Source organism: Somniosus microcephalus, chromosome 22 (genome assembly GCF_052327205.1).
Source record: "Somniosus microcephalus isolate GS21.2 chromosome 22, FLI_Smic_1.0, whole genome shotgun sequence".
Lineage (NCBI taxonomy): Eukaryota > Metazoa > Chordata > Chondrichthyes > Squaliformes > Somniosidae > Somniosus > Somniosus microcephalus.
The window spans coordinates 12,893,740-13,022,012 of NC_141008.1; the positions used below are offsets into that span (position 1 = coordinate 12,893,740).

Here is a 128,273-nt window from a genome sequence, read left to right on the forward strand (position 1 = left end):
ATAATTCAAGATCAAAATAGTGAGCATTTAGAACTGTATGGGGCAACTATGGACATCTGGCATGGATGCATTAAAGGCAAATTGTATTCGGCAATATTAATCGTCTTTCAGGCGTGACTAACTGTAGAGATAAAGGGAATGCAGTAGATGTGCTGCATGTGGATTTTCAGAAGGTTTTCAGCAAGTGCCCCACAGGAGGCTTGTTGCAAAAATTCAGGTTTACAGCACAAGAACAAATGTAGAAGCAAGGATAGAAAGCATGTCGGCAGAGAAAGAGTTAGAGTCAGAGTGCTGCTCAGATTAGAAGTGGTATACCCCACAGGTCGGACGTGGGTCTACTTCTGTTCTCGATACAACATTGGAGCTTGGAAATATTGAGATTTGCTGATATAAAAATGAGGGTTTGCCAACAGCCTAATAGGCAGACAAGTGGCAGCTGCAATTTGTGTGAGGTGATACATTTTGGGAAGAAAAATAATGGAGTAAACGCCCAATGGAAGGGTGTGGAGGGTTTGAATACATCATTCATTGAAAGTGCGAGTACAGGTGGATAAAACCATTAAAAAGGCCAATAGCATTTTGAGTTTTATAAATAAGGGAATAAAGTACAAGAGCAAAGAGATAACAACATTCAAATAAGGCAATGGTAGGCCAGAGTAATGGGCACAGCTTTGGACATCCCATTATTGGAAGGATATGAAACCCAGAGAGAGCGTACAGCATAGTTTCACCAGGATGTGAAATTACAGTTATGAGGAGAGACTGGAGATACTGGGGTTATTCCCACTGGACCGATGGAGGCTAAGAGAAGATTTATTAGAGGTTTTTAAATTATATATGAAGGGTTTTGATGGGGTGAATGGGCAAAGACTCTCTTCTGGTTGGGGAGTCAGTGACAAGGGACCATGGAGGAGAGTGGTTAGAAGAAATTTCTTTATACAGATTTGTTGAGGCATGGGATATTTTGTCAGAGTGGCGGAGCCAGAGACCGATGCATTTTTTAAGGGAAGAGTAAACAGGCAAAGCAGAGGAAGATGCAGGTCTACGAGCAGCGACCAGCACAAACACAGTGAGCCAAATGGTCTCCTTCTGTGTTATAAATTTCCATGGTTCAACTTTTCCTTAAAACTTCAAGCAGTTGTCTACCCCCTTCTCATTCTTCTCAAACAATTAAAGATTGGCACTGAAGCATAGTTGCGGTTGCTACGCTATTCAATGACGCGAGAGATATAGAGCGTGAGCTAGAGAGAGAGAAAAGAGAAATTCAAGTAACGATAGGTTCAGCTCCCATGGGGATCTGCTTGTCAACACCCAACTAGCTAGGGTCAAACATGAAGACAAGGCATTGTTGAGTTCCTGGATTGCACCCAAGCACATTCAGAAAGAAAATTGAGGAAAAAATATCGCGCAATATCCCCCCCCCCAAAAAAATTCTGATTTCCTAGAAGAGGGCTCTGTCTGTATACTTGTATAACGTACATCATATCAGCAGTGGGAAAAATGACAGCTATATTACTGCCAACGATCCCGCTAAGCTGGAGGTCCTGCACAGGCCTCTCGCCAGCTTTACAATGGGAATAACCTCGCATGCACGAAAAACTGAATGAGTCGTGCAGCCAGTTAAAGGGCCAGCGCACCAAAAAGAAAATTACAGGGAACACTGATTACAGCCCAAATCTATTTAAAAAAAATAATAAAAACAGTGCATGGAAAAGTCTTAAATAAATACCGAAATTGCTGTAAAAACACAGAGACCCAATAACATCTGAAGAAAGGACAAGTGAACTTTCTGGCTGGAGACTGGCAGAACTGGGCTACAATTTAATTTATATCATTTTGTCAAATCTTCAAAAGGGAGTTGGATAAATACTTTGAAGGAGAAAATATTGCAGGGCTATGGGGCAAGAGCAGGACTAACTGGATTGCTCTTCAAAAAGAGCTGGCGCAGACTCGATGGGCCGAATGGCCTCCTTCTGTGCTGCACTAGCCTATAATTACAGCACTGAAATGCTCATTAATTTTCTTGCTATAAAGTGCCACTAAAGAAACTTTTATATTTTGTGCATCTGTATTTTTTTTTTAAATGAATGACATTTTTGTTCCCTCCCCTTTTCTCCAAACCATCATCAGCCAAGACAGCAATGACCGACTAAGTCTCTGCTCCAACAATGCCCGGCTCAGGTCATGTCCCCGCCCCCTCGCCTCTGCTCCAGACCATGGCCATGTCTGGGAACTCAAGGCGCAAGTCTGCATGTTACTGCTCCAGAGCAGCAACTGGGACCAGATTGTACATCAGCGCTGTTGTAGCGGTACCACCGGGTGTCCCTTACCTATTATACATAATTCCCTTTAACTATGTTTGTACATACAGTTTACCTGTACAGGGCGTTGCCCCTTTAAGGACGCGAGCTGGCCCAGCTCGGCCTTCCGCTCCCGCGACGGCCGCCGGCCTGGCCTCCCGTTCCCGACTTCAGCCGCGGTGGCCGGCTGCAGTGCTGGGTAAACGCGCTGACATCATCACGCACATCACGTGACCGCCCTAAGCGCGGGCAAACGCGATGACGTCACGACGCAAGTCACGTGACTACCCAAGCGCAGGAAAACGCGATGACGTCACGACGCAAACCTCCGGACTGCCTGGTCAGTCCTCGTGGTGTCCCCACTGGGGAAAGACCTGTTCCACGACTCTCCTGCATCGCTCTACGTTGTTTGCTGTACTGCATCTAATTCAACATTAAAATCCTGTTTGTTGTTCTTCGAGTCAAGCTCCGTTATTTGTTAGGAATACACCTATTCCTACACTGTAGTAATATTTTATTAAAACAATGCAAGGAAATGAAATGGGGCCATCTAACTGACACAAGGAGCAACTACTGAACTTGACAGTTCAGAGTGTCTTGGTAAATAAAAGTGGCAGATAGGTTACAGTGCAAGGGATAGGCAGATCAGAAACATGTCCTTCAGCACTGTTATTTTAACTCTTTCCAAAAATGATCTTAGTTCTTCTTGGCTACTTCAAACACAGATCAATAAAACTTTGTGTTTTTTTTTTAAATGCAGGCCGCATTAGAATGTTAACTTTGGTCAACTTCAGTCTTTACTGTGTGAAACGGGGTTGCCCCTTAACTGCCCTCTAAAGTGGCCCAGCAAGCTACTCAGTATCGAATCGGTAGCAGCAGTTCAAGCAGAAGGCCCACCTCTGCTGTCTGAGGGCAACTAGGGATGGGCAATAACTGCTGGCCTTGCCCACGTCTCGAGAATGACTTTCTTTTTAAAGTCGTAATCCTGGAAATGTTAAGAGAGAGAGTCTTTTTAAAAATACAAGTAAAGAAAGATTCTCACGACTACTGCATAACAACGCAAAGTCTTATTGATCTGAATTTAGCATACACTCTTTTCAAGAAGAACTAGTCACTTTGTAAAGACCTTAAAACATCATTGCACTTGGGAAAGTACCAAGGGAGAGAAAAAGAGTGGCACTGTTACCGACTCCCCCAACTTGAATCAGCTTTAAGAGGCTAATCAAAACAAGAGTTGTAAAGGTGTTTTGACAGTATTTATTTCTTCTGTACCATCTTCCCATTCCTAGAAGTTCAGAATATGTCATGGAACAGTGGATCCAGCTGCCCAACTCTAATCGCCTCGCTTCAACCACCAAAATAATGCCAGCTTAACAACTGGAATCTAATCGCTGGTAACGTAATCGATCAATTGCACAAGTGGCAGGCTATCCACAGGACTTGTTATCATCCAAGTATAATAACTTTAATAAGGAACTGGCTAGCTTGATCCTGGAGGAATTCTTTGTCAGTCAATCGTTGATAATTACCAGAGTTCACAATTAGCACGATTGCCCTGGCCTCAGATGGCCAAATAACTGGAATAAAATAAGAGACCAATGAACTTTGGCTCTTTTCATTATCAACCTACAATAGGGCTGGCCAAAATCCCCAGAGACTTCAGCCGGAACTTCTGTTCATCATAGCCTTCCGCCATCATTTATCAAAGGCGTATGCACAGTATTGTCACTAAATCTTCATTTTACCCAATATATGAAATCAAAATTCCATATTAAAGGAAAACTTTTCCCATTAAATTGACAAATTTTATGTTGTGGAAATCTAGGTACAGGGCCAAGCTCTCAACAGACAGTTGTTATTCCAAAAGAACAGGTACCGACAGACTGGTGCAATACGTGTATGGACATTCAGGGACAAGCAGTCAGTCAGTCTTTAATAACACAACCATAGTTCTAAACACCCAGCCACAAGTGATTGTAAATACTGAAGCACTTTTCTCCATTTGCATTGCTTGAATCCAGAATTAGACAGGTGTCTCAACAGCCTGCCAGTTTCAGAATTCTAGCACAAACTGTTATGAAAACTGCCAAGTATCAGAATAGGTAAATCTGTAGGAGTGAGGAACAAAACTGTAGCAGGACTTGTGAATCAATGGGAGTAAAAGGTGATCATCTGAACTCCATAGTGTTACTGATGAAGGATTGCATACTCAATGTCAATAACTTGTCTTCCTACAGATGCCTAGTGACCTGTTGCACCTTTCTTGCACTTCCATTTTTATGTTCGACTGTATTACTGCCTTGTGAGTTGGCCCGTCGGACAGTATCTATTCTGTAATAGAACATGCGTGGGTTTCCTCCGGGTGCTCCGGTTTCCTCCCACAGTCCAAAGATGTGCGGGTTAGGTTGATTGGCTATGATAAATTGACCCTTAGTGTTAGGGGGATTAAATATGTGGGGTTACGGGGATAGGGTGGGATATGTGTTGGTGTAGGGGTTACGGGGATCGGGTGGGATATGTGTCGGTGCAGGCTCGATGGGCCGAAATGGCCTCTATCTGCACTGTGGGGTTTCTGTGATAAGCAGCCTCTTTACTGTGGAACTCAAACACATTTTTAAATGATTGCTGGCCAATTAACTGAATTATTGTAGATTGGTACAACAAAAACAGAGAGTTATTTTGCCTCTTTACAACAACAACTCACATTTATATAGCACCTGTAATAAAATGCCCCAAGGCGCTTCACAGGAGCGTTAGCAAACAAAATCCGACACCGAGCCACGTAAGGAGATATTAGGATATGCGATCAAAAGCAAATGGGTTGTGCTATTAGCAGGAGGGGAGGGATACATTTCCAAGTACATGTATGAGAGGAAATCCTAATCCACAGCCTTTAAACAATGCTCATTCCCCAGAAATGCCAAACTTTGGTTCTTCCCTTACAGACTGACAAAGCAACTTTAAGCACAGGAATGAGTCTCACCCCCTGCATCGAGATCAGCGTCCCTCTCAATGGCAGCACAGCAAACGAGGTGGTACCGGGATTAGACCCACCAAAAGCAGTCGTTTTCACGAGTACCTCTGGGGGAAGCTCAGCCCTTGAACACAACATAACCGGTATCAGAGACTGACATGCTGGCTGGTACTTAGCAGGCTGAATGGCTTAGTCTGTCTGTACAGGTCAATGGGGTGGGTGAGCCCTCACCGTCCTGCACAGACCCTCCCAGTTATCCGAGAAAAGGCAGCAGTGACGAGCAAAGTCCCAAAGCGGGACACGTGCAGTTGTTTTCCCAGTTGCACCATCACTCGCATAAAGTAGGGCACTTGAAGCAGGTTTTGCAATGGCATTAGATTACATCCTGCTCGCAATTATATAAATTATTCATCAATATACTCTACTTCTGGTTATTGCAAGTCATTTTTTGCAATAGAAAAACTTTCAAACATGCAATAATTTGAATTAAGCAGCTTTGCGTTCAAAGTAGACTGCAAGTTGAAACTGGGCAGTGTTTCCCAAACCTGCTCAGTGCACTACTGAGGACACCTACAATGATGTGCAGCGACATTCTAAGGGTGCGATCTTGCAGGGTACATTGAACGTACAGCACTATTCTATGGGTGTACTGGCCCCAGGTTCTCTTTTGGATCACCCAGTCTATAAATGCAATGGCAGAAAGCATGTTGGTGCCCAGGCCACGCCTGCCCGTGGGTACGACACCGCCACATACTATGCCCTCCCCCATCCGAGCCCCTGGGTACCACCCCCATCCCCGCCCCTGGGTATCATCCCCCGCCCGAACCCCTGGGTACCACCCCATCCCCCGCCCGAACCCCTGGGTACCACCCCATCCCCCATCCACCCCCCATCGATGATAACCCCCTGACCCTGAGTTTCACCCCCTGGCCCACGAACCCTCACCTCCTCGCATTCCTCCTTGATGGCGAACCTGGTGGCGAGCAGGTCGCAGAACTGGGCCATGCGGATGGTCTCCTCGCCGCGGGCCAGGCGCTCCTCCAGCCAGCGGATCAGGTGGCTGTGGTGCTGCTGGACCACATTCTCGGCCACCTCGTCGCGCACCTTGGCCGCCGCCTCCCGCAGCCGGTGGTGCTGGAACAGGACGGCGGGGCTCGGCCCGCAGTTGAGGCTCAAGCCGGAGCCTCCCCCTTCCGCCGGCTCCGGGCCCCCGCCGGCCCCGGGCACCGAGCCCGGAGCTGGAAAGCCGGCCTTGGCGGGGCCTCGCTCGGTGTCCGCGCCCTCCTCCTCCTCTTCCTCCTCCTCCTCCTCGGCGCAGTCGGGCTGCTCGGCCCCGGCGCTCTCGGTGTTGCCCATCCCGGCCTGTCCGGTCCTGACCCGGTCCCGGCCCTAGCAACCGCCGCCCCGGGACTCCCCTAAAACTGCGGCCCGGATCGGCCGCTTGCAATCGCAAACCGGCTGCCTTCCTCACACCGACACCGACACACTGCCGGATTCCGGGTTGGCCCTGGCCCCGCTCGACACACTGCCGGATTCCGGGCCGCCTCACGACACTGCGCGACACAACCTCGGCAGCCGTGTCGGTCCGACACACTGCCGCATTCCGGGCCGGTCGCAACCCCGTGACTAACATTTTGCGACATTACGGAAGTCCGGCTGTGGTGCCAGACTCTTAAAGGGACCACGACAAAAAAAAAAAAAATTAAAGGGACACTCCTGTTGAAGTTAATGATCAGAAGCCTCACTTGTTCGTCATGACTCTTGTTCGTCATGACTTGCGCATTTTTGACGGAAAAATGTTTTTCCCCTCAACAACAGATTATCATAGAATCAAGGAAGGCATTCAGCCCATCGTGTTGATCCAGCTCTTTGCTATAGCTATCCAATTGAACCCACTCCCCGGCTCTGTCCCCGTAGTCCTGTATTTTTTTTTCCCTTCAAGTATATATCTAATTCCCTTTTGAAAGTTATTATTGAATCTGCTTCCTCCACACTTTCAGGCAGTGCATTCCAGATCACAACAACTCGCTGTGTAAAAAAATGTTTCCTCATGTCGCCTCTGGTCCTTTTGCCAATTACCTTAAATCTTAAACCTTAAGGACTTCTAAACTGGAATGGGGCTAACTTCAATGGGGTGCAAAAGGATCTAGCCAGGGTAAGACTGACAGGAAAAACTGTAACGGAACAATAGGTGATCTTTAAGGAGGAGATGTTCCAAGTACAGGCTAGGTACATTCCAACAAGAGGGAAGGGTAAGGGAACCAAAGCAAGGGCTCCTTGGGTGACGAGGGAGATAGAGAAGATGATGAAACAAAAAAAGAGGGTGTATGATGCATGTCAGGTGAATTCTTCAAGGGAGAACAAGACCAAATACAGTAAGTTGAGAGGGGATCTAAAGATGAAAATAAGATTGGCAAAGAGAGAATATGAGAGTAGAATGGTAGTTAACATTAAAGGGAACCCAAAAATCTCCTACCGGCGTGTAAAAAGTAAACGGGTAGTAAGAGGCGGGGTGGGGCCTATTAGAGACAAAGAAGGTGATATATGCTTAGAGGCGCAGGGTAAGGCTAGAATACTCAATGAGTACTTTGTATCGGTGTTTACTAAGGTGGTGGATGCTGACAAAATATTGGTAGAAGTGGAAAAGGTAGAAGCAATGGAAGGGGTGAAAATTGATAGACAGGATGTACTAGAAAGGCTGGGTATGCTTAGAGTGGACATGTCGCCTGGTCCAGATGGCTTGCATCCCAGGTTGCTAAGGGAATTGGGTGAGGAGATAGCAGAAGGGCTTGCCATAATTTTCCAATCTTCCCTAGATGCGGGGTAGGTGCCTGAGGATTGGAAAGTGGCAAATATGACACCATTGTTCAAGAAAGGGTGTACTTTTTTGATTGGGTGCACTAAAACAAATAAACTGTAACTAATAAAGCTTTAAATGAACCTTAACAACTTAAATTAAAATTGTGTTGACCGGGGTGATGATGTACTCCAGTCCCCATGGCGGCCACCGGTCTCGGAAGGCCTCAAGCGTGCCGACGGACAGCGCGTACTCCATCTCCAGGGCCACCCGGGCGCAAACATGCCTGGACCAGTTAATGGCCACTTTGGCCAGGCCCAGGAGCAGTCCAATGAGGAGGTCTCCTGATCTGCCCGCTCCCCTCCGCACCGGGTGACCGAAGATCAGGAGCGTGGGACTGAAGTGCAGCCAAAAATCGAGGAGCAGCCCCTTCAAATAATAGAAGAGGGGCTGCAACCTCTCACATTCTATATATACGTGGAACATGGACTCCTCCAGGCCGCAGAAAAGGCAGGCGACCTGGGAGCCCGTGTTTCATGTTTACATGGAGTGTGAGAGGTTGCAGCCCCTCTTTCACTATTTGAAAGGGCTGCTCCTCGATTTTTGGTTGCACCTCAGTCCCACGCTCCTGATCTTTGGTCACCCGGTGCGGAGGGGAACGGGCAGATCGGAGGACCTCCTCATAGGACTGCTCCTGGGCCTGGCCAAAAAATCCATCAATTGGTCCAGGCAGCGGGTGGTCGAGGGGGTCGTTCGGCCCGATTGCCTGCCTCTCTTCCGCGGCCATGTTCACGCCCGGGTGGCCCTGGAGATGGAGCACGTGGTGTCCGCCGGCGTGCTTGACCATACCCTCCAGGCCAAGTCCCCAAGAAAGGGTGTACTCTTTTGATTTGGTGCTTAAACAAATAAACTGTAACTAATAAAACTTTAAATGAACCTTAACAACTTAAATTAAAATTGTGTTGTCCGGGTTGATAACGCACTCCAGTCCCCGCGGCGCCCACCGGTCGCAGAAGTACTGAAGCGTGCCAGCGGACACTGCGTGCTCCATCTCCAGGGCCACCCGGGCACGAACATGGCCGCGGAAGAGAGGCAGGCAATCTGGCTGAACGACCCCCTCGACCGCCCGCTGCCTGGACCAATTAATGGCTTTCTTAGCCAGGCCCAGGAGCAGTCCTATGAGGAGGTCCTCCAACCTGCCCGCTCCCCTCCGCACTGGGTGACCGTAGATCAAGAGCGTGGGACTGAAGTGCAGCCAAAAATCGAGGAGCAGCCCCTTCAAGTAGTGAAAGAGGGGCTGCAACCTCTCACATTCTGCATAGACATGAAACACGTGTTGCGTTTGCAAAGATAATCCAGAGACCGTAAGCAGAGTTCAGTTCATGCTGCTTTTATAATGGCTGCCACACACACACACTTCCAGGCACAAGCAATCGAATACCTATACACAATACAATGATAACAGCACTATCAAACTCCATGTGCTCAGGCCAAGGCAATCGAGTACCTATCACCAATGTCAGACATAACATTTCCTCCCCCCTCACAGAATTTCAAACATGAAATGTAGTGACAAAGTCCTGTAGGTGGCCAGGGCGAGAACGTGTACAAACAGGCCGAGGTGCGGACTGGTGAAGAGCAGGCTGAAGTGGGGACTGGTGAGGAGCAGGCTGAGGCACAACATCTGCTTGGGGGTTGGCTGGCTGAGTCACATGTGCATCCCGCCACTCTGGGGGTAAGACTTGGGGATTAGGTCCGTATAATCCCGCATCAGGGGGTGCTGGCACCTTCCGAAGGCGGCTGGCATGCCACCGAGAGCCGTCAGTGAGGCAGAAAGTGGCTGGTCCAAGTTGGCGGCTGATTTGGAGAGGGGAGGACCAGAATGACGCCATCTTATTGTTGCGGTGAGGCCTGCGGACTCTGACCCAATCGGAGACTGAGATGTTGGGCGCCTTGGCCCTCTTCGACTGGTCGAAGCAGAGTTTCATCTTCTCCTGCTGTCTAGCGACTGTGGCTTGAGCCGGTGGAGCAGGGCTCTGAGCTAGTGAGGGGCGGAGCCTGCCAAGGGGCAGCATGAGCTCACGGCCTAGCATGAGGGATGCGGGTGAGACCCCTGTAGTGGAATGCTGGGAGGCTCTGTAGTGCAGCAGTGTGTGGAGGAGGGCCTTGTCAAATGCACACCCCTGGGATAGGTGTGCTCTGAGGCCATTTTTCAGTGTCTGGTTAAAACGCTCCACCTCCCCCATTTGACTCGGGGTGGTAGTACGCTGTGCGTATGTGACGGATGCCCTTGCTCTCAAGGTAAGAGGAGAGTTCCGAAGAGACCATTTGGGGGCCATTGTCTGTGGTGATGGCCTTTGGATGCCCTCAGCGGGAGAAGAGGGACTCAAGGATATCAATGATGACCCGAGAGGTGACGGAGCCCACGACAGTGACCTCTGGCCATTTTGAGTGCAGGTCATAGGTCACCACTAGGAACCGTTGATGGTGGGGGACACCATGGATCTCCCTGCAGACGTCCAGCTGCAGGTGCTCCCAGGGCTGAGAGGGCCAGGCAAGGGGTTGCAGGGGTGGAGGAGCTTGGTGGCCAGTCTTGCCACTTACAAGGCAGGCTGCACAGTCCTTGACCAGGGCCTCAATTTCCCTGTTGATACCCGGCCACCACACTAGGTCTCGGCATCGTTGTTTGAGCTTCACTATGCCCAAGTGGCCCTCATGCGCCATGGATAAAACACGCGCACGAAGGGCACTTGGGACCACAGTGCAGAGCCCACGTGCAACACAGGAGTCATTCCAGCAGGAGAGCTCCTCTTTAACTCTGGAGTAGGCAGACAGTTCCTCAGGCACCTTGTGAGGCCAGCCATCTCTGATGAAGGTGCACAGCTGGAAGAGGGCCGGATCCTGTTCAGAAACCTCTTTGAGCTCCTGGAGAGAGACTGTGGTTTGGAGAGGCGTGTGCAGCATCTGGACGATATCCTGTTCCACATGGTCAGACCCGACGAGTGGGGCTGGGGCAGAGACAGTGCGGGAGAGCAGATCTGCAACAACATTGTCACATCCTGGTGTGAACTGGAGACTGAAATTGTATTGGCGGAGGCGGTCAGACCAGCGGTGTAGACGCAGTGGTCTGTGGCCCGTGACGGATGTCGACATCAGGGCAGTGAGAGCCTGGTGATCGGTTCGCAGGGTGAAGGCAGGGCCATACGTGTACAGGTGCCACCGCTCACATGCCCAGACGCACGCCAGCGCCTCACGCTCGCCTACTGAGTACTTCTGTTCGGTGGGGCTGAGGGCTCGGGAGGCAAAGGCGATTGGTTTCTCCACTCCATTCTGTATCTGCGATAACACCGCCCCCACAGCTGCAGCAGACGCGTCGCAGGTGACGAGGGTGGGGCTGGCGACGTCAAAGTGAGCCAACACTGGAGGCGACATGAGCTGCAATTTGAGGAGGCGAACAGCTTCCGTACAGGCTTGTGACCACACCCAGGGCTCATCCTTTCGCAGGAGCTGGCGCAGTGGGGCTGTGGTGGCTGAGTACTGGGGCAAAAACTTCAGGTAGTACCCAGTCATGCCAAGGAAGGAGGCAACCTGTGCTGCAGAGCTGGGTTCTGGGATGCTGTGAATGGCATCCACGTTTAACTGGAGTGGGGATATACCATCAGCCGACAACCGAAACCCCACAAATGCGATCTCTGAAACAGCAAAGACACACTTTTCGCCATTCAGTGTGAGCTTGTGTTTTGCTAGAGCCGTGAAAACTCTGCGAAGGCGTTCGTCGTGAGTGAAGGTCGAGGGCCCATGCACGACAATGCCATCCAGGTAGATGGCCACCCCAGGAATGCCCGCGAGCACAGAGGACATCACCTTTTGGAAGCAGCTGGGTGCAGAGCTAAGTCCAAATGGCATCCTGGTGTACCGAAAGACGCCAGCATGTGTCACAAAAGCAGTGAGGTCCCTGCTGCTGGGGTGGAGGGGAACCTGTAGATAGCCCTGTCGAAGGTCCAGTTTCGAGAACAGGATGGAACCATAGAACTGCGTTGTGAGTTCCTCTGACGTGGGCAGTGGATGTTTGTCAGGGATTACGGCCTTATTCACTGCTCAAAGATCGACACAGACGCGTAGACCACCTGACTTTTTCGTTGCGACCACCAGGTTGGAGACCCATGGGGAGGCATCAACTGGTTCGATGATGCCAGTTTCCAGTAGCTGCTTTAGTTCAGCTGTGACCCCGTCACGGAGAGCAAGCGGGATGCGGCGCAGTGGCTGAACGACAGGGGTAACGGTAGAGTCAACCATGGGCTGGTGAGTGAAGGCAGTCAGGCAGTCCAGACCCTCGAAGAGTGCTGGCCATGTTTGGCGCCACGGTGAGGCGACGTGCAGAATCGCAGACCCGCCGGTGTCCAAGAGAGAAAAACCCAGGTCAGTGAAAAGATCCAGTCCCATCAGGTTAGCTCCTTGGCGTGCCACATGAAAACAAAAATCTGGCAAAACTTTTGTTCCATAGCGTACAGTGAGGTTGACTGAGCCCACTAGTCCAATTTTCGAATTACCATACCCGCAAAGGGCAGTGGAGGGCGCAGAGAGTGGCAGGGAGCTGAAAAAGCATTTGAATGTGTCCACATTCAGCAGTGAGACGCTGGCACCGGTATCCAATAACAGAGGGATGCACACATCATTCAGGTTAGTTGTGCATGACTTGAAAGCCACTACTGACCCAGAGCTCACGTTGTGAATTATAGGCCAACTGCTTGAGGACTGAGAGTGTTCATCTGTAGCAACAGGGGCAGAGCGGCAGACCTTGGCAAAGTGATTTTGTTTTCCACAATTGCGACAGGCTTGGCCGCGCGCGGGGCAATTCTGCGCTCTGGTAGCATGTGAACGAGATCCGCAGTTTCCACACTGTTGCCACGGTAGCGCGCGTTGCTGCCGTCGCGCGAGCATTACCGTGTCAGGGCTGTCGGGGCCGAGGGCGCCGTCACTGGGTGTGTGTGCTAGTTTCGCTGCACATTCGGCTGCAGACTTCTCTTGAAAGGCAATGTTGACTGCCTGTGACAACGACAGATCGTCGGACTCGGGTAACAGTCTTTCACGCACTCTCACGTTGTTGGTGTGCTCTATTAGTTGATCACGCACCATCTCATCTTGTAGCGCACCGAACTTGCACGAGCTAGCTAACCCCCTCAAATTAGCCACGTATTGATGCACTGACTCGCCGGGAGCTTGGTGACGCTGTCTAAAAATGAATCGCCGCAGGAGGGCACTTTGTGCGGCAGAGAAGTGTGTGCTTAACAGAGCCACAGCCACATCATACGTTTGAATTGAGTCTGCTGTGCATAATGTCCCAAGAACACGCTGGCCCTCCGCTCCCAAGCAATGGGATAACAGTGCCTTTTTCCGAGCCGTACTCACAGTTTCTAGTCCAAGAGCAATGAGATAGGTTTCAAAGGACTGTAACCAGCGAACCCGTGGGATCGGGGGCTCACCTGGTAGTGCAAGGAAGGGAGGAGGTGGTGGAAGAGAGATTTCAGCCATCCTTGTCGCCAAATGTTGCGTTTGCAAAGATAATCCAGAGACCGTAAGCAGAGTTCAGTTCATGTTGCTTTTATAATGGCTGCCACACACACACACTTCCAGGCACAAGCAATTGAATACCTATACACAATACAATGATAACAGCACTATCAAACTCCATGTGCTCAGGCCAAGGCAATCAAGTACCTATCACCAATGTCAGACATAACAACACGGACTCTTCCAGGCCGCAGAAAATGCAGGCGGCCTGGGAGTCCGTGAACCTATTTAAAACCATGTTGCACGGGACTGCTCCCTGCAACACCCTCCAGGCCAAGTCCCCAAGAAAGGGTGTAAGGATAATCCTAGTAACTACAGGCCAGTCAGTTTAACATCAGTGGTGGGTAAAGTTTTAGAAACAATAATCAAGGAAAAAAATAATGGGCATTTGGAGATGTTTAAGCTAATTAAGGAGAGCCAACATGGGTTTGTAAAAGGAAGATCATGTTTGACTAATCTAATTGAATTTTTTGATGAAGTAATGGAGGATTGTTGAAGGGAATGCAATGAATGTTGTCTACATGGATTTTCAGAAGGAGTTTGACAAAGTACCACATAAAAAGCTGGTTAACAAAATTGAGGCTCATGGAACAGGTGGGTCAGTGGCAGCTTGGATAATGAATTGGCTTAAGGACAGAAAACAGCGAGTTGTGGTAAATGGCTGTTTTTCAGACTGGAGGATGGTAGACAGTGGTGTTCCCCAAGGGTCAGTGCTGGGGCCACTGCTTTTTTGATATATATAAATGACCTGGATATTGGAATAGAGAGTAGAATTTCTAAATTTGCCGATGACACCAAACTTGGGGGTGCGGCAAACAGTGAGGATGATACCAATCGACTGCAACAGAAAGGCTAGCAGAATGGGCAGACAAGTGGCAGATGGAATTTAATACAGAGAAGTGTGAGGTGATGCATTTTGGCAGAAGGAACAGGGAGAGGCAATATACACTTAATGGCACAGTTTTAGAGTGTGCAGGGACAGAGGGACCTGGGAGTTAATGTGCATAGGCCCCTGAAGGTGGCAGGACATATTGGGAGAGTGGTTAACAAAGCATTCATAAATAGAGGTATTGAGTACCAAAGTAGAGAAGTTATACTGAACCTTTATAAAGCGCTGGTAAGGCCACACCTGGAGTATTGCGTCCAGTTCTGGTCACCACACTTTAGGAAGGATGTGAAGGTCCTTGTGAGGGTGCAGAGGAGATTTACCAGAATGGTTCCGGGGTTGGGGGATCTTAGCTACAAGGACAGGTTGGAGAAGCTGGATTTGGTTTCATTAAAGCAAAGGAGGTTGAGGGGTGATTTGATAGAGGTGTACAAGATTATGACGGGTTTGGATAGGCTAGACGGGGAAAGACTGTTCCCACTAGTTGATGGTACAAGGACTAGGGGACACAGATTTAAGGTTTTGGGCAAGAGATACAGGGGGGAGGTGAGTAAAAACTTTTTTACACAGCGAGTGGTGAGGACCTGGAACTCGCTGCCGACGGAAGTGGTGGAAGCGGAGACACTCGATGTTTTCAAGGGGAGAGTGGATAGGCACTTGAGGGAAATAAACTTGCAGGGCTACGGGGATAGAGCGGGGGAATGGGACTGACTGGATTGCTCTACAGAGAGCCGGCACGGACTCGATGGGCCGAATGGCCTCCTTCTGTGCCGTTATGACTCTGTGACATAAAAGGAGCTTGTTTAAACGTGCGTCCTTTCTTTCTTAACTTACTCACAAAAACTAAACAGGTCCATGTGATTGTGACAAAATAGGGAGATTTCTGTATTTTCTTTTGTGGGGTTCTGAAATCTGTATATAATTATAATTCCTCACCCAAATATACTGTGGAGGTTGGAGACAAATTGCCTGTGAGACCAGGGCAAGTCCGTTATTCTAGGATTCAGTCAGGATACAGGGGCTTTGTTCTAGGAACTAACATAATTAACATGGTCAATGCCGCAGCAGCTCGCAGGAACCAGACGAGATGTAAGCACCTGCTCAGCCGTCGACGCAATCATTTGCACCTTTGTGTCTTTAATCATGGATGCTTGACATCCATGACTTAGGCGGCTTTTGGATGGTTTAAGTACTAGGAAAATATCCACTCTGTGGATGCACGAAGGGCTCCATTATCCGGGTAAAACACTGCAATGTGAATGTCTATGAAAGGCTGTTTCCTCCAAAAGTCCTGTCGCTTATCCAATAGTTTAAGAAATATGTTTTAAAATAACCCCTTTTGGACTGGTTCCATTTTTATTGGTTTTAGAAAATGCGCTGAGGCCCCGTCTATCCATCAGGTGGATGTAAATTATCCCAAGGCCCTACCCGAAGAAGAGCAGAGAGTTCTCCTGGGTAACACCAAACAACACCACCAAAAATAAACAGGTTAGGTGGCAATTCATTCATTTGCTGTTTTATGGGATCTTGACAAGCAAAAACTGTCAGCAGTCTTTCTTTTATTCATCCTTGGGGTTTGGGCGTCACTGGGCATTAGTGAACCGGTTGGATTTTATGACATTCTGGCAGTTTCATGTCGCTGGTACCAGTTTTTTTTATTTCCACATTTTTTTAAAACACTGAATTCAAATTTTCAACCAGCCAGGGTGGGATTTGACCTCACGTAATATGGATTATTCGCCCACTTACACTACCAACAACAACATGCACTTATACAGCTCCTTTAACATAGTAAAACATCCCAAAGCGTTTCCCAGGAGTGTAATCAGAAAAACATTGACACCGCGCCAAAGAAGGAGACATTTGGACATGTGACCAAAAGCTTGGTCAGAGCTAGGTTTTAAGCAGAGTCTTAAAGGAGGAGAAAGAGGCAGAGAGGTTTAGGAAGGGAATTCCAGAGCTTAGGGCCTAGGCAGCTGAAGGCACGGCCACCAGTGAAGGAATAGGGGGATGCACAGCAGGCCAGAATTGTAGGAGCGCAGAGTTCTTGGAGGGTTGTAGGGCTGAAGGACGTTACCAAGATGGGGAGGGGTGAGGCCATGGATGGATTTGAACACAAGGATGAGAATCAGAAAACTGAGGCATTGCTGGTCCGGGAGCCAATGTAGATCAGCGAGCACAGGGATGATGGATGAATGGGATTTTTGAATAAGCTCAAGTTTATGGAGGGTGGAAGATGAGAGGCCGGCCAGGAGGCATTGGAAGACCCATATTAACAATGACTGCAATTTAAAAGTAATTCATTGGATGTGAAGTGTTCTGGGACATCCTAAGGATGTGATAAGGCATTATATAAATGCAAGTTGTTTTCCTTTCTTTCTAAGTATGTACTTCACAACCTGTCCCTCTTGTCCTGCCTGCTGCCTTAGAATAGCTGAAAGTATTGTTTCAGATTGAATTTGTGTATAATTCCTACTGTCATGCTTGGTGTCAACTTTTTACATTGTAAATTCCCATGTTCACATTTACTGTCTAATGGAAATTGTCTATGTAAACTTGTCACACTCTAATTACACCCTCCTGCCAGTGGTGGCACTGTAGCACATCAGGTTTGCTTCTCCCAGGTCTTCAGCCTGCACTGCAAAGAAATGGCTGTTCTCTGCTTCCAAAATTGCCATAGATTTAACTATAAATAATAAAATATCAAATTCAGTACATGAGCATGTGTTCCAATAAAAACTTGTTATAGGTAGCTGCTGCAACTGTAACTCCCGTGGATGGAACAGTGATAGACCTTTTCAACATTAAAGGGTTTGTGACATATAATAGTTGCTATTGTACAGTGAGTGTATATAATGCTGAGATTGTATATTTTGGCCATCAGATTCCTTAATTTGCTGAAAATGCTTTCTGAAAAAGTTTGATGTGCCATTTCTATCAGTAACTTGAATTTCTCATATGCAAAGTAAGGTTTAAACAAAATTTTAAAATACATGCTTTGCAATAACATGATTACATTTATCCATTGAGTTGTCTTTTGAATCTTTTAATGCATTAATTAAGGTGTTTAGTATCAACTGTGGCTCAGTGGGTAGCACTCTTGCCTCTGAGGCAGAAGGTTGTGGGTTCAAGTCCCACTTCAGGGACATGAGCACATAAAGCTAGGCTGACTACTCCCAGTGCAGTGCTGAGGGAGTGCTGCACTGTTGGAGGTGCCAGATGTTAATCTGAGGCCCTGTCTGCCCTATCAGGTGGATGTAAAAGATCCCAAAATGCTATTTCGATGAAGAGCAGGGGAGTTCTCCCCAGTGTCCTGGCCAATATTTATCCCTCAATCAACATAACAAAAAAAACAGATTATCTGGTCATTTTCACATTGCTGTTTGTGGAAGCTTGCTGTGTGCAAATTGGCTGCAGCATTTCCCACATTACAACAGTGACTCCAATTAAAAAAGTACTTCATTGGCTGTAAAGCACTTTGGTTGTGATAGGCGCTATATAAATGCAAGTCTTTCTTTTTCTTTTTACTTAAAGGCCTCAACTTGGCCAAAAGGTCTCTCCTGCAACCATGATATTTTTGATCAGAGCTGTGACTCTGTGAGCTGAATTGGGATTATGCAGCCTGAGCATATGCAACATATCTAATTTTCCAGGATGCATCACAACCTTCAGTCAACCGTACTATTGGGAAATTTTCTTTACCTCCTAGGACCTTCTACCCAATATCTTATCTTCAAATAATTCTGAAAAACAAGATGGAAAAACTTAATTTAAGAGGAGCCTGTGTTACTGGCGCTGTCGCTTTAAGAGGAGCCTGTGTAACTGACGCAGTCACTTCAAGGGAGCCTGTGTTACTGATGCTGTCACTTTAAGAGGAGCCTGTGTTACTGACACTGCCAATTTGAGAGGAGCCTGTGTTGCTGACACTGTCATTTAAGAGTTGCCTGTGTTACTGGCGCTGTCGCTTTAAGAGGAGCTTGTGTTACTGACGCTGTCACTTTAACAGGAGTCTGTGTTGCTGACACTGTCACTTTAAGAGAGCCTGTGTTACGGACACTGTCATTTAAGAGGCACCTGTGTCACTGACGCTGTCACTTTAAGAGGAGCCTGTGTTACTGATGCTGTCACTTTAAGAGGCGTGTGTGTTACTGGTGGTGTCACTTTAAGAGGAGCCTGTGTTACTGATGCTGTCACTTTAAGAGGAGCCTGTGTTACTGGTGGTGTCACTTTAAGAGGCGTGTGTGTTACTGGTTGTAGTGTCCGTGTGTAGATAAAGACACTGAAGACAGGAGTTGGTTCATAGGTATTTACTAAGCAAGTCTGGGGGGGGGTCTAAAGGATATGCACAATACACAGGCTTATATAGCCCAAGTGGCAATTACTGGCATTACGCACACCTGGGGCTCTTAAAGGCACATACACCACCATTGCTCTTAAAGGCACATACACCACAATTCCTCCCCTTCTAGCTAACTAGTACATCATATTTTAAGTAATTATTAATTAAATGTTATATGCAAAATAAGATACATTGCTGTATTAATTAATTATAAGTTAGTCTCTCAGGAGGCTTCCTGACTCGGTCCGGATAACGCCTCGGGGGTGTAGTAGTTTCTGGTGCTTTAGTAGGTTCTTCTGGCAAGGCTGATTCGGCTTGAATACCAGTGTCGGGTTCATCGGGTTCCAGTCTCACCGGATCGGAGGTAGATATGGGTATATCTACTTCATCGTTAGATGTATAGAGTGGTGGTGTAGGTTGTCCCTTTTCGGATGACTTGATGATTTGGTCAGCATGGCGTCTTATTATGCTTTCTCCGATGTCCACGGTATACATCAGTGGTCCTAGTCGTGTGCAGATAGTTCCAGGCTGCCATTTCTCGGTACGGTAGTCCCGGGCCAAAACCAGTTGGCCTATCTGGAAGGTCCTAGTTGGCTTTTCATTCATGCCCTGAAACTGCCGGTTCTCCACGTCCCTTCGGATGTTGGGCTTGACCAAATCCAGCCGGCATCTTAGGTTTCTATTGTAGAACATCATGGCGGGAGTTTGGTTAGTAACCATATGTGTTGCATTCCTATATGCAAATAAGAAGTTATCCACCTTGTGCTGAAGTTTTATGTCTTCATTACTCATGGCCTTTATGGCCTTCTTGAAGGTCTGGACAAACCTTTCAGCCAATCCATTGGTGGCGGGATGGTATGGGGCGGACGTGTAGTGCTTTACCCCATTGTTCTTTAAGAACTTTCTGAATTCTTCGGACACAAATTGCGGTCCATTATCAGAACATATCTGTTCCGGCAGCCCATTCCTGGCAAATATGGTCCTTAATACTGTGATGGTTTTTTCCGTGGTGGTGGAGGACATCTTTATTACCTCCGGCCACTTGGAATGTGCATCAACTGCGATTAGAAACATTGAGTCCATAAATGGACCAGCAAAGTCGATGTGCACCCTTTGCCAGGGAGATGAGGGCCACTCCCATGGATGTAGAGGGGCTTGTGGTGGAGCGTTTTGGACCTTCTGGCATCCTAGGCAGCTCTTGGTCATTTCTTCGATGTCTCCATCGATACCTGGCCACCATACAAACGCCCTAGCTAGGTTCTTCATTTTCACTCCACCCAGATGCCCCTCGTGAAGCTCCTTTAGCACTTTATCCTGGAGTTTGGGTGGAATCACCACTCTGGATCCACACATCAAGGTTCCTCGGCACACTGACAGCTGTTCTCTTCTTTGCGAGAATGCTGGCAACAGTGGCTCACCATGTGCTGGCCATCCCTTCACTGTTAAATCGTAGACCCGTGAGAGAGTAGGGTCATTTCTTGTCTCCCTTTCAATGGCAGAATTTGTCACCGGTAGACATTCCACTATGGTAGAGTGGAATATCTCTACTGGGTCTACTGTAGGTGCCTCTTCTATCGTTGGCAACGGTAGGCGCGATAAACCGTCAGCATTCCCATGCTGTTTTGACCCTTTGTATTCAATGTTGTATTGGTGTGCCCCTAGAAAAAGGGACTACCTCTGTAGTCTTTGTGCCGTCATAATGGGGACACCTTTTTTAGGGTTGAATATGGAGATGAGGGGTTGATGGTCAGTCAGCAAGGTAAATTTTTGTCCGTGTAGGTAATGGTTGAATTTCTTCACTCCCCATACCAGGCTGAGTGCTTCCCTGTCTATTTGGGCATAGTTACGCTCAGCTGAGTTTAATGAGCGTGACGCAAAAGCTATCGGCCGTTCTGAGCCATCAGGGAATCTATGGGATAATACCGCTCCTATGCCGTAAGGGGATGCATCGCACGCCAGTCTGATTGGTAGTGATGGGTTGTAATGAGCCAAAACTTTCTCGGATGTGATTAAGTCTTTACATTTATGGAAGGCACGTTTACAGTCTTCGTTCCATTTCCAAATCACTCTTGTTTGTAGAAGATCATTAAGAGGGTGTAGAATAGTTGATAAGTTCGGTAAAAATTTATGATAGTAATTTATTAATCCCAGGAATGACCTTAATTGTGAAACATTTTCAGGTGCTGGGGCTTTTATAACTGCTTCAATTTTTTCAGGTGACTTATGCAACCCTTCCTTATTAATTATGTGGCCACAATATGATATCTGATTTTGGAAAAATTCGCACTTGGGGCGATTTGCTCGTAGGCCCCGTTCTTTCAGCCTAGTGAGCACCTGCTCCAAATTGGCAAGGTGCTCGTTGTCGTTTTCTCCTGTTATAAGGATGTCGTCTAGGTAGCATTGAGTCCCCGGAATCCCTTGCAGGACTTGCTCCATAGCTCTTTGCCAGATAGCTGGAGCTGATGCTACTCCAAAAACCAGTCGATTGTACTGGTACAGGCCTTTGTGTGTGTTTATTGTGAGATACTTTTTAGAGGTCTCCTCAACCTCCATCTGTAGATATACCTGTGCCAAGTCAATTTTTGTGAAACGTTTCCCTCCGGATAGTGAGGCGAAAATATCTTCTATCCTCGGAAGAGGATACTGTACCGTGTGAAGGACCGGGTTTACAGTCACCTTGAAGTCCCCACAGATGCGAATTTTTCTCTGTTCCTCAGAGTAATTTTTCAATGCTTTTTTCATGACTGGAACGATGGGTGTTGCCCATTCGCTCCAATCTACTTTGGATAATACGCCTGCCTTTTCCAAGTTCTCCAGCTCTGCCTCGACTGCCGGACGTATTGCGTATGGCACCGGTCTTGCCTTAAAAAATTTGGGAATTGCTGCATCTTCCACTTTTATTGAGGCGGTGATGCCTTTCAAGGTTCCTAGTTTCTCTTGAAACACTTCTTTGGCGTTGGCCAAGATGTCTTTTAATCGTTCAGGTATGATGTCATCATTGTTTTTTTCCTTACTGGTCACCGTCAGTGTCTGAATGGAGTGCCAGTCTAAACGTATCTTCCTTATCCATTCACGTCCCAACAACGGTGGACCACCATCTTGTAGAATGTATAAATACAACTTTTGTATTTCTTTGCCGTTGTATACCACAGGCACCCTTATTTTTCCTTTGGGGTAGACTTTCTGCCCCGTATATGTTTTTAAGATAATGGATGTGTCTTTTAGAGGTATATGCGAAAATAGCCTCTCGTAATCTCGTCGATTTATCACGGTTAGAGCTGATCCTGTATCTAGCTCCATTTTAACTGGGGACCCTGCTATTGTGAGGGTAACCCAAATGGTTTGGTAATCTTCATTGGCAATTACATTGTGTAATTTGAGAGAGCTTAGTCTCTTGTTCCCAGAGTCGCTATCGCTCTTCTGGTCTTTGGAGCTACTGTCCGTCATCATTTGTACCTTTCTGTGCTTTTCTTTATTGATTCTTTTCCCGTTAGTGGATTTTTTATTTTCAGATCGGCATACACGTGGAATGTGTCCTATCTTTCCGCATCGCTTGCATGCTTTTTCTTTGAACCAGCAATCCCTCTGGTCATGGTTGGATCTGCCGCAGCGATAACATCTCTTGAAACCCCATGTCATTTCATGGGTGCCGAAGTCCTGTGGCCTTTGCTCTATCTTTGCCACTCCTATTGCACTGAAAGCCTTGTCCAGTGTTAAATCTTTTCTAGAAGATACCTTCTTTTGTGTTTCTACACTTAGGGGATCGCAGATGAATTTGTCTTGCAGAGAATCTGCCAGTCCTGCCTCGAATTGGCAGTGTAGGGTATCAACAATCTCTTCAAAATTCTTGTCCATCGGTTCGGCTGGAGTGATTAAGTTGCGTAACAGCTTGTATGTTTCTGCACCCATTAGATCCAGAAGAACTGAAGCTTTTTTTTCATCTTCTATTCCATTTGCGGTGCAAAACACCTCCACTCTTTCTACATATGTGGCCCAATCCTCTATCTTGTTATCAAAAACATCAATATTGCCAAAGTTAGGCTCTGTTTCGTTATCAAAAGCATCAATATTGCCAGACTTAGGCATTTCAAAAAAAAAGATATGGCGCTTCCCGCGCTTTTTTTTTCTCTGTAGCAAAGATATGGCGCTTCCCGCGCTTCCCCGCCGCTGCTACCGATAACAACGCTGTTTTACTGTGGTTTCCGTTTATTCACTGTTGGAGACTCGTTCCCGACGGAGGTCTAAATGCTGACCTGCTTGCCGCGCCGGCCGTCTCCCGAGTGCACCCTCCCAGTCCGTTATTGCTTGCCTCCGATTTCGCTGCTTGTCTCAGCTGTAGAGCCCGCCGCTGGAGCTCCAGCCTGACGCCCAGGAAGGATTAGCGCAGTACCTGCCACCAGCTTGGCCAGCTGGTGAAACCACAGTTTCTATTACTTCCTTGAGTCTTCTGGACGCTGGAGGAATCGATGTCCTTGAGTGCTGCCGAATTGCAGGTAAGTCCGCTTCCACTTCGTCGCCACTGTAGTGTCCGTGTGTAGATAAAGACACTGAAGACAGGAGTTGGTTCATAGGTATTTACTAAGCAAGTCTGGGGGGGGGGGTCTAAAGGATATGCACAATACACAGGCTTATATAGCCCAAGTGGCAATTACTGGCATTACGCACACCTGGGGCTCTTAAAGGCACATACACCACCATTGCTCTTAAAGGCACATACACCACACTGGTGGTGTCACTTTAAGAGGAGCCTGTGTTACTGATGCTGTCACTTTAAGAGGCGTGTGTGTTACTGGTGGTGTCACTTTAAGAGAAGCCTGTGTTACCGGCGCTGTTACTTTAAAAGGAGCCTGTGTTACTGGCGCTGCCACTTTAAGAGGAATCTGTGTTACTGATGCTGTCACTTTAAGAGGAATCTGTGTTACTGATGCTGTCACTTTAAGAGGAGCCTGAGTTACTGGTGGTGTCACTTTAAGAGGAGCCTGAGTTACTGACGCTGTCACTTTAAGAGGAGCCTGAGTTACTGATGCTGTCACTTTAAGAGGAGTGTGTGTTACTGACGAGAGTTGCAGCAACAAGGAAACCCGGAATTTCAGTCTCTGGGACGCGGCGGGGATGCAGCGGGAGCCGCGGTGAGGCCGGAGCCGGGAATCCGGGAGCCTGCCCCCGGCCCTGCCGTCATGCTGCAGCCGCTGGTGCTGTGCCTGGTGTGCGGCGCGATTGCTGTGCTGGTGCCCGCCGATGTGTGGGGGCTGTGGAGCAGCAGCCTGGACTGGTTGGCGGCTTGGCTCAGGGCTGGGGCTGAGCTGGGCTCCCCGACCCCTCGACTCTTCACCAAGGCTGAACTGAGCCGCTACAGTGGGGAGAAAGGCAGCCCGGGGCTGTTCCTGGCTGTCCTGGGACAGGTGTTCGATGTGCGGAAAGGGAAGAAGCATTACGGACCCGGAGGCTCCTACAGCTTCTTTGCAGGTACAGTAGGACCACTGAACCCGCACTCTGAAACTGCCCAGTGATTGCGCAGCAACGCTTAACAACACTCGCCCCCAGCACTGGAGTCATTGAAACCATCAGACAGGGTCTGGGGTATGTCTACAGACCGTGGGTCCATCAGTTAGTTGTCTCCTGTGCCTAGTGACACATGAAACAACCCACTTCTTCCAGAGCAAGTTATTTGACTCCAAATGTCCAGCAGATGGCAGTTGTCCACAGGTATTTTTTATTCGTTCCTGGGATGTGGGCGTCGCTGGCAAGGCCGGCATTTATTGCCCATCCCTAATCGCCCTTGAGAAGGTGGTGGTGAGCCTTCTTGAACCGCTGCAGTCCGTGTGGTGAAGGTACTCCCACAGTGCCGTTTAGGTAGGGAACTCCAGGATTTTGACCCAGTGACGATGAATGGACGGCGATATATTTCCAAGTCAGGATGGTGTGTGACTTGGAGATGGTGTTATTGTCTATGGATTGTTTCCATAACAAAAGGTCATTAGTCTGACTCACAAGCCCCCAGCCGGAGGGTGGTGTTCTGCCTTTAGTCTGACTCAGAAGCCCCCAGCTGGAGGGCGGTGGTCTACCTTTAGTCTGCGCCCAACCTGTCTGGCGTGGGGGACCCTCCCAGAACTTGTACTCGCTCTCTGGGTCATAAGAGCCTTCCCACCACATCAAGGTGCAGTCCCTCGGGAAGGTTGAATGTATTGCTGTCTGGTGAATCTTGAGCTTGCAGGAAAGAAAGATTTACATTTATATAGTGTGGCGGAGCCACTAAGGGACTCTGATCAAATGTATATAATTCCCTTTAACAATATGTTAGCTACAGCCTGAGTCTGTATCTTTGTATATATTGTTTGCATGTACAGAGCGTGGTCCCTTTAAGAGCACGGGCAAACGCGATGACATCACACCGTTCATCACGTGATCCCCCACCGGCGGGAAAAACGTGATGATGTCATGACGCCAGCCACGGGACCGCCCAAGCAGTCCTCGTGGAGCCTCCGAACTGACTAGATCTGTATTCGTAGTTCTCTTGCAACTGTTTGTTAAACTCAATTAGTTTTACATTAAACATCGTTTTTGATCGCCTGAGTCGACCTCAGTCTCTTGCTAGGAACTAGACATTCCTACATTGGTGACCCCGACTTTTGCGAACGGTTTTCGCAGAAGGAACGAAGCATGGAAACAAACGCCATTGCATTGAAGCTGCCGCAATTCTGGGAGCAACAAGCGACCGCGTGGTTCATCCAGGTCGAAGCCCAGTTTGCACTACGGAACATCGTTGCGGATCAGACCTGATATTTTTACGTGGTCTCCACGCTCGACAGCTCCACCGTGTCGCGGATCGTCAGCCTGCTTGAGAACCCCCCGGACGACCGCAAGTATGAAACAATCAAGGCGCGGCTGTTACAGGTCTTCGGGCTCACGAAGGCGGAGCGCGCCCGCCGACTGCTCGCTATGCCCGGCCTCAGGGACTCCAAGCCGTCTGAGCTCATGAGCCAAATGCTCATGCTCCTTGGCTCCGAACCGGAGCTCTTCCTCAGTCAGTTACCGGAGCAAGTACAAGTTGCCCTGGCCAGGTCCGAAGTCACAGACTGCGCAGCGCTTGCTGCCGAAGCGGACAAGATTTTCGCGGTGACACAGCAGTACTGCGCTGCCACGAGGTGCCCATCCCCCACAGATGCCACCCCAACTCCTCAGCCTTCGGGGCTGTGCTCCTACCACGCGCGGTTTGGCGCGAAAGCCAGATGTTGCCGCCCTCCCTGCAGCTTCTCTCCCAAAAAAACCCAACTGCAACCCCGGCAAAAGAAGAACGGGTCTGACGGGTGCCCCGCGGCTGCGATGGCAATCGGAAATTCTGGCAAGCTGTTGTTCATCACCGATTCCATCTCTGGTCGGCGATTCCTCTGCGACACCGGTGCACAGTGCAGCATTATACCCGCGTCCGCTATTGATGTTCAAGCTGGGAGGCATGGCCTCTCACTCGAAGCGGCTAATGGCGGAGCTATCCGGACCTTCGGCAAACGGCGGGTCCAGGTGTGCTTCGGCGGCCAGCGATTTGTTTGGGAATTTGTTATGGCCAGGGTTTCACAAGCTATCCTCGGTGCGGATTTCCTGTGTGCCAACAGCCTCCCGGTCGATGTGCGGAACCGGCGGCTGATCAATGTGGCCACGTTTCACTCCATTCCATGTCACCGTGGTACCACTATGTCGTGCACCGTCGCCTGCTCGGTGAATTTCCGGACCTGACCAGACCTACGTTCTCCTCTACGGCCATGAAGCATGGTGTGGAACACCACATCACTACCACCGGCCCCCCGGTCCACACGCGGGCCCGGCGTCTCGAACCCGGCAAGCTGGCGGTCGCGAAAGCGGAGTTCGCTACAATGGAACGCCTAGGGATTATTCGCCGGTCCAATAGTCCCTGGTCTTCGCCTCTCCACATAGTGCCGAAACCTGGCCACGGATGGCGGCCATGCGGCGTCTATCGGCGACTTAACGACGCTACCACTCCTGATCGATACCCGATCCCCCACATTCAGGATTTCTCTGCCCATTTGGCTGGGAACACCGTGTTTTCCAAGGTGGATCTGGCCCGAGGCTACCACCAGGTCCCGGTACACCCGCAGGACGTGCAGAAGACCGCAGTCATCACCCCATTCGGCCTTTTTGAGTTTTTGGGGATGCCTTTTGGGTTGAAGAACGCTGCCCAGGCCTTCCAGCGCCTCATGGACTCTGTGCTGCGGGACCTCAAGTTCCTTTTCGTCTATTTAGACGACATCCTTGTGGCCAGTCGAAATAAGGAGGAACACATCGTGCACCTACGCACCCTCTGTCGTCGCCTCAGCCAACACGGCCTGATTCTCAACCCGGCCAAGTGTCAGTTTGGTCTGCCCCACATTGATTTCCTGGGACATCACATCCCATCGGACAGAGCGGTGCCTTTGCAAGCAAAGGTAAAGGCGGTGACATCCTTTCCGCGCCCACAGACCATCAAGGCCCTGCAGGAGTTCCTCGGGATGGTAAATTTTTACCACCGCTTTGTGCCTAAGGCAGCTCTGCTCATGCAGCCCCTGTACGAGGCCCTCGAGGGCAAGTCTGGCAAGGATCCGGTAAGCTGGACGGTCGACGTGGACCGGGCGTTCGTTGACACAAAGTGCCCTCGCCAACGCGACCATGCTGGCGCACCCGCTGCCAGGTCCCACCATCGCCCTCACCACCGATGCGTCAGACTACGCCATCGGCGCAGTGCAGGAACAGTGGGTAAACGGAACGTAGCAACTGCTGGCATTCTTCAGCCGTCAACTACGGCGAAACGAGCAGAAGTACAGTACCTTCGACCGGGAGTTGCTGGCTCCTTTTCTGGCCATCTGCCATTTCCGGTTCTTGCTGGAAAGACATCCTTTCACTGCTTTTGTAGACCATAAGCCACTAACGTTCGCTATGGCCAAGACCACCGAACCGTGGTCAGCCCGACAACAACGTCAGCTAACGTTTATCTCGGAATTCACTACTGATATTCAGCACGTGGCCGGTAAAGACAACCTGGTGGCGGATTGCCTCTCCCGCGCGACCGTTCAGGCAGTCCAGCTCGGCATCGACTACGCCCTCATGGCTGCGGATCAAGCCTCGGATCCAGAGGTGCAAGCTTACCGAACCAGCCCCTCTAGCCTCCAAGCGGCCGACGTCAAATTCCACGCCGCAGGCACCACGCTATTTTGTGACATCTCCGTAGGAGATCCTTGCCCTATCGTGCCGGTCGCCTGGCGCCGAAAAGTGTTTGACGCCATACACGGGTTGTCACACCCTGGCATGAAGGCCTCGCAGAGGCTGATGTCGTCCAAGTTCATTTGGTGGGGCATGCATATGGATGTCCGCGACTGGGCCAACACCTGCGTGGTCTGCCAAAAGGCCAAGGTGCAGCGTCACGTCAAAGCTCCATTGGCCACCTTCACTGTTCCATAGCGACGGTTCGATCACGTGAATGTGGACCTGGTGGGGCCACTTCCATCTTCTCATGGGTTTACACATATCCTTACGATGGTAGACCGCACCACTAGATGGCCAGAGGCAGTTCCCTTGTCATCCACCACTTCGGCAGACGTAGCCAGGGCATTCATCTCCTCTTGGGTCGCCCGTTTCAGGGTACCGGCGGACATCTCTTCTGATCGTGGACCGTAATTTTCCTCTGAGCTCTGGAACGCAGTGGCTCAGGGGCTCGGCATCAAGCTACATCGCACCACAGCCTACCATCCTCAGGCGAACGGCCTGTGCGAACGGTTTCACAGGTCACTCAAAGCCGCACTGAGGGCCAGCCTCCAAGGCGCTGGATGGGTGGACAGGCTACCATGGGTCCTGTTGGGTCTGCGCACGGCACCCAAGGAAGATCTTCGCTCGTTCTCGGCAGAGCTCGTCTATGGCCAGCCGCTACGTGTACCAGGGGATTTCCTTCCGACTCCAACAGAGCCATGGTCCGCATCCAATCAACTCATCAGCCACCAGGAGGCAGCCAGGTGTTTTGCACCAGTACCAACGTCTCATCACGGCTTTCAGAACTCCCACGTCCCACCAGAGCTGAAGAATGCCGAATATGTGTTCATCTGCCACGACGCTCATCGGGATCCACTCAAGGCCCCTTACACTGGTCCTTTCCGCGTGCTAGAGCCGGGAGACAAAACTTTCTCAGTGGATATCGGAGGTAAACCGGACCACATTTCGGTTGACCGGTTGAAGCCGGCACACTTGGACCTTGACCGCCCGGTCGAGACCGCACAGCCGCCAAAATGTGGCCAACCGCCCACAGTCGCCGTGCCAGATCAAGCGCAACCGCCCGCCAGCCCACCGTCCAGCAGCTTCCACTCCAAGTGTACAGAAGTCGCTCTGACAGGCTTGTCAGGCCTCCTCGCCGTTTCACTTTTTCTGTTAAAGACAATTCTGGGGGGGCGCATGTGGCAGAGCCACTAAGGGACTCCGATCAAATGTATATAATTCCCTTTAACAATATGTTAGCTACAGCCTGAGTCTGTATCTTTGTATATATTGTTTGCATGTACAGAGCGCGGTCCCTTTAAGAGCACGGGCAAACGCGATGACGTCACGCCGTTCATCACGTGATCCCCCACCGGCGGGAAAAACGTGATGACGTCATGACGCCAGCCACTGGACCGCCCAAGCAGTCCTCGTGGAGCCTCCGAACTGACTAGACCTGTATTCGTAGTTCACTTGCAACTGTTTGTTAAACTCAATTAGTTTTACATTAAACATCGTTTTTGATCGCCTGAGTCGACCTGTCTCTTGATAGGAACTAGACATTCCTACAATAGCACCTTTCACCACCTCCGAGCATCCCAAAGTGCTTTACAGCCAATGAAGGAGGTTTATAAACAAATTGAACTGATTGCCCCTGATTCTCGCTCCAACCATTGTCTCTGCTGTCTCTGTAAAGAATGTGCTGAGAAACTTTAGTTCAGCTCTATAAAGGAGCTCTTTTAGCCCAGAGAGTCTAAACCCAAACTGTTCGCCTATCATGTTACAATCTGATGGACTCGCTGTGTATTTCCAGTATTTGTGGTTGGTTTCTCTATTATTTCTACTCTTTGACTCACACCCACTTCTCTTCCCTAGAAACTCCATGTATTTCCTGCTTGTCTTTTGTCCTTCTCACTGTTGCTGTTGTCTCTGCCTTTGCCTTTGTGTTTTTGCCAGACCCTGTTTTTGCCTCTGTGGTTCTTTGCTCCGCTCCTGCCTTCAGCTCCAAGTCATTCCTGGTGGATTCCAGATGAATTTTCACCTTTCCTCTTTCAGACCCATTCATAATCACTGACCTCTCTGATCTTAAGTGCTCGTCTGACCTCAGCGGCCGGTTCGTGGGTCCAGGATGGACACGGCCCATGGGGAGGAGAGGGGGGAGGGTGCTCTGTCTGCCTGCCTCTCTCCCGCAGTCTTGTCCATGGTGGCTCTGGAGAGGGAGCCTGCGGTGCCAACTGTGGCCGCTGGGCACTGGCAATAACCTCATGATTTAGATTATAAGTTTGCTTTCGGTTTTGTTGAAATCAGACGTTGTATTTCAATTATTTTATTAGTTGTGCCTCCTTAAAACAAAAGGGTGTGTGCAAATTAGTTTCTCTGATCAATTATGGATCAAGGTATGCCATTGACCCTTTACCATAGATTGGAGTGTGCACATCCCTGACCTCTGGCTCCTGTAGAGTGATTCAATCCACATCCCAGCCATCCCCGGTCCCAGATCCTCCCTCATCTTATCCATTGCTTTAAAAACACATTTCTATCCTTTGGGTAGTAAGGAGTGGAAATTCCAGCAACTCCTAGATCCTCTTCCCCTTCCACTTTCTTCAGGCTCTGGCTCCCTTTCTAACCCCATTCCTACCTGGACCCTAGGTTTTGATCATCCCTCTGACTGTAAAAAGATCTGTTCTCGCACCCTCGCACCCGGCCTGCACCTCGCCCCCTCCCACCCAGCCTCCACCTCGCACCCGGCCTCCACCTCGCACCCGGCCTCCACCTCGCCCCCTCCCACCCGGCCTGCACCTCGCCCCCTCCCACCCGGCCTCCACAAATTCCAAACTTTACATGATGCTAAGTTATTCTCCTGCCACCTCTTCCCCTGCAATTCTGATCTCCTCTCCTGTCTCCAGCCAGGTTATACACTTTGGCAGGAAAAATAAAAAAGCAAATTATTATTTTAAATGGAGAGAGATTACAAAATGCTACAGTTCTGGGGGACCTGGGGGTCCTTGTGCATGAAACACAAAAAGTTAGCATGCAGGTACAGCAAGTAATCAAAAAGGCAAATGGAATGTTGGCCTTTATTTCAAGGGGGTTGGAGTATAAAAGCAGGGAAGTCCTGCTACAACTGTACAGGGTATTGGTGAGACCACACCTGGAGTACTGCGTACAGATTTGGTCTCCTTATTTAATTGCATTGGAGGCAGTTCCGAGACGATTCACGAAGTTGATTCCTGAGATGAGGGGGTTGACTTATGAGGAAAGGTTGAGCAGGCTGGGCCTATACTCATTGGAATTTAGAAGAATGAGAGGTGATCTTATTGAAACATATAAGATACTGAGGGGGCTCGACAAGGTAGATGCAGAGAGGATGTTTCCCCTCGTGGGGAAATCTAGAACTCGGGGGCATAGTTTCAGAATAAAGGGTCGCCCTTTTAGAACTGAGATGAGGAGGAATTTCTTCTGAGGGTTGTAAATCTGTGGAATTCTCTGCCCCAGAGAACCGTGGAGGCTGGGTCATTAAATACATTTAAGGTGGAGATACAGATTTTTGCAAGATGAGGGAGTGAAGAGTTATGGGGGGCGGGCAGGGAAGTGGCTTTGAGCCCAAGATCAGCCATGATCTTATTGAATGGCAGAGCAGGCTCGAGGGGCCGAGTGGCCTATTCCTGCTCTTATTTCTTGTGTTCTTATTTCCATCCTCCTGGAACCCTGCCTCTTGCCCTTCCTCATCCTCTTCATTGGGAACTACTGCCATGACATCGGCTGTCTTGAGTTTCTCCACTTCTCTTGCTCACATTATTCTCGCTCCCTCTGAACAGCTAGCTTCCTGTTCTTGGATCCAACTCTAAGACAGTCATCAAAGCTTCCTCATCTCCTTAATTACTGGGCCAATCGCTCAATGTGGCCCGTTTTCCTGTGGACAGCTTGGCTTGAGTCTTCGGTTTGAAGTTTGGCAGAAAAGGCAGCCTCCGTGCAAGGTGTCAGCCTTGGCTCAGTGGTAACACTCTTGCTTCTGTGTCTAAAGATTTGAGCACATAATCGGACGAGACGTTAAACCGAGGCCCTGTTTGCTTTCTCCAGTGGATACAAGATATTCCAGGGCACTATTTTGAAGAAAGCAGGGGCGTTCTCCCCGCTGTCCAAGGCCAATATTTATCCCTCAACCAACAAATGGATGAACTGGTCATTATCCCGTTGCTGTTTCCGGGACCTTGATGTGTACAATTTGGCTGCTGCATTTCCCTAAATTACAAGTGACTACACTTCAAAAGTACCTCATTGGCTGTGAAGCGCTTTGGGACGTCCTGAAGTCGTGAAAGGCGCTATAGAAATGCAAGTCTTTCTTTAGTTCCTTCTTTGTCTGCTTTGTCACCTTCCTTAATTCTTCAGCTGATCAGCGTCTGCTTTCAGTTTTGCAAAGCATTTTGGAACATAATTTACTCCATGAAAGTTATTATATAATTGCAAGTAATTAAGATCTTGACCATTTGAATGGACTGGTGAAACTCAGTTCCAGAGTTCAGATGATTATGAACTACTCGTCAGAATCCCTGAGTTTTGTACGGTCCTATTCTGAGATTTAATTAGCAATTATGTTACTGAGCTTCGTTACTTGAGTCTGTCTCTCCCACCCGACTTGTGTAACAAGCCGAAAATTAGCTGGACAGGAAGGTATGTTCCGAGGACTTGAAAATATAATTTGAGTTAAGAAACACAGTCCCTTGAAATGATGATTCTTGCAGGACCTGCTCACTGTGCCATTGATTTCAAAGGTCACTAGGTCTACATGTTTCCCATTGCTGCAGGGAATCCGTCACTGGCTCTCCGCTCCTGGGTGAACTTGTTCTGTTGTTCGCTGCAGGTCGAGATGCCAGTCGAGCGTTTGTGAGTGGTGATTTCACCGAGAATGGTCTGGTGGACGATGTATCCGGGCTCTCTCCCACTGAAATGTTATCTCTCCATGACTGGCTTGCCTTCTACAAGAAAGAATACATTTTTAAGGGTAAGAATAACACGAAAAACATTGGGGAAATGCGAAGACTCAAAGCTCCGCTCTTTTGATCAGAAATTGCCAGTTAAGGTGGTGATTTTTTTTGTATATTTTTAAATCTTTTGTATATAACGGTGATTTACTTTTCAGTTCTGGGCCCCGCACTTCAGGAAGGTATATTGGCCTTGGAGGAGGTACGTTGCAGATTCACCAGAAAGTTAAATTTATCAGGAGAGGGTGGATAAACTTTGCTTGTATTCCCTTGAGTTTAGAAGATTGAAGGGTGATCTGATCGAGATGTTTACCTTCTCAAATCCTGTTAACATTTTAGATACAGAGAAACTATTTCCTCTAGTGAAGAAATCCAGAACAAGAGGGCGTAACCTTAAAATTAGAGCCAGGTCGTTCAGGAGTGAAATCAGGAAGCACTTCTTCACAAAGGGTGGTAGAAACCAGGAACTCTCCCCCCGAAAGGCTGTGAATGCTGAGACAATTGGAGCTTTCAAGACTGATAGATATTTGTTGGGTGAGAGTATCAGGGATGTGGAGCAAAGGTGGGTAAATGGAGTTGAGGAACAGATCAGCATTATCTAAATGAATGGCAGAACAGGCTTGAGGGCTGAATGGCCTCCTCCTATTCCTATGTGAGTGTAGTCACACCGGGTGAAGATGCCCCTTGACTAGGCCCCGAGTGTATTCAAGTACAATTTTAAAGAGGGTGCAGGAACAGAGAGACCTGGTGGGTGTATGTACACAAATCTCTCAAGCTGGCAGGACAGGCTGCGAAGGCTGTTGAAAAAGCATACGGGATCCTTGGCTTCATTTATAGAGTCAGTGTACAAAAGCAAGGAAGTTATGCTACACATTTTATAAATCACTGGTTAGGCCCCAGCTGGAGTATTGTCGAGTTCTGAGCACAATACTTTAGGAAGGATGTCCAGGCCTTGGAGAGGATGCAGAGGAGATTTACTAGAATGGTACCAGGGTTGCAGGACTTCAGTTACGTGGAGACTGGAAAAGCTGGGGTTGTTCTCCTTAGAGCAGAGAAGGTTAAGAGGAGATTTAGTAGCGGTGTTCAAAATCATGAAGGGTTTTGATAAAGTAAATAAAAAGCAACCGTTTCCACTGGCAGAATGATCGATAACCAGAGGACACAGATTTAAGGTCATAGTCATAATGGCACAGAAGGAGGCCATTCAGCCCATTGAGTCCGTGCCAGCTCTCTGCAGAGCAATGCAGTCAGTCCCATTCCCCCGCTCTATCCCCGTAGCCCTGCAAGTTTATTTCCCTCGAGTGCCTATCCAGTCTCCCCTTGAAAACACTGAGTGTCTTGGCTTCCACCACTTCCGTCGGCAGCGAGTTCCAGGTCCTCACCACTCGCTGCGTGTAAAAAGTTTTTCCTCACATCCCCCCTGTATCTCTTGCCCAAAACCTTAAATCTGTGTCTCCTAGTCCTTGTGCCATCAACTAGTGGGAACAACCTTTTCCCGTCTAGCCTATCCAAACCCGTCATAATCTTGTACACCTCTATCAAATCACCCCGCAACCTCCTTTGCTCTAATGAAAACAAATCCAGCTTCTCCAACCTGTCCTTGTAGCTAAGACCCCCCCATCCCCGGAACCATTCTGGTAAATCTCCTCTGCACCCTCTCAAGGGCCTTCACATCCTTCCTAAATACTCCAGTTGTGGCCTAACCAGCCCTTTATAAAGATTCAGCATAACTTCTCTACTTTTGTACTCAATACCTCTATTTATGAAGCCCAAGATCCTATATGCTTTGTTAACCACTTTCTCAATATGTCCCACCACCTTCAGGGACCTATGCACATTAACACCCAGGTCCCTCTGTCCCTGCACACTCTAAAACTGTGCCATTAAGTGTATATTGCCTCTCCCTGTTCCTTCTGCCAAAATGCATCACCTCGCACTTCTCTGTATTAAATTCCATCTGCCACTTGTCTGCCCATTCTGCTAGCCTTTCTATGTCCTGTTGCAGTCGATTGAGATCATCCTCACTGTTTGCCCACACCCCCCACCCCTTAGTAAACACCGGTATTGGCAAAAGAAGCAGAGGAGAATGTTTTTATTTTTTTTATTTTATTTTTTTAAACACAGCGAGTTGTGATCTGGAACGCGCTGCCTGAAAGGGTGGTGGAAGCAGATTCAATAAGAACTTTGAAAAGGGAATTAGATAAATACTTGAAGAGGGAATAAAATTGAAGGGTGATGGAGTAAGAGCAGGGGAGTGGGACTAATTGGAGAACTCTTTCAAAGAGCCGGCACAGCTGCATCATTCTCTCATTCTAAGACCACCACTGCACCAGCAAATAGATTGCCTCGGCAGTTGACCCCAACTATAGCAATATATCTGACACTCTCCCAGAATACCGACACACAATCACTATCGTTGAACAATTTCCCTTTCTTAAATAACAGAAAATGCTGGAAAAACTCAGGAGGCTAGGCAGCATCCGTGGAGAGAGAAACAGAGTTAACGTTTCAGGTCGAAGACCTTTCGTCAGAACTGGAAACAAGCAGGAAAAGGGGGAGGGGATGAAAGAACAAAAGGGAAGGTCAGTGATGGGATAGAAAGCAGGAGAGATTAAGAGACATTGAGGGCAAGAGGAGGTGGTAATGGGACAGGTTAAGGTACAAAGGATGGCTCTAGATGGGGTGTGAATCCTCTCTCTCCCTTCTCATTCACTCCACCTGCTTCTTGTATCCAGTGTTCTGCTTGCTTTCTGGATAATGTAGAGTTAAAATTCTCTGAGGCAGGTGCTAGTATTAGTGGAACAAACCTGTCGATAATGTTTTATTGAAGAATGTTTAATAAGTTGGGATTAACTGATTCTGCACACTTTAGAATGCAATTTTTGAACATGTTCTGAACCTAGCAATTTAATTTGCATAGTTTGTGAGCTTTTTTGGTTTTGCAAGTTAGGCTTTCAGTTACGAGCTTGTCTGTTACCCATTGTTTGGCTGTCCAAGAATTAATTTGTTCAGCCTTGTTCTGAACATCTCTCAAACTGCAAGATTTTTCAGATCACAGAAGCATTTTTATTTTTATTCTTGCAAGGCAAGTTAACGGGAACATATTACGACCACACTGGTGAACCGACCCAAGCTCTCGTTGATGCAGAGTTGGCCATGATACAGGGAAGGAAACTGAAGGCGGAGGCCGAATTGGAAAACAAAATATTTCCCCACTGCAATTCTGAATGGACCTTGTCCAAAGGCGGAAGAGTCTGGTGTTCATCTCGCAGGTCAGGAGAGTTTGTCTTTTTATTATTAACTTCCCCTTTCCAATGCCTCTTCTGTTCTGGAGGCAATGTCTCGTATGTTTGACCACTCTCCCCTACCCATCCAAATAGGGATTCTAATGTGCAAACTTGGAGAGAATTTGTCCATGGTGGTGGGAGCAAACCAAATCCCATCTTCATCTGGTCCACAGTTAAGTAGAGGCTGGAGATCAAGAGCAGAAACTATGGTCCATCTTTCTTCTTCCTAGAGATGCTGAGCAGGATTTTTATAAAATAGTTTTCGCATAATGATGGGGCCATTTTTGCAGAAGTCTGCTGGCCCCTGTTTGCATCCACTAGGCTGGTGATTGGACATAATGGAGATCATAAGAAGTAGGAGTAGGCCAATCAGCCCCTCGGGCCTGCTCCGCCATTCAATAAGATCACGGCTGATCTGATCCTAACCTCAAATCTACTTTCACTCACCATCCCACCCAAACCCATGTGATCTCCCAGGAGAGGCGAAAAACCAGATAAAAAACCCAATGGCCAGTTTGGGAGAAAAAAAATCTGGGAAATTCCTCTGACCCATCTAGGCGATCGAAACTCGTCCAGGAGATCACTGTCCCTGTATTTCCTGCAGTACTTACTTTCTGTAAGAGGTGATCTCCACCCCAGCCAGGAACAGGCCCAATTTACTCTTGAAGGACTCCTAGCTGGCAGCCTGTTCCCACGGTCTCCACTGATTGAGTTGACCATGATCAAACCAAGGCATTGTGGTGATGGATCATACCACCGTTCTCACGGCAGCACTAATGTCAATCCAATTCTAGCAAACTCCACAATCTCATTAATGAAACTAATTTCTCGAAAGCATCATATAGTAACTTAAGGACACGATGTGGCCAACCTTGAGCACTTCAGGGTGAGGCACATGCGAGGGAGAAAAGTGGGTCAGTGAGCTAGCCCAGCTAGTGCTTCCCTCTCCAGCCCTGAGTGACGAGTTACAAACTGCTGGACAAAGTATAGCTTCCCTACACCCCTTCATCCAGTGAACTGGGCACAGAAAGAAAAATTAAAAAATTGAGTTTGAATAAATATAACTTATTAAAATTGTATTTCTATATTTTCAGTGGAGGAACAGAGAGGAATTGGGCTGGAGTTCCACGCAAACTATACAAGCCCGGATCAAGGGACCATCGCTGTGTCTGTGTCCGCACGAATGGACCACCGTCCAACCAGCCCAGTTCAGCCCACAACAGGGGAGATCTTGACAACCCTAACCTCCAGGAATACGAGGGATGCCATAGTGCCTCAGACTCGTGTGCCATTCCAGACTAAACACAATGGCCTTCGGTTACAGGCCTGTTTTAAGAGGCAATAAACTCAGTATCTGTGATATTCCATTACAAAGTATGGCAACATCTTCAATAAAAAGCCCACTCATTGTATTTTATTGGATGGATAAATGGATATTTTAAGAGGCTAAACTTGACCATTGGTGTCTTTGACGCTTGACTGAAAATGAGCATGAAGCTAATTTCAAGGGGCGGGAGCAGAATGCCAAGGGTTATTGGTTCCCAATACAGGTAAGATATGAAACCAAATCCCCTCTGGAACAATCAATAAACCTGGTAATTTTTGGGCCGGCACCAGCAAATGGCCATGAAAGCTGCCGGACTATTGTAAAAAGCCAACTAGTTCACTCATGTCCACCGAGGAAGGGAACCTGCCGCCCTAACCTGCTACGGCTTACATGTGTCTCCAGTCCCTTACTCCGTGGTTGACCCACTCCTCTCTGGACTAGAAGATACCTTGCAATACCGTGGCAGTGTTACTGTCGTCCCAAGAACCAAACAAAAGTTGGAGATGGCCAAATAATGCTACCTTCACACCGTACCCAGTAGTCTGTGCAAGAGCAGGCCTGGTACATGGAGGCTGTGAATGATGTTCCAATCAAAGGGCCCCTGGGGTGGGGGTGGGGGTGGAAATAAAAAAAAATAAAAAAAATCCATAGATGCTTAGAGATTATATCACTACTTGGGATTCTGCATATTACCCAATCAAGGTGGGAAAGAGTTCAGTTTTGTAGGAGTCTTTCCAGAATGTACATGTTTAACGAAAGTTGATTTATCTTTCTATAAAGACAGGGGGAAGATATTAAACTGGGTTGTGCCATGCCTAATACTGGATATTCACTCTTATTTCCACACTAACCCTCTTTTTCCAATTCCCATTTTCAGTAGATGGGATATAGATAGATGCCACATTTATGAACAGAACAGCAAAGTTGATAAATGACCAGATAATGGCCCAGAAATTCGGGTCGGGGGCTTCCCGCGGGTGTACGCCCCCGACCTGCACTTACCTAGCGCGCCGGCCGTTGAGCTGTGGGCCCGCGTGGGATTCCGATCCTGGGCCTCCAACTGCCGGCGCGCAGTGCTTGCGCATCCCAGGGGCGCAGTTAGTTCGATGCGTCCCCTGGGATCACGTGGGTCATGGAGAGCCAATGGTAACATGGAATGCTTCATTCATAAATTTGACAGGAAGAGCCGTCAAATCTATAAATACTATAAGCCCCAAAACATCACAAACTTCAAGTAATTTTTTTTTTTTTTTAAATCGCATTTTTAAAATAACTAAATTACATGAAATAACTTTTAAACAATAATTTAAATTTTTGAAAAAATTAATTACATTTTCTAATGGGGCTAAAAATAAACTTACCTTTCTTTAAAGTATTTAAAAATAATAAACCTGTGGAAAAAATGTTTTAATTTTAATTAATTCACCACTTACCTTGTAAAAAGCAGGCCTTGCGCCTGCTTTTTACATGTGTAACTGCTGGAGACTTACCTTCCCGGAGAAACCTGCAAAAAAACAGTAAGTTCCAGGCGTATGCGCAGCCTCTCCGGCGCACGCGTTCCACCTCTGAACCCCTTCTTTCAAGGGAACGGAAGTTCCGGTTTCCCACGCATGCGCACTGCATGCACGAAACCGGCACTTTTGTTGGGCCTACGCATGAGTACCCAGCGCGTACTCACCCGTGGGGACCCGAATTTCTGGGCCATTTTAGTGATATTGGTTGGCCAGGACACCGGGAGAACTCCTCTGCTCTTCTTAGAATAGTGCTCTGGGATTTGCTACATCTACCTGAGAGGACAGCTTCGGTTTAATGTCTTATGCAGAAGATAGCACCTCAAACAGTGCAGCATTCCCTCAGTACTGCACTGGGGTGTCAGGCTAGCTTATGCTCAAGTCTCGAGTGGAATTTGAACCCATAACCTTCTGACTCGGGGGCAAATGTGACCATTCAGCTACGGCCGACACCCAGTCCCGATCCAGAATCCTGCTGCTCCGCTCCTCTTTATACACATTGCCCCTATCCTCACCTCACTCCACAGACTGCTGTGGCCCCATCTAAATTAACTGGACGATCCCTATTCCAGCTTTCATATCAAATTTGGGTTATTTTCTTTAGTCATTGGTTCAGCCTAAACTCTGGCCCTATGAATCCAAATTCCTACTTATTCCCCACTCCTATCAAGAGTCGTATTTGAGTAATGCCTGATTTCTGAGACACACTCCTAAAATCACGCCTCCTCCCTCTGTCTTTAACAACCCTGCATCCTTTCAACTGGGCCATCAGCCCCCCAACTTCCTGCTCAGTATAGTTCTCATTCCCCTTCTAAAGTGCTCAGAGGTATCCTTTTCCCACGAGGAGCAACCGATGAATAAACAAACAGATAACAAATGGTGCATGGTGTACTGAGATCCAAAATCAGAACTAAATTGTGCATCGCTTCCCCACAGGCGAGTTCCCAATCTCAACCTGGAATACCAAACCATTGCTCCCCTGGATGTAAGGGGGTTTCTCTCTCATACCACCCACCACGTGCCCACTTTTACTCCCATGTAGAATGGGTCAGGTTGTGCCTGCTCCTATAAATAGCTCTGCCACTGATTGCCAGTGGTTCAGGTGAGACACATGGTGTTCAGTGGCGAGGAGGAAGATTTTCACATCAGTGAAGAGATCTCAGTGAATGAGAGCCACCATAATAGCACTGAAAGCACTAAAGCACATACAATAAGATTCTTTAAAATTTATTCTGGGATGTGAAGGTGGTTGGGAAATGTGTCAAGCTAGAGTGTTATGTTCCCCAATTAGAAGTTTGGAGATTAAGGCAAAGCTAGAATAGCACAGCAGAAAGCACATCAAGACAGTGCTTAGTGAAGATTTACCTAAATGCATAAGAACTTGCTCTAGAGCCTGATCACATCCGCAGGACATCACAAACCACTTGAGAGTCAATGAATTACTTGCAAAGTGCAGCACACATTATGTAGGCAAACATGGCCAATTGATGGCCAGCAAGGTCCCACAACAGCACGTGATGACTGGCCTCTATTGCTGATTAAGGGATGAATACCTGTAGAACAGCACACCAGCTTTCAGAGATGTGACAGCAGTCTTGACCCCCCCCCACCCACTGCACCAGAGCTCAGGGAAGGGTAACCACCAATCCCAGCCTCTAGGATACCATCACAAATTGAAAACCCGCCGAGTAGGAGCATAGTGTGACGTGCTTGGTAAGTGAAAAGTGCTCAGTGTTCATACATACGGAGATGTGCTGGACAGGTAAACTTGTACTGTAGCCTTTAGCAGGTGACAACTATAAAATGCAGAATTTCAAGTAATTCCAATTCTGCAAAGCATTAAGGGGTTTTCTACAACTGTGTGATCTAAAAAGATAAAGAACCATACGCATAACTACTGAATTTTACCATTGTATTGTGTCTATCTCAACACAGCTACACCCCTCACTACGGTTTCCTAGATATCCAGTGGCTGCCAATGCACTCATTGCCATTTTGCCATGTGACAAGCAGCCCCCATTATAGTATTATATTGATCGACAGCTCAAGCCACATTGGAGGGGCACTGGTCTCTGCGACCACTTTTGCCTATTACCACCGAGAATTACAGACTTTAACCCCACCTACTTTGTAATGAGAGAGAGAGAGAGAGTCAGGCTTTTGTTACCAAAGAGGACTATATTGATTATCATCATATCCCTAAGCACCAGTTAGCAACATCCTGGGTAATGTTCAATGACATTGCTGTACAGACTTATTCACCTATACACCGTAAACAGAAGTAAACATACACCATTATAGGACAATTCTGTGCAATAGGCTTCAATGTTAGTGCAAAAAATTAGCCATTACTAAAACAGATTTCTTCCAATACTGAATAATGGATCATAATTAATGGGGTTAAGGGCTGGAATAAATTTTAACCCATTGAGCACTTGCTACTCAAACAGGTTCCTCTATAATTTCATATTTGTTCTTTATTAGGTGAATGTAGTTTAATAGCTCATGGTTTTCTTTGAAAAGCACTGTTGATCATAGCACGTAACCAGAACTGAACATGGGAAAGTAATGTTCAGGTGGTGGCACAATGCAGTTCTCAATGGGTTAAAGGTCACTCATTACACAGAAGACTCCAATACAAGGGCAACAGCCGGGGGAGACAGAATAAGATGTTGGTGCTTTTGCTGCAATTTGATTTCCGCAAGTAATGACTGTCCCAATGGATAGGTCATTCGCACTGGGCACGACCGTTACATGTCCCACACCTGTTTGTGACTGCAGTTGGCATAAAGCAACTTGAAAACGAGTTTAATCCAACTGCTTATGGTAAACATTAATGATGGAGATTGGCCGACTATAGCTTGCTGACGAGTCCACCACTGCTGAGTCATTGCTCTTTTCCCAAGTCCTTCCTTCAAAGAAATTCTAGCCAAGCGTGCTCAAATGCATAATCACAATTTACGGGGAGGTTCTGTTGACTAATCTTGTGAATGACCAGATTTAAAAAAAGGTACGGTGGAATAAGATTTTAAAGGCATGAAATCTATATTTGAAATAATTTGGGATGTAACGGGGAAGAGAGATCCCCGTGATACTTCTCATGGCCATTGGCCGAAACATATGAATATTGACCGAAGTGCCAAGACTACTTGGGGAAAATGGTTACTCTACTTCAAACCCAGTGCTTCCATGAAAACACGATCTCCATCATCATTTAAATACTGAAACTGGTCTCACTGCAAGAACTGAGTGACCTCAGCTTGGTTCCCTGGCAAGTCTCAGCAGGAAGCAGTGATGGGTAACTAGGTGCTGTAAGTAAGCTAGCACAGATTGCTTAGCCCACAGGACCATGAAACATCAGAGACGTATCCACGGTAAATAAATGGAGAACGGCTTGAATCAACCCCACGCTGATTAAACTCTCCTTTGAAATGAATCCAACAATAGCACATTGTTCTCTCCACGTAACACAAGAACAGCCCCTGATGAATGGTTTAGAGCAGCTAGCGTGGTTAGCCAAAAATCTCTGTTAAAGTTTATTTATGTCAGCATCATTACATTATTCAACTCTGCTCACAAATGCACCAACATCATATTACACATGGAATGTTGTTCAACATAGTTGCTGACCTCAACCAAGAATTGAATGAAAACGTTTCCAAAAAGGCTGGATGTAGCTTTCATCCTACCCATCAGAGCCGAGACAAGCTGTAATAAACGCGTAGTATAGCACAGAATTATACATGGAATGTGAATGCAGAATATCAGCTGGTCAGCCTCACTTAAAGCAACAGGCTTCATATTCAAACGAATTGAGATAATGCAATGAAGTTTTGCCAAAACACTATAAAGCATTATATAGCACAGCACAAACTGCATAAAATAACTGGTGGTTTTGAAATATTTTACACAATTTTGACTGTACATTAAGTGGCAATCCTTGGAATAGTCCTTTTATGGATGAGATGACAGTTGTCCAAATGTAACCCTTTCCCCCTCCAGGTAGGCCCAAGTGTCATTCGAACATAACCACCAAAAACGGCTTCCCTGTGTCTTTTAGGACTAAAGCTTCCGAGATGATTAGTGATATTGTGGGACCCACAGCGAGTGCCCCCAGCACTGGCTGGGGAAACAGCTCCAATCTGACTTGGCCACCGTTGACAGCAGGGCCTCCAGCAAACCATTGTCTCCAGGATTCCCGTAAGAGCACATCAATTACCAGATTGCTGAGTGATGTTCGAAGATGCCGCAAACTAGGTTAGTGCTATACGTATGGCTCCGTACAAAGGACAGCCAGGTAAAGCAAACAGTGTACTGGACTAAAACTGGGAAATTCATGAACCACTGTACCAAGTAGTAGATTTTAAAAAGTTATTCCACCTTGTTCCAGTTTAAAAAAAAGAGACCATATTCTACCATGTACATGGCCGTGCATTTGGTCTAAATATGCAGCATTTCCCTTTTTTTAAAACGCACAACTATTTCTATTGGTGATAAAATATTTTCCTAAATTAGTGTTACTAACTTTGTTCCCGCAGAGATCCAAACCATTAAGGATTATACATTCAGCTGCTGCCATCTATGATTAGATGTAAACAGATCAGGAATTTGACAACCAAACTGAGGCACAGTTACCATGTACAGTCTACACAGGGCAAAACAGTCAGTCAATTCCCTCAAAGTGTTGCTTCCCCCCCACTGAGCTAGCCTATATTATTGTGCCAAGTCTTGTTGACATCTGTAAAGATCAAGATGACATTTGACAATACCTCTGGATAGAGTTGGAGGGGGAAAGAGAGTGTTAACTACGATTAATGAACAAGATTTTTTTTAAATACACAGTAGAGCAGAAACTGGAGAGAGTTAACTTGAAATGACACCAGGTCCTGAATATTTCTACTATTCAACCCCATCAGAATAGGGTCAAACCCAACCCCAGCCAGAAGCACCAGCACTCAATTCTGATCGATTCACATGGCTATGCATCCATCCATTCATGTCACCGAGTCCATTAATACATCGAAGAATCAAACAGCATAATTTCAATCTGAGTAATATAATGCGGTCCCCCAAGTGTTTGGGCTTCTCTTTGAAAGGCGCGAGTTCGATTCGAGCTTCCCGCTGCTGGAAAGGTGCTGTGTAGTGCTGCTAAAACACAAAACGCAAGGGCAACTCCAACAAGTACTAAGAGACCCCGCCCAGTGTCAGCACATCGAAGCAAATGTCGCACACCCTCACAGGCTTGTTCAACTCGAACTTGATGATGGGAATTTCCTTCATCGAACACTTGTGACAGAGCAATCGTCCACAGTGGCGGCTGTCAAGACAAAGAGGACTTGTATCAACAGAGCGCGCACACAGCTCCTGCAAACACTGCAATTTTTCTCTTCAACTTTACATCCACTACCAATGTTCCCGCTAAGGTGGCTGCACAATAATCAGACGGGTCCCGCGCAGACCGCTCACTGGCTTTTACACTGTAAATACCGCACATGCGCAGAAATTTAAAGGGACCGCACATTAAAAGAAACAGGCCGCGCAGAACAAAGCACAGCTCACAGGGAACCACTACATAACTTTACAAATGTTAAAAGTCTAACGGTACCAATGTTTTGTTGGCTACTAATAACACAAGGACAGCATATTTATTGCACAGAATAATCCATTTATTCTTAACTCTTTTTTGGGAGAGGTATTTTTATTAACCAATTGCTGATTATATAAAATGGGGGAAATTGGGTCTTAGAAGTTACTGAATTCAGGAAGCTGAATTAAACAGCCACAACTGAAGCTGAGGCACCATGGGCACGTCACTCACCACTGTCCCTGAAATGGAGACCTGACCTGCACACTCAGTAACCGCTCTGTACCGGTCAGCCTGAGCAGATCAGCAGCAATGCCATTTAAAAAAATTTTTTTTCCATTTAAAGAAAAGTCAACAAAGGCAGCAACAGAAGAATGTTCTCTCTACGCAACTGTTAAAGGTTTGCTCCTTTCTCAACCTCAGGACGTCCCAAAGTGCTTTACAACCACTGAAGTACTTTTGAAGTGGAGTCACTGTTGTAATGTAGGAAACGCAGCAGCCAATTTGCACACAGCAAGCTCCCACAAACAGCAATGTGATAAATGACCAGATCATCTGTTTTAGTGATCTTGGTTGAGGGATAAATATTGGCCAGGACACGGAGAACAGCCCCTGCTATTCTTCAAAATGGTGCCATGGGATCTTTTACGTCCACCTGATGGAGCAGACAGGGCCTCGATTTATTGTCTGATCCGAAAGACAGCACCGCCGACTGTGCAGCGTCCCTCAGTAGTGCACTGGAGTGTCAACCTGGATTATGTGCTCAAGTCCCTGGAGTAGGACTTAAACACACGACCTTCTCACTCAGGCGCGAGTGCTGCCACTGAGCCACGGCCGACACCCTTTAAGCTCCGCACTGTACATGGTTTTGATTCAAAGCAAACTGAAGGCCAGCTTCAATTTTCATGTGAATGAGCAGTGCACGTCTTTATATTTAAAGCTTTACCTCGAGTTTGTGCAGTTCAAATATGACCACCACCAAGCAACGTTCCCACTAAGCTGCATGGCCGCGCAGCTGTCGAGGTCCCGCGTAGGCCGCTTACCGGCTTTTGAATGGGTGATTTTGCGCATGCGTGAAATTTTGAATGGGCCGCGCACCCGTGTGTGGGGAAAATGCTAGAGTCCATTATAAAAAGATGGAATAGCAGAGCACTTGGAAAACAGTGACCGGATCGGACAAAGTCAACATGGATTTACAAAAAGTAAATCATGCTTGACTAATCTACTGGAATTTTTTGAGGATGTAACTGGTAGAATAGATAAGGGAGAACCAGTGGATGTGGTGTATTTGGACTTTCAGAAGGCTTTCGATAAGGTACCGCATAAGAGATTGGCATGTAAAGTTAAAGCACATGGGATTGGGGGTAAGGTACTGTCTTGGATAGAGAACTGGTTGGCAGACAGAAAGCAAAGAGCAGACGACACAAAGCTGGGTGGGCGTGTGCTGTGAGGAGGATGTCGAGAAACTCCAGGATGATTTGGACATGTTGGGTGATTGGGCAAAAACATGGCAGATGCAATATAACGTGGATAAATGTGAGGTTATCCACTTTGGTGGCAAAAACAGGAAGGCAGTAGATTGGGAGAAGGGGAAGTGCAACGAGACCTGGGTATCCTTGTGCACCAGTCACTGAAGGTAAGCATGCAGGTGCAGCAGGTGGCTTAAGGAGGCAAATGGTATGTTGGCCTTCGTAGCGAGAGGGTTTTTGAGTACAGGAACAAGGAGGTCTTGCTGCAGTTGTACAGGGCTTTGGCGAGACCACATCTTGAGTATTGTGTGCAGTTTTGGTCGCCCTAGCGGAGGAAGGATGTTCTTGCCATGGAAGGAGTTCAGCGAAGATTCACCAGGCTGATACCTGGGATGGCAGGAATGACGTATGAGGAGAGATTGGGTCGATTGGGCTTGTACTCACTGGAGTTTAGAAGAATGAGAGGTGATCTCATTGAAACTTATAAAATTCTGACAGGACTGGACAGACTAGATGCAGGAAGGATGTTCCCGATGGCGGGGGAGTCCAGAACCAGGGGCCACAGTCTAAGGATAAGGGGTAAGCCATTTAGGACAGAGATGAGGAGGAATTTCTTTACCTAGAGAGTGGCGAACCTGTGGAATTCTCTGCCACAGAAGGCAGTGGAGGCCAATTCATTAAATATATTCAAGAAGGAGCTGGATATATTTCTTAAGGCTAAAGGGATCAAGGGGTATGGGGAGAAAGCAGGGACAGGGTACTGAATTTGGATGATCAGCCATGATCGCATTGAATGGCGGAGCAGGCTCGAGGGGCCGAATGGCCTACTCCTGCTCCTATCTTCAATGTTTCTATGTTTCACCCCAAAAAAAATTACATTGCCAACAAGTATGATCAGGTTACAAATACAGAACCACCCTCAGACTGGTACAGGCTCAGGTCAGTCTGGTCAAAGCAGGTGTTGTGCAAATTGGTTTGTGTGGGGAAAATTTCAGCCTCAATTTCAATCAACTTATTGCTAAACTCTAGCCACGCAATCTGCAGCAGCAAAATATATTGGAGTTCACACAAGACAACTCACCAATGGTGTTTCCGCATAGTGACTCCAAACTTGGAAATGCACTCGAAGCAGTTGGAACCCTCACACCACGGAGGCTCCTTGGACAGCATGTCTGAAACAACATTAAAGTCAATAACACAGCGGGGGACTGGGTGGCGTCCAAGGTCATGCCTTGTAGGAATTTTTAAGTTATTGAGCAATTGGATACTTTGTAAATCTAAGGCGGCAGTCACATGGGTCTAGATCGCTTCCCCCCTAAATACAGACCGCTCGTCTCAGCACCCTTTGTTAATACCGGAGAATTTCAGGATGCAATGATGAAAATGCAACACTAGAAAAGGGAAGCCACAACAAACCATAAATCTTCGAGGGTACAGTGCGTGCACACGCCTCCCGACAACTCTCACCACTCCCAGCGTCCCCCCTCACCCTACACCACCCCATCTCCCCCTACACCGCACCCCCCCTCCACGACAGCTCACCCTGCTACGTTGTTGCTGGAGAGAAGATGCAGACCGTCAAGAGTGGTTTGGTGTCTTGCTGGTTTATGCGGAGAAGGGTGTGCTGCATTCTCTCCCCCCCCCCCCCCCCCGGGCCAGGCCCCATGCGGCAGAGTTGGCGCAGAGAGAAGCCTGCGGCTTCCTCCCATAGGGCGATGGAGAAAGTAAATGGCGGGCAAGTCACTCCAGACTGCTGTTACACACTTGCTGCTGAAGATGCAACACTGACACTGGACTGGCAGGAAGTCACTGAACTGTAGCATGGAGCCCTCGGATTCAAAAACAGGCAGAAAATAAAGTCCGATTGAAAGATGCCAGAGTACAATTTGCAGTAGTGGGACAGTCCATGGCCAAACAGTTGAAGACTTGTTATTCAGGCTCGGACAGAAAGTACAATTACACGGCAAAGTACTGACCAGTCACTTCAGCTGCAGATCAATACCTTCCCAAAAAGACAGAAAATTTGGGGGATAATGCGTCTTAAAGATTTCTTTTTTGAAGTTTATAAGCACATTAAAAGTTATGTTTTAGGATGTAAAACACAATGGTCAGATGGGGCCACTGTGCTGTTATTTTGGAGCTGTAATCAGATTGCAGCCCGTGCCAGGGGCTACACTGGTTCATGATGCAAAGTGCGGCAGGCTGAAGAAACAAGAGTCCGATGACCGGAATCAGGCTTGTAATTGCGGAGATTTAAGAAGTTACCTAGAAGCCGGAAGAGCAGCTGCTTTGTGGCCACCTGATAATTAAATATGTTGGTCCCCTGGTTGTTGTTGACTCCCAGACGGGCCCCAGCTCGCACAATGGCTCGACACAGGTTGGCATTTCCCTTCATGTAGGCCAACAGCAGGGCTGCCAGGAAAAGAGGCCACAGGTTAAACCAGAAATACTGAACACAAATACAAGAATTCTGAGACGCAACTTCTATTCCCAATTCAACAAACTTTTAAAAGTTAAAACTGTAACAGGAGGAGCACCAGCACATTTTCTCAAAGAATGGAAAGGCCCAAGATTCTATTCAGTCAGTCATTCAGCCCCTCGAGCCTGGTCCATCATTGAATCAGGTCATGGCCGATCTGTACCTCAACACCATTAAACAATAATCTACATTTATATGGGTAAATCAGACAAAAAGACACACCAAGCTAAAGGAGGAGATATTAGGAGGGGTGACCAATCGCTTGGCAGACAGCAGTCAATGCAGAAAGAAAAGACAGACTTGCATTTATATAGCGCCTTGCACGACCACCGGACATCTCAAAAGCCCTTTACAGCCAATGAAGAACTTTTGAAGTGGAGTCACAGTTGTAATGTGGGAAAATTCAAGTACAGGAAGCTCTCTTTTATCCGGCACCGATGGGACTGGCGTGGTGCCGGTTGATCAAAAAGTCCGGATTACAGAGGGGTATACTTACCAAGGTACGAGAGGCCCGTACACGGCCACAGGTGCAGGAGTCCCGGTTACACGGCACTTGTGCAGGAGCCCCGGTTGCACGGCCACAGGTGCAGGAGTCCCGGTTACACGGCCACAGATCCAGGAGTCCCTGTTGCACGGCCACAGGTGCAGGAGTCCCTGTTGCACGGCCACAGGTGCAGGAACCCTGGTTACACGGCCACAGGTGCAGGAGTCCCTGTTGCACGGCCACAGGTGCAGGAGTCCCTGTTGCACGGCCACAGGTGCAGGAGTCCCTGTTGCACGGCCACAGGTGCAGGAGTCCCTGTTGCACGGCCACAGGTGCAGGAGTCCCTGTTGCACGGCCACAGGTGCAGGAGTCCCTGTTGCACGGCCACAGGTGCAGGAGTCCCTGTTGCACGGCCACAGGTGCAGGAGTCCCTGTTGCACGGCCACAGGTGCAGGAGTCCCTGTTGCACGGCCACAGGTGCAGGAGTCCCTGTTGCACGGCCACAGGTGCAGGAGTCCCTGTTGCACGGCCACAGGTGCAGGAGTCCCTGTTGCACGGCCACAGGTGCAGGAGTCCCTGTTGCACGGCCACAGGTGCAGGAGTCCCTGTTGCACGGCCACAGGTGCAGGAGTCCCTGTTGCACGGCCACAGGTGCAGGAGTCCCTGTTGCACGGCCACAGGTGCAGGAGTCCCTGTTGCACGGCCACAGGTGCAGGAGTCCCTGTTGCACGGCCACAGGTGCAGGAGTCCCTGTTGCACGGCCACAGGTGCAGGAGTCCCTGTTGCACGGCCACAGGTGCAGGAGTCCCTGTTGCACGGCCACAGGTGCAGGAGTCCCTGTTGCACGGCCACAGGTGCAGGAGTCCCTGTTGCACGGCCACAGGTGCAGGAGTCCCTGTTGCACGGCCACAGGTGCAGGAGTCCCTGTTGCACGGCCACAGGTGCAGGAGTCCCTGTTGCACGGCCACAGGTGCAGGAGTCCCTGTTGCACGGCCACAGGTGCAGGAGTCCCTGTTGCACGGCCACAGGTGCAGGAGTCCCTGTTGCACGGCCACAGGTGCAGGAGTCCCTGTTGCACGGCCACAGGTGCAGGAGTCCCTGTTGCACGGCCACAGGTGCAGGAGTCCCTGTTGCACGGCCACAGGTGCAGGAGTCCCTGTTGCACGGCCACAGGTGCAGGAGTCCCTGTTGCACGGCCACAGGTGCAGGAGTCCCTGTTGCACGGCCACAGGTGCAGGAGTCCCTGTTGCACGGCCACAGGTGCAGGAACCCTGGTTACACGGCCACAGGTGCAGGAGTCCCTGTTGCACGGCCACAGGTGCAGGAGTCCCTGTTGCACGGCCACAGGTGCAGGAGTCCCTGTTGCACGGCCACAGGTGCAGGAGTCCCTGTTGCACGGCCACAGGTGCAGGAGTCCCTGTTGCACGGCCACAGGTGCAGGAGTCCCTGTTGCACGGCCACAGGTGCAGGAGTCCCTGTTGCACGGCCACAGGTGCAGGAGTCCCTGTTGCACGGCCACAGGTGCAGGAGTCCCTGTTGCACGGCCACAGGTGCAGGAGTCCCTGTTGCACGGCCACAGGTGCAGGAGTCCCTGTTGCACGGCCACAGGTGCAGGAGTCCCTGTTGCACGGCCACAGATCCAGGAGTCCCTGTTGCACGGCCACAGGTGCAGGAACCAAGGTTACACGGCCACAGGTGCAGGAGTCCCAGTTACACGGCCACAGGTGCAGGAGTCCCAGTTACACGGCCACAGGTGCAGGAGTCCCAGTTACACGGCCACAGGTGCAGGAGTCCCAGTTACACGGCCACAGGTGCAGGAGTCCCAGTTACACGGCCACAGGTGCAGGAGTCCCAGTTACACGGCCACAGGTGCAGGAGTCCCAGTTACACGGCCACAGGTGCAGGAGTCCCAGTTACACGGCCACAGGTGCAGGAGTCCCAGTTACACGGCCACAGGTGCAGGAGTCCCAGTTACACGGCCACAGGTGCAGGAGTCCCAGTTACACGGCCACAGGTGCAGGAGTCCCAGTTACACGGCCACAGGTGCAGGAGTCCCTGTTGCACGGCCACAGGTGCAGGAACCCTGGTTACACAGCCACTAATATATGGTAAAACTTACCTGAACCTACTCCTGAATTTTGCCAGTTAAGAGAGGTTTCCAGATATTTAGGTGCCGGTTAAAAGAGAGTTTCCTTATTGGGAAAAATAGCGCATCAACCAGCAGAGGATGGCGGTCAGTTCCTCAAATGTTGATTGACAAACAGCAGTAAATGTCAAAAAAATTCAAAGATAAAATAAATTAAAAAAAAAAAAAATCTAGCATGCGACGGTTATTCTTCTGTATATCTAACGCTCAAAAAGAAGAAACCATATAAAACAAACATGGAGGATAACCACAATAACCAAGCATAAATGAACAAGGTGCAGAAGATGCTGTACTTGGGGTGCGGGAGATGAACCGGTCACCGAGACGTGCGCAGGGCATTTAAACAACACAGGAGTGGGTCGTGTTACCTGAAATCAGGAAACTGAGGCACTAAAATCAGTAGACGGGCCTCATCCACATTCTGGTTTTCCCCAAATGTGACCCCCGATGTGTTTTCCTACATTAAATCGCACTATCTAAAAGCAAGCTGCTGCTAAATGATCTTTCCCAACTCTGATCTCCCCTGGCTCCATTTGTGTGAACAGCTGATCCGTATGCAGATTGCAAGACCCTCCTCTAACTCCCGGGTCACTGAACAGATATTCCGTGTGCCTATGTCACCACCGACTACAACAAAAGGATTGAGCAGTTATTTCCACCTCATCAATGGCTCCCCAACAAAATGTCAGTGTCGAATTGTTGCAGGTCCAGGGATTGGGAGACAACATTTCAAGTGAGTCCGAGACCAGCCTGTATATCGCATTAGTCAGCAATTCAGGAAAATTGAAATGATAAATCAGAGGTGCCTTAAGCTGACTCTACCTCAGATAGCAATTGCTGTAGATGCCAAACAAGATACAGGAACCACTATATACATAATATAGTTAGACTCAACAACAGTTACTTTCCCGAGGAGCTGATTTTGCCTCTCAGTTGAACATCTACCTGTGTTTCCTTCAGAATCCGGCTTATCCAACGAGTAGTCGGACATACATTCCAGGAAGAGCTCAAAGATGGTTGCTGCATTCTCCTTCCCATAATGTCCCAGGACATGCATAGGTGACTGACCCCTGTGAAGAACAAAAACAAAAAAGAAGGTCAGAATACAAACAGCAGTGATCGACATAAATTGGAGTCGGTATAGAAGCAAAGAGCTTTTAGGCTCAATGTTACTGCTGGCAATACTAGCAGGCGAATAATTTTGCACAACATTCCTCTGTACACTATTGTTGAAGGGGATTGACATCCCGATTAAAATGGAAACTTGTTCATTAATATTGCTAACAGTAATTTCAAAATCCTTGCCTTCATTTCAATCCACATACAGTCAAGGTCCAAGGCGACAACAGTGTGTACACACAAAATACCTGTGAACAGGTTATTTTCAGACCAATCTACTCAAGTTTATCGACTCCTATGAAATACACTAGTGCAGTTATTTACAGTACAACTTCCACAAGTTCCTAACCCAGTCCATTGACAAAACACCCATCATTGCCAGATTTCAACTAAAAGATTTTCAAAATGATATGCACATGAGGAGATGAAGTTAAAGGCTGTAATTCGGCCACATTGTTTGGGAAGTAACCCAATCACAAAAGTCTGAAATCGTATTACAGCCTTGATGGAATTATGTGTCAATTAAAAGGGCAGAGAGACCAGGGTGTTAATCTTTCCTCCCATTAACTGATCATACCTCACATTGAAGACTTCAGCATCGATGCTAGATTCAGTTAGGAGAATACGCACTACATTGAGGCGTCCGTGCATAACCGCCAGGTGAAGGGCTGAAAAACAACGGCACGTAAAGGCTAGGTGGATCGATTCAGCTAACACAGGAAGCATTAATGCACCAAGAATAAGTAGTCCTGCTTATGTGATGGCTTATTCATAAAATACATGTCCCATACTCTCAATTTCAGTTGAGTGCATCACCATCAGGATTGCTTTCAAAAAGCAAGTGATTATCCAATCTGACCAACTTTAAAAGCACATCCAACAGCTGACATCATGGATGAATTACTGAGCCTGACAGCAGCAGATCCACACATCAGTTATCCACTTCCCTGCACCAAGTTTAGTAACTTCAAAGCAGCTTCCTTCAAGATATCAGCAATCATTTTTGAAAAAAACCCAATGGAGATGGAGGAGGGAGGGACAAAAATGGAAATCTGGCACGAAGTGAAACCACAGCATTGGTCTACAGTGAAGGGAGCTTTACTCTGCACTTCGACACTTGGTCTTTTGAGAAAAGTATTCCATTCTCCAACACTGATGCTCATTCCAACGAGCACAATATTTACCCCCTCATCTCTTCCCCCAACCCCTAAAACGTGATGACACTCAGTTTGTTCACCTTGAATCAAAAGGTCACTGTGCTGTGAATCTGGGTGAGTATCAAGTTAAGGATGATAGGTTGCAAGGCATTGCAAACCTTTGATTCAGACTCTGTATATATACCCCCAGGCAGGTCATCAGCTGCTGCCAGGCAACATTGTGGTTTTGGCCCCAACACGGATGTTCAACCTTGGGAGGCAGGGGTACTAACAGTAGCAGTGAGTAATGTGCCAGCTGTTCTAGTCCTGAACCCTTTCTTGGGTGACAGCCAGCAATCCACCCCAACACCCTTGCTGCTGCACTCAATGCTCCACGTTACCAGCCTTAATATCCCCATCGACATTCCCCACTAATCTGACACCAACCTCTGACTCATCATACAGGTCTGCACTCAACCACTAACTGTACACTTCAGCAGCACTCCATCACCACCTCAAATCTCTTCTACAGGACTATCAACTCCACACGTGCACTCTCTTTATCCGCTCTGACCGAGACCAATTATTCATGCCATTGCAGTCTGGTCCCCAAGCCTGCTGTCAACTTTCAATATTACGCAAATCAACAATCTGCCCACCCCATCTCCTCTCACTGCCTGCCCCTTCGATTATCATTTATCTGCTCCACCTGCTGTTGTGATGCATCCTTCACCGCTTCCAATACCCAATTATGACACCTTATTTACACCCCCCAGTAAAGCAATGCACAGGAAGCGTTCCCAATTGGCCACCTCCCAAGGAAGCCACATGTAGCACCTCGTCAGGTTCTCCCAAGTTAACTGCACATCCCCCAGAAGCAAGACTGAATGGCTGTTCAATTGCTAAAGCTGCTTCAATTTCTCCACACGGCCTCAGCCCATCCTTGCTGTTTCGGTGCAGCTGTTGCTATGCTGCGCTCTCTTCACGGGCTCATTTGCTCCACCATCTCGAGTCCACAGCCAAATCTCTGCTCTTCCCATTGCAACTGTTCCCAACAGCTCTTGGAATTTTACTCTCAAACATTAACCTTGCCTGCACCTCGGGATTTCAGGTTTTTTTTCCCCCAAACGAACCAACACTTGGTTGCAAGTACACTTTAAAGCCTCTGTCTAAAAGAGGATGGGGTTAAATAGGAAAAAACAGCAAGGTTACCTACTAGAAGAACCTGGAAGTGAGTGCAATTTGTGAGCAATTAACAAGATAATTGCTTGTACAATTACTTGCGTTAGAGTGACAGCCATAACACAAACATCCTTCCTTTTCTCCAATTCTAGCCTCTTGCGCATCCCCGATTTCCTTCACTCCACCATTGGCAGCCGTGCCTTCAGCTGTCTAGGCCCCAAGCTCTGGAATTCCCTTCCTAAACCTTCGCCTCTCTCGCTCCATCTTTAAGATGTGCCTTAAAACCTACTTCTGACAAAACCTTTTGGTCACCTGTCCCAATGTCTCGGTGTCAAATTTTGTTTGATTACGCTCCTGTGCGGCACCTTGGGACGTTTTACTACTTTATAGGCTCTATACAAATACAGGTTATTGTTTTGTGTTTCCAGGGTTGGAGTTGAGAAAGTGATTTAGAGCAGCACGTTTACAAATGACAACCGTGCCCGTTTGAAGTCATTCCTTGCAAAGTCTCCTACCATTGTTCCCATTCTCATCGACTGCAGCAAACTCCACGCCGTTCTCCAGGAGCACAGAGCAGATAGTCGGCAGGTCCTGCTGAGCCGCCAGGTGGAGGGCCGTCTGACGGTGTTTGGTCAGCTCATTCACCTTGGCCCCGGCAAGCAGCTGGAACACAGGAAAAGCTCACTGGGATCAGACAGACCGCAAGTGACAATTACAACCCGACAGCACTTTAATTTGGCTACAGCAGGATAAAGCAAAAGGCAAATTATATACACAGCCTCTGCTCAGTTCCGACAGCAAACAAGGACCTTCGGCTGAGGAATGAATGCCTCGCAGTGAAAGCATCTTGGGTATAATTCTCGACATTGCCCAGACTCGTGATGGTACACACCAAGCAGCAGGGGGGCGGTTATCCAGGGTATGGGGCCACATAGCAGAAGTTGAAATTGGTTACAGTCACCACTAGCCTCAGTAGTGCAATATGTTAGAAAATACCACAGGAGTGAGATGCTGCACAGCGATATTCAAGCGCAGCGAATGGCAGGATACAGGTTTATGCTTACAATTTGCAGATTACAGCCATTAAACCGATAAGGATAGGAGAGAGGAAGAGAGAAATGGGTTAGCAGAGACTGGTTTTTCTGAACGCTCATGCTGCTGTTTTCAAACCATGTCATTAGTAGGAATGTGTGAAAGCAATTAATTATTTGGCTGCTAAAAAACAGCAATCAGGGTACGGGGATACAAGATCTTGAAGCGGGTAACAGATTAAGTTTGAAATCATTAATTCTATAGTTTGCATTCATGTGCAATACCAAATTTAAATTTGCATTAGGTTCTTAGATTTAATCCCACCAAGTGTTAATGCAATTAATATCTCCCTGGTCGGAGGTTTTTGTAAAGTGTTTAAAAAAAACAAAACTGGTTCATTGAATTTAAGCACATTAAAAACACCCAACAGAATTTTCAAACCAAATCAAGTGTAGTAGATGAGGATATTGGGTCTGGAACCCAGAGCAACCCTTAATCCGTACTCGAATTGCACAGAATTTACAGCTCAGAAACAGGCCATTCAGCCCAATAGGTCTGTGTCGGTGTTTGTGCTCCACACGAATCTCCTCCCACCTAACCCTATGTGCATACCCTTCTATTCCTTTCTCCCTCATGTACTTATCTAGCTTCACCTTAAATGCATCTATGCTATTTGCCTCAACTACTCCACTCTCTGGGTAAATAAGTTTCTCCCAAATTCCTTATTTGGACACCCCCACAAGCAGAAACATTTTCTTTACACCTACCCTACCAAATCCCTTCAAAATGTTAGACATCCATCAAGTCACACCTCAGCCTTCTATTTTTTTTTTGAGAAAGAGTCCCAGCCTGTTCAGTCTTTCCTGATAGTAATCACCTCTCATGATTGTAAAATGGTGTCATGACTGTAAAAATATTTTTTGGACCTTCTCCAGGGTATCAGTATCTTTTTTATAATATGGAGACCAGAACGGTGCACAGTGCTCCAAGTGTGCTCAAATCAAGGTTCGAGATCAGTTAAACGCCTGTGGAAACTCTTCAAACTCAAAGGTGTTTCAGCATCAAACAAATCACCGACTCAACTCCCTCGAATGGATGGGCTCAAGAACATTCAAGCTCCATGATTCAGCAACAAAGTCACAAACTTAACCAAGAGTAAACAAAATAAATAACTGGCTTTTAAAAAGCAAATCTTCCTCAAGATGCTGCAATGCTCATTCATCAAACATTAATGGTAAAAGAAGATGGAGTTACAATACTATAGGGACAGGCAACAGCAGTTCAGTGAACCCCACTGAGTGCACATCAATCGCCTCGGTCTTACCAGGTTCCGGACTATTATCTCCGAGCCTGCTTGTACAGCCAGGTGGAGTGGTGTAAGCTTGGATGCGTCCTGTACCCGTGAGTTCACGTTAGCGTGCACACTGATCAGGAACAGAACACTCTCGATGTCAGAGTTGTGTACTGCAATGTGAAGAAAGTTCCTCCCCTTGTTATCAACCTGAGGACAATGCATCAAAAAAAGAGAAAAGTTTACCATACCATATAACCCAATGCACATCCCATCCCATCCTATCCCCCATCCCATCACCCTCCCCAACTTCACTTCATACTGACATTGTGTACCAGTGTGACTGACACATTAGGTTTACAGCAAGAAACAGTGGCTCTTTGGTCAGAACATGAGCAGCAAGTATAACCTGACCAGCACTCACGCTGACCTTGCCGGTCTAACAGCAACTTCCTCTGCTCTGCCCCAATGCGCCTTAATCCCAACCACAGGACCAACAATTCTTGTGGCCTCTCAACAGATTACCAATTTAGTGCCAAGCTACGCCACATTTAAGGGCAGTTTTCATGCTGTAGACTTGTGTGCACTGGACAACTTAGGACACCTGCAGCTAAAGAAACTTAACACAGCCTGGGCTGGATTCTAACCTAGGTTACAAGGATGAAAAGACAGTCCCAGAAAGGACTGTGCCAGTGCACACTCACAGGCCAAGGTTCTTATTATGCATCAAGTAGTGTATAGGACCAGTGCACTACATTTGATGTAGAAGAGTTACTTTTGTCACTTAGCTAAAGGAGCCAGGTTAGACAGAAAACAGCTTCAAACTGCAGGCTGAATAGTTTGAGAATACTTGGTGACCAGTTTTCAATTTTGTCCAGTTTTTCCAGCTCCAGTTTCCAAACAACCTTAGCTTAAAGCTCAACATCCAATATAGCCCTGTAGTCATCACACTAACCAACATCCCTTCAAAATACTAAACTATCCAGGCCGTCACAAAATAAAAACCAATGCTAGTGTGTGAATGGTGATCGCCATGCTCTTGCCTGTTCGGCTGCTCCCGGCTCCCGTTTGAGGATCCACTCCGCGGCCCTGTTGTTCTTGTAGGTCATCGCACAGGCAAAGGGGGTCAGACCCTGACGATCCCGTATGTTTAGCCGGATATCAGGATGCGAGATCAGAAGCTGAATTATAACACTGTGCTGGTTGCTAATGGCAACGTGGATCGGAGTCCTTCCCTCTGCATCCTTGTAAAAAGTTTTTAAAAATCCCATTATTTGAATATGATTGACCAATTGCATTAATACTGTAGGAAGGGCATTCACAACAGTCTGCTCTCTGCCACCTTCTCATACACCTACAAGGTCGCAAGGCAAGACACCCTGCACTACCAGACTGTGACTCCTATTGATGCTTCATTTATGACCAAGTATAGTATCCAGGACCAGGCTAAACGGAGTTTTAAAAGCGAGCACTACTGTAGTCTTTAACACTGGCTTCCACAAAGACAGACCAGGTCTAGTGTTAGCAATTCTTTGGTCTCCTGGTGCCAGCCTGCGGGTACATCGCCCAAATGGCCATTCAATGCGAGTTTTGACAGTGACCATCAGTGTCCTATTTTACAGGGGCGGTCATCAAATCAGAACTCACTGGGGGAAAAGAAAATGACAAATAACTTTCTGCTTTTATTTTGTTGCATTTTGGTAAACATCACATTACAGAATACTTCAGAGCCCAAAATAAAAATAGAAAACACTGGCAAACACTCAGCAGGTCAGGCAGCATCTGTGGAGAGAGAAACAGTTAGTGTTTCAGGTCGATGACCTTTCATCAGAACTGAATCCTGTTGGAAGTTCTGACGAAAGGTCATCAACCTGAAACGTTAGCTCAGATTCTCTCTCCACAGGGCTTGCTCTCCTTGGTGCAGTGAAGGCCAAGAGGAGATTTAACAGAGGTGTTTAAAATCATGAAGGGGTTAGATAGAGTAAATAGAGAGAAACTGTTTCCAATGGCTGAAGGGTCGATAATGAGCGGACACAGATTTAAGGTGGCAAAAGAACCAGGGGCGACCGGGGGGGGGGGGGGGGGGAAACTTTTTTTATGCAACGCGTGGTTAGGATTTGGAATGCACCACCAGATAGGGGGGTGGATACAGATTCAATAGTAGCCTTCAAAAGGGAATTGGATTAAAAGGAGAAAAAAATGCAGGGATATGGGAAGAGAGTGGGGAAATGGGACAAAATGGATTGCTCTTCGAAGAAGCCGAATGGCCGCCTCCTGTGCTATACTGTTCTATGACTCTATGCTGCCAGGCTTGCCGAGTGTTTTCCAGCCACCACAGCAGTTTGCGTTTACTTCAGAGCTCAATTTTGTCTTCACTGGATATCCACACAGGCAGTCTCTCCAACAAAGGTTGCTGCATAGGGATCAGGAGCAGGAACCTTCCTCTCCCTAGCCCAGGCACCGAAGGCAGGTCACTCAACACAGACCAGCAATCAAAGTTCAGACCTTCTGGTTCATGTGTTACACCAGGACCTTCCTTCACTCTACGTTGCTATTTTCATCTAATATTTTACATTAGATATTCCTGAAAGATGCGACCCAGAGTGTGAAGGATGCAAAATGCAACTGTCAAAATAATTTTAAGAGTTGCTATTGTGAAACAAATAAGCCTCGGTATTTCGTTACCTTCTCTTTTCTCTCTTCCCACCCTCCCCCATTAGCCTGTTTCTCTCCCTCACCCTTACCTGGCCATTTTCTTCATCCATAGGTTTGTACCCAGGGAAAGGCTGAAACACATCAGGTGATTCTACCGCTGCTTAAATCGGGTAATAGCACCGTAACAGTGCAAGGCAGGAGCAGCAAATCTTTAAATCCAGCTTAATGTAGTAAGACAATACAACCAGACAAACGTGTTCGGATTGAATTATGCACTTGGCCACTGACCTGAGTATTCACATTGGCACCAAATTCCAGAAGGCACTGCACCACTTCCTCAAGGCCCCAGCTTGCTGCCATGTGCAATGGTGTCTGTCCATCATGTGCCTCCTCATCACCTTCACCATTGGGGCCTGGTCGTCTGGGACTGTTTCCATCACACCCACTGGAAATGAAAGGGAAAGGGTCGTTGTAGGAATACTCTGCACAGTAAAATCATCATTCCTTCTTTAAGTTACTACTCATCCATGAAAATTGAAGGATGACACCATTAAACTATTTCTGCACATTAGACACAGCGCGTTTAGAAAATGTCACCATGGAAGCTCATCAATTTTCAGAGATAGAGGAAATTTTGGCGTAACATAAAAATGATCGCAAGTAATTTACGTCAGAATTTTCTCAATCATTTATACCAAAAACGGGCGTCATGCCATACACAAGCCGTTGTTTTGGTGCATGTTTTCAGGACATTCTGGGCCGTTTACTTTTGTATCTTATCTTTAGGGTGAGAAACTCATTCACTAAACACAGGAAACTGCTATTTCTTAAAAAATTATCTCCTACCAGGTGCAGAGTATATACAGGTGGTGAGTACTAGCTATCACAGATTCCTAAAATGAAACAGCACACGGCAAAGGCTGCAGTAAAGATGAAAAAGCACCAGTGTCATTCGGTCAAAGTAACTAGCTGCACAGCCATGCTGACTAATCCAGTCACTCAAGAACCACCTGCCGAACAGGCAGGTGTGCATTACCTTCCCTCAATGGAGTGAGAACGAAGGCTCCACTACAGAACCTTGGAGGCCACTGACAAGGGGTTTTGTATACCAAAGTATCATACCACAGTAATAGGAAACAAAAGTACACCAGGCTGCCTACTCAGAATATTATTTTAAACTCTACTATTTAAAAAAAAAAGATTAGTTTTCAAAGTAGGTTTCATAAGATTGTAAGGAACATGGTGCAATTTTGTAAATAATAAAGATGGGGGTTTGAAGATGTCACAATCTACACCTGCGAATGAGGAAGCAGCCAGAGTTCTCGTTATTCTCATCAATAGCTCGATGTAACAGAGTCTGCAGACATCCCCCAGGTCCAGCACCCCAACACGTCGCATCACAGCCGTGTCTCACCTGAAATGAAACACAGTTTCCAGTTTAAGATGAAGTTGATCATACAGCAGTTAGAAATCTGCACAGAAAAGTCAGATGGTGTTTGAAGGAACTGAACAGCAATAAATATAAAATCAATAAACAGAAGGGTTTCAGAAATCCTGTTATTTAAAGTCTTGGATCTTAGTTCAAGTTTAGCAACTCCACCAGGCTAAACAAATCAGTGCTCAAGTAAAATATTCAAAGCATCTTAACAAAATAGGAAAAAGCTCACCCCATTCCTGTCTCCTCCCTCTCCCTTCAGTTGCTTTGGGACTGGTACACAACCCCAATGCCTTGTTTTGTGGAGTCAAGCTTCAAACCCTACATCCCAATCGCCAAGACCACCTGTCAACCTCCAGAGCACTGCCCAGCTCCATCCCTACCTCACCCTGCTGGGACTGGAACTCTCACCCCTGCCTGTGTTACCTCCAGGGTTAACCTCTCTAACAATCTTCCTGCTGACCTCCTGAACTTCACTACATAAAACAGCAACTCATCCAAAGCACTGCCTATTCTAAATTCTGCTCACCTGTCACAAGTCCTTCCGCTGGTGCCCAGCTCAATACATCGATCTCAAACTTCCAGTGTTCTCTATACAAATCCCTCACAGCCTTGCTCCACTCTGCCTGCACCCTTCTCTCTTCCAACACTGGCTTACTGTGTAGTCCCACCTCCACCAAAAGCAGCAGAGCCTGGAGTTACTGAGCCGATGTACTTGAACTCTCTTCCAAAACACTGCCACCGTGCGACAACCCTCCCCACTTTTAAAAGCTTCCTCAAAATTTAGCTCTTCAGCACGTCACCATTCATTTCTTTGAACCTCTGCTTATTGACTGCTTCATCTGTGAAACACCTTGGCACATGTTGAAGGAGTTCTGCAAGTGCACGTTATTCACAAGGTCACAAGAGTTATGATGAGGAAGGTCATTTGGCCTAGAAAGATCCTACAATCTCATTTCAGCATCCAGTTTCCTTAAAAAAAACAATTCCAAGGTTTTCACCTCCATTAGTCTTCCTGGAAGTCAATACAATTTACTCGATGGATGGAATAAAGAACTTCCTGACATCAGTTCTAACTTTATCTGTTACTAGATTGAATCTATGCCCCCATGTTCTACTCACTATTTAACAAATATTCCTGATTTACTTTTTAACATACCCATAACGATCTTGTATTCCCCAAACAAGATCTCTTTACATGCGCCGCCTTTCCAGGCTGAACAGCCCAAGTCTCCCCAGGCTTTCTTCGTAACTCAGACTTTTTTTTTTACACTAGGGGTCAGTCCGTGGCTCTGCTCCAAAGGCTTGAAGGTCTCATTTGTCTCAGTATGGATGCCACGTTCAAGGTGCCGTCTGATCAGAGCACTATATAGTTTGGCCACTACAGCTTGGAGTTCAATTAAAACCCTTCATGCAGAATGGTGTCAAATGCCTTTTGAAGTCTAGGTACACCAAATTGTGCTCTTGGGATGTTACTTCTCAAAGAAGTTGAGGAGGTTGGTCAGGTGGGATCTTCCCCTTCGGAATCCAAACAATGTACCCATCCTCAGATGTATTCATTCCATGTCTGTGATTGATGGCAAGTGCAGACTAGGCCCTGCAGAATCCCAACACTTCCATCCAAATCAGATTTCCATAATTAAATTGACTATTCCTAAACAAGAAAATACACAGCAGCAATGGGCATACAATATTATTGGCCTAATCGTGTCTGCTGCTCTCCTGAAGGTTTAACACTTTCTGGCATAGATGAAAGAATGAAGGAAGACTTGCATTTCTATAGTGCCTTTCACCACCTCAGGACGTCCCAAAGCGCTTTACAATCAATCAAATACTTTTGTAGTGCAGTCACTGTTGTAATATTGGAAATGCGGCAACCAATTTGTACACAAAGCCCCACAATCAGCAATGAGGCAATGACCAGATAACCTGTTTTAGCGATGTTGGCGAGCAATTGGCTAGGACTCAGAGAACTCTCCTGCTCTCTTCCAATAGTGCCGTGGGATCTTTTGCATCCGGTAGATGGAACCTCCAACAGTGCAGCACCCTCAGCCTAGATTTGGTGCTCCAGTCTCTGAAGTGGGACTTGAACCCACAACCTTCTGACTCCGAGGCGAGACTGCTACCAACTGAGCCAAGGCTAACAGATGCCAAGGTGTAGCGGACCCAACTGGCCGGCCAATGTGTGAGCCTGGACATGTGGTGGTAAAACAGGACATCACCAGATAGCAGGGATGGCAGCATTGCCAGGAGCAGCAGGAATTCTGGCTGGTTTTCCCCTCACAGCCCAGGAGTGCTGACGCCACTTATAGCACCTCAAATACTGCCCTCTCTCAGCACAGACCAGGGCCAGAACCAGTCACCCCAAATACTGCCCTCGCTCAGCACAGACCAGGGCCAGAACCAAATACTGCCCTCTCTCAGCACAGACCAGGGCCAGAACCGGTCACCCCAAATACTGCCCCCTCTCAGCACAGACTAGGGCCAGAACCGGTCACCCCAAATACTGCCCTCGCTCAGCACAGACCAGGGCCAGGACCGGTCACCCCAAACAAATACTGCCCTCTCTCAGCACAGACCAGGGCCAGGACCGGTCACCTTCAGGTGTGTATGGCTTCGCTCCCCAACAGATGCTTTGCTTTTGTTTAAAGCTTGGCTTGAAATTGCGTGACCATATTTCCAATTTCAAGCTAGAACACCATGCACATTAACATAGATAAAATACAGCAAAGTATCATTTCTGCTTTCTGACTTTCTCCAGTGCAGGTAAAAGGGAGGGGATATTAGTATGGAATACAGTATATCAAAACTATGCATAAAAATATGCAACTACGATACACAGCTAGTGGAGGCACATATGACAAAGCACTTGATCCACAAGCCTGCATGTGTTTAGACATTTGGAAGTTCTCGAAGTTTGGTTCAAGAATAACGAGGGGAGTTCGGTCCAGCACAAATGAAATACAGAAGACTATTTTTTTCCTCAAACATCGAGAGGGTATAGATTCCAAAATCCAATTCCCCTACTTCCAAAAGGCTTATAAAGATCTCATGATTTAGCTAGTTAGGCTCTGTAACTAACATCCCAAAATCCAAAACGTGGCTCAAGTGTACAAGGCGCTTGTCGAACTCTCCTGGACTCAGTACAGATTGAGCCAACCATTCAAATTTGTGGTTCCAGGGTTGAGGGTTCACATTACCAGAAGTTTTCCCCCCTCCCCATCTGTCCTGAAGGCACCAACACAACAGGTACCGTCCCACAGGCACTGGCCGCCCTCCAATACCTCAATGAAGTTAGTTATGGGGCCACCTCACCCAACTTTTGCTCAAATGGTATCGATTGCACGCCACTCAACCCACATTCCACTCGCTGTCAGCAAAGCATTTTGAACAATAAAGGCGTGAATCTTGTGCAGGTCAAAGTTCAGTTATAATCCCAGAACTGGTTTACCTGATATTCAACATACATCAAGTTAGTGCACTTGCTGATCCTGTAATCCTACCAAACAGTGTCACCAAAGGCAACAGGTGTCAATAAATAAGGCATTTAAAGCAACAGTGCTTCATATACCAGACATCATTATTACACAATAAAACAGTGTTAAAAATCACTCCAGCATCATCGAAACATAGAAAAATAGCACCATTCGAGCCTGCTCTGCCATTCAATATCATGGCTGATCCTCTGTCTCAATACCATATTCCTGCTCTCTCCCCATACCCAGTGATGCCTTTTGTGTCTAGAAATCTATCTAACTCCTTAAATATATGCAGTGACTTGACCTCCACAGCCTTCTGTGGTAGAGAATTCCACAGGTTCACCACCCACTGGGTTAAGAAATTTCTCCTCATCAGTCCTAAATGTCCTACCCCATATCCTGAGACTGTGACCCCTCGTTCTAGACCGCCCCAGCCAGGGGAAACATCCTCCCTGCATCCAGTCTGTCTAGCCCGGTCAGCATTTTACAAGGATTATGCCAGCTTGGTCCAGTTGGTATCTCTAGTTTCTGGGTCAGAAGGTAATGGGTTGAAGCCCCATACAAAACACTTGTTGGGCTAACCAGCTGGCTCAGCACGGAAGAAATGACACTGCCAGAGGTGCTGCCCTGCCTGAAGATTTAGGTGGGCATTAATGTTGTAATGGGAAGTGCTGGCAATCTGAAGAGATACAACATTTCCCAAAGGGACTTCATCTATATCTACACCTACTTTGTGATTTCCAGAATTCTGGCTCCCTGTTGTGAGATTCTAGTTAATACTCAGGAGTGTAGTACACTGAGCTTTCCGAAGGTCTACCAACAGAAAGATTACTGGGATGGAAAATTGTCCTGGTTTCTCTTAGGGTGGGAAGGGAGATGGGAGAAAGAAGAAAGCAGGGCTGATGAAAGAATGCGGGTATTAAAAGTTTAGGCCACACTTCGGGTCTCCATATTGCAAAAAGGATATAGAAGTACTAGAGAAAGTGCAAAAAAGATTTACAAGGATAAGACCAGAACTGAGATCGAGAGAGAGATCAGATCGAGAGAGATGACCAGATTGAGCTCTTAACATTATATATTCAATAGGGTACACGGAGAGAATATGTTCCAACTTATGGGAGAGTCCAAAACTAGTGGCCATAAATGTAAAGATAGTCACTAATAAATCCAAAAAGGAATTCAGAAGAACTTTACTCAGAGTGGTGAGAATGTGGAACTTGCTACCACAGGAGTTGTTGAGGCGAACAGCATAGATGCATTGAAGGTAAAGCTAGATAAGTACATGAGGAAGAAAACAATAGATATGCTGAAGTAAGGCAGGAGGCTCATGTGGAGAAGCAGCACCGGCACAGACCTGTTGGGTCAAACGGCCCGTTTCTGTGCTGTAAACACTATGTAAAGTTCCTTCAACAAGCAGAACCTGTAGCATGATGCATTGCAGAATTATGTGATATACTATTAATGACTGGTTTCACATTCCCTACAGGGGAGGCTTCTGGCTTGATGCACCTATTTTCACAAAGACTGGGATGGAGGTGGCTATAGTTCACACTTGAACTTAATTCTATAGAAGAAAAAGAAATTGCATTTTTATCCATCTCCAGACCCATGCAATAAAACAGTTGAAAGTACTTGAAGCTATGAAAAAAGGGTCAACTCGGTGTTGAGTGGCACTCACCAGGGTGGAGGCTATGTCCTCAAGCCCACTCTCCAGGGCCAGCCACAGTGGTGCATTTCCCTTCTCGTCCGGTACAGCCATATCTGCACCACGGGTACAAAGAGCATCGACCACAAGTGGAAGCTGGTTTTTGATGGCCAACTGAAGAGCTGTCTCACTGTCGCCGGTTCTGAGTAAGAAACATAAAGATACGAGAGAGGGGGGGGAAAAAGTGAGAAATAACGAGACAGAAATAAAAAAAGTGCACCAAGGATAGCCGATGATAAAATGTATTTAGGGGCAACAAAGGAGATCCGAATGAAAACATCACAAATCGCAATGCTGGCCTTTAACTTGTGCAAGATCACATTTAAACAGGATGTACACCGTATTCTCTTTGCAGCTTATATATGCGTTATCCATGTACTATACAGCATCTCACTCACCTAACATTTATATCAGCTTGGTGCTCAAGGAGGAAGAGGGCACTCTTGCTGTCTTGCCTCTGAATTGCCATGTGCAGTAGGGTCTGACCATTGGACATGCAGTCGTTAATGGCTGCCCCTGAACCGAGCAGCTGTGCTGCAATGGTATGCATGCCTGCGGGGAGAGTGCAGTTGGTACTAGTTAACCTTTGGCCTTCAGGTCATATTGCAGAGGGAGAAAAGCCATAGTATCCTTTCAAATTTAACCTCTGATTTTATCACTTCTACCACTCCCCCCTCCCACCCCCCCATTTTTTTTAATTTGTTGATGCAGATGAAAGTAGGCAGTGCTTTTTAAAAAGAAAAGATGCTTTATATCATTCACAAAGTAACCCGCTGACTTACCAATTATTCTCCGGTAATACCAAATCGCATCACAAAAGACATCACCCTACCCCTTCACAATAGGTCTACCCCAGGTTACAAGACGACCCACTTCAGCAGGTCACCGTAGCAGAAATACTTCAACTTTCACAAAAAAGTTACAGGAATGAGATTAATACAAAATACATTCATAGTTACCTGTCCACAGAGCCAGCCCCAGGACTGTCTGATCTCTTGAATCTTTGAGGCTGAAGTCAGGAATGATTTGCAGATTACTAGCAGCATGAAGTGCATTTGCTGAGTTGATTAAAAGAATAAAATTAGTTTTCTTTCCATCTCTCAGTTCTCCAGAACAAGGAGTCATGTTCAATGATGATTAATCTAAATGATTCGAGCCAAACCACAGGGGTTTACAGCACAGGAGGCCATTCAACCATGGTGCTCTTTGAAGTAAATCACAGACCTCCGACTTTGGAAGCATATTACAGTGACAAGTAACCTTATCAGAGGCATTCCACCACGTATTTACACAGATAATATGCTTATACAGGCATAGTAGTTTGGAACTGAAAAGTCTAAATTAATACTTAAAATAATTTTTTTGTATTTCTGCTGTAATTCCCCCAAAGTAGTACATCACATTATTTAAAAAAGATACTTTTTGCTAATCAATCACACAAGTAATGTCTGCCATTAACTGCTCCAAACTGCTCCATCAATGTTTACAGTATAAAAGTACTAATTACTGTATGTTCAAGGAATAAATGAAAAAGCATCGAGTTATTACTGGGCAGATCTTTTATAAACTTCTTTCTAAATCCCATGGGGTGGAAAGAAGCAGAGCAAAGAAAAAGGGGTGTGGGGGAGAAGGAGAGTCTGCAGAACTGGACTTAGGTCTGCCCCACAATCTTTTCAAGCCATATTAATTTAATCATACGTTACCACTTAAGAAATCAAATCATTGCCCGCATTCGTAACAGCCTTGGGATCGACTGGGTGAGGGGGCGAAGTAAACCTACCTTTCTGCTCCAGTATCACAGACACTACATCTGGATGATTGTGTGCTATCGCCATGTGAAGCGGTGTCTGCAAGTGGAGACCCTCGGTCGATTCTTGCGTCACACCTGTGCTGACAGGGAGCGATCGTTTGGTTTGGATGTTGGGATTTGCGCCATGCTGCAGTAGTTCTACGGTGAGATTCGCCAGGCCATGACGGCAGGCCGTGTGAAGCGAAGTTTCACCCTAAGTGCACAGCGAGAGAGAGAGAGATTGATTTATCAAATTTAAGTTAGAACATCTTGTGCTATGAAAAGCTGTTCAATGTGTAATAAATTAACATTTGGGTCCTTTAATGAAGACTATTGCAGGAAGATATCAATGGACTAGTCAGGTGGGCAGAACAGTGGCAAGTGAATACACAGTAAATGGTAGGACACAGAAGTGCAGAAGATCAGAGGGACCTTGGAGTGCATGTCCACAGATCCCTGAAGTTAGCAGAACAGGTAGAGAAGGTGGTTAAGGCGGCATACGGGATACTTGCCTTTATTAGCCGAGGCACAGAATACAAGAGCAGGGAGGTTATGCTTGAACTGAATAAAACACTAGTTAGACCACAGCTAGAATACTGCGTACAGTTCTGGTCACCACATTACAGGAAGGATGTGATTGCACTAGAGAGGGTGCAGAGGAGATTTACGAGGATGTTGCCTGGGCTGGAGAATTTTAGCTATGAGGAAAGATTGGATAGGCTGGGGGTTGTTTTCTTTGGAACAGAGGAGGCTGAGGGGAGACCTAATTATAAATGGTGTATAAAATTATGAGGGGCTTAGATAGAGTGGAAAGAAGGACTTAGTTCCCTTAGCAGAAGGGTCAATAACCAGGGGGCATAGATTTAAAGTAATTGGTCAGAGGATTAGAGGGGAGTTGAGGAGAAATCTTTTCACCCAGAGGGTGGTGGGGGTCTGGAACTCACTGCCTGACAGGGTGGTAGAGGCAGAAACCCTCATCACATTTAAAAAGTACTTGGATATGCACTTGAAGTGCATAGACAAAGCTACGGACCAAGTGCTGGAAAGTGGGATTAGGGTGGATAGCTGTGTCAGCTGGAGTGTAAAAGATGGGCCGAATGGCCTCCTTCTGTGCTGTAAATTTCGATGATTAACCTTAAGAATTATCATGGCAATGCTACATTTGGTATAAAAAAAGTTTCCTCCACCTGCTATTCTCAATCCATCTCCTAGTTGGCAACGGCCATTGTACCAAATTGGCAATCTTACACCAAAGGCACAGGATTTTCACAGGAGGCCATTCAGCCCATCCTGTCTGTGCCAGCTCTTTGAAAGAGCTCTCCAATGATTCACACTCCCCCAGCTCTTTCCCCGTAGCCCTCCATTGTTTTCCTCAAGTATATATCCAATTCCCTATTGAAAAATACTACTGAATCCTACAAACACTATTGCTCATCCAGGGATATGGGGATTAGGTGGGAAATTGCTCAGGTCAAAGATCAGCCACGATCTTACCGTATGGCCTGCTCCTGCTCCTATTTCTTATGCTTCCACCACCCTTTCAGGCAACGCATTAACTACTAAAAAATTCTCATCTCTCTCCTGATTCTTTTGCCAATCATATTAAACCTGTGTCCTTTGGTTACTGACCCTCCTGCCAGTGGAAAGTTTCTCCCTATCTACTCTATCAAAAACCCTTTATAATTTTGAACACCGATTAAATCTCCCCTTTAACCTCCAAGGAGAACAATCCTAGCTTCTCCAGTCTCTTTACATAACCAAAGTCCCTCAGCCCCGATACCATTCTAGTAAATCTCCTTTGCTGCCTCGCCAAGGTATGGAGAAACAGAAATTGTTATACTGGCACAGTAAGGGAATGGCATACGGTTAGGGGATTTATGCTGCAGCTAATTGTGGCTGGTTGGAAAATTCAAGCTGCAAACTGAGAGAGTCAGTGTGCCACGCAAATAGAAATGATTAAATATGGATCATCATGCGAAGAGCTTTTCCCCAGTGTTGCCAAAGCTGGAGATATGGGTTGGGGGGGGACAAAAAAACTTAATGGTCAAGTGATGGTGTCAATGTCAAAACCATTTAAAGATGGAAAACACTTTGGAATGGTCAACTGAAAATCCATGTAGAAAGCATGAAAGACATAAATACACAAACATTTATGACCAACTGGAAAGGCGGACATTCTATTCTCCAGTTGTTGACGTTTACTTTCCAAAGCAAGTCACTGGTGCTGGGCGACAGTCCTGTGGCCAAGACCAGCCTTCCAGTCTCACTCAAACTGTCCAATGTTGTCCACACATCCAACCGGATAACAAACCAGGGGAAGAGAACTTTTGGCCACTTTTTCCTTTCACCTCAATCCAAAGCCAATGACAGCAGCCCATTTGAGACTGGCTAACACCACAAACCAAAACTTGAAGCCCTTCTGTCACACCATGTGGTGCATTTACCCATTAACTGAGTGAATATGTTCTGGTGAAGGTATGTGCGCTGAAGCCACCGAAGCAGTTTCATGTGCTGCTTTGGCAGCTCTTTGTAGCGCACAATTTCCTGGAACAGAATTTAACAGAGTCAAATGCAGCCCAATATACTGGGGAAAAGTCTCAATCCATTAATGTGTAACAATGTCATCGATCATATGGTTTTCTCCATTTATTGTAAAAGAAGACATTTCCTTGAAAGTTAAAAAACTCACCGACTGATTGGTGTGGTTAACCTTGGCCCCGTGAGCAACCAGGAAGAGTGCAGCGGCTTCATTTCCAGTTTCTGCTGCTCTTTGGATCAAACAATTCCCTGGCACAGAATTCAACAGTCAAATGCAGTTCACTGTATTCACAGCCTCTAAAGAGGACAATAGGCTGGGAAGACTTTCCACAGATTAGTACTTTATAATATGTAGATATAAACAACATCTTTGTTTACTTTTATTCTCTAAAATGTCCTAAAGTATTTCATATGCTTGTCAATCTCCTATATACAGGAAACTTTCAATTTACCGGCACCTAAATAACCGGAAATCTCGGTTAACCGGCAAAATTCAGGAGTAGGTTCAGGTAAGTTTTACTTCATATTCTACTTGCCTTCCTCGATCGGTTGCTGTGCAAGGGTGTGGCTGCAGCTGTTGCTAAGCTACAGACACGCTTGGAACTTGTGGCCATTGTTCTGAACCTGTTGCTAAGCAACAGGGTTTGTTGCTTTATACGGAGCTCTCAGCTCTCCGTATCTTTTACTATAGCTTTCGGTTATCTGGAATTTTTGATGAACCGGCACCACACCACAGCCGGATTAAAAAAAAAAAAAAAAAGTAGTAAGTTTCTTGTACAGGGAGTCAAGACCAAGTGTAATGTTCAAGTGAAGCAAGTTTAGAGGTTGGGGAATAATTGAAACAAATTCAGTAACCATTTTAAGATCATACATTCTGTTCGTGTATATAATGCCTAGGTTTTGCATTGATATTTATAGTTAAATAGCAAACTTTACAGCAATTTGGGAAGCAGAGTTGCTTGCAGGATAGGAATTTATCTGCAGTACAGGCTGGGAGGCACCAGATAGGTCTACAATGCCACCAGTGGCGAGAGGGTGTAATTACAGCAGGACAAGTTTACATAGACAGTCGTCATTATAAATGTAACCATAGGAATTTATAATGGAAAAACTAAGCATGCAGATGCAAGAGTTTTAATATATTGTATTGTATTAGATAGATGGATTGGGGATCAGAGATTTTTCTTCTGAACTCTGTCGGAAATAATTCCTACTGGTACTCTTGTGCCAATAGACACACAATTGGGAAATCATCTTTTGATCTTGTGGCCTTGTTTTGGGTGGGACAGGAGACAAGAGGAGGACAGGAGAGGTTGAAATGCATCCCATAAATTCAGATCTGAACTTTAAAAAACACAACGACTGAACAAAGACACACACATTCCCAACTGTATCACCTGGAAAGCAAAATGCCACAGATGAACAGTCACTCTCAATCACCAGGTTATAGACGGAGATTTTGGGGGAAATTTACACTGTAGAGAGAAAATCATAAGGCAACCAGAGGGGGAAGGGAAATATGAAACCTACAGAAAGCTAGCAAACAAAATTAAATCTTTGCCCTCCTCCAGCTACCAGCACCATGAGCCAAGACCACGACTGACCTCATGAGGCACCAACAAAACCATCCACCACACATGAGACAGCAAGATAAGCCGATACTTCTTGAAGTGCAATATTGTCAGAGATGCTGTCTTTTGGGTGAGATGGTAAACTGTTTGCCTGCTCAGGTGGACATAAAGGACCCTATGGCACTCGATGAAGTATTAGGGGAATTTTACCAGTGTCCTGGCCTCCATTTATTCCTCAGCCTACACCAACACAGACTAGCGGAGTCACTCTCATTGCTGTTTGTGCGACCTTGCCGTGCTTAGCTGCCACATTTCCATTGGCTGCAAAGCACTTTGAATGTCCCAAGGATTTGAAAGGAGCTATATAAATGCAAATTCCTTATTCTTTCTAAAAGTCTCCCGCTTTCCATGCACAAAGGTATTTATTTAAACGGGACAGTCTGGAATGGTCCAGAAAGCACTTTGGAGTTTGTTCATATACAGTAAACTCTTGTTTAAACAGCACTTTATCATCCGGAATACTTTACTAACCAGCAAAATAGATACATCTCAATACAAAACCTCAATAACCGGTAATCTTGCCGATTCTACCATACATTTAACGGAACATTCTGTAGGCGAGTACCCAATTGTATAGTACATTTCTTGATTTTTTTTATTTGTGTTAAAAATTGCCGTGGTAGGTATACCTCTTATCCAGAATTGTTCATCAACCGGAACCATCCTGGTCCCATAGGTGCCGGTAAGAGGTTACTGTACATAGAATAAGTAACCCGACAGTGCAAGAGGTAGACTCTGCACACCCCTTCACATGTCAGAAGAAACTTTGTACTGCAATTAGTTAAGTGAACCAGAACTCAACTGTATCACTACATGGACTCCTGTGCACAACATATTTCATCTGATTTGGGAACATCACAAGTGTGTTAGTCATACACCCTGATAACTGCAAACCTTTGAACGTGTAAAGATCTTGGTGATGAACCACGACACTTGCTTTTTGAAGATACTATCCTCCCCTATTGAAGAACAGATGGGTGGTGTAGCATACAGACATTATGACAGCCAGTCGCTACTGCTCCCTGGATAATCCCAAGGAGGCAAGTCAAGTGTTGCATTGAAGGACAGAATCCCCATCCTTCAGAGCACCTTGGGGGAACTCAAATTCCCTTGATTGATATTGGTTCTCGGGATGTGGGCGACGCCGGCAAGGCCGCATGTATTGCCCATTCCCAACTACCCCAAGAAGCTGGTGGTAGACCTTTGCCTTGAACTGCTGCAGTCCATGTGATGACTGTGCTCCCACAATGGCATCAATAGGGAATTCCAGAATATTGACCCAGCAACGATAAAGAAACAGCAACATATCTCCAAGTCAGGATGGTGTGTGTGACTTGGAGGTAATGATGTTCTCACAATTTTGCTGCTCTTGTCGTGTCTCGGTGGTAGAGGACGCAGGGAAGAGAGGTGGTATTGAAGTATCCCCAGCGAGTTGCTGAGTGCATCCTGTACCCACTACAGCGACAGTACACTGATGTGGGGGGGTGGATATGTAGCTTGGCGACAGGGGTGACAATCAAGAAAACTGCTCGAATTTGGGTCGGTGCAAACCTTTTGAGTGTTGCGGCTGCACCCATCCAGGCATGGGGTGCATATGCATACTCTTGACTTGGGTCTTGGCTAGGCTGAGGTGGTCAGGATCAATGTTCCGGTTCATTTTTTTTGGGTGCGCAGCCCCTTTAAGGGGTTGCACAGCCCATTCAAAATACCGCGCATGCACAGTTCTTTGCACTGAAAAGCCGGCTGCGTGGGAGGTATGGAGAGCTGCGCAGCTTAAAGGGAACATTGGTCACGATGTGCGACACTTTGTCACATCAGAATAAATATAGCAGCTCCAATAAGCACCTAGTTTCTAATCACACCAAGTCATCTATTAAACACACATCTAATTTTCATTGTGTAGCTGCTAGTTTCTCACCTTTCGTATCCGGAGCATCTGGATTACTGCCCCGCTTAATAAGTTTTGCTGCAAAACTGTTCCCATCAAATGAGGTGCCATTCACAACCGGAACATCGTCAAATGGATTCACCGACTGATCAGAGTCCACCGTTATATCCTGGAGCGCTAACCACAGTGCCGTACTTCCTTCGTGGTCCTTCAGCTCCAAGTCACATCTAGAACAAAGATGGTCAAAGACTTTTAAAAACCGGTGCCGAATCCCACAACGTGAATAAAACAATTTAACTTAAGAACTCAACAAGGTGCTGCTCTCAGAAGTCACGACGACAGGGATGCACGACTCATACTTACTGTTTACACTGCAGTAACTGCATGAAGACATACTCATTCCCTGCCAATATAGATGTGTGCAACGGTGTCCTGTGTAAGGGAGAGAGAGAGGTTCAAGTTAACAAATGGCACACAGCTTTCTGTAACGGCACTGCTGCACGTTAGAAGTACTCCCACAAGGTGAATAGATTTGATCAGAAAGTTTTGACAAACTTTCAGTAACAAAATGATCACTCCACATGGTAACATATCGGCAGGATTAAGCGACCCAGACAGTTCACAGTCCTTTCCGACAGCCAGCTGGACAGCGGACACATTGTAGGGTTAAGCTCAAGGTCCCGACGATCGCAATTGAAAAGCAGGATGACCCAACCCAATAGTGTCGTTATCCTACAGCAGCACAACTAGAATGGAATACAGTTCTCCACAATACTATCTATTGCAAAACAGATTTTGAAGGCATCTTCGGAGTTGCATGTACACAAGGATTAGAAGATAATCTTTTATTTGGATTAATGAGCTCTGTTTAAAGCTATTAGCTGTCAATTTTACAGGCAGAACTCAATGATTAAAAAATGTAAAATACTTCTCTTCAGCCACATGGTGGCACCATTTTACTGCAGGAGACTATCACTGGACTCCTTACAAACCATGGAAAACCATGCTCCAATATTGAGTCTCTAGTCTGAACTCTCAGCTGTACAGCTGTTGGGAGGTACCAAGGGGCTAGATATCTTCCCAGCTCAGGTAGATCAGGCTGCAGAATTAGAGATGCAGAAATCAGACGACTGGACAAAGCTGGGGCACTATTTTGCTACGTGCAGCTCCAACAGATGAAGGCCAGTTGACCCACCTAGCTCATCCATTTATAGCAACCTATTACAGCATTCAAGTGCTCCGCCAATGCCTCAAGTTCTTGCCTCCACCCCCCTACCCTCCAAAGACCACTCTGGTTATCATTCACTGTGTGAAGTGCTTTCTGCCATCAGTCCTGATCTTGCCTTTTACGAGCTTGTACCCGTGACCCTTTGTCCTGCAGTCATGGTTTAACTTGAAACAGTGCTCCGGCTTAATCATTATCCCATACCTTATACATCTCTATATGGCTCCCTCTCATTTGCAACCTTTGAAAGCTGAAGAGTTCAAGTTTTTCCCTAAAATTTCATAACAGTGGGACAGGCCAATGTCCCTCAATTGCCCCCACCCACCCCCCGCCAGCACAATTCACACCCCATCTAGAGCCATCCTTTGTTCCTTAGCCTGTCCCATTACCACCTCCTCTCGCCTTGAATCTCTCTCAATCTCTCCCACTTTCTATCCGTCCCTTTTGTTCTTTTATCCCCTCCCACTTTTCCCAACCCCTAACTTGCTTCACAATCTATTTCTTTTCCTGCTTTTTTCCCCAGTTCTGACGAAAGGTCATCGGCCTGAAACGTTAACTCTGTTTCTCTCTCCACGGATGCTGCCCTGGCCTGCTGAGTTTTTCCAGTGTTTTCTGTTGTTATTTCGGATTTCCAGCATCCGCAGTATTTTGCCATTTTCGGCCCCAACTGGAGTATTGTGTCCAATTCTGGGCACCGCACTTTAGGAAGGATGTGAAGGCCTTGGAGAGGGTGCAGAAAAGATTTACAAGAATGGTTCCAGGGATGAGGGACTTCAGTTACATGGATAGTCTAGAGAAGCTGGGGTTGTTCTCCTTAGAGCAGAGAAGGTTGAGAAGAGATTTGAAGAGGTGTTCCAAATCATGAGGGGTCTAGACAGAGTAGATAGAGAGAAACTGTTCCCACTGGTGGAAGGGTCGAGAACCAGGGGAGACAGATTTATGATGATTGGCAGAGGAACCAAAGGCAACGTAAGGAAAAACTTTTTTACGCAGCAAGTGATTATGATCTGGAATGCACTGCCTGAAAGGGTGATGGAGGCAGATTCAATCGTGGCTTTCAAAAGGGAACCGGATAAGTACCTGAAGGAAAAAAAATTGCAGGGCTACGGGGAAAGGGCGGGAGAGTGGGACTAGCTGAGGACCGGCATGGGCTCAGCGGGCCGAATGGCCTCCTTCCGTGCCGTCACCATTCTATGATTCTAATATGGAAGGCAGCATCGTCAGAACAGATGCGATGGAGACAGAGAAACTAGGAGAATGGAATTAAGTCCTCCAGGGTGGGAGGAAGTGTAGTTGTGGGAGTCAGTGGGGTTATAGTGGATGTTTGTCGATGGCCTATCCCCAGAAATGGAGACAGAGAAGTCGAGGAAGGGAAGAGTCAGAGCTGGACCATGTGAAGGTGAGGGAAGGGTGGAAATTGGAAGCAAAACGAATCTTCTAAATTCATCTTTTGTTTCTTTACTTGTCCTATTACCATCTCCTTCATTAGAGCAAAGGAGGTTGAGGGGTGATTTGATACAGGTGTACAAGATTATGACGGGTTTGGATAGGCTAGACAGGGAAAGGCTGTTCCCACTAGTTGATGGTACAAGGACTAAGGAACACAGATTTAAGGTTTTGGGCAAGGGATACAGGGGAAATTTTTTTATGCAGCGAGTGGCGAGGACCTGGAACTTGCTGCCGACGGAAGTGGTGGAAGCGGAGACGCAATGTTTTCAAGGGGAAGACTGGATAGGCACCTGAGTGAAATAAACTTGCAGGGCTAGAGGATAGAGCGGGGAAATGGGACTGACTCGATTGCGCTGCAGAGAGCCGGCACGGTCTCGATGGGCCGAATGGCCGCCTTCTGTGCCGTTATGACTCCTTTTGCTTTGTACCATCATACCTTTTGTCATTTAATCACTCCATCCTTCCGCCCTATCACAGACCTCCCTTTTGTTCTTTACTCCCCTCCCACCCCTGCTTAAAATCAGTTACAGCTCAAACTTTTTCTAGTTCTGACGAAGGGTCATCGACCTGAAATGTTAACTGTTTATATCTCCACAGATGCAGCCTGACCTGTGGAGTATTTCTGGGATTAATAACGCATTGTATTTAATGGCACAGGGCTTATTGATGTTCTATTCCAGTACTCGGAGTTAATTTAAAATTCAGGAATGTCACTCTGAAGTCAGGACAGGATTGAAATTAACGCATAAAATCAGGACAGTTGATGAGTATGGAAGAGGAGTGCGAGGTGTGAGAAAGAAAGGACACAAGAGTGAGGAGGTGCAGGTAGTCACCGAGTCACACATACAGTTCCGGTCTATCATAGCTGCAGGAGACTAGGTGGAAAAAGAAGTCAGAACGTAGCCAAAAGCAGCATAATGCCCACGGTCACTCACCGTCCTTTGCTATCCTGCACATTGGAATTGGCAGCTGCTTCCAAAAGTGCTTGTGCAATACGTGCCATTCCTGCCATTGCCTCCACCGAGTGTTTTTTTAGACTGTACGAGGCCACAAGGTGAAGTGGAGTCTCATGCTCTCCGTATGTAGCTGCATTGACGCGAGCGCCGTTTCGAATCAAGAAGCTAGCGGAAAATTCGTCACCTGGGTTTAAAAAAAAAATTAAAATCCAACCCATTTAGTCCCAAACCCACACATCACTCTTCCAACAAGTCTAGGGAGAGGCTACAATATATAAAGACTAGCTGGGGGAGCCCGGCTTTGCCAGGGCTGTTTTGGGCCGGGCGGTTTAAATCGAGTGCGAGGCTTTGGGGCCTCTCTGCGTCCCTCTGTGAATCTGCTGCCGGGCAACATTTCTACCTTTTAATACCTTGAAAGATGAAAGTGAAAGTACTTATAAAACTTTTTTGGTAAATCTTGTTATTTTTAAAAGAGATACTAACTTTTTCAAAGCTGGATAAGCAGAGTAGTTTGAGCTGGAAGCAGTGAAACAATGGCTGCCACATCCCTGAGATGAAAACGATTAGTCCCGCCCCCACACACACACACACACACACCGATTGGCCAACCATCAGGGGACTGTACTGTAGGATTGGTCAATCGTGACGGCACAGGATTGGTCGAACCTTGACGTCAGTCGATCAATGCTAAGTAGCAGATAATGAGTTTAATTTTGAAGGTTTTTTGCATAAGGCGCGAACAATTTTCGTCCGACCGAAAAGTAAATACGCTTACGACCGTCCTGGAACCGTAAGCTTTCTTCGGAGGTACGCTCTAACTTGCCACATGTAGCTGGAGTACAGCATTCATTGGCATTCCTCCAATGAGTTTCAAGCTTTACCAGCCAGATTTCCTTCAGTGTATAAATTCACTGTGGAATGTTCCATTTAGATGGGAACAGTATTCAAAAAAAGTGGAGGAACAAACTAGCACTGTATACTGTCCAGGCTGGGAAGCAGGCTACAGAAAATAATACAATAGCTGTACAGCAGGCTGGCTTGACGCACACCATCCTGACTTGGAAGTACATCGCCGATCCTTCATCGTCGCTGGGTCAAAATCCTGGAACTCCCTCCCTAACAGCACTGTGGGAGCACCTTCACCACACGGACTGCGGCGGTTCAAGGCAGCGGCTCACCACCACCTTCTCAAGGGCAATTAGGGATGGGCAATAAATGCCAGCCTTGCCAGCGACACCCAGATCCAGTGAATGAATGAAGTGATAAAATGTTTGAAGTCAAATATATTAAAAACTGTGCAGATATTGTCATGCAATAGTCACTCTGCTACAAGTCATGAATAAATCGTCGTTTTCAATAGCAACGTGGGCCTCCAGCCTTGCCAGCGACGCCCACATCCCATGAATGAATTAAAAAAACCAGAAGGGTCTTTAAAAAGTATTTGAACTGCATTTACAGAAACTGATACAATTGGTATCATTCCCACCTCCAGCTGTTGCAGTGGATGCTGCAATTGGAGAAGGAGAAGATGATCAGTGGTTTATGAGCGGTGGAATGGTTACATAAACTGGCATTCCTGCCAGAAAGGTGGCCTTGATGGCTTTAGGCTGGAAGTCAAATATAATGATGGAAATTATGTATCATAAAGACGGGGCTGGTGGAAGCTAGACTTAGACCAGCTTCAGATGTCAGCTCACAGCCTGCTCTTTCCCCACTGCTTATTAGCACAGAACAGAACAAGAGGCGGCCATGCAGCCCCTCGTGCCTGTTCCGCAATTCAATGAGATCATGGCTGATCCGTGACCTAACTCCATATACCGGCCGTTGCCCCATATCCTTTCATACCTTTCGTTAATTTTAAATCGGAGATTGATAAATTTTCATTAACAATTGATCTTGCATCAACTGCCATTTGCGGACGAGCTCCAAACTTCCACCACCCTTAATGTGCAGAAGTATTTAATAATTTCACTCCTGAAAGATCTGTCTCTAATTTTTAGACTATGTCCCCTAGTCCAAGAATCCCCAACCAGCATAAATAGTTTCTCTCGATCTACCCTATCAGTTCCCTGTAATATCTTTCATTTCAGCAGGGAACTTTCTTAAAATGAATTTAACACCTCAATAGCTTCATTAATACCAAAAACAGCACAAGTTCACATCTTATTCTAAGTTGCACACATGGTGATCTACCGATCTTCAGCGATGGAATTTCATGCATTACAACACACACAGAATACCTAGTATGTAAATAATTGAACAAAACATCAAATTATGTGCCAGGATCACCTCAGGGCCGTTTGTCCCCACAGCTTCTACAAGGCACCAGTTTTTAACTATTGACTCGTTCATGCCGCATCATCATAGCAACCAACCACCTCCTCGATAGAGTTTTATTTTGTGGCTTTTTTTTGCTTCAGCAGAATCAGAAACTATTAAGAATTTGGGATCTTCAGAATGTTTGAATCGCAACTCCAACTTCAAAAAGAACCTTTTCAGCAATATTAGGAACATGCAAATAACAACACAGGAAAAGACCTAGAGGTCCATCCAGCCCGTCCTACAAGTTGTGACACCATACCACCCCACCCGGACCATGAAATCTCCTGGGAGAGGCAAAAATCTAGGTACAAAACCCAGGGGGGAAAAATGTGGAATAAAAAACATATTTAAACTTATGCACAAATTGGTTTATAAAATATTCAAAGTCCTGCACAGAGCATGCACTTCCAGCAAGTGTAACCCCTACCAAACTCATTTAACCCTTTGATGTAGCTCTGATCACCTCATTCCTCCCATGTGACTCACTCCAGAGCAGGCCCTCCCAGCTGCGGATTCATCTCTCCGAGCTAGGCGGCGCTGTTCTCAACAGCTTCACCTGCCTGGAGCCAAGTTCCTTGAAGCACTTTTACTGTCAACCTCAAAAGGAAGGCCCAGCCCTAGCCAAACTAAGCCTGATCAGTGTGATATTGTAGCAGCATCGATCTCTCTTCACCCCAAATTCTCAAGTGCAGAGGAAGAAAAAAAAAAGAGGAACAAAAACATATGCAGGGAGTCAGTAGTGCTCAAGCCATCATCCCCCAGAACCTGCCTCTGGCCCAGGGTGCCAGCCCGAAGCTAGTTTTAAGTACAAAAATGGTTTAAGTACTGTATGTCATTACACAGTGGGAGAGTACAGTAAACTGTGGGTTTTGCACTTAAACTGCTTCGGGGCTGGACCCAAGCAGCTGGTCAGGAATCAGGATGCAGACCACATTCTCCGGAGTCTGTTTCAGCCCCCAGCCCCCCTCAGTGCTACCAAACTCTACCACCTCTCCCTCCTTCTCCCATTGCTACCAGATCCCATCACGCCCCAAGATTACTGCCATGCCCAGTCACCTTTTGCACCTAATGCCTCCCAGTCCATGGGAGGCTGTTCCCAGTTTCCAGACACCGAAGACCTCCCTCGTGCAGCCAGACTCCCACCCCTTCCTTAGTGCTGCACACCTACCGGCTACATATTGGGACCCTCCACCACCGACAGGTCCTGGAAGTTACAAATGCTCACAGATTTCGGGGCCTACTCCGCCACATAGTGCTATCAAACCTTGTGACTCTCTCCACCGCACCCCACCCTGTCTGGATGCAAGAGAGCTGCAAACTTGTCTCAGGAAAGTCACAATCACAGCCCGCACAGCAACAAAACCATCCCAATCAACTCAAATAACCACTCAGCTGTTAAATCACCAAATCTCCAGCTAACTCACTGTGAAAGAATCAAAGACAAGCAGTGTGGCCAATGAGGATTAGCTCACCTGCTAAGTAGCCCGTTGACCAATTCTGGCAGGTGAGGGATGCATCATAGGAGATGTCATTTCCAATCTGCTCCTACAATACCCAGGATTATATGGCAATAACCAGCCAGAAAACTTACAAACTACTGAGGTACAAAGAGCAAAAAAACACTTTCCAGTGCTCTTTTATTTGTTCTTGGGATGTGCCCCTTGCCAGTGTGACAGACAGCATTTATTGCCCATTCCTAGCTGCCACGAAGACATCAAGAGTCAACCACAGTGCCAGTCTGGAGCCACATGTAGGCCAGACCAAGTAAAGGTGACAGTTTCCCTTCTCTGAACTAGTGAACAAGTAGGGTTTTAACAACAATCTAGAGCTTTATTTCCTGGTTATTTTCCTGGTGCAAGCCCAATGACCAGATTTATTAAATGTGATTTCACTGGGGGTGGAAGATTTGAAACAAACCAGTTTACAGTCCAGTACCATAACCACCAAGATACTGAGCTGTGCCAATAGGGATGATTTTTTAATACATCACTGAGGATTATCGAGCAATGCCAGAGGCACTTTCTTGCTGACTTCAGACATTGCAGCTAGAGGAAACCAGGCCCAGACCATGGCAAATTAACCACTTGTTCAGTGAGAAAACCTTCCTGCACAGTGCTACATATATAGCTTCAACAAGAAGGGGGAAAGGAATCTCTTTTATAGTCATATAAATAATGGAGAACAGAAAGAAGTTCTGGGGAGGGAGGAGAGAATAACTAAACTGCTTGCTTCATAAGCAGGTTTTGCAAATTGGTAGGTAAATAATAAAATCGGTGAGGCCCACATCTTCAGTAGGTTGTGTAATATTTGAATATTAAGCCAATCATGCAATATATTTGTTTCAGTAAATTTGCTGAATGGATTGATAAATCACCGTCACATTTAGGGACCGTGCTGAACATCAGACGGAACTCCAGACGCCGGATTACACGCAAGAAATGCACATTTGTCCGAGCGAACCCAGCCGTCAATATATTGACCTTCATTCCCTTGCTGTCACTTTACCTCTTTGGATAGCCTTGTGAAGCAAACTCCAGCCATTCTTATCCAGCATGTCAACATCCGCTTTGTTATTAACCAACGTTGTTGCAATACTCTCCAGCTGTCGAGAGAGCGCTAGATCCAAGGCCAGGTCTCCATTACCGTCAAGTTCATTTAGTTTACCAGGCAACTAAGTAAAAAAAAAAAAAAAACATTAGTAAATAAATGTGTCAATGGTTTTCATTTGTTGCGGGATGTTTAAATGTAATTCAGTAATATCTGCAGCAGCCTTCAGCGCAGTTGCAGGCTTATCTTGAAAATCTACGACATAAATGCACGACTTTCAGCCGCGCTCCGAGCAAGCATCTGAGGAACGAGACAAGACTCCTCAAAAAGTTACAGGTGTAGGAGGAGTGAGACGGCCAGAGGTCAGCGACCCATGACATAGGTCATTAGCACATTGCTTCCGCTAACAGAAAGTGCTCCTACCTGGGAGTCCATCGCGATGAGGTAGAGAAACACAACATCTTCTCTCTCCACTTTGATAGCTTTATGCAAAGGGTATTCAGTCTTCGATTTAATCATTTTGTACAACAAAGGCGCAGTCATGCTGCTGAAATCATCCTTCCGCAGATCATCCTAGATCAACAAATACAGAAACTGCTTTAATAGGTAAAGTAGATCAATAGCTAAACTCTCCAAAAGAATTATTTTCGCTGCATATTTGCCAATATCTTTCCATTCAGCTCAATATGTAAAAGCTGTTTAGACTAGTTACATTTCTACAGCACGCCTCATATTAGGGACACATCTCCACTCTTTACAAGGGGAATGGGCGAGGAGAGGAACCAGAGAGAAAGGCTGTAAGGGAGACATTCAAGGACATTGGAATGGTTGGTGTTGAAGAGGGGTGGGGGAACCTGGGAGGGACAGTGAACTGCAGTCACAGGAGATCATTGGTGACTGGTCTCTGTGCTGTTAGGGGCAGAAGGCTGACAAAGGCCTAGAACAGAGTGTGTTGGGAGCACAGCTGTGAAGAATGATGTGTTGCAGGTTGGGGAGGATGGAAGGGCTGAGGGTAGGCTTTATTAGCCAAAAAATAAGCTCCAGTTTAAACTATAGATCATATTATAAAACTCTCAAGTCCCTCGGGAATTTCTACCACTGCTTTGCAATGCTTGGTACCATAACTGCTACAAGATGGAAATTACTAATGGCTGGTCAAAATAATTGCGTTTTCCTCCACTCAAATATCCTCAACTCCTTGCCAGGGTACACATTTCACAGGTGATGCCTCATGTGGAAGCCTAGACAGTTGAGTGTTGTTGAGTTATTCAGTCATGGTGGGGAATGTAACCTGTTCTCACCAGTGGGCAGAGGTTGCGAGCCTGAAGCAGTTGAAGCATTGACATACCACCATTTCACGTACCCAGGACATCCGAGTGTTTTACAACCAATTACTTTTGAAGTGTAATCACCGTTATGTAGGAAAACATGGCAGACAACAGCAAATGAACAAACGACCTGATAACCAACATTACAAAATGCAGATTGAGGGATCAATGTTGACCAGGGCTCTGGGAGGATTCTGATCTTCAAATCGCACCACGGGCTCCTTTACGTCCATTAGAGGAGCCAGAGGGGACCTCGATTCCACATCTTATTCAAAATGAACTTTACCTTAAGAAGTGTGGAGACCAAAATTGTAGCTACCACTGCTGTGGCAGAGATCAACTAGCATAGCAGACTGGAGACCATACCTAGCATCTCCTGGGACTATATGGCTGTTACTCACCACACTAACCAGCAGAGATAGAGAGCACAATGGCATTTCTTACCATTACCATGGTAATTAATGTGTAACTTGGATTTTGTAGTTACCAATTCTGGGAGGAACCAAAAACAGCCAGCTATTCTTCCACCTCCAACTAGTAATGAAAAATGTCCTTGGTGTGAATTTTATTCACAATACGTGTAAAATTTAAAACACAAACTGGATTTCAAAGTTTTGGATGAATTTGTGCCAGAAAGGAGGTGATGTTAATGCGGAGGAAAGTTGCATTTCCACTTTTGACATCCAGTGTCTGCACCAAGCACGCATCAGTTATAGTCACATCAGTTATAGCACAGGGGTTTCCACAATCAATCCGATCAGTTACAGCACAGGGTTTTCCCCAAATCCTGACCCTGTTGCACCGCTATAACATTTTCATTTCTCACACCGGCCACTCAATACTGCAGACTAGTGCAAATTAGGAACTTGGCTGAGAGACTCGATTCTTTAGTCTGAACTGGAATTAAACCCAGAGCAGAAATAATGGTGATGTCAGAAAATGTCCCATCCTGTTCTTTTAGTTTAAAGGAAAGGGAGGGAAGTGGGATGTAAATAAACTGCCATCCTTGATATTCCTCATGCAGATCCCTACAGGCAAATCAAAAGGTAGACTGTGAGGAGCTCGGCAATTTCGGAAATGATGTACAGTATTTCAATCACCCGGTTGATGTGTGTCGGATTTTGTGTCCCACATTATACTGTGTTCACTAACTACACAGACAAAAACACCACTGCAAAAAGTTGCAAAGGTTAAACCACGGAATTCGATAAAATCGGAGGAACGTGCAAGGTAAATTTGCAAGATACTCTGGAACTGTGGTATAAAACATAGCTTAGGCTCTCCGATATTCAGCATCGTGCCTTACATGCAACTCTCCTGTGAAGTGCCTTAGGATGTTTTACTATGTTAAAGGTGCTATATAAAATGCAAGTTGTTGTTTTGTAACTCACCCAGTGGCTGGCTATAATCTCGGAACAGTAGTTCAACAATGTAATAGCATTCAGCTCCTCAGCAGTCTGATAGAACCGAATACAGTTCCTAACGTTAACAAGAGACATGACTCCTTTTTCACACCTGTCAGCAGGAAAAAAGTACAGACATCAAGACACTACTGTGCATGCACAGATTGTATATTCAAAAAAGATTCTAAATACTGAACTTCGTCCAAAATATTTTTATTTGCCAGCAGAAATAATAGAAGTTAGAGTTCAGACTTATGATCGCTGGTCACAGAATTTGTTGTACATGCTTAGTGCCACAGGAGTGCATAGTTACAACACCCTAGACCCCTCAGTACCAATATCTTAGCCAAGCTTAAATCAGTTACTTTTCTCTTTGCATCTGAACAAAGATTCCAGTGCCAGGGAGTACATGTAACTTACCAAAAGGAGTTCAGCATTTGCATCCTATTGTTGAGGTTTTCAAAGGTGACTAACCTTATTGAATTCTTTGAAGTAGTAGATATGGGGATTGCAATGGACTTTCAAGAGGCATTCGATAAGGTACCACATGGTAGACTCATGACTAAGGTCACAGAGCATGTGGAATCAGGGGACAAGTAACATAACGGATAGCAAACTGGCTACAAAACAGAACACAATAACGGTAGTTTCTCAGACTGTTGGAAGGAGGGAAGTGGTGTTCCACAGGGATTGGTGCTGTTGTTCACCATGTACATAAATGATTTGGACATGCGAATCGAAAGTACTATATCAAAATTTGCAAACGACCCCAAATTGGGGGGCATAGTTAATACTGAGGAAGAACGCGAAACTAGGGGTCATAAATATAAGATAGTCACTAACAAATCCAATAAGGAATTCAGAAGAAACATAGAAGATAGGAGCAGGAGTAGGCCATTCAATGCGATCATGGCTGATCATCCAAATTCTTTACTTCATTACTTAGTGTGGTTAGAATGTGGAACTTGCTACCACATGCAGTGGTTGAGGTGTATAGTGTCGATGCATTTTAGGGAAAGCCAGAGAAGTGTAGAATGGTTATAGCACAGGAGGAGACCATTCGCCCATCCCTGCTCTTTCCAAGAACAGACAGGGTTAATTAGCAATCTCATAGTAAAGGATCCTCTGGGGCAGAGTGATCATAATATGATAGAATTTCACATTAAGTTTGAGAGCGACTTGCCCAAGTCCGAAACTAGAGTCTCATACCTATGTAATTGGCTTTATTTAAGTTTGAGGGGCAAGTTGGCAAAGGTAGATTGGAAAAATACATTAAACGGTGTGGCAGTAGATAAGCAGTGGCTAGTATTTAAAGGAGTATTTCATAATTCTCAACAAAAACTCCACGGGGAAAAAAGTGTTCTATCCATGGCTAACTAAAGAAGTTAAGGATAGTATCAGATTGAAAGAAGCAGCTTATAATGTTGCGAAGAATAGTAGTAAGCCTGAGGATTGGGAGAGTTTCAGAAACCAGCAAAGGATGACCAAAAAATTGATAAAAAAGGGGAAAGAGAGAAAACTAGCAAGAAATATAAAAACAGATTGTAAGAGCTTCTACAAGTACATAAAAAGGAAGAGAGAGTAGCAAAAGTAAATGTTGGTCCCTTGGAGGCAGAGATGAAATATTATGGGAAATCAGGAAATAGCAGAAACATTAAACAAATATTTTGTATCTGTCTTCACAGTAGAAGACACAAAAAGCACACCAAAAATGGTAGAGAACCAAGGGTCTAACAAGGGGGAGGAACTTAACGTAATTAATATTAGAAAAAAAGTACTAGAGAAACTAATGGGACGAAAAGCCAACAAATCCCCTGGACCCGACAGTCTACATCCTAGGGTTCGAAAAGAGGTGGCTGCAGAGATAGTGGATGCATTGGTTTTGATCTTCTAAAATTCCCAAGATTCTAGAACGGTCCCAGCGAATTGGAAGGTAGCAAATGTAACACTGCTATTCGAGAAAGGGAGGGAGGGAGAAAACAGGGTACTACAGGCCAGTTAGCCTGACATCAATCATTGGGAAAATGCTGTAATCCATTGTTAAGGAAGTGGTATCAGGGCACTTAGAAAATCATAACATGATTAGGCAGAGTCGACATGGTTTTATGAAAGGGGAATCATGTTTGCCAAATTTATTAGAGTTTTTTTGAGGATGTAACTAGCAGGGTAGATAAAGGGGAACCAGTGGATGTAGTATATTTGGATTTCCTTACATAAGGGCTCATGGAGTTGGGGGTAATATGGATATGCATGGATAGAGGATTGGTTAACGGACAGAAAACAGAGAGGAGGGATAAACGGATCTTTTTCAGATTGGCAGGCTGTAACTAGTGGGGTGCCGCAAGGATCAGTGTTGGGGCCTCAGCTATTCACAATCTATATTAATGACCTAGATGAAGGGACCGAGTGTAATGTATCCAAGTTTGCTGATGATACAAAGCTAGGTGGGACAATAAGCTGTAAGGAGAACACAGAGTCTGCAAAGTGACACAGACAGACTAAGTGAGTGGGCAGTAAGGTGGCAGATGGAATATAATGTAGGGAAATGAGAGATTATTCACTTTGGTAAGCAGAATAGAAAAAAGGATATTTTTAAATGGTGGGAAACTTTTAAATGTTGGTGTTGAGAGAGATTTAGGTGTCCTCGTGCAAGAAACACAGAAAGCTAGCATGCCCGCACAGTAATCAATAAGGAAGGCAAATGGCATGTTGGCCTTTATTGCAAGGGGGTTGGAGTAAAGAGTAAGGAAGTCTTGCTCCAATTGTACAGGGCCTTGGTGAGACCACACCTGGAGTACTGGGCACAGTTTTGCTCTCCTTATCTAAGGAAGGATATACTTGCCTTGGAGGCGGTGCAACAAAGGTTCACTAGATTGATTCCTGAGATGAGAGGGCTGTCCTATGATGAGAGATTGTGTAGAATGGGCCGATACTCTCTGGAGTTTAGAAGAATGAGAGGTGATCTCATTGAAACATACAAGATTCTGAGGGGGATTGACAGGGTAGATGCTGAGAGGTTGTTTCCCCTGGCTGGAGTGTCTAGAACGCGGGGGCATAGTCTCAGGATAAGGGGTCGGCCATTTAAAATCACGAAGAAGAGGAATTTCTTCACTCAGAGGGTTGTGAAGCTTTGGAATTCTCTACCCCAGAGGGCTGTGAATGCTGAGTCTTTGAGTATATTCACGACGGAGATCGATAGATTCTTGAACTCCAGGGGAATCGAGGGATATGGAGATCGGGCGGGAAAGTGGAGTTGAGGTCGAAGATCAGCCATGATCTTATTGAATGGCGGAGCAGGCTCGAGGGGCTGTACGGCCTACTCCTGCTCCTATTTCTTATGTTATGTTCAGCTAGTCCCACTCCCCTGCCCTTTCCCCCATAGCCCTGCAAATTAATTTTCCTTCAGGTACTTATCCAATTCCCTTTTGAAAGTCATGACTGAATCTGCCTCCACCACCCTCTCAGGCAATGCATTCCAGATTCTAACCACTCGCTGAGTAAAAAGGTTTTTCCTTATGTCGCCTTTGGTTCTTCTGCCAATCACCTGAAATCTGTGTCCTCTGGTTCGCAACACTTCTGCCAATGGGAACAGTTTCTCTCTATCTACTCTGTCTAGACCCGGCATGATTTTGAACACCTCCATCAAATCCCCTCTCAACCTTCTCTGCTCTAAGGAGAGCAACCCCAGCTTCTCTAATCTATCCACGTAACTGAAGTCTCTCACCCCTGGAATCATTCTAGTCAATCTTTTCTGCACCCTCTCTAAGGCCTTCAAATCCTTCCTAAAGTGCAGTGCCCAGAATTGGACACAATACTCCAGTTGAGGTCAGACCAGGGTTTTATAAAGGCTCATCATAACTTCCTTGCTTTTGTACTCTATGCCTCTATTTATGAATCCCAGGATTCCATACGCTTTTTTTAAACTGCTTTCTCAACCTGCCCTGCCACCTTCAATGATTTGTGCACATATACCCCCAGGCCTCTCTGTCCATGCACCCCCTTTAGGATTGTGCCCTTTAGTTTATATTGCCTCTCCTCGTTCTTCCTACCAAAATGTATCAATTCAATTCAATTTTTTATTTGTCATATATGCAGCAAACATGTGTACTGCACAATGAAATGTTGATTTTTACAAGTCCTCCCAACATTGGAATAAATATGGCATAGCAATGATAAAAATAATAGAAATACAGTAATAAAATAAATAATAATAAATTATTCATTCATGAGTCTTATGGCCTGGGGGGTAGAAGCCGTTTCGAAACCTGCTGGTACGAGACCGTATGCTTCGGTATCTCTTACTGGACGGGAGCAGGGCGAAGAGGTTGTGGCTGGGATGGCTCGCATCTTTGATGATTCACAGAATCCCCAGTGCAGATAGAGGCCATTTCGGCCCATCAAACCTGCACCGACACATATCCCACCCTATCCCCGTAACCCCACGTATTTAATCCCCTAACACTAAGGGTCAATTTATCATAGCTAAATCAACCTAACCCGTACATCTTTGGATTCTCAGGGCCTTCCCCCGGCACACCTCGGGGTAGATATCCTGCACAGCAGGTAGTTTAATTCCTATAGTATGTTGTGCAGCTTCACACTTTTCGGCGTTAAATTTCATCTGCCACGTGTCCACCCATTTCACCAGCCTGTCTATGTCCTCTTGAAGTCGATCACTATCCGCCTCACTGTTCACTATACTTCCAAGTTTTATGCCATCTGCAAATTTTGCCGTGCACCCACACCCAAGTCATTAATATATATCAAGAAAAGCAGTCGTCCTAGTACCGACCCCTGGGGAACACCACTGTATACCTTCCTCCAGTCCAAAAATCAACCGTTCACCACTACAGGAAACTCTGGTATCCGGCACCGACGTGTTGCCGGTTGATTAAAAATTCTGGATGACGGGAGAGGGTTATCTACCGAGGCTATTTTTAACAAACAAAAATAAAAAACAAGAAATATGCAGTATACAGCAATTGGCGGATCGGAAGAGACTACCAGCAGCGCGGGAGAGTCAGACTCCTGTTAAGAGGTGTTCAGACTTCTGACAGCGCCAAGAAGCCGAGTAGTGGCAGTTTGGAGAACTACCCCCACTGACTAACTCGGCCACCGCGGGAGACTCGGACTCGGCAACATTGCCGGTTATTGAGGTGTTGTTTTCGGAGTGAGAATTTTGCCAGTTAAGAAAGAATTCCGGCTATTTTGGTGCTGTTTAAACGAGAGTTTCCTGTCCTCTGTTTCCTGTCACTTAGCCAATTTCATATCCATGCTGCCACTATCCCTTTTATTCCATGGGCTTCAACTCTGCTGGCAAGCCTATTATGTGGCACTTTATCAAATGCCTTTTGGAAGTCCATGTACACGTCAACCACATTGTCCTCATCAACCCTCTCTGTTACCTCATCAAAGTAGATGAGGGAGAAAGGAATAGAAGGATATGGTGATAGGGAGAGATGAAGTAAGGTGGGAGGAGCCTAGCGTGGAGCATAAACACTGACGACAGACCTGTTGGGCTGAATAGCCTGTTTCTGTGCTGTACATTCTATGTAAACTAGTGTGTGGTGGTCAATCAAAAAAAAAGAGGGGCAGAATCCTCAGAACTCCCTGCCCCAACTTCCAAAAGGAAAACATTCATCCATCGAGATAGAACAGAAATAATGCAGTAATATGACCACATCCAGATCTTAAAGTGCACCAGGTTTGCAAACAAAAGATGTTTCACTGGCCTGTATTTTGTAAAATATCTGGTGATGGTACACCTTTAATACACACTAACTTGAGCAGAACACATCCTGTTGCTATAAATGGAGTTATGAAGCCGATTATGGGGAGACAAGTTTGAACAAGTCAAAGCAGATTCCAAGTCTGAAGAACTGAGGTAGAACCCCATACCATTTTGACCACAATCGAGTCAGTTGATAAACGTAATGCATTACTGCTTCATGAGGAAGCTACAAGAGACACATTACTTATCTGCACCTGGTTTGTGTTCACGATCCCGACGACGTACAGGAAATAGAAGCCTTTAGGAGGCAGTGACCAATGTTCCCCCGAATTTTATTTTTGGGTGCACGGTCCCTTTAACAGGCTGTGTGGCCCGTTCAAAATTGAGCAGGCGCAAAATCTCCCATCGAAGCACCGATGAGCGGCCTGAACGGGAGCTCCAGACAGCTGCACAGCTTAGCGGGAAGGTTGGTGACCACGGATCAAGTTTAACATGATCTGGGATTCAAATATACCAAAGACTAGGAACCCAGGATATGAAGTAAGCTGTTAAATGAGGGGAACAAGCAATGCAAATAGGATGTTGAACAACCCTTCAGTAGAGGCTAAGTGGAACTATAGTGGTAGGGGATTCGATAGTTAGGGGAACAGACAGGCGTTTCTGCAGCCACAGATGTGACTCCAGGATGGTATGTTGCCTCCCTGGTGCCAGGGCCAAGGAAGTCACCGAGCAGTTGCAGAACACCCTGAGGGGTGGGTGAACAGTCAGAGGTCGTGGTCAATATCGGTACCAACGACATAGGTAAAAAGAGGGATGAGGTCCCGAAGGCAGATTTTAGGGAGCTAGGAAAGAGATTAAAAATCAAGACCTCAAATGGTAGTAATCAGCGGATTACTCCCAGTGCCACGAGCTTGTGAATATAGAAATAGGAGCATAGAGCAGATGAATGTGTGGCTGGAGAGATGGTGCAGGAGGGATGGCTTTAGATTCCTGGGAAATTGGGACCGGTTCTGGGGGAGGTGGGACCTGTACAGGCCGGACGGGTTGCACCTCAACAGAGCCGGGGCGAATATCCTTGTGGGTGGGGTTTGCTAGTGCTGTTGGGGAGGGTTTAAACTAATTTGGCTGGGGAATGGGCACCAGGATGTAGCATTAGAAGGAAGAAACAAGGTGCACAAAGGATTAGGAAGAGAGATAGCACTAGAGTAAGGAACAGTACAGTATTAGGTGGGGTCAGACTAAGAGAATCCAAGAAGGTCTAAGACAGGTTTACAGTGCATGTGTGTAAATGCATGAAGCGTGGTAAATAAGGTTAGTGAGCTGCAGGTGCAAATAGCCTCATGGGAATATAAAGTTGTGGCAATAACAGACCTAGCTCGAAAAAGGACAGGATTGGGTTTTAAATATTCCTGGATACAAGGTGTTCAGGAAAGATAGGGAAGAAAAGGAGGTGGGGTGGCAGTATTGGTTAAGGAAAACAGTGCTGGAAAGAGAGGATGTCCTGGAGGGATCAAGGACAGAATATATTTGGTTAGAGTTAAGAAATAATAGGTGCCATTACACTACGAGGTGTATTCTACAGGCCGCCAACTAGTGGGAAAGATATGAAAGAGCAAATTTGCAGGGAAATTACAGAGAGGTGCAAGAACTATAGAGTAGTGATAATGGGGGACTTCAACTATCCTAATATAGACTGGGATAGTAATAGTGTAAAGGACAGAGAGGGGGAAGAATTTCTGAAGTGTGTTCAGGAGAACTTTCTTGATCAGTATGTTTCCAGCCAATGAGGAAGGAGGTATTGCTGGATCTGGTTCTGGGGAATGAGGTGGGTCAAGTGGAGCAAGTGTCAGTAGGTGAACATTTAGGGAACAGTGATCATAGTATCATAAGGTTTAGATTAGCTATGGAAAAGGACAGGGAGCAATCTAGAGTAAAAATACTTAATTGGAGGAATTTCAGTGGGTTGAGAACAGATCTGGCCCAGTTAAACTGGGGGAAAGGTAGGACAACCAAAGTCAGAGCTCCCTGGATGACGAAAGAGAGAGAAAGTAAGATGAAGCAGAAAAAGACAGATATCAGGTTGAGAATACAAGCAAGAATCAGGCTGAATATAGAAAGTTCAGAGGGGAAGTGAAACAGAAACTAAGAGGCAAAGAGAGAGTATGAGAGTAGATTGGCATTTAAATAGTAAACGGGTAGCAAGAGGTGGGGTGGGGCCAATTAGGGACCAAAAGGGAGACCTATGCATAGAGGCAGAGGGCATGGCGGAGGTACTAAATGAATACTTTGCATCTGTCTTTACCAAGAAGATGCTGCCAAAGTCAGTGAAAGAGGAGGTAGTGGATGGGGTAAAAATTGATAAGGAGGTACTAGAAACACTGGCTGTACTTAAAGTAGATAAGTCAGCAGGACCAGATGGAATGCATCATGAAGTGAAGGTGGAAATCACAGAGGTACTGCCCATAATCTTCCAATCCTCCTTAGATACAGGAGTGCAGCATTTATATCAATGATTTTGACTTGAATGTAGGAAGTATGATTAAGAAGTTTGCGGATGATACAAAAATTGGCCGTGTGGTTGATAATGAAGAAGCTGCAGAAACATATCAATGGACTGGTCAGGTGTGATTGCACGAGAGGGGGCGCAGGGGAGATTTACGAGGATGTTGCCTGGGCTGGGGAATTTTAGCTATGAGGAAAGATGGGATAGGCTGGGGTTGTTTTCTTTGAACAGAGGAGGCTGAGGGGAGACCAGATTGAGGTGTATAAAATTATGAGGGGCCCAGATAGAGTGGATAGTGCTGGAAAGTGGGATTAGGGTGGATAGCTCTTTGTTGACCGGTACGGTCACGATGGGCCAAACGGCCTCCTTCTGTGCTGTAGATTTCTATGATGAGTGGTGCCAGGGGACTGGAGAATTGCAAACGTTACCCTCTTGTTCAAAAAAGGGTGCAAGGATAAACCCAGCAACTACAGGCCAGTCAGTATAACCTCGGCAGTGGGGAAGCTTTTAGAAACGACAATCAGGGGCAAAGTTAACAGTGAAGGAAAGCCAGCACAGACTGTTAAAGGCAAATCATGTTTAACTAACTTGATCGAGTTTTTTGATGAGGTAACAGAGAGGGTTGATGAGGGTAATGCAGTCGACGTGGTGTACTTGGATTTCCAAAAGGCATTCAACAAAGTGCCACATAATAGGCTTGCCAGCAAAGTTGAAGCCCATGGAATAAAAGGGACAGTGGCAGCATGGATCTGAAATTGGCTAAGTGACAGGAAACAGAGAGTAGTGGTGAACACTTGTTTTTTTGGAAGGTACACTGTGGTGTTCCCTAGGGGTTGGTACTAGGATCACTACTTTTCTTGATATATATTAATGACTTGGGTGTACAGAGCACAATTTCAAAATTTGCAGATGACACAAAACAAATTAAATAAACATAGGAACAGGAGGCGAATCCAGAACAAGAGGACATAATCTTAAAATTAGAGCTGGGCCATTTCGGAGTGAAATCAGGAAGCATGTTTTCACACAAAAGGGTCATGAAAATCTGGAGCTCTGTTCCCCCCAAAAGGCTGTGGGTGCTGGGGGTCAATGAGATTGATCGATTTCTGTTGGGCAAGGTTATCAGGGGTATGGAGCAAAGGCAGGTAAATGGGGTGGAGGTACAGATCAGCCAAGGAATTGAATAGTTGTACAGGCTCAAGGGGCTGAATGGCCCACAATTAAAGAACAATTTCAGATCCTTCTGCCTGGACGAAAAACGATGGGACGAATGGCCCTCATCTGTAATTAACTTGGTGATGTTGCAAAACAGCAGTCACTGTTAATGCTACACAATCACGTGACTTTATGCATGATTAATGGATGCCTAAGATTCAAATTTATTTTTCCAGGTCTTTTCTCTTCTAACTTTTCTTCCTCTTTGTTGTCTCCCACCACCCTCAAACTGCCAGACTTTCGTCCCAGATATGATTACATGTTTGGCAGGGAAATAAATAGGAAGCAAAAATCCAAGCTGCAGTCCAAATAGGATTCATTCCATTCATTTCAATTCTGCGGAGTTCATCCAGAGACATGCACCAGGCTGGGCACAAGTTAAGACCTCCTTATTTGTGTGGAGAATAAACTACCAACTAGCCTACCTTTCCCGGAGGAGATACAGCTGAAAGCGATTGGCTAGTTTCATTAGTTCAGTCAGGAACACATCATCTTCCTTCAATTCAAGCTCATCCGTGTAAACCCATCGGAGCATCGCCATGGTTACCTCTGGCTCAGCATCTGGTGCAGCAAACACAAAGGAATCATTTACAATGAGAAAATTGTTGGTTGCAGCTGCAAGAATGCAAGAGAAAGATCATTTTTAAAAAGCATCAGCTAGTCAGGATGGAGGAGCCTTTTAATATTATTTCGAAGTCTAACGGGAGAGGAAACCAAATGTTCTGCTGTCGTGTATTTACTCATGCCAGTGAGCCATGCAAAAAAAAATGGCATCGGAAATTCAGTAATGACGGACACCACGTTGCCACTTTGTGCCAGAACTTCAGGCCACAGTTGCACGTGCCGACAGTGTCCAGGTCTCAGGCCAAACTGGGTCGCCACGCTTTGGAAACCCGCCACGTTTAACTCCGCATGCACCAACCGGCTGAGCAGGCTGTACTCAATATAAAAAGCGCCTTCAGGGTTATGTATAATTTTCTAGTCAAAACAAAAAAGGACAACAGGATGTAGTTTTCCCTCTGCACAATGCTTCCAAATCTGTGCTGCAATTAAAGGAAAAATGTGCACGAGATAGATGTTGGACAGATGTGACACAAGTGCCAAGTCAGCTGGATTTGGGGCTCCAAATAGTTTTGTCTTTCCAGAATTGAAGATTTGAGAGTTTTGCAAGCAACTGGATAACATTGCACGTGATTAAGGGAGGAAAAAGCTGCCTTCCAATTCCGTCCCACATGCCCATTTTACTCTCCCACCATGGCAAGCTCCGACACAGAATTCAACAGATCTAGTCATTTGTTAGCTAACGCCTGAAAAATGACCATGAAAGCTGTTGGATTGTTGTACAAACCCAACGGGATCACTAACCCCTACCTGGTCAGGCCTGCCAGTGACTCCAGCCCCACATTACATGGTTGACTATGGCCCAGTTCTAGTTGCCCCACGGGTATTAATTCTGCTTTGCCAGTGTCACCTACATCCCAGCAACCTATCTACAACAAAACACTTCTCTCAATCCCACGGACTTGCCAATACTTAAAAAAAACAGGAACCTCGAGAGTCAGCTTGGAGAATGCAGTTAGACCCGGAGATACTTTTGCACAGCTTACAGGCATTTTACTTAACTTCAACAGAATGAGGAAGAAGTCACGAGAACAATATTGAAACTAAACAAGTTAATTGTTTATGGCCGTTAACTTTAAAAACAAGCTACGGCTGCTAAAATTAGCCTACTCCAAAGCCAATCAAAACATTTAACCGCACTGAGGTGAAAGACTTCCACTGTTTGCTATTTATAGCCAACATTTCTCACAAATGTTTAAAACCAAGCAAAGTGTCACGGTCAGACATAGAAGATTTCACTGCTCCAGTGTGTAAGCTAGAATTGTGTTGTAAAGCATTATCCTGACCAAAATTCCCACTAAACAACCATACCGCTACCTCTCATTCCTCCAGCATTATAAGTTGCAGATTACTCTGGCTACACATCTTCAAAAACCAGATGTAAAATGTCTTCACACTACTCGGAAGGAAAAGTCACACCAGAGTCCAACTGCTATTACAGAAGACTTTCAAATCTAAACCGTTTGACAAAATTTCAAAATGTAACCAAGTCAACTTTTTTGCACCGGATATTCCAAAATGGCTTCCTAGATAGTATCACACCCAAAGGACAACTTTCCATGTTTGTACTTCTGATAGGAGCCTCATCCACAAAGCGCACACACATCTCGTTGCCCTTGCTGAAGCTACCCCAACCAGAGGCTCCAACTCGGAAAATTACTTCCCTATTATCAACTCTGGGAAAATTCCATAGCATCTCCCCTTTAGCAAAACGTGGCATCATTGCAGAGTACAAACTTCCCAAGGTTAAATGCTGTGGGCATTCTAAATGCTTGCTCAATATGCATGGACTATTTTGTAATTTGAGCTGCTCACTGCAATTATGTTCCTTCCACCGTCTCAGTAAAAACATAATTCCTTTCTCCTCCTCCCCTTCTCATCCACTTTCCAAAATCTCCAAAGTCTTGCATCATTCCTTAGCCAGTAGGTCAAGGAGTCAACTCAATTGAAGCCCCTGCCAGTACTGTTCTAGAACTGGCTATGAAATGATGCACGAGTGGCTTAATAACCACGTCAAGACTGAAAATTTACTTCCTAGCACTCCATTAACCGAAGAACCATCAGGCTACCCCTGGTGCCAAATTCAGGCAGCAAGTCAGTTTAGAATACACAAATTCAAAGAGTGATTTGGACTAAATTCGGTAACAAGACAAGACATGCACACAAACCTGACAGGTCTAGTTCATGGGTAGAGGAGAGGTTTGCCAGGCTCCAGGCATCACTGCGTGCTGCCAGCACAAACTTGTGAACATTCAGGTACTTTTCTCCAACCTTCACTTTCAGGTCACTGCAAGACAAAAAACACGGCGATGGTTTATCTCATCATTTATGTTGGCATCATGGCTGAAACCAGTCGTGAGAGCTCTGAGCAATTGAAGGCACAGCAGATATTACCCTTCACACAGCGAGTGAGCTCCACAATGCCAATTTACTTTGCAGGAGATCTGCACTTGTAAAAAATAAAACACGCAACCCAGAAATTGGATAGAGTCCAAGCAGTTTAGGAAAAGCAAGTTATGATGCAAGTGCTCCAAAAATCTGGGTGGGGCAGGAGTGTATAAACAGAAAAAATAAAGGGGGGGGGGGGGGGGGGGGGAGAAAATAATCCAATATTCCAGATGGGCCATTTTGGATCCTGATTTGATTGAATGGATGAAACCAAACAGGCTTCACACAGATCGTCAGTTAACAGCCAGGTATAATAGTCACAAAACTGACCCACAGAGGGGCGCACTTATGCCCACTGCTCAGATGACAATTTACTAAGGTGTCCACTACAAATTACGCCCAGGTTAAAGCAACTCACCAAATTGGTATCAAATTAGAGGAAACAAAATCTGAACTTTGATTCGCCGCAATAAAACTACCCACAACTGAAGATGCCGAGGTAAGTCTACGCGTTTACCCATCTTTAGTTTACCCAGCCACAGCACCCAACTGTACCTTTTGCTGATTCCTGGGTTTGTGCCAACATCACTCTGGCCAGAAGTTAACTTTAACATGTTGATCACTCTGAAGAATATCCTGACTAGTTCTAAATGTGTCGTTCATTAGTTTAACATATACCCACTTGTCCTTCCGACAAAGGATTAATGTGTGTGTTCTGGATTTACCTTTCCCATACCCTTAACTATCGTGTGTACCTCGAAGATGAGCTCTCAGCCACCACCTTTCCAGGCTGAAAAGCTCAAGTCTACCAGGTCTTTGCTGATAACTCGGAGCCGATACTAGGATTAGCCTCGCAGCGCTCGTCTGCACTGCCTTCAGTGCTTGAATATAATCGCGTTTCTCAAAGACCAGAACTAGACACAGTACTCCATGCAGTCTGATTCGAGCACTGAATTATTTAAATTGCAAGCTAAGATATGATTGGGCTTCTCCGTTCAACATTCGATTTCCTTTGTCGATTGCTGCTCCATTGTAGTCGAGTGCAGAGTCTGATAAAACCCTCGGCTAACTTCATATTTATACACATTCGACTCGGTCACATACAGGAAACTCGATTAACCAGCCCCTAAATAACCAGAAATGTTGGTTAACCGGCAAAATTCAGGAGTAGGTTCAGGTAACTTTTATTACTTTTTTTACTCCATGTGTTGCTGTGCGAGGGTGTAGCTGCAGCTGTTGCTAAGCTACAGAGACGCTTGCAACTTGTGGCCATTGTTCTGAAGCACAACAGGGTTTGTTGCTTTATACGGAGCTCTCAGCTCTGTATCTTTTACTATAGTGTTCGGTTATCCGGAATTTTTGATGAACCGGCACCAGGTCAGTCCCGGATAAAAGAAAGTTTCCTGTATTTTGTCTAACTCATTTCCTAGCTCCCAGACTGCTGCTATCATGAATTCAAACGCCCCCGTTAGTTATTGTCTGAAATTTAATAATTGGCAAATCGTTAGTGACTTCTAATTTGAAAACTTCCAAATCAGAATGGCTGTAAACGCCGTGCAGGATTTAGATGCTTCAGATGCATGCAGATGTCTGTCACTATAAAGTAACAGCAGGCCCATGGGCCAGGCTTCATACCTCTACATACTGGCCACAATCATTTTTCCTCCTCTTTACTTTCAACTACCACCCACAACACATCTTCCCTGCACCGCTTGCCAATTAAACTGCCCCGAGATGCTCGGGCTCTGCATTTGAACGTAGTGGTTTTTAAAAAAAAGTTAATAACACAATCCTTTAGTGGAACTAAAATTTAGAATGGGCAATGTCACTAAATCCAGCTGTTGTAGTCTTTGATTTGCCCAGGCTACAGCACCAGATGCCAATGCTCAAGATCACAGAATGATACAGCACAGGAGGCCGCCATTAGGCCCATTGTGCTTGGGCTGGCTCTTTGGTAGAACTGTCCAATTAATCACACTCCCCTGCTCTTCCCTCCGAGCCCTGTAAACTTTTTCCCTTCAAGTATTTATCCAATTCCCTTTTGAATGTTACTATTGAATCTACATCCACCATCCTTTCAGGCAGTGCAGTTCAGAGCACAACTCATTGTGTAAATTTTTTTTCCTCATGTCACCTCTGGTTCTTTTGACAATCATCTTAAATCTGTGTCTTCTGGTTACAGACCAATCATAGAATGGTTACAGCATGGAAGGCTGCCATTCAGCCAGTCAAGCCCGTGCCGGTTCTCTGCAAGGGCACTTCAGCCAGTCCCACTCCATCGCCCTTTCTCCGTAGCCCTGAAAATTTCTTCAGATACTTATCCAATTCCCTTTTGAAAGCACTGATTGAATCTGCCTCCACCAACCTTTCAGGCAGTGAATTCCAGATCTTAACCACTCGCTGCATAAAAAAGTTTTTTCTTACATCGCCTTTGGTTCTTTTGCCAATCACCTTAAATCTGTGTCCTCTGGTTCTCGACCCTTCCGCCAATGGGAACAGTTTCTCTCTATCTACCCTGTCCAGACCCCTCATGATTTTGAGCACCTCTATCAAATCTCCTCTTAACCTTCTCTGCCAAGGAAAACAGCCCCAGTTTTTCCAATCTTTCCACATAATGGAAGTCCCTCCTCCCTGGTACCATTCTAGTAAATCTCCTCTGCACCCTCTCCAAGGCCTTGACATCCTTCCTAAAGTGCAGTGCCCAGAATTGAACACAATACTCCAGCTGAGGCTTAACCAGTGTTTTATAAAGGTTTAGCTGCATCTGTTCCTGCACCTTTAAAATTGGACCATTTAGTTAATATTGCCTCTCCTCATTCTTCCTACCAAAATGTATCACTTCAGTGTTAAATTTCATCTGCATTGTGTCCGCCCATTTCACCCGTCTGTCTCGGCCCTCCTGAAGTCTGTTACTCCGCCTCATTCTTTACTACTTTTGAGTTTTGTATCATCTGAAAACTTTGAAATTATGCCCTATATACCAAAGTCCAAATCATTAATATATCTCAAAAATGTCAGTGGTCCTAGTGCCAACACTTGGGGAACACCATTGAATACCTTCCTTCAGTCTGAAAAACAACCGTTCACCACGACTCTCTGCTTTCTATCTCTTAGCCAATGTAGTATCCTTTAATCCCATGGGCTTTAATTTTGCTAACAAATCTATTATGTGGTAGTTATCATAGAAAGTTACAGCACAGAAGGAGGCCATTTCGGCCCATCGTGTCCGCACCGGCCAACAAAGAGCTATCCAGCCTAATCCCACTTCCCAGCTCTTGGTCCGTAGCCCTGCAGGTTAGAGCATCCCAAGTGCACATCCAAGTACTTCTTAAATGTGGTTAGGGTTCCTGCCTCTACCACCCTTTCAGGCAGTGAGTTCCAGACCCCACAACCCTCTGGGTGAAGAAATTTCCCCTCAAATCCCCTCTAAACCTTCCCCCAATTACTTTAAATCTGTGCCCCCTGGTTTTTGACCCCTCTGCTAAGGGAAATACAGGAAACTTTGTGCTATCCGGCACCGACGGGACCGAGCTGTTGCCGTCCCATCAAAACTGCCGGACAAACCAGCTAATGTTAAAACATTTGGAAGCTTTTGAGCTCCGTATCTAGCAACAAACCCTGTTGCTTAGCTTCTAAACAGTCGGCCATAGCTGGCAAGTGTCTCTGTAGCTAAGCAACAGCTTTAGCTAGACCTTGTAGAGCCTGACTAGTGAAAAAATAAGCAACGAAAAGAAAAAAAACTTACTGAACCGACTCCTGAATTTTGCCGGTGGATCGAGCATTCCGGACAGTTAACCTCCGGATAAACCAAAGCTTCCTTTAGGTCCTTTCTATCCACTTTATCTACGCCCCTCACAATTTTATACACGTCAATAAGGCCTCCCCTCAGCCTCCTCTGTTCCAAGGAAAACAGACCCAGCCTATCCAGTCTTTCCTCATGGTTAAGATTCTCTACTCCCAGCCACATCCTTGTAAATCTCCTCTGTACCCTCTCTAGAGTAATCACATCCTTCCTGTAATGGGGTGGCCAGAACTGCACGCAGTACTCTAGCTGTGGCCTAACTAGTGTTTTATACAGTTGATATTTGGTCAAATGCCTTTTGAAAGTCCATATGCACTACCCTCCTCAACCCCCTTAATTACTTCAAAGAACTCGATCAGGTTAGTCAAACACGATGAGTTTAACAAATCACTGTAGACTTTCAGTTATTAGCACATTTTTCCAAAAGCCAATTAATTTTGTCCCGAATTATTGTCTCAAGTTTCTCCACCACATACGTTAGGCTGACTGGCCTGTAGTTGCCGGGTTTACCCCTCTCCCGTTTTATGTTTTTTTAAAAAACAGGGGTGCAATATTTGCAATCCTCCAGTCCTCTGGCACCACCCCTATATCCAAGGAGGATGGGAAGATTGTGGCCAGAACCTCTGCAATTTCCACCCTTCCCTCCCTCGGTAACCGAGGATGCATCCCACTCAAACCAGGTGACTTTTCTACTTCAAGGACTGCCAACCTTTGAAGCACCTCTATCTATTTTTAATCCTGTCCAATATTACTACTGTCTCCTCCTTTACTGCTACATTGGTGGCATCCTCTTCTTTAGTGAAGACAGATGCAAAGTACTCATTAAGTCACTCAACCATGCACTCTGCCTCCACAACAATATCTCCTTTTTGATCCCTAATTAGCTCCAACCTCTCAGTTCTGTAGAAGGGTTTCAACCCGAAACGTTGACTATTTCTCTCTCCACGGATGTTGCCTGGCCTGCTGAGTTTTTCCAGCGTTTTCTGCTGTTATTTCGGATTTCCAGCATCCGCAGTATTTTGCTATTGTGTCAGCTTACTTCTGTTGCACAAAGAGCTGGAGATTAAAAAATCAAATCCCCATGTTTTTCCACATGAAATGTACACTTAAGGGTCATACTCATTGCTTGGATGCCACACGACCTAGGCGTGCTAGTTAAAGAAAGGCAAGTGACAAGAGAAAGCCGTGCAAGAGCTGCAAGGATTTGAGTGGCAAGTCTACATACTTAGCCCTAGGGCCGAGGCGCACATGAACTGGTTCTCCTGGATCTGCAGCTAGTTCTGAAGTAGACTTTAAACACTCACTTCAACTAATTGAAGGAGTCCAGGAAGAATAAGTCAGTCATTCTGCCATGACTGATAAACTTACAGATGCAGAAGAAAGCTCCCTCTACACTGCCCCACCACCAAGGTGACATTTCAATTCCACAAGCCAGAGATCTTCCAATGTGAAGATTACAATTCGTGCCCAATTATTAGCTCTGTGGACACAGAGCTAGCCAAAACTAACTGGAGAAGCAGACAGGAATCTTTATTTTACCACCACTCTTTTTTTTAAAAAACTGTCATGGTTAATGCAACTAATGCTTTCTGATGACTCGTTGGTTGGGAGAGTGCATTTAGGAGGATGGTGAAAGACCTCACTAACCATCACCTAGGCTTATATGTGAAAATTATCCACTGGCCAAGACACTGGATGACCGACAGGGCAGAGTGCTCATCAGCAAAGTCCACAAATCTGGCTTAAACAGATATTCACTGTCACTGCAAAACAACACATCAAAAACATTCTCTTTCTCCTCCCCCACCCCTACATTTTGACATTCCTAGCTTCCACCTATAAAAAGAGACTGTAGTCCACTAAACTGGAATCAATCTCTCTCTGTAACATATCTATAATGATTTGATGGTACTACAGTAACTATTCCAACAATTGTTTTGTTTTTTCAGTACTTGCGACCAATTACTTCATTATGCAAGTCATTCACATCTGAAATACTTATCACTGTATCCTCTGGGATTAATTAGTCGATCTTCCAGCTCACCTTGTGGGATCACACAACTAACCTGCAAGACTTAAGAGGATGCATCTCATTAACGAGTGCAGTTTTAGAAAGTCCCATCCAGACTAGTCTGCACTGGAGCAGACAAGCTGAAAAGTTCAATTATGTCAAAAGATTGCAGCAACATCGTTTGAATTTAGATATTCCGACGACGATGGTTAATATTTGCAATTTTGATGCTACCATAGCACCTCTCACACTTCCACGGCTATATTTTGATGCTTTAAACAAAAAAAAAGCGTAGTTGACCCAACTCAACCATATCAACAAAAGATTTACTGGCTTTTAATCAGTTCAAATGACCTGGTTATGTTCCAAGATACGATCTCTTTTATTGTGGAGTAAGTCAACACATCAGCCTTTACTGTAAAATGATTACCTGTACTGCTCCCGCTGATAAAGCTCAGACACAATAGACAGTAGTCTGCAAATAAAGGAGTCACTAGAGTTCTCCTTGTTGGACGTGGCTGCAAGCAAGGCACATCTCTTCTCCGTCTCCGCCAGCTTCTGCTGCATCTTCACATACTCCTGGCGGAGGAGCGCCAGATGTTTCTGCAGCTTGGCGACCTCCTCTGCATCAGACAGAATGGCACAAGAAACAGGCGGTCAGAAGACAAACTAAACAGTTAAATGACAAGTGAATTAAATCGTTAGTGAATTAATAGGCACTTAGTCCAAAATAATGTATTACACAACTTAGAAGTCCTTTGCTAAATTGCTTTAATATGAATTCCCATGGTTTCCGTCTTTGCAAAAAAAGTTTATTTTGTAAAATGAAAAGGTAGCCAAATTGTCACAGTTTGCAACAAACTAAGCAACAGGGCAGTAAAAAATGTTTTATCATTGGCATACAGGGAGCTCTTTTCTTATCTATCAGAAATAATGCAGCCACCAGTATCTGATGGGCTCAAACCGTCATGTGTGGTCCCATTAACAAAATAAAAAGCAGGAGTGACAGCAAGACACCCAGTCACGAGCCCTTTCTGAGAAACTGGTGTATAACCAACGAGTCCTGATGGCTGCAGGTGCCATTAAACTGGCAAACATCTCACTGCAGCTGAACCACACCAGAGAGACTTCAGTCAATCACAATCTTCTCCTTGAAGCCAGCGAGCACTCGTAACATGGTCCAAACACTACCCAGTGAACCCCTTAACCTAATGCAATAGCAAAATACTGCGGATGCTGGAAGTCTGAAATAACAACAGAAAATGCTGGAAATACTCAGCAGGCCCGGCCACATCCGTGGAGAGAGAAACAGAGTTAACGTTTCAGGTCTGGGACCCTTCATCAGAACTGGAAAGAGCTGGAGATGTAACAGATATTAAGCAGGTGCAAAGACAGGGCGGGGGGGGGGGGGGGTGGGGTGGTTAGGAGGGGAGGAAGGAATTGAAAGAACATGCTGTAAAATTGTTGCAAATGGGAATGGCAAAAATCAGACAGCATGAAAAATGGGGGCAGGGATTATTATCTGAAATTGTTGAACTCTATGTTGAGTCCGGGAGGCTGTAAAGTGCCTAATCGAAAGATGAGGTGCTGTTCCTCGAGCTTACGTTGAGCTTCATTGGAACAACGTAATAGGCCGAGGACAGAGAGATCAGAGTGGGAGTGAAGTGGAGAATTAAAGTGACAGGCGACCGGAAGCTCAGGGTCACCCTTACGGACTGAACGGAGGTGTTCCGCAAAGCGGCCACCCAATCTGCGTTTGGTCTCCCCAATGTAGAGGAGACCGCATCGTGAGCAGCGAATACAGTATACTAGATTGCAAGAAGTACAAGTAAATCGCTGTTTCACCTGGAAGGGGTGTTTGGGGCCCTGGACAGTGGGAAGGGAGGTAAAAGGGCATGTGTTGCATCTCCTGCGCTTGCATGGGAAGGTGCCGGGTGAAGGAGAAGGGCTGTTGGGGGTGATTGAAGAATCCCTTAACCTGTCTGGGTATTTTTTTCAACTGGGCAGCAGACACATATGGAAACCATTCACCATGCTTAAAAGTCTCAGTTACAGTACTGAAAAATTCACAGATTGAGTTTGTTTGGCTACCATGGAGTCCACACTTGCCTCCTTGAAACGCACCCCACTCACCAACGCCAGTGCACCTTGGCAGAACCAAGTGGGCAAAGTAGTAACTCCTGAGGCTTAATCAACTAAAACAGCACAGAGCACCTGTGACCTTTCTGCTACTTGTCCAGTCAGGACCACCCTACAAGTCAGCGCACGATTTGGAGGGTGATCAGAATCGGAGGGAGGAACAATCCCAGCCCAAGTGACGGGCCTAGCCCTCCAGTTGCCATTAGTGAATCAGGCTTAACTGATCAATCGTCAACAGCGCTACAGACCTTCCTGGATTAGACTGCCACAGAAGGTTGACTTGCACGAACGTTCATCGGGCATGTTATCTTAGAGAGTCATCTCAATCCTAAAGGAGGCCCCCTCTCACCCATCCCCTTAAGGAGTTTAGTCACAATTGGCCATTAAAAAACTGAAGAGTGGGCTTGAGCTTGCACTAGACAGATGAGAGGTATGAAGAATTCCTCACAACTCACCCACCATCAAGCAGTAGTTTCACCAGTTGGAGGCGCAGAGCTTTAGCACCAGCTGCTTGCCTATCTGCAACCTAACCACAGTAGGCAGAGCTCTGCACATACGAGTGGATGCTCTCACACCTAGCCTTCAGCAAATTACTTCAGCTGCTTTTGCACCAACTCTCTGTTTCCTCATCAGCTACACAACTGTCGGATGCAAAGTCCTATACGGGAGATGTTTACGACGTGTCAGCCACCATTATGTTCTAGATATCCAGGTCCTGTGTGTGTATCAGGCTTGCTCATCAACTGCTTAACCCAAGCCTCCATGTGAGGGGCTTTGCCCAACAGGTGTGCCTGTCCAGAGGCTGACTTCCCCTCTAGGTACTCAGTCACAGGTTAGTGTCTGGCTTTGATGAGCAAGGCTGGGAAACAGCCTTCCAAACCTCAAGCGTCCAGAAGAGAAATTGCTCAGCGGTTCACAAGCTCTTTACTGTTAAGGGGGATGGGGGGAAAAAAATCACATCATAAAAAGTGCCTACAAGGACTCGTATCTTGATAGCTGCACGAGTACTCGGGCAGTAAGAGAGCGCTGCAGGCATTCACTCCTCAGTGAAAAATACAACATGGGATATAAACTGCTCCCATTTTAATAGCAAATGTGACCATTTATTTCTTATTGGCTTCGTTAAGTATAGAATAGTATGTGACCAAACTGCTTCAATATAACTTTGTCACTTTACTGCAGGACATTCGCAGACATGAGTTTACCTGGAAATTACTCCTGCTGCTAGAGCAAAACTTTTTACATAGAATATACGGGACAGAGACAGTCCATGCCGGAGTTTATGCTCCACTCGAGCCTCCTCCCATCCTTCCTCAATCAGCGTAACCCTCTATTTCCTTCTCCCTCATATGCTTGTCTAGCCTCCCCTTAAATACATCTATACTACTCGCCTCAACCCCTCCCTGTGGTAGCGAGTTCCACATTCTCACCACTCTCTGGGTAAAGAAGTTTCTCCTGAATTCCCTATTGGATTTCTTGGTGACTATCTTATATTGATGGCCTCTAGTTATGCTCTTCCCCACAAGCAGAAACACTGTCCACTCCATCAAAATCTTTCATAATTTTAAAGACCTCTATTAGGACACCCCTCAGCCTTCTCCAAGAGAAAAGAGACCCAGCCTATTCGTCCTATCCCGATAGGTAGAACCTCGCACTTCTGGTACCATCCTTGTAAATCTTCTCTGCACCCTCTCCAGTGCCTCCATATCCTTTGTATAATATGGCGACCAGAACTGTACGCAGTACTCCAAGTGTGGTCTAACCAAGGTTCGATACAAGTTTAGCATAACTTCTCTATTTTTCAATTCTATTCCTCCAGAAATAAACCCGAGTGCTTGGTTTGCTATGTTTATGGCCTTATTAACCTGCGTCGCTACTTTGTGATTTGCACTCCCAGATTCCTTTGCTCCTCTACACCTTTTAGATTCTTATTTTCCAAGTAATGTGGACTCATGTTTCTTACCAAAATGTAATAACACATTTTTCTAGGATTTAAATGAGATATAGAGACACGGCGTGGCAATCATCTCAAGATCTCATCTTGTCCTGTCCAAATAATCCACTTGACACTTTCTCCATGTTTGAACACCTCATTCTCTACCACCCTTCTCTACTTCTCCTTCAAGATTCACATTGCCTGCCTACCGTCCCTTCTGTAGCTCCGAGCTTTCCTTTGTGGAAATCGCTTCCCTGTGCAATTCACCTTTGGTGACTTCAATTGGATTCTAAACTCAAATTTGCTCCAACTTTTCTGCCCTCCTCCCTCACCCTTCAAACTTCCCCCACACAGTCATTTCAAGTAACCCATTTCCTAACTCCCTCCTCTGCCCAAACACCAAAGGCACCACGGATCTGCTCCATGGCCTTGTTTTTTTTTGGATGGGCTCCTCCCCACCAATCAGGGACTCCCACCGTTCCCCCGCTACAATGGTTACTGTACTGAGGAATGGTGGGGTCCAAAATGTGGCAGTGCAAGACAGTCAAAATGAAACATGATAGTTCAGTGGAATGCTCAAGTCCACAGACTGCAGCAAATGTGGTATTCCCTGCCCACTGCCATCTCAGGCATCACTGCTACTCCCTCAGTGCAGCTCAATTCTCCCATCATTCCAGTTATCCCAGAAAGAAAACTTCCCTCCCTATCTTTATTTGAAGGATTTGGGTTTAAGTCTAACTACAGACTTGAGTACATAAACGAAGTTGATACTCCAGTGCAGCACAGAGAGTGCTGCATTGGCAGAGGTGTCCGTACTCAGATGAGGCCCCCTCTACCGGCTCAGGTTAAGATCCCATGGCACTATTTGAAGAGGAGTAAGGAATTCTCCCAGTATTATGGCCAACATTCCCCCCCTCAACCAACACCACTAAAAAAACAGATTATCGAGCAATTCATTCATTTGCTGTTTATGGGACCTTGCTGTGCACAAATAGCTGTCATGTTTCCCTACATAACAGCGACTGCACATCAATAGTAATTCATTGCTGGTGAAGTGATTTGGGATCTAAGGATGCGAGAAGCAGTTATATAAATGGAAGTTCTATCTTTAACCGTAAGGAGTCCATGCATCGGTTTCTCTTTCACCTCCTCTTCTCCACACCCCCCGATGTCTTCCTCCTCCATCCCCCAACTTAGCTCCCTTCACCGACAGTCCTCACGCTCATCTCCTCCACAAAGCCCACTATCTGGTCCCCAGATCTTTTCTAAACCAGTTCCTGACTGTCCAGCTTCATGTTTTGCACCACACTTGCCAACATCACAACCTCTCCTTTTCTTCGGGCAATGATCCACCCCTTTTAAAGCCATTATTGCCCTCACAATTTTCACAAAATTACATGATATTTTTCCCCTGCCCCTCAGGTGGTCTTCGGATGAGTTGTGCAGCCCAACTCTAACCTTGCCTTATTGAAGTCTCTCCAATCTGGATTCCCATCTGACTAGAGCACCCAGACCTCCCTGGTCAAAGTCAACACCTTGTGCTTTTGGTTTGTCCCTCCTGGACCTGTCAATGTCCTTCAACACGGTTTACCACTTCTCTGCAGTCCATCTCCATAGCACCACTCTCACACTTCTAGTGCTATATTTCAACGCAGCCATGGCACTTCGCAAGCACTTTCCACCCTCATAGCAATAAGGTTATCAGAGCTCCATCCATGTGCATGTTACCCCTCGACAACTTCAACTACAAGCATGATTTCAGCTTCCACATGTGTACCAACAGTTAACTGTACCTCTTCACCACCATCACTGACTTTAAGGGTGTTGCTCTACCAGACTGTAATGAAATCCCAGGTGAGTCGAAATTTCAATCAGCTCAATGTTAAAACTGGAAGCCATCCTTTTGGGCTCCTGCCAGCACCTACAAGCCTCGAACTCGATCAATCTCACAGGCTGCCCACCACTGTTGAATCTGGTGTGCAATCCACCATCTTGTCCAATCACAAGTTTAGCTTTTGACCTTGCATCCAGTCCATCATCAAAACCACATTCTTCCCCCGCTGAAACACTGCCCTCTTACAAATGTACTGCTCCTATTGCTGCTGAAACCTTAAACCACACTTTCATTCACTTCAAGGATAGACTTCCTATGTTCTACACATCCATCAAAGCTCTACACATTCTTGCCAAAATACTCCGACTCCCTGCACACCAACAAATCTATTTTAAAATCCTCCGATCTCCCACGGTCTCGCTGCAACCGATCAATTGGTACATTCCAGGCATACCATCCATTCCTTTGACTAGGTGTTGCTCATATTCCCTCCGGTCTGCGCCATCTTTCAATCACCACACACTGCTCTCTGGAATACTCCTACAAAACCACGTCAAAAGCTAGAGAGTGGCTCTATTGGGGGATTTTAGTTACCCAAATATCAATTGGGAGAATGCTAGGGTAAGGGGAAAGAGCGAGGAGGAATTTCTGAACTGTGTTCAGGAGAATTTCCTTGACTAGTATGTTCTTGGCCCAACTAGGAAGGAGGCATTGCTGGATCTGGTGCTGGGGAATGAGGTGGGCCAGGTCGACCAAGTGTCTGTGGGAGAACACTTGGGTACGAGTGATCATCGTATCATAAGAATTAGATTAACAATGGAGAGGAGCAAGGAACAATCTAGAGTGGAACTTCTAAACTGGAATAGGGCTAACTTCAATGGGATGCCAAAGGATCTAGCCAGGGTAAAATGGAACCAAAGACTGACAGGAAAAACTGTAACGGAACAATGGGTGATCTTTAAGGAGGAGATGTTGCAAGTACAGGCTAGGTACATTCCAACAAGAGGGAAGGGTAAGGGAACCCAAAGCAAGGGCTCCTTGGATGACGAGGGAGATAGAGAAGATGATGAAACAAAAAAAGGGTGTATGATGCATGTCAGGTGAATTCTTCAAGGGAGAACCAGACCAAATACAATAAGTTGAGAGGGGAAGTGAAGATGAAAATAAGATTGGCAAAGAGAGAATGAGAGTAGAATGGCGGTTAACATAAAAGGGAACCCAAAAATCTTCTACCAGCATGTAAACAGTAAGCGGGTAGTAAGAGGCAGGGTGGGGCCTATTAGGGACAAAGGTGGTGATATATGCTTAGAGGCGCAGGGCAAGGCTAGAATACTCAGCGAGTACTTTGTATCGGTGTTTACTAAGGAGGTGGATGCTGACAAAATATCAGTAAAAGTGGAAAAGGTAGAAGCAATGGAAGGGGTGAAAATTGATAGGCAGGATATACTAGAAAGGCTGGGTATGCTTAGAGTGGATAAGTCGCCTGGTCCAGATGGCTTGCATCCCAGGTTGCAAAGGGAATTGGGGGAGGAGATAGCCAAAGGGCTTGCCATAATTTTCCAATATTCCCTAGATGCGAGGGAGGTGCCCGAGGATTGGAAATTGGCAAATGTGACACCATTGTTCAAGAAAGGGTGTAAAGGCAATCGTTGTAACTACAGGCCAGTCAGTTTAACATCAGTGGTGGGTAACGTTTTAGAAACAATAATCAAGGAAAAAATTAACAGGAGACTTGGAGAGCCAACATGGATTAATAAAAGGCAGATCATGCTTGACTAATCTAATTGAATTTTTTGATGAAGTAACAGGGAGGATTGTTGAAGGGAATGCAATGGATGTTGTCTACATGAATTTTCAGAAGGCGTTTGACAAAGTACGACATAGAAGGCTGGTTAACAAAATTGAGGCTCACGGAATAGGTGGGTCAGTGGAGGCTTGGATAAGGAATTGGCTTAAGGACAGAAAACAGCGAGTTCACAGAAACCCCACAGTGCAGATAGAGGCCATTTCGGCCCATCGAGCCTGCACCGACGCATATCCCACCCGATCCCCGTAACCCCTACACCAACACATATCCCACCCTATCCCCGTAACCCCATGTATTTAATCCCCCTAACACTAAGGGTCAATTAATCATAGCCAATCAACCTAACCCGCACATCTTTGGACTGTGGGAGGAAACCGGAGGAAACCCACGCAAACATAAGAACATAAGAAATAGGAGCAGGAGTAGGCCAATCGGCCCCTCGAGCCTGCTCCACCATTCAATAAGATCATGGCTGATCTGATCCTAACCTCAAATCTTCTATCACTCTGCATCCACCCGAACCCATGGGGAGAATGTGCAAACTCCACACAGACAGTCACCCGAGGCCGGATTTGAACCCGGGTCCCTGGCGCTGGGAGGCAACAGTGCTAACCACTATGCCACCGAGTTGTGATAAATGGCTGTTTTTCCAGACTGGGTGGTGGTAGACAGTGGTGTTCCCCAAGGGTCAGTGCTGGGGCCACTGCTTTTATATGGATCTTAGTTACAAGGACAGGTTGGAGAAGCTGGATTTGTTTTCATTAGAGCAAAGGAGGTTGAGGGCTGATTTGATAGAGGTGTACAAGATTATGACGGGTTTGGATAGGCTAGACGGGGAAAGGCTGTTCCCACTAGTTGATGGTACAAGGGCTAAGGGACACAGACTTAAGGTTTTGGGCAAGAGATACGGGGGGTGGGGGGGGAAAATGTGAGGAAAAACCTTTTTACGCAGCGAGTGGTGAGGACCTGGAACTCGCTGCCGACGGAAGTGGTGGAAGTGGAGACACTCAATGTTTTCAAGGGGAGGCTGGATAGGCACTAGAGGGAAATAAACTTGTAGGGCTACAGGGATAGAGCGGGGGAATGGGACTGACTGGATTGCTCTGCAGAGAGCCGGCACGGACTTGATGGGCTGAATGGCCTCCTTCTGTGCCGTTATGACTATGGCTTCATTTTACTATCTCCTTTCAAAGCACCCTAAAATCCCATCGGCCATGCCTTCAGTCTTGTGTCTGTCCCCCAATTCCTTCTTCCTGCTTGATGCCCACCTCGCCATCTTGAAAAGTACTTGGAGATGTTATAACAGGAGCATTATATTAATACAAACTACTGTTGACTTAATTAAAATACTGAGGCAGTGGAAAGAGCATGTTTGCCGGTAGAAATATTTGGGGCAAAATAAAATGACTGAATTTAGTACTGGGAATGGCTAAATTGGGAGCTTTTGACAAGGACCGCATTCTTTAAGCCAGCCACATGGTTTAATGTATGATAAACATTTAATAAGCTTCGTGCTTAGCCCCATGCTTGAGAGAATAAATCTATATTGTTAAAAAGATTGTGCATAAAGCTGATTTGGATTGGTTCTGTAAAACTTTAACAGACTGCACATATTTTGTTTACCAAATAAATTAAATCACCTTCTAAACACCGTTTCAGGCTGTATTATTTCACCATTATTTGTACAGTAGGTTGGAACAATATGCGGTGTCTCTTCTCCCATTTGTATTGAATTTGGATAATACGATAAGGGCCGGCGAGTGGGAGCTGCAAGGCACGTCGCTTCATACAACAACTTGCATGTAGCTGTATATAGCGCATTTAACGGAGTAAAATGTCCCAGGGAGCTTCACAGGAGCGTCAGACAAAACCTGACACCGAGCCAGAGGAGACACTAGGACAAGTGACCAAAAGCCCGAGCCAACAGAGACGACACTAGGACAAGAGACCAAAAGCCCGAGCCAGAGGAGACACTAGGACAAGTGACCAAAAGCCCGAGCCAACAGAGGAGACACTAGGACAAGTGACCAAAAGCCCGAGCCAGAGGAGACACTAGGACAAGAGACCAAAAGCCCGAGCCAACAGAGGAGACACTAGGACAAGAGACCAAAAGCCCGAGCCAACAGAGGAGACACTAGGACAAGTGACCAAAAGCTTGGTTTTAAGGAGAAAGAAGCAGCGAGGTTGAGGGAGGGAATTCCTGAGCCTAGGGCCTAGGCATCTGAAGGCACAGCCGCCAATGGCAAGGTGAAGGAAGTGGGGAATTCATAAGAAGCCAGAGTTGGAGGAACGCAGGGTTCTCGGAGAATTGTAGGGCTGGAGGAGGTTTCAGAGTTAGGATGAGGCAAGGCCGTGGATGGATTTGAACAGGAGGATGAGAATTCTAAAATCGAGGCTTTGATGGATGGTGAAATACGTGGGTCAGTGAACACGGGTGATGGGTGAACAGTACTTGTGCGAGTTAGGACACGGGAAGCAGAGTTTGGAGGAGCTCAAGTTTATGCAGGGTGAAAGATGAGAGGCCGTGCCGTAAGGGTCTCTAATTTTAGAAGAATTTGTTTGTTGTCAGAGACAGACAACTGGGTGGCAAAGAGACAGAGTGATGTAATGGCAAGAGGGAAACGCTTTCAGAATTAATCATTCCCAAGAGAGCACAGTGCAGCGCCAACATATGGTGCCACAGATTTGGATGCACACCCTCCCCGGGTGCCAAGCAATTCCTCACAAGTGCTGGGGGAAACTAACTGAGATTGGAGGGGGGGGGGGGGGGGAATGGGGTAAAGAGGAAGGGAAGGACCAGCAGGAGAATGTCTATCCTCCCCTTAGTGATTTTAAAAATTTATTCCTGGGATGCCGTCGTCACTGGTAAGGCTGGCATTTATTGCCCATCCCTAATTGCCCTCAAGAAGGTGGTGATGAGCCGCCTTCTTGAAGCGCTGCAGTCCGTGTGGTGAAGGTACTCCCACAGTGCTGTTAGGGAGGGAGTTCGACCCAGCGACGATGAAGGAACGGCGATATATTTCCAAGTCAGGATGGTGTGAGACTTGGGAGGGGAACTTGGAGGTGGTGGTGTTCCCATGCGCCTGCTGCCCTCGTCCTTCTAGGTGGAAGAGGTCACGGGTTTGGGATGTGTAGAGACAGAAAACTACTAAAAGTTTTTAAAAATCCATAACAGGCAAAAACATAGTCTTTTCATCCTGTAATGTAACTGGTACTTACACCGTTTTTAAAAAATAGGAATTTCAACGGTGTACTTGATTTTTTTTTTTTTTTTTTTTAAATCACTTAATATTGAAGTAACGCGAAGTGGAGAAAATTTAATTTGAATCGGGCAAACCTGCACAGAATTACCCGAATTGTTAACCTATCTTTCTCTTTTCGATGCAACCCAGAATACATTACACAATTACATTTACAGCATAGAAACAGGCCATTCGGCCAAACCGGTCTATGCCAGTGCTAATACGGCACATGAGTCTCATCCCAGTCTAATTACCTATTTCCACCCTCCCTCATGTATGCATCAAGCCTCCCCTTAACTGCTTTAAAGCTATCTACTTCAACCACACCACGAAGCAGTGAGCTCCACATTCTCATTACAATATGTAAAGAGATTCCTCCTAAATTCTGTATTTGATCTGTTAGTGACCATCTTATATTTATGCCCCTTGTCTGAACACCCCCACAAGCCAAAACAGTTTCTTCACATCTACCCTATTGAGCGCCTTCATAATTAAAAAAAAGACCTCTATAAAGGTCTCCTCTTAGTCTTCTGTTTTCCAGAGAAAAGAGCCCTTAGCCTACTCAATCTTAATACTGGTAAGATCCTTGTAAATCTTCTGTACTTTCTCCATTCAATATCCTTTTTGTAGTATGGAGACCAGAACTGTGCACAGTAATCCAAGTGTGGCCTAACCAAGGTTCTATACAAATTTAACACTACCTCCTTACTTTTGTATTTTATTCCTCTAGAAATGAACCCCAGTACTTGGTTTGTACTCTCTATGGCCTCATCAACTTGTGCTGCTACTTGTAGAGGTTTATGCATCTTTAGTTGCTGCTCGCTCAGTTCCTTACCTTCCAAGGAATAAGTGACCTTCTTACTCATCCACCAAATAAACCATCTCACACTTCACTATATTAAACCTCATTTCCCATATGTTGACTAACCGGCTCTGTATTTCCAGCATTCTCTTATTGTCTATGCTCTGGACACCAGCACAAATAAAATTTAAATGGATTCGGCTGACAGAAACCTCAAGGGTGAAGCGCTGCTTCTTGTGACAATTTAACACTGTGGTTTGATGCAGCCTTAGATTACATTTCTGTTCTACCATCCAATTTATTTTAAACAGAACATACAGGACTGAGTTGCAAGCTTTACTGAAAAGGACAGGGACTGAAGTCAGTAGTTATTACAAAGTCATCATTTCAAAATAAGTCAAAATGATTCACAGGAGGCTAGAAACACCTATTCTGATCTAGGCCGAAACTATTACACAATAAGAGTTAACAGCCTAGGATATACTCAATGTAGAAATACTGGGTGATCTGACTGCACAGCAAGAGACACTTAACACTGACCCCAGGGGGAGCAGGAGGAAGGGGAAGGAGAGGGGGTGGGTGGGGTCAGGCACTGACCCCCGGGGAGAGGGTGGGGTCAGGCACTGACCCCGGGGAGAGGGTGGGGTCAGGCACTGACCCCGGGGAGAGGGTGGGGGCGGGTGGTCAGACACTGACCCCGGGGAAGGGGGGGGGGGGTGGTCAGGCACTGACCCCGGGAAAGGGGGGGGGGGGGGGGGTGGTCAGGCACTGACCCCGGGAAAGGGGGGGGGGGGGGGGGGGGGTGGTCAGGCACTGACCCCGGGAAAGGGGGGGGGGGGGGGGGTGGTCAGGCACTGACCCCGGGAAAGGGGGGGGGGGGGGGGTCAGGCACTGACCCCGGGGAGAGGGGGGGGGGTGGTCAGGCACTGACCCCGGGGAGAGGGGGGGGGGTGGTCAGGCACTGACCCCGGGGAGAGGGGGGGGGGTGGTCAGGCACTGACCCCGGGGAGAGGGGGGGGGGGTGGTCAGGCACTGACCCCGGGGAGAGGGGGGGGGGGTGGTCAGGCACTGACCCCGGGGAGAGGGGGGGGGGGTGGTCAGGCACTGACCCCGGGGAGAGGGGGGGGGGGGTGGTCAGGCACTGACCCCGGGGAGAGGGGGGGGGGGGTGGTCAGGCACTGACCCCGGGGGGAGGGGGGGGGGGGTCAGGCACTGACCCCGGGGAGAGGGGGGGGGGCGGGGTGGTCAGACACTGACCCCAGGGGAGAGGGGGGGGGGGGTGGTCAGGCACTGACCCCGGGGGGGAGGGGGGGGGGGGGGTCAGGCACTGACCCCGGGGGGAGGGGGGGGGGGTCAGGCACTGACCCCGGGGAGAGGGGGGGGCGGGGTGGTCAGGCACTGACCCCGGGGGGAGGGGGGGGGGGGGGGGGTCAGGCACTGACCCCGGGGGGAGGGGGGGGGGGGGGGTCAGGCACTGACCCCGGGGAGAGGGGGGGGGCGGGGTGGTCAGACACTGACCCCAGGGGAGAGGGGGGGCGGGCGGGGGGGGGTCAGGCACTGACCCTGGGGAGGGGGGGGGGTGGTCAGGCACTGACCCCGGGGGGAGGGGGGGGGGGGTCAGGCACTGACCCCGGGGAGAGGGGGGGGGCGGGGTGGTCAGACACTGACCCCAGGGGAGAGGGGGGGCGGGCGGGGGGGTCAGGCACTGACCCTGGGGAGGGGGGGGGGTGGTCAGGCACTGACCCCGGGGGGGGAGGGGGGTCAGGCACTGACCCCGGGGAGAGGGGGGGGGCGGGGTGGTCAGACACTGACCCCAGGGGAGAGGGGGGGGCGGGCGGGGGGGTCAGGCACTGACCCTGGGGAGGGGGGGGGGTGGTCAGGCACTGACCCCGGGGGGAGGGGGGGGGGTGGTCAGGCACTGACCCCGGGGGGAGGGGGGGGGGGGTCAGGCACTGACCCCGGGGGGAGGGGGGGGGCGGGGTGGTCAGACACTGACCCCAGGGGAGAGGGGGGGCGGGCGGGGGGGTCAGGCACTGACCCTGGGGAGGGGGGGGGGTGGTCAGGCACTGACCCCGGGGGGAGGGGGGGGGGGGTCAGGCACTGACCCCGGGGGGAGGGGGGGGGGGGGGGTCAGGCACTGACCCCGGGGAGAGGGGGGGGGCGGGGTGGTCAGGCACTGACCCCGGGGAGGGGGGGGGGGGCGGGGTGGTCAGGCACTGACCCCGGGGAGGGGGGGGGGGGGCGGGGTGGTCAGGCACTGACCCCGGGGAGGGGGGGGGCACTTTCCGCTCTGACTCCAGGGATCAGAGACTGGGCCAACCCCGAGTGTGTGGCCTTATCCGGGCCGGGACTCTCTCCCCAGTGGCCGACTGCTGCCCGACAGCAGAGCAGGAGACCCGGCCGGTCCAGCCCACTCCCCCTCCCCGGAGCCCCGCTCTGCCCTATCACTCGCTCCCTCCCCGGCCTCTCTCCCCCCGAGCCCGCTCCCTCCCGCCCGCTCTCCCAGCTCCTACCTTCCGCCATGTTGGGTCCGGCCAGATCTCGCGATCTTTCCTCCGCTGAAGAAGTAGAGCCGCGGGGGAACCAGCCCTTAAAGCGGGGCCGCACCCACTGACTCTGTCTCAATCAAGATGGTTTCTGTCTGATACATTTATAACCAAATGTTGCATACAGTTGGGGCGTTTTTTGCCTAAAATGTTCATCTTTAAACTATGAGGATTTAGAGTTGAACAGCTGAAATTGGAATTCTCAGGATGCCACTTCACTCCTTGGATTACTCTTGCGCGAAGTAAGGCTGTTCAAAATTAGAAAGCGAATCAATCAGACGATCTGCATCAATGGAGGTTAAATAAAATTTGAAAATCAACGTTTGATGCTTCCCTGTTATATATTCTGTGGTGCCAAGCACTTTGCAAAGCAATTTAATATCACATTGAATTGACACTCCATGCCGTGTCAAACTACTGCCCTCTCCAAGGAGTCTCACTCCGCTTCGTCCCGGGATGAGTTCGGCCTCTGACTCCGGAGTTATACTGCCAGTTGAGTGTTGGCCTGAAGCTGAAATTGCTTTGCACCAACTCCCCACTTGCAGTATAACCCCACTCACAGTTTGTGATCAAATCTCACTCCCGATGTTTCCTCAGTGTTGGAAGATCTGACGTGCAGTTTGATTTTCAGATCGCCTGGTTTACAGCCTCGCCTTGATGGTGACATAAAACTTTGAGGAGTTAAAAGTGGTTCTGTAGCAAAGGAGAGACCGCACTGCAAGCTAAGTACTTGCACTGTCTTCAGACATTTCCATGGTGGTGATGCAAAGTTAAATATTAAGTTGACATTTCCTTTCTGCAGCATGTTGGTGTCAGAAATACTAACACTCAGGTTCACGCTTCGATGTCCTCAGGTTCACGCTTCGATGTCCCATACACTGGCTTGTGTCATGGGACCTCCTCGTAGGACTGCTCCTGGGCCTGGCCAAAGTGGCCATCAACTGGTCCAGGCAGCGGGCGGTCGAAGGGGTCGTTCAGCCCGACTGCCCGCCTCTCTCCCGTGGCCATGTTTGCGCCCGGGTGGCCCTGGAGATGGAGCACGCGGTGTCCGCCGGCACGCTCAAGGCCTTCCACGACCGGTGGGCACCGCAAGGACTGGAGTGCATCATCACCCCCGGCAACCAAATTTTACCATTTAATTTTTAAAGTTTCATTTAATGTATTTTTGTTAAGTTACACTTTATTTGTTTATTGATCGTACCAGAAAGAGTACAAACATAGAAACATAGAAGATAGGAGCAGGAGTAGGCCATTCGGCCCCTCGAGCCTACTCCGCCATTCAATGAGATCGTGGCTGATCATCCAAATTCAGTACCCTGTCCCTGCCTTCTCCCCATATCCCTTGATCCCTTTAGCCTTAAGAAATATATCTAACTCCTTCTTGAATATATTTAATGAATTGGCCTCAATTCCACAGGTTCACCACTCTCTGGGTGAAGAAATTCCTCCTCATCTCTGTCCTAAATGGCTTACCCCTTATCCTTAGACTGTGACCCTGGTTCTGGACTCCCCGCCATCGGGAACATTCTTCCTGCATCAAGTCGGTCTAGTCCTGTTAGAATTTTATAAGTTTCAATGAGATCCCCTCTCATTCTTCTAAACTCCAGCGAGTATAAGCCCAATCGACCCAATCTCTCCTCATACATCATTCCTGCCATCCCAGGTATCAGTCTGGTGAATCTTCGGTGCACTCCCTCCATGGCAAGAACATCCTTCCTCAGATAAGGCGACCAAAACTGCACACAATACTCAAGGTGTGGTCTCACCAAGGCCCTGTACAACTGCAGCAACACATCCTTGTTCCTGTACTCGAACCCTCTCGCTACGAAGGCCAACATACCATTTGCCTTCTTAACCGCCTGCTGTACCTGCATGCTTACCTTCAGCAACTGGTGTACAAGGACACCCAGGTCTCGTTGCTCTTCCGCTTTTCCCAATCTATTGCTGTTCAGATAATAATCCACCTTCCTGTTTTTGACACCAAAGTGGATAACCTCGCATTTATCCACATTATACTGCATCTGCATATGTATCTGCCCAATCACCCAACCTGTCCAAATCATACTGGAGTTTCTCGGCATCCTCCTCACAGCACACACGCCCACCCAGCTTTGTGTCGTCTGCAAACTTGGAGATATTACATCTGTTCCCTCGTCTAGATCATTAATATATATTGTGAATAGCTGGGGTCCTAGCACTGATCCCTGCGGTACCCCACTAGTCACTGCCTGCCACTCGGAATAAGATCCGTTTATTCCAACTCTTTGCTTCCTGTCTGCCAACCAGTTCTCTATCCAAGTCAATACCTTGCCCCCAATCCCATGTGCCTTAATTTTACACGCTAATCTCTTATGCGGGACCTTATCGAAAGCCTTCTGAAAATCCAAATACACCACATCCACTGGTTCTCCCTTATCTATTCTACCAGTTACATCCTCAAAAAATTCCAGTAGATTAGTCAAGCACGATTTACCTTTTGTAAATCCATGTTGACTTTGTCTGATCCTGTCACTGTTTTCCAAGTGCTCTGCTATTACATCTTTTATAATGGACTCTAGCATTTTCCCCACTACCAATGTCAGGCTTACCGGTCTATAATTACTATAAAGCTTGCGGTATCTAGTTGGCAGTCAGAGGGAGATGTCAAACAGACATAAAAAATAAATAACTTGCATTTATATAGCGCCTTTAATGAAATCACAATGTCCCAAAGCACTTTACAGCCAATTTGCGCACAGCAAGCTCGCACAAACAGCAATGTGATAATGACCAGACAATCTGTTTTAGTGATATTGGTTGATAAGTATTGGCCCGGGACACCGAGGAGAACTCCCCTGCTCTTCTTCAAAATTTTACGTCCACCTGAGTGGTCTGCACAGAGCGATCTTCAACGGAGTGCTTCTAAACAGAGTGTTAAAGTTGGGAATTTGGAGAGAGTGGGAATTCGGTGCAGAGGGGGAAGGAGGTGCTGCTTTTTGCCTCCAATACTTGTAGTGCTTTGTGTTACAGGTAAATATTTAATTTAATCTACCTAGAACTTAAACTAGATCTAGTAATTAGTTAAAAACTAAGCTAAGTTAATTAAATATATAAACTTGAATGAACTAAATAAATAAAACAATGTTATAAAGGAATGGCAGTGCAGGTGGTGTGCCAGAACTGCAGCATGTGGGAGTGTTGTTGTGTATGTACCTTTAAGAGAGTAACTGGTCTCAGACTGCAGTACCGGCAGTGACCACCCCTGTATAAAAGGCGCTAACAGCCCTCTGTAGTTTCAGTTTCCCATTTGTCTCCATTCAGTAAAGACTTGTTATAATCAACTCCTGCTGTCCGTGTCTCAATTATACACGGACATAATACTGGCGATGAGCAGATACGAACTTACCTACAGTCTGTACCACCTCCTGGGATCCATTCCTGAAGCGAAGTGAGCAGAGGTCGAGGCCTGGAGGAAGAAAGAAGCAGTAGAAACGGGCGTCGACCGTGGGCATCCGCCCCTGAGTCAGCGGAGTTGAAGATTGCAGGAGAGGCTGTCGAAAGCGGGGCCTGGTTCCTGTCGACGGTGCTTCAGCTAATCGGGCTGGTGGCAGGTAGTACACTGATCCTTCCTGGGCTGCGGCGGTCGTGAACTCGAGCGGGTGGCTTGCAACGGGGCCGAGCAGCGTTGTCGGGAAGAGGAGAGAGAGAGGGTGGAGCACACAGGGCGTGGCCGGTGCTACGAAGCCGGGCTGCGTACAGACCCGAGAAGAGGGAGGCAAGAGTCCCACAGGGTTGTTCCACGACAGGAAAGTAATAAAATAACAAAGGATATATATATAAAACGCGCAGGAAGCCGCGAGGAGCTGCAGGTTGCAATGGAAACCACGGGAAGCATCGCTAGCAACAGCGGGGAAGAAGGCAAAGCGTGGGAGGCGCCATCTTAATCCAGCGGGGAAGAAGGCAAAGCGCGGGAAGCGCCATTTTGTTAAATCGGGGAAGAAGGCAAAGCGCGGGAGGCGCCATTTTAGATTTCCAAGATGCCGAAGACTGGCTGTATCACTGCCTTTGATAATGCAATAGAGGACTGGACCATGTATGTGGAAAGAGTCGAGGTATATTGCGAGGCAAACGAAATAGCCGATGAGAAAAAGGCATCGGTACTGCTAAACTTAATGGGCGCAAGAACGTACGGCCTATTGTGGGACCTGATTGCTCCAGCCAAACCGAAGGCGAAGAGTTTTAACGAAATTGTTGCTATCCTACAGGAACACCTAAACCCTGCATCACTGCTGATAGCAGAAAGATTTAAATTCCACAGGAGAACTCAACATAAAGATGAGAGCAATGCTGAGTACCTTACGGAACTACGCAAGCTATCAAAGCACTGCCAGTTCGGAGCAGGACTGGCCGATACCCTACGGGACAAATTTGTCTGTGGACTCCTGAGTGAAGGAACCCAGAAGAGGTTACTCTCAGAGAAAGAGCTGACACTAGACAAGGCTTTCAGCGTGGCAGTATCGTACGAAGCAGCAGCCAGGGGAGCTGCGGAAATACAACAAAAGCCACGGGAATATGGCACCCACGAACTGACACGGGGATTTGCAAAATGTTATCGCTGCGGCAGAACTAACCATGACCAGAAGGACTGCTGGTCCAAGGACAAAATATGCAGGCAGTGCGGAAAGATGGGACACATTGCACGAGTTTGCAGGTCTGGGAAGAAGACCAACGACAACAAAAAGGCTACTAAGGAACCATACAGGAAAGTACAAAAGATGACGGACAGTAGTTCCGAAGACCAGATGAGCGATAGTGAATCCGGGAACAAGAGACTAAGCTGTCTCAAACTTCACAACGTAATCGCAAAAGAGGATCACCAAACCATTTGGGTCACCCTCACGATAGCAGGGTCCCAAGTCAAAATGGAATTGGATACAGGAACAGCTCTAACCGTCATGAATCGACGAGACTACGAGCGGCTATTCTCACACATACCCTTGAGAGAGACATCCATTATCTTGAGGACGTATATGGGGCAGAAAGTATACCCCAGAGGAAAAATAAGGGTGCCTGTCGAGTACAACGGCAAGAAAATACGGAAATTGTATCTCTACATTCTGCAAGATGGTGGACCACTGTTATTGGGACATGAATGGATCAGAAAGTTAAGTTTAGACTGGCACTCCATTCAGGCACTGACGGTGGCTGGTAAAAAGGATGACGACGTCACTCCTGGACAATTGTCAACAATCTTAGCTGACGCCAAAGAGGTATTTCAACAAGAACTGGGCACTCTTAAAGGCGTAACCGCCTCGATAAAAACAGAGGAGAATGCAATTCCCAAGTTTTTCAAAGCAAGACCGGTACCATATGCAATTCGCCCAGCCGTCGAGGCAGAGCTGGAGAATCTGGAGAATGCAGGCGTGTTATCTAAGGTAGACTGGAGCGAGTGGGTGACACCCATCGTTCCTGTCATGAAGAAAACGTTAAACAATAAGTCTGAGGAGCCAAGGAAGGTTCGCATCTGTGGGGACTTCAAGGTGACGGTGAACCCAGTCCTTCACACAGTACAATATCCTCTTCCAAGGATAGAAGATATCTTCGCCTCACTATCTGGAGGGAAGCGTTTTACAAAAATTGACCTAGCACAAGCATATTTGCAGATGGAGGTTGAAGAATCCTCTAGGAAGTATCTCACGATAAACACTCACAAAGGTCTTTACCAGTATAATCGACTGGTATTCGGAGTAGCATCAGCTTCGGCGATATGGCAAAGAGCGATGGAACAAGTCCTGCAAGGGATTCCGGGAACTCAGTGTTAGTTAGACGACATCCTAGTGACAGGTGAAGATGACAGTGAACACCTTAACAACCTAGAACAGGTGCTCACTAGACTACGTGAACATGGGCTACGAGCCAACTGCCCCAAGTGCGAGTTTTTTAAGAAACAGATATCGTATTGTGGCCACGTGATTGATGAAGAGGGGTTACATAAGTCCCCTGACAAAATTGAAGCGGTTGTTAAGGCCCCAGCGCCTGAAAATGTGTCGCAACTGAGGTCATTCTTCGGGTTGGTGAATTACTACCATAAGTTTTTGCCGAATTTGTCCACAATTCTGCACCCACTGAACGCCCTACTACGAACGGGAGTAGCATGGCAATGGAGCAATGACTGTAAGCGGGCCTTTCAGAAGAGTAAGGACCTAATCACTTCAAGAGAAGTATTGGCTCACTACAACCCATCACTACCGATAAGACTGGCGTGTGATGCGTCTCCCTACGGCATTGGGGTGGTACTATTGCATAAATTCCATGATGGGTTAGAGAGGCCGATAGCTTTTGCGTCACGTTCGTTAACTTCGGCCGAGCATAACTACGCCCAGATTGACCGAGAGGCCCTCAGCCTAGTGTGGGGGGTGAAGAAGTTCAATCACTACCTGCACGGTCAAAAATTTACCCTACTAACTGATCATCAACCTCTTGTCTCCATTTTCAACCCTCAGAAGGGCGTACCGATAATGACAGCACAACGGCTACAGAGGTGGTCCCTTTTCCTAGGGGCACACCAATATGACATCGAGTACAAAGGAACTAAACAGCATGGGAATGCTGATGGACTGTCGCGCCTACCGTTGCCGATGGTGGAAGAAGAACTTGCAGTGGATCCAATGGAGATATTCCACTCGACCATAGTCGAATGTCTCCTTGTGACGAATGCAAGCATAGAAAAGGAAACATGGAATGACCCGACACTATCCCGGGTCTATGATTTAACGGTGAAGAGATGGCCAGCACATGGCGAACCACTGCTGCCAGCATTCTCGCCGAGAAGAGAACAGCTGTCAGTGTGCAGAGGAACCTTGATGTGTGGATGCCACCTAAGTTGATGGATAGAGTGCTCAATGAGCTTCATGAGGGTCATCTGGGTGGGGTAAAAATGAAGAACTTAGCCAGAGCGTTTGTGTGGTGGCCGGGAATCGATAGAGAAATCGAAGAGATGACCAAGAGCTGTGCAGGATGCCAGAAGGTCCAAAACGCCCCACCACAAGCTCCTCTACATCCATGGGAGTGGCCCTCATCTCCATGGCAAAGGGTGCACATTGATTTTGCTGGTCCCTTTATGGACTCGATGTTTTTAATTGCGGTGGATGCCCATTCAAAGTGGCCAGAGGTAATAAAAATGTCCTCAACCGCCACAGAAAAAACCATCACAGTCTTACGAACCATATTCGCCAGAAATGGGCTGCCTGAACAGATTTGCTCTGACAATGGACCACAGTTTGTGTCTGAAGAGTTCCGGAGGTTCTTAAAGAACAATGGTGTTAAGCATTACACATCTGCCCCATATCATCCAGCCACTAATGGATTGGCCGAGAGGTTTGTTCAAACATTCAAGAAGGCTATCAAGGCAATGTGTAATGAAGATATACCCCTACAACACAAGGTGGACAACTTCTTGTTTGCCTACCGGAATGCGACACATGCGGTTACCAACCAGACTCCTGCCATGATGTTCTTCAATCGAAGACTACGATGCCGCTTGGATCTGGTTAAGCCGAACATCAGAAGAGATGTGGAGAACAGGCAGTTTCAGAATATGAATGAAAGACCGACCAGGAGTTTTAAGGTAGGTCAACTAGTTTTGGCCCGGGACTACCGCACAGAGAAATGGCAGCCAGGAACGATCTGTACACGGCAAGGACCTCTAATGTATACCGTGGACGCTGGAGAGAGCATTGTAAGACACCATGCTGACCAGATTCTAGAGTCACTGGAAAACGTCAACTCCACACCACGATCTGATACACCTGGCGATGAACCCGAAGTACCAATTGCATCTACCGCAGAATCGGTGATATTGGAAGCAGACGAACCAAACAACGACATTGATCCCGACTCAACCTTGCCAGAAGAACCTGATACCCCAAAGAGGCGTTATCCAGACAGAATCAGGAAGCCTCCTCAAAGACTGAACTTATAATTGCTTAAACTCAACCAATGTATCTAGCAACCGTAATTGTGATTGTAATTAGTTATCATTTAGTAGTTAAATGAATGTTATGTACTGTTTATCTAAAAGGGGAGGAATTGTTGTGTATGTACCTTTAAGAGAATAACTGGTCTCAGACTGCAGTACCGGCAGTGACCACCCCTGTATAAAAGGCGCTAGCAAGCCTCTGTAGTTTCAGTTTCCCATTTGTCTCCATTCAGTAAAGACTTGTTATAATCAACTCCTGCTGTCCGTGTCTCAATTATACACGGACATAATAAGTGTGTGATGAGCATTGTGATCCCGGACAACCACGTCTGCAGTAAGTGTCTGCCTCTCGAGGAACTTTGGCTCAGAGTTGTTGAGCAGGAGTCCGAGGTGCAGACATTGCGGGGCATCAGGGAGGGGAAGAGTTATCTGGACACTTTGATCCAGGAGGCAGTCACACCCCTTAGGTTAGGTAGTGGTACAGGTCTGGTTAGTGGTCAGGGACAGGAGTGTGTGACTGCAACTCAGACAGGAAGGGGAGCCCAGGTGCAGTGCTGCTGGGGGAGCCTCGGTCTTTGCGCTTTTCCAACAGGTACGAGGTTCTTGCTGCCTGTGTGGATGAGGGCAATGTCTGCAGGGTGGATGAGCAAACTGACCACGACACCATGGTACAGGAGGCCATTCAAGTGGAGGGAGTGAAAAGGAATGATGTAGTGGTGGGGGACAGTATAGTCAGGGGGATAGATACTGTTCACTGCAGCCAAGACCCTCGCGGCTGGAGAAGAATTTGCAGTGGGGGGGGGGGGGAGGAGCCAGTTGTCGTGGTCCATGTAGGAATCAATGACATAGGTAGAACTAGGAATAAGGTTCTGCTGAGAGAGTTTGAGGAGCTAGGGTCCAAATTAAAAAGCAGAACCTCAAAGGTTATAATCTCTCATTGTAACCTGACCCATGCGGAAATTGGCATAGGTACAAACAGAGAGTTGAATGCGTGGCTCAAAGAGTGGTGTGGGAGGAAGGGGTTTTGATTCATGGGGCACTGGCATCAGTACTGAGGAAAGAGGGAGCTGTTCCACTTAAACTGGGCTGGGACCAGTAACCTGGCGAACCAAATAACTCGGGCTGTAGATAGGGCTTTAAACTAAAAAGGGGGGGGGTGGTGGAGAGGTCAGATGAGGGGAAATTTAGAAATCTAAAGAGAAAAGTCAAATCAATAGAGCAGTGTATGTTGCCTGACTTGCTGAGTTTTTCCAGCATTTTCTGTTGTTATTTCGGATTTCCAACATCTGCAGTATTTTGCTATCGAGCAGTGTAGCAATGTGGGTAAAGAAAAACAGAGTGTGACAGGAAGGGACAGTAATAGCGCATCAGCGAATAAGGTGAACACTGGGAATAATGGTAAAAAGGTATGAGGGGTGAGTTGACTAAGGTAGATTGGGAAGTTAGATTAAAAGGTATGATGCTAGATAAGCAGTGACAAACATTTAAAGAAATATTCCAAAATTCTCAACTAATATACATTCCATCGAGAAATAAAAACTCCACGGGGAAAGTGATCCATCCGTGGCTAACTAAAGAAGTTAAGGATATTATCAGATTAAAAGAGGCTTATAATGTTGCAAAGTATACTAGTAAGCCTAAGGATTGGGAGAGCTTTAGAAACCAGCAAAGGATGACCAAAAAATTGATAAAAAGGGGGAAAATAGAATGAGAGTAAACTACCAAGAAATATAAAAACAGATTGTAAGAGTCTACAAGTATTTTTTTATTATTCGTTTATGGGATCAGGGCGTCGCTGGCAATGCCAGCATTTATTGCCCATTCCTAGTTGCCCTTGAGAAGATGGTGGTGAGCCACCTTCTTGAACCGCTGCAGTCCGTGTGGTGAAGGTGTTCCTACAATGCTGTTAGGTAGGGAGTTCCAGGATTTTGACCCAGCGACAATGAAGGATCGGCGATATACTTCTAAGTGAGGATGGTGTGCGACTTGGAGGGGAACTTGGAAGTGGTGGTGTTCCCATGCACCTGCTGCCCTTGTCCTTCTAGGTGGAAGAGGTCGCGGGTTTGGGAGGTGCTGCCGAAGAAGCCTTGGCGAGTTGCTGCAGTGCATCTTGTAGATGGTACACACTGCAGCCACGGTACGCCGGTGGTGGAGCGAGTGAATGTTTAAGGTGGTGGATGGGGTGCCAATCAAGCGGGCTGCTTTGTCCTAGATGGTGTCGAGCTTCTTGAGTGTTGGAGCTGCACTCATCCAGGCAAGTGG

At 46.7% G+C, this 128,273-nt stretch overlaps 3 protein-coding genes across 5 annotated transcripts in view; 1 reads left to right on the forward strand and 2 right to left on the reverse strand.

The window, feature by feature from the left end:
• Positions 1-6,839, reverse strand: part of LOC147102034 (zinc finger ZZ-type and EF-hand domain-containing protein 1-like) — a 58,417-nt gene extending 51,578 nt beyond the window's left edge. Inside the window, exon 1 of the mRNA XM_085964187.1 lies at positions 6,220-6,839. Within this exon, the coding sequence (XP_085820313.1) occupies positions 6,220-6,630 (411 nt within the window). The 5' untranslated portion in view covers positions 6,631-6,839. The remainder of the gene's footprint in view (positions 1-6,219) is intronic.
• Positions 6,840-23,917: 17,078 nt separating this feature from the next.
• Positions 23,918-38,310, forward strand: cyb5d2 (cytochrome b5 domain containing 2). 2 transcript variants are annotated; one of them, XM_085964188.1, is made up of 4 exons: positions 23,919-24,333; positions 32,960-33,100; positions 36,166-36,352; positions 37,462-38,310. In XM_085964188.1, exons 1-4 carry the CDS (start codon positions 24,045-24,047, stop codon positions 37,667-37,669), a joined length of 825 nt encoding a protein of 274 aa, XP_085820314.1. In that variant the 5' UTR covers positions 23,919-24,044; the 3' UTR covers positions 37,670-38,310. The 2 variants fall into 2 exon arrangements, with proteins under 2 accessions (XP_085820315.1, XP_085820314.1); XM_085964189.1 differs by lacking the exon at positions 32,960-33,100 and having other exon boundaries at positions 23,918-24,333.
• Positions 38,311-41,363: 3,053 nt separating this feature from the next.
• ankfy1 (ankyrin repeat and FYVE domain containing 1) lies at positions 41,364-118,118 on the reverse strand. 2 transcript variants are annotated; one of them, XM_085964192.1, is made up of 25 exons: positions 118,022-118,118; positions 104,179-104,371; positions 97,716-97,834; positions 95,352-95,487; positions 85,466-85,589; positions 83,170-83,319; positions 82,705-82,870; positions 77,857-78,061; positions 74,611-74,679; positions 74,278-74,474; positions 70,880-70,977; positions 68,182-68,404; positions 67,361-67,459; positions 66,800-66,953; positions 66,375-66,543; positions 61,078-61,196; positions 60,071-60,227; positions 58,171-58,371; positions 57,161-57,337; positions 55,320-55,467; positions 53,064-53,154; positions 52,313-52,437; positions 48,524-48,670; positions 47,340-47,430; positions 41,364-44,522 (listed from the first exon to the last, which is right to left on the reverse strand). In XM_085964192.1, the coding sequence occupies exons 1-25, from the start codon at positions 118,029-118,031 to the stop codon at positions 44,390-44,392; spliced, it is 3,501 nt and encodes a 1,166-aa protein (XP_085820318.1). In that variant the 5' UTR covers positions 118,032-118,118; the 3' UTR covers positions 41,364-44,389. The 2 variants fall into 2 exon arrangements, with proteins under 2 accessions (XP_085820318.1, XP_085820316.1); XM_085964190.1 differs by lacking the exon at positions 118,022-118,118 and adding an exon at positions 115,542-116,011.
• Positions 118,119-128,273: the final 10,155 nt, after the last annotated feature.

Coding starts and splice junctions, on each gene's coding strand:
- cyb5d2 (XM_085964188.1), top strand. CDS start 24,045: ATGCTGCAGCCGCTGGTGCTGTGCCTGGTGTGCGGCGCGATTGCTGTG. Junction 24,334..32,959: donor CTCCTACAGCTTCTTTGCAG/GTACAGTAGGAC, acceptor TGTTCGCTGCAG/GTCGAGATGCCAGTCGAGCG. Junction 36,353..37,461: donor GTCTGGTGTTCATCTCGCAG/GTCAGGAGAGTT, acceptor CTATATTTTCAG/TGGAGGAACAGAGAGGAATT.
- ankfy1 (XM_085964190.1), bottom strand. CDS start 115,572: ATGAGTAAGAAGGTCACTTATTCCTTGGAAG. Junction 60,228..61,077: donor GGCTGCTTCCTCATTCGCAG/GTGTAGATTGTG, acceptor TTTCATTTCCAG/TGGGTGTGATGGAAACAGTC. Junction 44,523..47,339: donor ACTATGCGGAAACACCATTG/GTGAGTTGTCTT, acceptor TTGTCTTGACAG/CCGCCACTGTGGACGATTGC.